The sequence below is a fragment of the Bacillus rossius genome, chromosome 13, assembly GCF_032445375.1.
Source record: "Bacillus rossius redtenbacheri isolate Brsri chromosome 13, Brsri_v3, whole genome shotgun sequence".
Lineage (NCBI taxonomy): Eukaryota > Metazoa > Arthropoda > Insecta > Phasmatodea > Bacillidae > Bacillus > Bacillus rossius.
In genome coordinates this window covers 4239256-4383434 of record NC_086340.1, presented here as the reverse complement: position 1 = coordinate 4383434, position 144179 = coordinate 4239256, and the positions used below count along the sequence as shown (strand labels likewise).

At 40.1% G+C, this 144179-nt stretch overlaps 1 long non-coding RNA gene across 2 annotated transcripts; it reads left to right on the top strand.

Annotated features, from left to right (window-relative positions):
- The first annotated feature begins 24257 nt into the window (after positions 1-24257).
- LOC134538130 (uncharacterized) lies at positions 24258-125620 on the top strand. 2 transcript variants are annotated; one of them, XR_010076095.1, is made up of 7 exons: positions 24258-25371; positions 83665-83728; positions 98067-98269; positions 117292-117444; positions 118500-118636; positions 121984-122193; positions 125060-125620. It is a non-coding gene; the product is annotated as an uncharacterized LOC134538130 (long non-coding RNA). The 2 variants fall into 2 exon arrangements; XR_010076094.1 differs by having other exon boundaries at positions 121984-125614.
- The last annotated feature ends 18559 nt before the right edge of the window (positions 125621-144179 follow it).

Sequence of the window (144179 nt, the reverse complement as noted above, 5' to 3'; positions counted from 1 at the left end):
GTAACGATGACTGCGCCGAGAGAACTTGATTATAACAACGGTTATCTTATGTTACAGGTCACCAAGGCGGCGGTTCTGCTGTGCTCTCATTTGATGCAAATGACTTCAAGGTACGTAAACATTCTAGTATAAGTGCTCAAAATAAAATCTTAATGTTGTTTTCCAGCAGGCTAAGCTACATTTTCTATCTTTAAAAAAAAATCAACTCTTTAATGGTACATTTAACGGTCGCTTATTTTATTTTTCATTCTTCACCTCCACCAACATATGGGCATTGAACTTATTTTTTCTCTCCGCATTTTCTGCATTTGGTAGCACTGTTGCCGTTCGGTAAATGTAGAGCCCTTTTGGGCATCTGTGCAGCTTACCAAGATGCACCATTTGTCTGTCCTTAAAACCGCATTGTTTTTACTATACACAGAAAAAAAAGTCTGTACTTTTACAAAAAAATTCTTTGGAAACGAGTAGCCAAGAAATATAAATTTTTACGACACATGGCTATTGTTATGTTTGCACACATGAAATACATTTTTTTCGAGCTTATACTAAGTATTGCTTACGAAATTTGGCACATAAATATATATTTAATTGATGTTCATTTCAAGACTTTTTAAACCATGGAGCAGATATTTGTATATTCAATAATTTGATTTAATTTTGTTGTATTTAACTATGGAGGTACTGAGACAACACAAAGCATAAATGTCCGGGTAATAATTCGAACCCATTATTACTGCGAACACTTTTTTTGTAGTGATACAGTTGTTTTCATGTAAATGTACAAATTTAGAAATATCTGTAATTTAATATGAATATTTATGTTCTATTCAAAAAAATTCATCATACCGTTCGTTGGGAATTACAAGTCTAAATATGAGAAATAAAAGTATTTATAAATTATCAGCAGCTTATTATTGATTTAAAACATTTTTGTGGACATATGCCATTTCTTATACCAGCACGTGATTTCATTGTGCGAAGGAGAAACAGAGAATAGATATTACATCGTAAACAGGCATCTTAAATCATACAAAGGGTGGCTAGCAAAACCAACAAACATAATTCCCTGACTTCTGAAGATCTTTTGTGATTTTTCACTCACCAAAAATCTACACTTTTTCCATAGAAAACCAGAAATATAAATTTTTGCGCTTTTAACACTGCCGAGTCACAATGTACTGTAAACCTTGAATCTGAAACTATGGTAAAAAAATGTTTCTTTCATCACACTTGGAACAGGTGTATTTTAGACTCTAGTGCCAAAAAAGTAAAAAAAAATACAATCACTTAGAAATACTTGGCACAACAGCATTGAAACGTAACATAGACTGAACCCAAATACAAAAAGCATGTTACATTTGGCCATTTAATTTAGTTTTTCTGACTGTTTCATGATTTTCTGAGAAATTTACCAGATTTGTTTCGGTTTTCCTTGATATCGTACACACTTTGATCACAGATGCACTATTTTTCTACTGTCTTATTTTTCAGTTGTTAACTTGAAATATAACGTTACGTGATCTCTAATACACTTCACAACATACGTTCGCGGTAAGCTCTTAAGATACGGTTACAGCCGAGTTTATAATCTACGCAAGATACGCAAGAACTTAAAAAAGGCAAGCTGAAAAATATTATCTTTGAAAGATTTGTGCAATGGGAGTGCATGACTTGATGTAAGCTTTTGGACATACGCCATTGCTAAGCATCTTTTCCAACTTCCTCGGAGAAATATGCATACCGGGTCCATACCGGGAATTGATATTATCTTTTAAAGATTTGTGGAATGGGGGTGCATGACTTGAAGTAAGCTTTTGGACATACCTTGTTGTTTAGCAATGGCGTATGTCCAAAAGCTTACATCAAGTCAAGCTGTAAAAAGTTCAATAACATTTTCAAAGATTTCCTAAACTACGCAAGAGGTAAAAACGCAACGCAAACATCCGCCAACTTTCACCTAGCGTCTTGGCTTGCGTTTCCGCCTTCCATATTTGAAGTGTTCCGAAAAACGTTTAAAGACACAGAAGTTATGAGCATATAAGGTCACGAATTTTTTTTGTGTAACGTTCGCACAGTGAAAGAAAATAATACTTTTAAATAGTGATGGGTATAAATCCTAATTTTCTCGAATTCTAAACCCATTGAGTACCTCGAATATACCCCTCGAATCCGAATCTACTTAGGTGTCAAGGGTCAACAATTAAATAATGTACAATAAATGAAAATATTTACTATGGTCTTGAAACATTCTACCTCTTAAATGGTTTGAATTTATAAAGTTACATGTTAAAAATAAAATATCCTGGGGAACCGTAACAGGATAGGTATGACGAAATGCAATTAACCTAGTAAACTTAAATAGGTTATCAGTGTTAAATATTTTTATTTGTATTTGTTTTTAGCAATTGACCATGAAGTTATAATTTTAAACACTCATACTTTGCGGTTATGCAGTTTTTAATTTTTGAAACAAAAGATAAAGCACTATAAAATAGTGTTTTGGCTCTTTCGCATTGGACAATAGATAATCTGAAACATTTATGGTAAATATTCCCAGCAAAGGACGACGAAAAAAAAAAAAAGTCAAGGTAGCCAATATTTTCTTTCGGAAAAGTTAATAACGACTTTTATGTTGTTAGGTTGTCGATAAATACCGCGCAGTTAACTGATTTCCGAAGAAAACAAAGAGCGTTTGGTTCTGCCATTGAGTAGCGACTCTCGCTATCTCGCTTGCTCTTGAGCGCGCGTGCTGCGTGGTTCCAAGATGGCCGCTGCGAGGCTGTGGCGCGCAGGCCAGACGCTTGCGCGCCACCCAAGGGGCACCCCCGGCTTCCCCCCCCCCTCCCCCTCCCCGCACACAGCCTCGCCCGTCTGGACGTTGACTGAGGCAGTCTGCAACCTTTATTCCTTGACATCACCGCGAGAAGAAAGTTGGGCATGACGGACAATATTTCGGCGCCAGAAAACAGGCCGCGGGTTTTCTGCGCTTTTCCCCTCCGCGCGGGAGTGTTGGCCAGACGTACCCGAATTACCGTGTCTGTGTACCCGGTACTCCAAGAAGATACGCTCGGGTACGAAAAAATTATCCGAATTTATAGGAAAAAGAAAGAAAAATAAAAACAATGTTCACTCGGAATGGAAATCCAACTAGGGTTGAAAACCGTATTTGGCCCTGGCTGTAACGTATACTGACATTAAACATCCCTGCCTTTTTTTGAACGCTGTATTCCGAAGGATATCTGGCGAACCACAGGATCAATTTGCAGCCAGCATCAAGTAAACCGCCATGTTTATATTACTGGTAATATTTACAATAATTGTACACCAACCTTTAACCTGAAAAATACTATTTTTCACATGTGGCTGGAATAATAGTATTCAACGTTTACATTATTCCCCCCCCCCCCCCACCACACACACACACACAAACACCCAACGACGCATTTTAAAATAATAACGCACGGGCCTTAGCAGTAGAGTCAGTACTGCATATAAAAATAAATAAAATGTTACGTTATCACACTGTTATAAGACTTAACAAAACAGTGTTTATGATATTTGTATTAAAGAAGACAGAAATAACTTGTTTAATTTTTTTTGTTTTGTGTATGTACCTGAATGACACCCGAACTGAGAAACTTATTGTGCCCGAAAGTACCCGAATGTATAACCTCAAAAAATGCCTGAAAGGCATTGCCTTTATTTTAAAAGGTTTTTTAGTTGGTTTATTTGATAAGCTGTTTCTGTATTATGTTTTTATACTTGCCAGTAAACACGTTTTGAGATTTCATATTTTAAAAAGTAATTTTCTGAGACACATAAGTTAATTAATAATGCACGGTGACTCGAAAATAAATTTAAATAATATTTTAGAGTTTGTTTAATCATTTATAGGGACCGGAAAAATTCGCGGGTTCAATGACCTGAAGGATGAACTCCATAGTTCTACGTACACTCGGTCAAATGCCACCCACTCATTGGCTGCTGTCTTGTGAGACGTTCCAGCGTAGCAGCCTGTGATTCGATATAGCTTTGGTTGGGTGTTTCTCATTGGCCCAGAGTCATCCAGGTGAGTTGTGAACCAATAGCAGAGGCAGCACTGAGGTATAAAAATTTGTATTTTAGCTTATCACGAAATGAATTTGCGAATTTTTCCGGTCTCTAATAATTTATAATTGATTAGAGTACTTGATCGTGGAACTGGCAAACCTTTACAAGCGAAATATCCTCGAAAATATGAGCATTTATGGTTGTTGGCAGCATCCGGACGTGCGGATCATTGAGAATCGCTTTGTATGTTGACGGATGGACGGACGGACGCGACGGATCTGAGTAGCTTTACCAAGCTTGAACTTTCGACGGGCTGACGGATGAAATAACATCCAAAATGTTAGCAAGATACCTATTGCCGGCAACCTCTACTACCTTAAAAGGTTTTTTTTAGGTATGTTTACTTTTTTAGCTGCTTCCATGAAATGTTTTTTAAATTTACGTTTGAACACATTTTTGTCAACTGTAAATTTTAATAAATATCAGTGCGATAAAAATCGAGTTTAATGATTTATTAAGTACTAGTGATCGTCAAATAATATATATATAATAGGATGTTTTTATGTATTTATAACGTCGATAAACTCCAACAGCGTTTGACCGATCGCCATGAAAGTTGGCACATGGGGAAGGATTTTATGATATTCATTTTTTTTGTAACTCGCCGCTAGATGGCGCTGCAGCGCATCAACTTCTAAATCGTTCAACCGATCGCCATTGGTAAACATCATAGATCGTAGACATACAAACAGCAAATCATAGATCGTACACATACAAACAGCAAATAATAGATCGTAGACTTACAAACAGCAAATGTGTCGTCATTTCTGTGTCCACCACACTGCCATGTAGCGCTATCCATTTTGGTTTATATCGCGTACAATATATCACCCTGTGTTCAGCCCGGGAAAGCCGGGTACTGGCAGCTAGTACACCTATAAAATATCAATTTTCACCACTGTTTAATCTAAGTCTTATAGTCTGTTAATCAGTCGGGACTCGACGGATCATCTAAGTCCATTTTTACACGGACGTAATGAGAAAGTCGTATGGGTTTTCATTTAGCCCTGCTGTACCATTTTTCGGAGTTATGTTTTTCCAGCTTCCTTTCACGTCACTCCATCACTTGCCCAACCGGTACATGGCATTTTTTTAAAGGTTAATTTTCTTTAGGCTTTCGACAACAGTTTGGATCAATTCCAAACTGACGTTTCGACAATATTTGTTGGTAATGGCACTTTAGGTCGGCAGGGATGATACGAAACCTCGATTAATCGAGACACTACAGTATTTTATTTTAATGTACTGAATGATTTTTTTTTTTTTTTTTACCAGCGTCACAGGAAAGCATACTTGCACATAGGTAGCCACTGGCTCGTTCTCGCCAACATCTCGCGCCATTGGACGTTTACGTATTGTGATCTTCCAAGCACTCGCGGTTTGTGTGTTTAAGTGGGTGCCTCCCATTTCAGGTTATGATTTTATATTTATAGTAATCACTGATCAACGTAGACTTTTTCAATTGTTTAACTTTCACGAAATGAAAAAAATATATACAGCACATACTTTTTGCATAATTAGCTGCCAAATTTACATTTTTAACGTTTTTGGGTTGTACAAATAACCACCAACTAATACACATCTCAGGTATAACTTACCACCAGTGCGATAAATACCATCGGAAATATGTGTTCGTACTCAAAACGGTTACGGTATATATATATCATTCGCTTGACACCACCAACTAGTGCACAGCTCGGATATAACTGACCACCAGTGCGACAAATACGGTCCGAAATGTGTGCTCGAACCCAAACGGTCACGGCATGTACCATCACATCGCCGTCACTTGTCGGAGCTGAGCGCTCGTACCCGTGAAGCGTCTTCCTGCGGCGTTTACCGTGTCTCGTGTTGCGAAATGTGTGTTCATGGGGAAGCCTACGATGTACATTCTGTATTGCACAGACCCGAATACTCACATTGGCAAGCCTTCTTTCAACAGACGAGAGAGCCAAACGCCCGATCGTGCATCTTGGGTTTTTTTTTTTTTTGTTCATTGTAAATGAATAAATATACAATTCATGATAACTAATGGTTAGAGACCCGTGAATTTCGCGGATTCATTTCGTGTTATGCTAAAATTCAAATAATTATACCTTAGTGCTGCTTCTGTCATTGGTTCTCTGTTAATCTGGAGGACTGAGGGCCAATTAGGGACCCTCACTCATAGAAATGTCGAATCTCAGGCCACCCAGTCGAGACGACTCACAAGTCAGCAGCCAATGAACAGGTGGCTTTTTCCCGAGTGTGTAGAGGATATTGGAGTCTATCCTGGAGGTCACTGAAACCGCGAAATTCACGGGTCTCTACTAATGGTCAATGGTCAAATGTGGACGGTTGATTTGGTAGGATAACTATATTAAAGATACTGTGAAATAAGAAATAAAAAAGCTAGCATGAACATCGGGGAACTTCGGGTGTGGCTCTCTCGTCTGTGAAATTAAGGCTTCCCGCAGAGAGAGGGCCTTTACCCTCGGTTCTGGCCGCGCGCCACGGAGTGAGCATCAGTTCCTCCCACCCCCCCGCCCAACATGTCGTCAGGACCCGGACTGAGCGTGCGAGGCGCGGCCGGCAGAGGTGCGCAGTTTTAGAAGCGGTTCCTGGAAGAGCGGGCAGCGCGCGTGCGCACAAACGCACATGCGTGAGGAATGCCTTAGGGGTCCTCCCCGCCCGGGCACGCATGCGGTGTACAGAACTTCAGAAGAAACCACGTGATACGAGTGGCGTCTCTTTTCACGCCGAGGGCGAATGCGTGATTGTTTCCGTATTTTGTTTTTGAACTGTGTTTACAGGAGAGCGAAAAAGCAACAAAAAAAGGACAAAAAAAAACTCTTACTTTTCAGAATAACTTCTAGGAATGAAATTTCCCCGTAAAGATTCTTGAAAGCACATTAGGGATATCGGGTTATATTCATTTCTCCGTCATCAGATTTCATAGTTGCCGTAGGTATGCATTACCAGTCTCCGTAGGGTGAGCGGAAATACAAACCATACTTGTGTCAGTGGAATCGACTATGAAGCCAATCATACTAGAAATTCTCAGAAGAAAATGTATAAATGCGAGAAATAATACTTTCTATCATCTTAGGTAGCCAAAAGTATCGTCTGATTATTAATTAGTTCTTGTTTAGTTTATTATAAACTAATTCTACACATACGATTAGCAGGGAAGCCAGAGAGTGCGTAGAATCTCTGATACATGTATGCTTTTTAAACCCAGTCGGATAAAAATATTCGTACGTTTATATAGTTGCCAGAATGCAGTTTATATGTTACTTTCCAGCGATTATTCCTGTTTTTCTATTTGAATTAGGTTAACACCTGTAGAAACAAATAATATAGAATAATCTCCAATAATAACTGTAACACATCAAAATACCTACATTATTTTTCTTTGGTTTCGATATTTGGAACAGCTGACTATTTGTAGTGGAATTCGGTGTATATTTTATTGTAAAATTTCTCACGACATTGATCATGGCGGGTTTCGTCACTATTATCATTGAATATATATAACTTATAGAAGTCGCGAGGGGATAGGATTTATTATTCCAATTTTCGGATCCAAAACTGTGGTAGTTGTTAGCTCCGCCGCTAGACAGCTCTTCTTTCCACAAGAGGGTGCTCGTAGTTACCAGCTTCCACGCCAGAGCGCTGTAGCGTCGCTTTTTTCAAGGTCATTCGCGTAATTCTCTGTCTCACTCTATCGAGAGGCGGTGCCTTTTGTTGAAATCCGAGCGCTTAGATACGGACGGGCGCAACTGAATTGGAGGAGTACGGCCACCGAAAAAAAAGTGCGGTTAAAAGATGCCAACATCAAAATTTAAGTTTTAATTATAAGAAAACTACAGAAATTCCTTAAACGTAATAACGTAAAAAAAAAAAAATACTGACATTCGTAGTTCAGAATTTATAAAATGTTGTGTTAACGGAGTGGCGCATTGAGTAAAATGGCAAAACATAATTTGGAATAATTCTAGACAACGTTGAATGATTTTGGTAGCTATGAAACAACTATGGCTGCGATGACTGTTTAAACGCGTGCACGTAATGTTATTAGTAACTGAAACTAATGGTATTATGTCATACTTTGTGGCTATGCAGTTTATATTTTTTTTAACATAAGATGAAGCATTTTTACATAATGTTTTGGTTGTTTCGTAATTCAAAATAAATAATCTTAAACGTTATATGGTGAATATTCCCAGTAACGAATGACCACTAAAAAAATCAATTTTGCCAACATAGATCTGAAAAGTTAACGATTTACTATGTTAAGTTGCTTATAAATAACGCACATTTCCCGGATCTCCAAAGAAAATAAGAGTTTTTGTTATAGCATTGAGTTGCCACTCTTTATATTCCTTGCTTTGAGGTTAGATACACAAGTTATGCTCGTAAAAACGATGAGCAAGTATTTTGAATACAAATATATTTTCTTTTAATAACCGAAAGGTAAATATTATTTCCATGAAATATAATACAATTATTTAAACACAGACAACATATAAGAGCTATTTTTTGTTTATTATTCCATCTGGCGTGATAAATATTATATTTTAAAAACAGTTTGTGGATTTTTATTATAAAATAAATATTTATTTATGACATCAATTTAAGTTGTTCAAAAAATTCACTTTGGTATGAATTCAACAAAATTCATGTTATTCAGGGCAGAAAATTAGAAACTACCAAAAAAGATTATCTACATTGCTGTTTTGTGTAAATCTGTGAACGGACTTAGTAAGTGATATATTTATAATTCCTCATTTTAGCAACCCATTTTAACACAAGAGAAAAAGCATTTTATACTAAAAATTATTATGTTAAACCATTAATTAGCAGGAAACATGTATGAATAATCTATTTAAATTTGCATTTGAACAGTGAAAATTATTTTGCAATAATAAATATATTTTATCATCGTATATCACGGATATAAAGTTTGTATTTCCATCTAATCAGAAGAATTATGACACAGTTAATTAAATTGCTTTACAAGTATTTATTCACATGAAAATCATTAAAAATTGGTTGGGTAGTTATATAAATATACAAAAACAAATCATTATACATACAATTTTATTATCTTAGTGGATTTAAATTAATGGTGTCCCAGTGACTACTGCGAAGAAAAAAATCTTGCGAAAGGTTTCCTCGTAATTGAAATTCGTCAAAAAAAATCTATCTCTCATTTCTGGTGACATTTCTGACAAGTGGTACGATGAAATTTGAGACTGGCAAATGAATGTTGTGAAGCAATAAACAAAATATCACATTCGTGAACTACAAATGTATAGTTGTTTTTATTTTATAGTAAAAGTATATCTAATAACCCGTGGCTTTGCTCACGTAATTTCCGGGTAGTGCTGATATTCTACCATTTTAAGAAAAGTATGTATTAAATTCCAAAGATTTTTGAAGAATTATACACAAAGAACTGTCAAGTATAGAACATATTAAATAAATAAAAATATTTTTACGACTTATTTTTAATTGGTTTAGCGTAAGCCTATTTTAACTTTTATTTAAAATTAAGTACCTACCTTATTTTCTATCTCCCGGTTTAGTGACTTTGAGAATATATTTTCCCTTGATGAAATCTTAACTCTTTTCTATCTGACGAAGAAGCCAATTAAAATATAAACTAAGACTCGCGCACTTATTGTATGTTAAGACTGCCATCGTTTTAAATTACTGTAATTTTTTTAGTTATAGTCATGCTTAGGATAATAACATAATATGCCTTATTACGCATACATTTCAGTATTCATGAAACAAATGCATTTTTATTTGAAATGTAGAGCAGTTACCAAATTTCTTATCTCGCATATTGATTTTTTAGTATGGCTAGTATTACTTAAACTAAATTTTTGATTTTTCACTGATGTACTCTTTTCCCTTTTCTATGTGATTGAGAAAATATAGCAATATACGTAAACCAATTAAACCAAAATCATCCTGAATTTTTATTACCGAAAAAAGTTAAATACAAAAAAATTTAATATGCGTATTTTATTATTGAATTTATATATATCTTGCCAATACTTATTTAGTGGGTTCCATTTTTTTTTATTTTTTAAAATAATATCTACCCCTTTTATACTTAACAGATAACGTTGAATAAGAGAAGGTTGTTTTTCCTTGTCAATATCTAAAAGTAAATTTGTACAAACGCGATATATAGTTTAAATAAGTATTTTACTTTTAAAATAAAACCATATTTTGAACGGAACACTGACTATTGGCCCAATACAAAGTTTTAATAGCTAATTTTCACTTCACTCGGGTACAGAATCCCATCATTCAGTGATTTCCGTGGCTAGCTTTTTTGGGATTTCATCATTCTCAAACGACGGTAAAGGAAGCTCCTCTTCAAGGTCGCCTAAGATGCTGATAAGACCTGCCGGGTAATAGGAATCTTGGTCTTGGATTTTCGAAGGGTTGTCTGTGGGGGGGGGGGGGGGGAGGGGGGGGTTGAAGGATAATGTTACGACTGGGCTGGTTAACCAAGTTCTGCCAAACACCACCAGGGGCGTATACGGCCGACACCCAGCGATGAAAGCGATCGCAGCGGCGGAGCTTGGAACTACAACAATTCTTCTGAGAAACCGGACAGAAAATTTTACCTGGGCTCGCGACTTCTATACATTATATATATTCAATGCTATTATACATACATTAAAGTGTATTTGTGCCTTCCTATTTTTACTTTCTTTTATCACTGGTTGTACCCAACTAAAAACATACCAAATATTTTCTTTTGAAGTCATGTTCAAAATAAATGAACTCAATGTTCGTAAATTTACGGACATACCTGGATAATTTGTAACCAGCGATCTTCGTAAATTGAAGGTGAAATTTTTTTTAACAATGTACTCACTTTGTGCACATTAATTCAGATGCACCCCAAACTTGGATACAGAATCACTCACCACTAGGGACAGGCATTTGTCGCGAAAAAAAACCTGAACGCCTATGGGACTGCAACAAGGTTTACCCACACCAGAGGATTCTTCCTTGTGATTGGCGACCGTCTTGCAAAATAAGTCGTTGCCGTGACTGACCGAGCCACTCGGGTCGAGGTTGCTCCCGCACTGAATTACTGTATTTTATATTCTAACAATCGACATGTAAAAATTTAGTGATTTCATTTAGCGATGGGCTAGAATCCAAATGCGTATAACTTAAAGCTGCCTTGTGATTGGCTAATGGATAATAGTTAGGGGCATGCAGATTTCGCGAAAATATTTCGGGACTAGATGAAAGTTAAAACACTGTAACACCGTTTGTGTTTCGTGATTGGGAGATTTTCTCCCAGGTACATATCGATTGTTGCAACACCAATAACAGTGATAAGTGTGGAAGCAAACGCGTCCTGAGTGGCTCTTGTCAAATAAGGCAACGACTTCTCTCGCAGACGGCCGCCAATCACAAGGAAGAAACCACAGATGCGGGTATACATTGTTGCAGTCTAATAAGTGTTAAGATCGTTTCGCGAAAAATGCCTGCCCCTACTAATAGTTAGGGACCGGAAAAATTCGCGGGTTCAATGACCTGCAGGATGAACTCCATAGTTCTACGTACACTCGGTAAAATGCCACCCACTCATTGGCTGCTGTCTTGTGAGACGTTCCAGCGTAGCAGCCTGTGATTCGATAACGCTTTGGTAGGGTTTTTCTCATTGGCCCAGAGCCATCCAGGTGAGTTGTCAAGCAATAGCAGAGGCAGCACTGAGGTATAACGATTTGTATTCTAGCCCATCGCGAAATTAATTCGCGAATTTATCCGGTCTCTACTCTGAACCAATGAATAACGCTAAACAAAGTATCGAATCACAAGCATCATCCCAGTTATCAGGCGTCACGAGTCAGAAGCCAATGGACGGGTGTAATTTTCCCGAATACATAGAGGATCGTGAAGTCTATCCTAGAGGTCATCGAAAAAAGAAGTTCCCTGTCTATAATACTATAATCCTCGACAAAGTGTGCGCTGCCTGTAATTGCTGCCGGAAGTATTGCCAGTCGTGGGAGAGAAATGTTGTTCCCCAGTCATACATTTCTTTATGAAAGCGTGTTTGGTGCGTGAAGTTCAACGAACCACGCTCGCTTTGTTTACACGCGATATTTCCCTGCACTGCACGAAAGTTTCGGGACACGATTTTCTTGCATTGTAACAAAAATCTCACTACAGATTGTTAGGGGCAGGCGATGATGAATTATTGTGATTATTGTGCTGATGGTAGACATGTAACTCGACTAATCCCGAAACATGAGACGGTGCTACAGTGTTTTAAATTCTCAGCTAATAACTAACTATTGGAGGTATTGGGACGACACAAAGCATAAATGCCCGGGTAAGAATAGGAATCCGGTATTACTGCAAACCCTTTTTTTGTAGTGATAAAGTTGTGTTCATATAAATTTACAAATTTCAGTAAGATTACTTGAACATTTCTGCATTACAAATTACAGTGTAGCTTACACTAATTTGGTGACTATTGTCCATTGGCTGCTGCTTCATTTTACCTTCCCGCCGTATATACTTGCACGCTTACATACGTGCACACTTACTCGTATACTTGTACACATTGTTTCACCTGTATGCATGCAGTTTCACAGGTAACACGCATGGCGGCTACCCACATGGGGGTTTCCGGTATAAGTACAGACACGGAAGTTGTACGGATTCATTTGATATCAGGTTAAAACCCTCAGTTCCGAGTACTCTTCACACACATTTGCTTTCCTATTGGCTGATTTCTTGCTCCAGAACTTCCCCGCCTCTGCTCGATCTATACGTCTATCTACTGCTAGTTGGTAGCTGTTTGGTCAACAGTCGTAAAGGAGGTTGTCCAAACAGTAGTTATCCAATCACCAAAACAAATACGGTGGCATAGTCAATGCTGTCAAGTATCATGGATTTTCCTTAATTATTACAGGTTTGTACGCCCATGCACGGAATTAAGGATGTTATTTATTTATTTATTTAGGAATCATATAAACTTAATAACACGTTAGAAATTTTGTTTTGTATGATAAGCCTTGCGCATATCTGGCACAATAATTGTGGTATAATCCATTTTGATTGAATTCAGTTAATCTTATTAAGAGTTTTATAAAAATATGAGATTCAAGAATCCTAAAATAAAATACTTGCGTTACCAAATGTTAGTATTAGATATACTTAAAATACTATAAATATTAATTTATTTAGATTTATAAAGCTGTATTAGACTTTTTAAATTTTTTAAAATTATTTACTGGATGGATTAACTCATTGCTGTATAAATGTGTGTTATTTATTTTCCCATTTTCTATAGTCTAATAGATCTTACTTCAAATGATTCATGCAATGGGTAATTTTTATATAATGCAATTTTTTTTGCTATACGCCATTACAGTTTTGCACTGTTTGTCATGGAAAAATTCAAAAATGCAAAATAAGAAATAACAATGAAGACACAAACCCGCAAAGAACAAGCATAAATCAGCTGATGCCGGACCGATTGACCCAACAATGAAACTAAACAGGTACGACGACGATAGCACAATAATTTCGTAAAAGGAATGTAGTCGTGAAAAAAAATAACAGGATAGAGATGAACAAAGTGGGCTAACAACGAGACAATTTCAACAAGAACAGTAAATGCAGATAACAAGCCTGTACGAGACATCAAACAAACGAGAACAACGATATGGACAACACAGCGACAAATAGCGCCGACGAACACAGAAGGTTTCCCATGACAAAGCAATCGCTGTCGTGTTTAGTTTTCATCGTCAGGCCCATCTTGTTCGATATCAGCTTGATTTAGGCCTGTTCTCTGTGGGTGTATGTTTCAATTTTTTTTTCTGGGAATTTTTTTTTCCGTGAACAGTGCAAAACTGCAACGGTGTGTGTCCAAAAACATCTCGTTTTTGTCTAGTGGTTGTCATAAACTTGTAACCCGCCTTCCGTCCAACATGGAAGGGGGGTTGCGTCCCCGACACACTCTGGGTAAATACAATTAAAAATATAGAATACCAAAATTGAAATAATTGAGAAAAAAAGAAATCAGAAAAGCCAAAATAAATTTTTTTAAAGTGGGCTGGTGGCCACAAACTTTAAAGCGGTTTATTGTTGGGATGAATGTTGTTGCTGGCGGGAGCTTGCAGACGCCCGTCGGCGCTGCTCGTCTCGCCAGCCCCCCTCTGGGGGCCCCCGGGCGCCCCTCCCCCCCTCACCGAACCCCCTGAAGGCAGGTGGAGCGGCGCTCGCGTCCCTCCAGCTCCGAGCCTGGCCTCACGACATTGGCTCGCAGCGATCTGCCCCTGCGTGCCTTTTAGGTAGCTCACGCGTATCTTACACGTAGTAGGGGCATGCAATACTTAGGGACACCTGTATCTCGCGAATGCATTTCGTGTCAAGGTACATCGCAAAACACCGTAGTGTTTTTCTTGTAGTTATTGGCTGTGGTCGGCGAGAGGTGTTTCCCCGCACTTGACGTTGGCCAATGGGAATGTGGATACCGTACTGCTGCACGCACACGATTCGCCATTACTCTGAGAAAAAAACTACAGTGTTTTGTGACATACCTTGACACGAAATGTATTCGCGAAATACAGGTGTCCCTAGTAATACTTTTCGCGAAACGATTCAGGCACTAGCTGAGAGTTAAAATACTATAGCCACGGTTCCCAAACGGTGGGTCGCTTCTCGATCCTAAAACTATCAGAAACCATCAGAAAAGATAAGAAAAATCGAAACAAATCGAATTGTGTTGAAACACATCTCTATTGTTAAATAAATAACTGTTTTGCTACAAAGTGCTTATATTTTGTCAACCATTTTCAAATCAGAACACAAATTGTTTATCAATAATCAATCGGTATCTTAAAAAAAGGATATAGATGTATATATACATATTTTATGGTAAATTATGAATACATAAGGAAGGGATACGATACAAATAAGGTTTTTTACTCAACCATGTACCGATAGACCGTGGAGGTATTCCTATAAGGAAAGCAGAAAAAGGTTGGGAACCACTGCACTATAGCATTGTCTGTATTTCGTGTACAGGTACATGTCTACTGCCAGTACAACCAATCATAGTAATTCAATACCGAAGCGAACGCGTCCTGAATTGGCTCGGTCAAATAAAGCAACGATTTCTCTCGCAGACGGCCGCCAACCACAAGGAAGAAACCGCTGATGCGGATATATCATGTTGCCGTATAAAAGGCGCTTAAATTTTTTCGCGAAAAATGCCTGCCCCTACTTATATGCTATTTTTTTTTTTCATAATTGTACTGATATGTTAATTCAGTTTTTATTTTAATGTATTTGTGACAATTTTTTTTGGCATGTCTTGGCTATATAGTATTTACCAGGTTTATTTTGCATGTACCTAGGTAGTAAAGATGTATGTGGTTAAGTGTAAGATAAGGAGGTACGCCATAACTTCGCCACTTATAATAAGGCAATAAATAAATGAATAATACATGCAAGGTGCGTTCAAAAAAAATACGGCGAATAATTTTTATCACGATTAAAGCAACAAGCTTACATCAAATTTTAACCGATCTCCTTCAAAACAGCCTCGTTAGCTAACAGTGCGGATTTATTCCAGTGTTGATTCCGTGATTGGGAGCATTTTTATATGTGGATTTTCTTGGCCAAATGTCAATGGCGTGTGCAGAGGGAAGTTATAAAAACAAACTATAAAATGTATCATTACCCACCAACGAAAGGTAAGAAAAAAAGCCAGTCGAGCGGTTGTAAAACCCCTTCCCCGAAATGAAATTCTGCGAAACCCCTTCTTCCTTTCGTATGCGTGATTAAATTGATGGTACTGGATCGCAGGAGGGAAAAAAAATTGAAACCAAAGTTAGTTTCTAAAAATTTAAAAGAGTTTCCTGGTTCGTTCACGTGAGTGCTTCTCTTTGTTGAAATCCCGCGAATTTACTTCAATCCTCAACAGTATTATAACTAGAGACCGGAAAAATTCGCGAATTCATTTCGTGATAAGCTAAAATACTAATCGTTATACCTCAGTGCTGCCTCTGCTATTGGCTCACAACTCACCTGGATGACTCTGGGCCGATGAGAAACACCCAACCAAAGCTTTATACGAATCACAGGCTGTTACGCTAGAACGTCTCACAAGACAGCAGCCAATGACCGAGTGTACGTAGAACTATGGAGTTCATCCTGCAGGTCATTGAACCCGCGAATTTTTCCGGTCCCTAATTATAACACACAGCATTGTAATTCTAACACACGGAGATGCTAATTGTGCACTGCGCAGCTGGTGATCACGCTCATCCGTGCTGGTTTGTGCACCAGCGTGTACAGCAAATATTTGTTAAATTGAACGGCCCTCGTTATTGATCATGCTGGGTTGCAAAACACGCCCTGGAGGACTAGAACCCGATGACTGTAACACAAATTAAAAATCACGTGAGCGAGGCTTTCAGCACTCGCCAGAGATGTGTAACATCTAACCTCTTGCTCTAACGAGCAAGTTCGTGTGTTCTCATGTCGCAAATACACTTATTTCACGAAACCCGGACACGAAATTTAACGTAGAACTCTTTAAAAATAATGCCAAGTGTGATGAATATGTATACGCAAATTGTGTTTTAAACTATATTTATTGACCCAAATCACACGTTGTTTACGCACCCACCGCCAGAATTCGTTGCCGGAGCAGCTACAGCGACTATTGAATCATGATATTAGTAGACCGAAATTTAAAACCATTTAATGAAACGGCTCCGATGAAAGTGAAAAAAAAAAAAAATACTATACCCCATCTTTGGACATGATTTTAGACAAGGAATTTTATCAAAGATACTGCTCATCTTGTGAAAATGCATTATAACAGTTAATACTATAAAAGTTTCCCTTTGGCTTTGTGAATTTTGGTTAGCGCGCCATCCGTCATGGCAGCACCGTGCTTACACATTTCCGTTTCATGCGGCTGCCGTCGTATGCACGAAATTGCTCCTAAAATAATTCCGTATAAAGAGAGCTAAGAAGTAGTTGGAAACACAATTGGCATACATTAATCACGCTCTGCATTATTTTAAATAATTATGCGTAACATTTCGTGTCCGCTTTTCTTATTATTAGGGACCGGAAAAAAATTCGCGAGTTCAAAGATCTGTAGGATGAACTCCATAGCTTTGCATACACTCGGTCAAATGCCACCCACTCATTGGCTGATGTCTTGTGAGACATTCCAGCGTAACAACCAGTGATTCGATAAAGCTTTGGTAGGGTGTTTCTCATTGACCCAAAGTCATCCAGGTGAGTTGTGAACCAATAGCAGAGACAGCACTGAGGTATAACGGTTTGTATTTTAGCCTATCGCGAAATGAATTCGCGATTTTTTCCGGTCTCTACTTATTATAAGTGTATTTGTAATATGAGAACACATTAATCTGTTCGTTTCCGAGGTTAGATGTTACATACCACTGGCTTATACTAAAAGACTCACTCACATTTCAAAAAAGATTTTTTTTTGTTTAAGCCTGCCACGAAATGTATCTGAAATTATTTCCGGACGTTATGTAGTCTATGAAGCAGTTGAAGTGAACTTCGATCAAGCACAACCCGCGATATGATTGCTGTTATGCCCGAGGCATGGAGGTACTAATCAATAGAGTAGGTGTCTGTTCGAAATAAAGGAACCGAAATTTCGCTGATTCATCACGTGTCAAGCTGAAATTCACACTCCGACATATGCTTTACTATCGGATGATATCGTACTGCAAAAAACTGCCCTTCTTCGTGGGTGATCTACGTAATTCGGCCACTATACATCTGGTTGGTTTGTTGACTGGCCCACGGGTGTCGGAAAACAACTTCGATCCAATCATCAAATCAAAGTAGAACTTTTCATGTTTGCAGTCTCCCCCGCGACCAATTTAACCCGGACAATTTCCGGGTCTCTAGTTCTGCAGTCGAAGCCACCATGTTCAGCAATTCGTTAGCAAAATAACCGTAGCTGGAAGTTTGTTTATTAGCTTGAACGGCACTCGCTAGAAGGGAGGATTCGTATAAAAATTCGCCATCATGAAGTGAGTATTGTTAAACTAACATTAGCGAGAAATAACCTTTGAGTTCTGTTTCCGTATTTCGTTTTTGAACTGTATACTTAGAAGAGAGAAAATGACATTTTTTTTTCGGAGTAATTTTTTAGACATGTAACACCCGGTTCAGTTGAAAGCACGCAAGGAACCTGCATTACACCTTTGTCTTCATTTCTCCGCCATTTAATGTTACGGCCACCGCTCAGATATAGTTGCCCTTTGCACGACGAGAAGACTGCGCGCTAGCCCTTAGCCTTGCCCTTAGAGGCGACACTGCGTTAGAAGTCACAGCCAGCGACGCACTTATCATCCCGCCTTACTTAAAGAAATACACCCCTGACCAGGTGGGTTCCTTAAAGTTCAATTTTACAACAAAAGCAGCAAAAAAAGTTAGAACGCATTTGTTTTCTAACCCTTCGCGAATTTTTCCGGTGTATATATCACTGACGTGGCGGTAGAGACCGGAAAAATTCGCGGATTCATTTCACGATATGATCGAATCCAAACTACTGTACATTGTGATTGGCTTACAGTTTATCGGAAGGACTTTGAGCCAAAGGAAAACCTTCAACCAAAAAAAAATAAGGAATCGCAAGCGTCCCAGTTGACAGGTGTCACGAGTCAGTAGCCAATGAGCAGGTGACATTTGCCCGAGTGTGTTAGGGGATTGTGGAATCTATCCTGGAGGTCGTCGAAAAGCGCGAATTTTTCCAGTCTCTACGTGGCGGTGTGCGCACGCGCGCGCCACTTACGTCTGCGACCGCGAGAGAGAGCCACACGCGCATTCTAACCGCGCCATTCTCACTCGGCCGTAAGCTACAAGGGCCTGGTAGGAGGGGGAAAAGGGGGTGTGTGGAGGGGGGGACCTCGGGGCCCAGCGAGGTCGCTGACCCCTTGTTGACACTGGCGGCGGAGAGCAAACAGGGTAGCGTTGCTCCCTCCCAGGTCACTTCCTGCTCCGCAGCTTCATTGACAGTCAGCCTGCACTGGTTCCCATACGCGGTCAGCGGGGACGCACCACAACGCCGAAATGCCACAACGCCGAAATGCCAAATTGACCACAACGCCGACAGCTAGAAAACTGCTGTGTACCACAAAGCCGAATTAGCACAACGCCGAAAAATGTCATTGCAGGACTGCCACAAAGTTTAGGTTAGGTTAGACTAGGTTAGGTTAGACTAGGTTAGGTTACACTAGTTTAGGTTAGGCTAGGTTAGGCTAGGTTAGGTTATATTACGCTAGGTTAGGTTTTATTGTGGTATTTCGGCGTTAAGGTACATTTAAGAAATACACACAAATTCATTCAGTTGTTATTTCGGCGTTGTGGTACCTAAACAGCAGTTTTCTAGCTGTCGGGCGTTGTGGTCAATATTGACATTCGGCGTTATGGTATTTCGACGTTGTGGTAACGACCCCGCGTCAGCCACCCATACAACCCCTCAGCCGAGAATTCCTTACAAACCCCCCCCCCCCCTCCTCTTTCAAACAGTGACACTGAATTCGATCGACAAGCTTCGGTTTCGGGTTCATAACAACATAAGTTTAAACCCATACGTTTAACCTATGGTCTAAAGTGCTTCCCAAAGTTGGAGCTGAGCATAATTTTTATTGTAAAACAGCAGAGAAAGTATTGAAGATAAAACGCTAAGCGTCTAGATTATTTGAAATTTAATTAAGTTCAGCAACCATCGAGAAATTCGTCGTAGAAAATTATTTCATTGAAATGATTGGGGCTTAGTATAACGTCACAAAAATATGTGGAAAATAAATGTTTTACTCCCAGTTATTTCATTGAAATATTTTTGCTACAGCGACTAGTTTCACGGTGGTCGTAAAACATATTTCGGACGATCAGCGTTCCATCTGAAATACTTTCTATATTATTAGCAACCGAAAAAAATATCAAATTCTTTTCGCGACAGGATAAAAGTAAATACACCAATGTGGTGCGTCTGCTATTGGCTCGTCGTTGATGTGGAGGACTCTTGGCGAATGATAAACTCTCGACTAGGGAAGGGTCGGACTTAAATCACTGTAGCATCGTCTGTGTTCCGCGATTAGGTGAGTTTTCAGGCACATGTCTACTGTTGCCCCACCAATCACAGTAATGTACTACGGAAGCAAACGCGTCCTGATTGGCCCGCTCAAACAAGGCAATGGCTTTTCTCGCAGACGGCCGCCAATCACAAGGAAGAAACCTCTGGTGCGGGTATACCTTGTTGCAGTCTAATAGGCCATCGGTCGTGCAAATTCCATTGTGTTTAGTGACAGGGCATACATTTTTTGCGAAAATATTTCGAGACTAGCTGAGAATCAAAACTTTGTAGCATCGTCTGTGTTTCTTGAATGGGTGAGTTTCTTTCAGGAAAATAGCTACTGTTATAGCTCGTCTAATTTTTAGATTGTAGTGTGCATTTAAATGGGCATTTACTCTCTCTTTCCAATGCACGATTCCTGCCATTAGTCATTAGCGGTGTGCTCTGTTGCCAGATATACACCAAAGAACAAAGACGTTTTAGACTCTACATTGTAATGTAATCAAAATTATTCTGGAACAAATTTTTGTTAGATAAAATTTAGAATGAGAATTTCGGGAATACATTCTTCTGTTGTATTACATCAAGAGCATCATCTGATAGTATTTATTATTTTATTCCTAAGGAGACGTAATTAAAAGATGCAATGTTGGTTGAAATATGGAAACAGTGGTCGCCACCTACTCTGTACTGCAATCTAATCGTGGGACAGACTTTAGAAACTCCAATCACAGTAAGTCAGTGCGGAAGCAAACGCGCCCTGTGTGGCAAGGCCAAATAAGGCAATGGCTTCTCTCGCAGACGACCGAGGAAACCGCTGGTTTTGGGCATACCATGTTGCAGTCTAATTGGCGTTCAGAGTTTTTTTCTTGATGTGCGTGCCTGTACCTCGTGACAGGTGGACAGAAAAAAAAACTTTGCGAATCGATTCTGCAACATCGCGTAAAGCCCTTCGCTCCCTCAGCCCCAGTGCACTTGCAGTTTCGCACGATTTACGCCAACTGGACAAAAGGTCGTCTCACGTGGCCAAATGTAAACTAGCCACAAAAGAAGGCTTCACTCACTCAAATGCAGCCTCTTCATTGAATCCACGTAATTTCCCAGTCTTTTTTAAACGGCAGCCAATAATGAACATTTCTCAATCTCTCGGGTATGATCATGTTCGTGGAGTCTAGCTTTTTAGTCATACTGCTAAATTATTGGGTCTATAATGATCTAATGTCCTACAACAAACGCGCATGTATGTTTTAAAGGGTTGTTGCTATAGTACAACCTGAAATAGTTTGGTCTCTCTACATGGGGATTGTACCTCCCTGTCTTGCAATTATAATATTTTGATACTGCTTGGAATAAAGCTTCCGTGATGGATTTTTTGAATTGGCGTGTCATAGAACTTAGCTTTGGTTAATTCAAGACTTGTGAACTGCTGTGATCATCGTGATAGTTGAAGTCGCCCGCGTGAAATAAAAAGTAGAGACCTGTAAAATTCGCGATTTCAAATCCCTAAAGGATAGACTCCATGATCCTCTACGCACTCGTGCAAATTGCATCTGCTGATTGGTTACCGACTCGTAACACCTGTTGACTGGAATGATCGTGATTCGCTAATTCTTCTGTTAAAGATTTTTCATTGGCCCAGAGTCCTTCAGATAAACTGTGGCCCAATCACTGAAGCAAAATAATGTCAAAAGTATTTGGTTTCTATCCTATCGCGAAATGAATCCGCGAATTTTACAGGTCTCTAATAATAAGATATTACCTCGTGGCGTTTACAGACGAGAACGTGAGAGTAAACATGTGGTTGCAACAAGGTATAGAATAGAAGGTCTGGAATATATGATTGATGCCTTGATATGCCAAAAAAAATTGGATAAAAATATAATTATAGAAAAAGATGGAAAAATCCGAGATGGCGGGGCCTAATCCCCATAAATGGGGAAGAGATAGGAGCCTTAATACGCCGTACTACTTTCAACCGTTTTCATGTCATGAAAATTCTTTGTCCCTTAATATTAAAAAATTTACCTTCGTTAAGGCAGCGATTGTATACATTTAGAGATGTAGCTACCAAACCGGAGGACAGTGCCATTACAGTTAAAGACATTTCCAACATCATGACTTAACGTCAGTCACTTTTAACTGTTAGGAACTCCTTTCTCTTTAAATATAGTCTATACAATGCTCTAACGAAGTTTAATTAGAAAAAAAATATCCGTTATTCCTATCGCCTCCCCTTAATGCGATTTTTCCATTCCTGAAATTTATACTCTTGATTTTTTTTTTCTGCGGCAAATATTTTCAACTGATATTCACTTAGTTGTATACCTATGTACTTAAACAAATTACAAAAAAAAAAAAAATGAAGCATTTCAATGCATTCCAGGGCATCAGCTAGTATTTTATAAATACCAAGTATTCCTGCAATGAAAGGACTACACAGAGAAAAAGGTTTATTTGAATCAAACAAATATTTGTTTATACATGGCGAAACAGATATTTACTTGGCGGAACAAAATATTTTGTTAGTTTAACCAAACTCGGTAAGTAACAATAATAATTTGTTAAACCTAACCGAATATACATTTGAGTTGACAAAATCATTTTGTTGGGTCAACAGAATCTTTACTTCTGCAAAATATTTGTTTGAATTAACAAAATATGTTTATTTCGCCATATGTAAACAAATATTTTATTTGAGGCAAACAAACCTTTCTTTCAGTGTACAGGACGAGCGCAAGGGGGGTGTTGGAGGGATGCTGTGCTGGACCCCGACTTGCAGCGGCGCGCCTAACAGGGGCCTCTCTTCGCCCGCCGACGAGGACTGTTTATCAGTGGCGCCCGGGCACAGGCCCGCCAGGACTATTTATAGCCCCCACCCCTCCCCACCTCACCCCCTGTTGAAGGGCGGCGGGGTCGCTGACCTGCCGCAACCCCTGCCCATTCAACCCGACCTGCTCTCCCGACCAACCCCCTTATGGGCCCTGCGCAACACTTCAGTACTTTCAGTTTCGACTGCTTCGCAAAACACATTTTCAAACAAGTAGAACTATCCAACTGCAACTTGTACCTTCTATCAAGTAAGTAGTCACATTTTAATTATTTTTATGCTTTTTGAACCGTCAATGCTGTTATGCGGAAAATATCAACCTGGACTAGTGTTTGTTGTATTTTTTTTAATGATAACGTGAACTTGCCAACATTTTTTTTTTTTTTTTTAACTTTTACAAGAAAAATCTTCGAAAACCTAAGTGGCTAACGATATCACTTGGGAAAAAAAACTAGAATGCAGAGCTTTTTGTAATATTACACAAAGCTCTGCCTTGCAGTTTTATAAGTGATATCGTTGGCAATTTGAGTTTCCGAGGACTTCATAAAGTGATGGCGGTAGTGCAAGTATATTGGATGTAGCATAGGTATACTTAGATTTAACCCCACGCGTGTTAGTACCGAGTGGCTTCAGGCAACTTGACATCTTAAGTCGTCGGAAGTACCACTGAAATTGTAACTTTTTTCAGTATAAAACATTTTAATATTTATTTATTTTTCTTAGTACCTCGAAATATTTGGGCAGTTGTTTTGTGAACTTCAGCAACTTCCGTATTTTTCCTCTTGACTTCTAAGGTATGTTTCTGAAAAAAACTTAATAGGTACTTTAACTTTTTTCCTTCAAAATTTCATGTAGGCATACCTACGAAAAATGTAATTCCTATTCACGCAAACTTTTAGCAATTCAAAAAACCAATCCAAAATCAAATGATTGTTAATGTATTATCTCTGTAAGAAAATCTTGCCCTTAAAAAAATAATTAGTACAAGCCTATTTGATTACAACTTGTATGGTTTTGTGCGTATGCATAGTTGCTAGTTTACCGGAAATGTATAGGCCTAGGCCAATTTTTACTCTAAAAAATTGTTCTAGATAATTTTAAGTATTTCAGAAAATGTTTTTCAAACTTAATTTTAAAATTGTTGCATTCGCTCTTTAAAAAACGATAATCGCTTCATATTTTTTAGCATGTTCATTTTTTTTCTCTTTCGAATAGCTTGTCAGTTTTTTCAACTGTCCTGAAAGTAACTTCAGCGTGAACCAATAACTTTTGCGGAGGATATGGTCATAGGGATGTTTATTTTGAAACTTTGCTTTCGCAATGTGCGTTTTAGCTATTGCTTACGAATATAGTATGAATGACAGCAATTATAGGAGTATTTATTTAGACACGTAATTTTGACAGTTGGTGATTTTGAAAATAGGTTGTTCCAAAATTACTACCGTAAAGTTTATGACTTATGCTACTTAAAAATATTGGTTAAAAATTTTTTATGTGGTAAATAGTGGTATTTATTGGGTTTTTAGTGGTTTTTGACGCAGATAACTTGCGAAAGCCGGTCTGGGATGACGGTCTTAAAGGAAATGCGAATTTCGTGGACTTTCAAGACGATTCGACGCGACGGACGCGGCCGGCGCGACGGACGCGACGAGAAAGTTAACATTTTGGGCCGGCGTCGCGTCGCAAAAATCCCGCGCGATAGTCGGGGTCGGCCCGGGCGCGCCCGGCAACGGGGCGGCCATTTTGTCTGGCCGCTGTCCTTGGCGGGTTCAGCGCTCCCCCGCCAGGCGCGCTCGCGTCGCCGCGAAACTTTCGCACAAGGCCGGCTGCGCCGCCATTTTGTCGGCGCGGCGCTGGCGCGGCTCCCCCCCCCCCTCCCCCTGCCACACCTCCGCCGCAGCGACTTTGCCAGTTTTACTTAATTTTAACAGCTTTTCGACGGGGAATCCGCGCACTTTTGCGCCTCGAGGTTGGGAAAACACCCGGGGCGCGCGCCCTGCATGCTTTTAAGGTCGATTTTGCGTGGTTTTTGACGTGTTAATTGCGCCGTGTCGTATTTGCGAAGGTCGCGGCCGCCGCCGCCGCCTCCCCTCCCCCCTCTCCTGGCTCCACTCCCCCTCCCCTCCCGTCTCCCCGGACTGCGGCCCGCGCCGCCCAGACAGAGACAGCGAAAGTTGTGACGCAAATGTATGTTGGTTACCATGCAGCAGCGGGGAGCTCTGGTCGGCCAGCAGCCAGCAGATGCGTGCAGGGTCCTGGCTGCGGTGCTCTGCGCAGGAGTCGTGGCGGAGACGTAGCGTGCGTGTCCTGCGATCTGGTGAGTGTTGCCTGCGTGCGAGAAGGAACAGCGAGGCTCGCCGAGGGCCGACCTCCATTTGGCGAGACGCAGTTGCCGCGACCACCATTCCGCCAGCTCTTCCGAGTCGCTTTCATCGCCGCCTGTCCGTCACTTGCAACCACTGCACGCTCATACTACCATTAGTTATCATTACTGTTCGCTTATGCCTGTGCGCCGAAGGCGTATCCAGCTCTGAACAGTTGGAGGCATTTTTTGGAATCTTATAGAAAAGACAAAAAAAAAAAATGGGGGGGGGGGGGGATTTTTCGTTATTAAACTTTCCTCATTGGGCGAAACAATAAAAAAAATAACAAAAGTGAAACATAATTTGTTTAAAAAAAAATTCTTAAACAATAGTTTATGAGTATGTTACAAATTTTCTCTAACTATATTGTTAAAAATGTTCACCTTAAATTTACAAAGAACGCTGGTTAAAAATTATCCAGAGATATTCGTAAATTTATTGTTTTTATCTTCGAAAAAATTACGATACTGAGTTAGATTATTTTGAACATAAGTAAACAGTAATCTAATAATATTAATAAATAATTTAAAATCTCTTTGGGTATGTATCGGAAACCTTTTTTTTTTCCTTCCACGTTACGTTTGCCCTGTTTTCGATGAAACACTCAACTCGAAGTCGGAATCAGGGGTAGTTTCTACGAAGATGCTGTCATCTGAGATTACGGAGAAGACTTTGTTTATTTCAAGTTAATTATTCGTCATAGTCAGTAAATTTACTGTAATTTCTAACAGTGTACAGGGCATTTGCTCCTTGTTTTATTTATATTCTTCCACCTTCCACTTGTCCCCTCTGGATGCGCGGGTATGTTAAATAACTAGTGCATGCTCTATAAAACGCTACTAACAAGCAGCGGATGTGGCGATGGTGGAGGTTGTGAAGGTAAATTACCCACTAAGTTGAATTTCCTCAAACCATGTCTTGTATTTAATAGAAAAGTAATTAAATTCCCCCTCTCCCCCGTGCCTTTCACCCACAAAATAATGCAACAACGATAAAATTAAAAAAAAACTCGCCTGCAGTAGTTAAAAACCTCCAAATTTTTATAATGAACTTGCTTTGCGTGATAAATATACATTTGTCAACAGCGCAAAGGGGTTGGGGGCGATGCAAGAGCAAAGAAGGGGGGGGGGGGGAAGGGGAGAGGTAATTATTTTTCCACGTACAGGAAGCAGGTATTCCAAAGCAGTAAAGTTTTAACTCTGTCGTCTCCCAACTAAAATCGCCATAAATAGGTTACCAAAAGATTATAATGTAACGGATGGGTGAGTTCTTGCCTAAATGATCGAAATTTCTCCTTTGTTGGCCCTTAAAAAAATTACGAACTATATATTAATTGTTTTGCAATGGAACAAAAAATGTATTGGTGCTGAATGCAAAATTGTTATGTAAGAAAAATTATTTAAAAAAAAAAATAGTCACGTAAGATATTTGTTCAACGGTCAACATTTATGTTGCCGCCGCTGGAAACAAAATGCGGGGAGACTTGGTTAGAATGTGTCTAGTCACAGCGGGACGTGTCGGTGCGATAGTTACGGTACGGACTGTTGGAGCGGGGAATGTCATTTAAGCCCCGTTAGCGCGAGCGGGGCTGGCAGTGAAACTCGCGTTTGGAAACTCCCGCGGGGAGCGCTGCGAGCGGTTTCGCCACGTGGTCTGCTTGCCCCTCGCGGTCACGTAAGGCTGGGTTCACAATTAAAAAAATTAAGCGAGTGCATAGCAAGCCATGCGCACGACCTGTGCACACGACCTGTGCGAACTGCGAAATCGGTTCACAATTGAATTCTCACTGTTAATTTCAGCCAATGAAACTTCGCGAACTATGCGACATCTGTTAGCAGTGTTAGTAAATAAACATTATTAACTTTCAAAATAACGATAATACTATTATTATCTCGAAATTTTCTTACCACAATATGGTTAATACATATAAACATATTTCTAGTCCCGTCAAAAAAGCACCCTGCTCTTCTCCCATTGGCTGTTGTGCCATGCGTACGCGACCGAAATAAAATATATTCATTTCACTCCTATGCGAACGACCTCGCTCCCATGCACACGACCAACTTTCTGCTATTGTGAATCGTTAGGTTAGGAAACATGGCGTTCATATCCTATGCACACGACATACTGTTACTGTTATTTTTTCAATTGTGAACCCAGCCTAACACGTGGCGACACGTGGGCCCGACACCAGCGCCGCGCGGCGGCGATGGGACCAAACTACGGGTGGTCAGTTCCCCAAGGGCTCGGTCTCACCAGCACAGAACAAAAAAAAAAATTCTGAACCTTTACAAGATATTCCTTTGGAAACCATTTGCCAAGAAACTTTGTACAACACATGGCTATGGTTATTTTTGCATATATAAAATACTTTTTTAGAGATAATACTGAGTATTTCTTACGAAAATCTGTGCATAAATTTATATTTTGATTGTAGTTTCAGTCAAACACAATTTTTAAATACTGCAGTTAATACTGGATAGCTATTCAGCGAACGGTTTACAAATAACTTTAATTATGGGAGGCACTGAGACAACACAAAGCACAAATTCCCGGATAAGAATCCAAACCCAGTGTTACAGCGAACGTTATTTTAAATTTTCAGTGTGCCGTATCGATTTATTTTTGAATTTTTTGTCATACTTTTATCAAAAGCGTTATTTATAAAAAAAAATTATGTGATACCTCCCTTGAATTTGTTGTCACAACTATTTTCAACATATGTTCACTTAGTGTCAAATCATGGGAGTTAAACGTCGCGCATATCTTCGTTATCATTATCACTATCACTTGCGTGACTTTTTACAACTATATTACCTAAGTGAACATATGTTGAAAATATTTGCGACAGAATAGCAAATGATAGGGATGTAACGAGTTCAAAAAAATTGAGAATTAGTCCTTAAATAAAAGTAATGACTTTAAATTAAAAAAAAAAAATACTAGGCGCGTGAGACCAAAATTCGAAGGACGGCGTGCCGAAAGCTCGGACAAGGTTGGAATTCTATTTCTCAAACATGTTTATTTTGGACCGAAAAAAAAATGTTTCTCTCCTGCATTCTTTTGGGCGGGAATAAATCTGCGTGTGTAGTCTGGGGGAACACTAGCTTCACGATCTTCGAAAATTTCTTGCCTTGGGGAAGACTGATTCAAAACTTTTTTTTAAACATACTGCATCGCTGGTGTATACCTACTGCATGACAGAGAAACATCAAGAACGAAAAAAAAAAAAAAGAAAGATGAAACCACCAACACAGAAAACCAGCCGAAATCAGCCGACGTCAAAAGTTAAATGCATAGAGAGCACAGATATTTCCTACTGCGGAAATTCTCTGAGCAAAACTAAGATTCTTACCAGTCCATTCAGAGGCTTTGTTCGTGCATGTTCGGTATTTTATATGTAACATCTTAATTGTCGGTATGCGACATTTGGTAGGAGTAGATAATTAGGATAATGGAACGGAAGTCGCATGGAACGGAAATGTGTAGCCACGGTGCAGCCAAGGGAAACTTAACAGTATTAACTGTTCAATGTAATTCAACAAACTGGTTAGTAGTTTGATCAAATTCGTTGTTGAAAATCACGATCTAAAGCTGGGATTTAGTATTTTAACAAGTCTTTTCTTTTTCGTTTTTATCGGAAAAGTTTAATTATATAGTTAAAATTTTGGCATGTTAATCAAATGATTCGATAGTCGGCGTAGCTGCTTCTGCAGCGAATTCTATACGCGAGTTCGGAAACTACGGGTGATTGGCGTCCAGAAATGCAGTTGAAAATACTATTTGCTTATATTATACATGCGCGCAATATTTTTAAGAATTCTACGTTAAGAGGCCGTGTCACAAATTTGCGCTCCTATCTATATCAATGTTATTTTAAAAGGCAGTTTTTCTCAAAGTCTATAAGAGGTAGGGGCCGGAAATTTTGCCTACTGAAAGTATACAATACATTTAACATAACAGCTTTTTTCAAATTTATTTATCATATCATATATTATTTCTGTGATGAAAATAATATTATCAATATTTTGATTTGTCCAGATACATTGAAATTTTGCTTATATTTATAATTATTTAGCAAAAACTGAAAACGCCATTGAAATGTATTGCACATTACCTTCCGATCAGTGTTTTCATGATCATGATGGGTTTATAAACCTGGGTGTAATCAAGTCTTTAACTATTACATGACAACATTTATACTTAATAATTTGGAGATATGCCTTTTCTATCCTCAGCCCCTGAGCTTTTACTATCTGGTCTGGCGACCGACCTGACACTCTTCAACCACCCCAGGGGTCTCCGATTACACATCTTATCAAAAAAAAAAGCTGTTCGTTCATTTGTTTTTGTGTTCGAGCGAAGGTTTACTTCTCCATTAGTGCCACAGAATTCACACATTTATGCCAAGGGAATATTCCGCTGATGTGACGCCATACGAATGTATTATTCGCGACCATACAACTTTTTTGTTTGTCATCGGGAAAATGACGCCGCAGTTTGATTTTTTGTGGTGATATAAAATAAATTTTCTTGGAATGTTCATTTTAAATTGAGCATTTTTAAATGTCAGCGTAGAATATGCTTATCTGCCCATTTTGTTTCTTTCCATAATAATGAGTAAAGTTAACATTGTCATAGACATTTTATTATATTCGTTTGCCGTCCAAGTACAAATGTCACACTATATCGCACGTAATTATATTTTTTTACTAATTTGTTAGTTGTCATTTTATTTAAGTTATAAATAACATTAATAAAAATTATTACTTAATAGTCCAGAATAGAGATTGAGTTATTATTCATTTAATAGGGGTTTAAAATATGGTACTACATACATATTTATATTATCTTGTTGTCTTCTTTGTAACTTTACTGGAAGAATGGCATTTGGTATGTATGTTAACTCACAATGAAAATACTTCAGAAGTACTCAATTAACAGTGAACAACCTAGGGCCTATACTAATTTCATTATGTTCATGAAATATAATTGATATTACTAATAATGAACTGTATGTGTTTTGCGTAGAGATATCGTACGAACTGTATGTGGTACAGACCAACATTAGCTAAGACTCTGTAAATAAGTAATTTCAGTTAATGTGTAGAGAATATTAAAAGTTAGAAATAATGATATATATAAAACAATGCAGAGTTATCAGCATAAAAATAGAAGTTGTTTTTACGTAGCGCCTACTGGAATGTATATTTTGTGTTGAATTATGTGGTATGATTAGTATTCTCTTATTGTAAGTGTGTTTTGTTAAAATCTTATAAAACATCACTTACTGTTGAAGGATTTTCATTTTTTTTGTGATGATCTTACTTAAACAAGTTTTAATTATATTACACATGTATATTTTAAAAGCATTTTAATGTATACTTATAGAATTGTAATAGGCTTTATACGGACTCTCACGATGCATGTGAGCATCTATAATTAATAGAGACCGGAAAAATTCGCGGATTCATTCGGCGATAGGCTAGAAGTCAAATACATATACCTTTTAGATGATTTTGCTATTGGCTTACTGTTCATCTGGAAGAATCTCAACCAATTATAAAACACCAACCAAAGAAGGATCGAATCACAGACAAACAAGCTGAGACGACTAACAAGTCAGCAGCAAATGAACTGCCGTTATTTGCCCGAGTGTACAGGGGAATGTGCAGTCTATCCTGAAGGCCGTCGAAACCGCGAATTTTTCCGGTCCCTAATCTACATCAATATTATGGCCGTTTCACAAGATCAAATATTTATTGAATTCAATCTGTTGCATTCATTGTACATGATTTTCGATATGTACATTGAATTCAATACAAATTGAAGATGTTACTCAACTAAGCTTATTCTTATTAACTTATAAGTATTTTGTTTGTTCAGTACATAAAAGTAAAAGATTCGTTATTATTTAAATAATGAGCATCTTTAAGCAATAACGTTTTCAAAATATTTACATAAACATAATGGAATATATTTTTTAAATACTTTATATCTACGATCACATCAACGGCAGTATTATGTAATGAATGAGGTAATGAAATATCTTGAAAGGATATTTTCTTCTCTGTAAAGTAAATTTGTAATGCAGCCCTCTTAATGTTAGTCTTGTGAGTTATTTCGTCTTCTAATATGCTACAGCAATGTATAAAATTAAGTTTTGTTAGTGTTTTAGTCTTGTGTAATGTTAAAGTGTAATGTGATAAATTCAATAATTTTTTTGTAAGTTCGTATTCATAAAGGTAGGCTACATATCGTATTAAGATAAATAGTATAATATTTGTAAATTTAAATTCTTTGAAACAACGTCGATAAGAGGTTCACCTACCTCTGTTAAACTGTATGATGGTGCATTGTAAAAAATTAGGTAGTCTGACTTAAGTGAGATTGTATTTAGATTGTGAGTGATGCATATGCAATATCTAAGCATATGCATTTATGTTGTTATCCTTTTAAAACGTTACATGATGAATTTCGTATACTTTTTAATGTCAACTAACATTATTTATCACGGACTATTACATCCAGATAAAGAATAATTACCACATGTTTGAAGATTAATTGTATTCCGATACGTTTAAAGTATTAAAATTTTTAGATTCGACTCATACCATAGTTGTATAAGTGAGGTTTCTTGATTCTGAATCCCTGCATCCGCAATTTCCTAGTGAGCCGCCGGTCAGATTGTCATCCTCTCAGATTGTCGAGGAACCAGATACATTTTTCGTCGAGTAAACTCGAGCTGTCAACCTTCCCACTAATCCTGTGATAAGGGTATAGTAGCTTTATCACGCGCTGCGGCTACAGTTCCTTCGGTTGAAAAAGCCACTAAATCTCACTGTTAAAAGAGAGAACTTCTAGAGCAGAATATTGGAAATAAACATTTACTGACACGGCCTCTTAAATTTCGTGTCCGAGTTTCGTATTGTAGCTACGTGTATTTGCAACATGAGAACACATGAATTTGCTAGTTGTCGAAATTGGATACTACACACCACTGGCGAGAACCGAAAGACTCGCTTACATTACTTTTCTTTCATTCTTTGTTTACCTAAAATCAACACGTTGAGGATTTGAATTTTAAATTTCATTCATAGCGTATTTGGGTAGAAGTTAAATGTTGATTGTTTAAAACATTGTAATTAAATATTTCAATATGCTAGTAGTTTGCAAAAGAATTCCGAAGTCACCCGAAGGCAGGTATTCGGTAATCTTCGGGCATGTCGAATACTCGGCGTGAATCGTAGGCTTCCCATGTTACGGGCTGGAAACTATTGAATCCAACATGGCGTCTTTCGTGTCCTGCCCCTCGTTCATAAAGAAGTATGTTACGGGCTGGAAACTATTGAATCCAACATGGCGTCTTTCGTGTCCTGCCCCTCGTTCATAAAGAAGTATGTTACGGGCTGGAAACTATTGAATCCAACATGGCGTCTTTCGTGTCCTGCCCCTCGTTCATAAAGAAGTATGTTACGGGCTGGAAACTATTGAATCCAACATGGCGTCTTTCGTGTCCTGCCCCTCGTTCATAAAGAAGTATGTTACGGGCTGGAAACTATTGAATCCAACATGGCGTCTTTCGTGTCCTGCCCCTCGTTCATAAAGAAGTATGTTACGGGCTGGAAACTATTGAATCCAACATGGCGTCTTTCGTGTCCTGCCCCTCGTTCATAAAGAAGTATGTTACGGGCTGGAAACTATTGAATCCAACATGGCGTCTTTCGTGTCCTGCCCCTCGTTCATAAAGAAGTATGTTACGGGCTGGAAACTATTGAATCCAACATGGCGTCTTTCGTGTCCTGCCCCTCGTTCATAAAGAAGTATGTTACGGGCTGGAAACTATTGAATCCAACATGGCGTCTTTCGTGTCCTGTCCCTCGTTCATAAAGAAGTATGTTACGGGCTGGAAACTATTGAATCCAACATGGCGTCTTTCGTGTCCTGCCCCTCGTTCATAAAGAAGTATGTTACGGGCTGGAAACTATTGAATCCAACATGGCGTCTTTCGTGTCCTGCCCCTCGTTCATAAAGAAGTATGTTACGGGCTGGAAACTATTGAATCCAACATGGCGTCTTTCGTGTCCTGCCCCTCGTTCATAAAGAAGTATGTTACGGGCTGGAAACTATTGAATCCAACATGGCGTCTTTCGTGTCCTGCCCCTCGTTCATAAAGAAGTATGTTACGGGCTGGAAACTATTGAATCCAACATGGCGTCTTTCGTGTCCTGTCCCTCGTTCATAAAGAAGTATGTTACGGGCTGGAAACTATTGAATCCAACATGGCGTCTTTCGTGTCCTGTCCCTCGTTCATAAAGAAGTATGTTACGGGCTGGAAACTATTGAATCCAAGATGGCGTCTTGTCGTTTTCTGCGTCTCTTCCCTACTACGCGCACTGCTGGCGCCGGGCGTGTCGGGACTTTCCCGCGACTTTATCGTCGACGGCTGTCACTGACAAAGTTATCGCCTCGCGTAACTGTCAGCGCGGGCGTTTGCGGTAACATTTCCTTTCGTGCCTGCACAGGTCTGGGCGCAGGGACTTGAATTGGCTCGTGTTCACGAATAGGTATAGTACGGGCACATCCCGTATCCAGGACAATCCACGAGTGACGAAAGTTTTTTTTTTTTTTGGAAGTGAAAACTTCTATGGGAAGGTTTGGATAGAGAGTAAATCCATGTAAGTCGTCATCGACAGACATGGTCACGTGACGTGTTGACGATGACACTATATATGTTCCTAATAGTGTATAACTTATTGCGTTTTTAAATCTGAAGTAAAATGTGATTATAAAATATATTAATATTCTCATAGATATATAGTTTAAATAACGAAGAAAGTTCTTTCAAACACACGTGTTTTTTCTACGTGGGTTAACGAAGATATATCTTTTCGGCAGTCATTTGCTGTGTTGTGACAACTTTTTCAACATCCATTTTCAGGCAATTCCGTACGACTGGGTAAACATAGCTTTTGTACTTTCAAGTGTGTGCCAGAAGCCTTTAAAAGACTGCAAGGATATAAAGATCGTTCTCAGAAACGCTCGATTGTTATATCTGGAAGGATCATCCGACCATAGCAAATATTCAGAAGGGTGACTTGAATGCTGGTCAATACAGTATTCTGAAACAACCATTTTAATTCCCACCAAGAAAAGTGTGAAGGCACACCTATAGCTGCTCGTACAATGCATTTCCGGGGGAGAGATACACGGAAATTGATATAACTTCAAAACACGTCTTACTCAAACTGTTATTATTTCAGCCCAACTGGTCGGTTAATGGCACCAGGAAGATGAATTTCAAATGCGTCCAGAGTGATTTGTAGTTAAAGGGCCTATCTGTTCACACCTACTGTGTGCAGAGATTAAGATTTTGAAATTGCTCGAGATACGTGAATTTTGTCTGTTCACGAAAAGCATTTTAGAATACGTTGTGGTCGGAGTAATAGCACTGTATCCGTATTTCTTTTTTAAACTGAAAGTTTTTGACAGTAAAATTCCAGGTTGAGATTCTTTAAGCACCTAACACACGCTTTTTCTTTATTTCTACGCAATATAATCTTATGGTTACCACAAAAAAAATCATCAGTGCCCTATGCTCGACGTAAATTAAAGACTGCGTACCAGTTCAGAGCTTTGCGTTTAGAGAGTTGACAATATGGTATAAACACCAGCGAGTGTCGCACTTATCATACCACCGCCTAAAACACGCACCTCCGCGTTAGATTCGACATGCATTTCGCTTGAATTATATTGACCTCACGATCTCGTTTCCCCATGCGCCCGCATTGAAACTTCCGGAAAACCGTTTCACTGTTTCCCCCCTCCCTCTTTTCCTGTTTCATTTTCTACTGTACGGAATGTTTGTAAATTTATGGAAAAAATTTGTATGGAAATATACTGAGTATTCACGTAAACACATCAGGTAAAGTAAAAATAAAACGGATTATATATATATATATATATATATATATATATATATATATATATAAGCTACGCGAAACCGAAAATGCTAGTAGCTATGAAATATTGACACCTAGAATTATAAAAACTTGATAAAAGACCGAAAACTGGTGAATAAACCATACTTAATAGTTTTCATCATGTCAGGAAATAGCTACTACATTTATATAAATAAACATATTTTCACCTTGTTAACTTATATCAGAGCAACGGGTTGCTAACTGCATAATGTTTATCTCAAATCAAAACCATTAATCTTTTACGTACATTTAATAAAGAGAGTGCTCTAAATCTGTATCTCAAAAAAAAGTTTTCTTTCACAATTCTATTTATTAAACCACGAAATAAAAAATGTGAAAAAATTTTCACAGACTTCTACTATGTATTTTTTTACAGTTATCCCTGGAGAAAATTCCCAGAACATTATAAACCATTTTAAGTTTAATTTTAACGTTGGATTATCATTTTTATTACCTTTTAACAGTGTTTGTGAGGCGTTATAATTGTTTTATTATTATTATTTCATTTGGGCTTAGCGGATAAACTGGGAGGCACAGTTCAAGGAGTTAGAATCCGGTCGGTAGTTCGTAATCCATTCCGATATTTGCCGGACTGGATGAGATCTCAGGTCCTCTGCACTGTTGGAAATTGCAGTAAATCCACGGAATCTCAAAAAAAAATTCCCCTCAAATAAACAAAGAGTGGTCCGTAGTTCCAGACAACTGGATCGTCGTAGAAAACACGCTGGATTCCTACTTCCTATTCATGTGTTGTGCTGTAAACAAAGTAAGCATGAGTAGGAGGAAGATATGTCTCTTCTTGTAGATAGGACACTTTTTTTTTTACTAAGCTCATCAAATTTACGAAGTTCCCTGAATAATATTGTACCCAGTGTTTATCGTAAATTTTGGGTGAAAAATTGTAACAGTTTGTAATTGATAGAGACCGGAAAAATTCGCGAATTCATTTCGCGATAGGCTAAAATACAAATCATTATACCTCAGTGCTGCCTCTGCTGTTGGCTCACAACTCTTCTGAATGATTCTGGGCTAATGAGAAACACACCCAACCAAAGCTTTTATCGAATCACAGGCTGCTACGCTGGAACGTCTCCCAAGACGGCAGCCAATGAGTGTGTGGCATTTGACCGAGTGTACGTAGAACTATGTGGAGTTCATCCTGCAGGTCATTGAACCCGCGAATTTTTCCGGTCCCAAGTAATTGGAGTGCGGTATCTTACCTGCTGCACCAACTCGCTCCGTGGTCGGTGCTAGTTAGTGGCCTTGTGTTATGACAGGGCTCGAGACGACGGCCCTTTAACCTTGTCCTACCCATCACGGACACCATGGTTTGCGGTTCTTGGTGTCACTTGGTGGTACTTGGGAGGTCCTTGCTGGCAGGGGCTTGAATCGGTAGGATTCGCAAAGGGGCCCCGCGAAAATTCGCAGGGTGTGGGGGCGCGACGGGGGTTTATAACTAGCTGGCCATTCGCAACGACGAGGAGCTCAATAAGCTCCTGTCAGGCGTGACCATTGCCCAGGGTGGCGTTATGCCCAACATTCAGGCAGTGCTGCTGCCCAAGAAAACCGAGAAGAAAGCCTAAGCCCCTTGTTTGCTTCTGGCCAGTAAGGTGTGGCACAGCTGGCCTACCCTCCGAAGCCGTACAGAGTGCGGCCCTGCCTCTTCAAGGCATACACGACGTCCATTGCGGTGACTGTCTTTCTCTTGGCGTGCTCTGTGTAGGTGACCGCATCGCGGATCACGTTTTCCAGGAACACTTTGAGCACGCCTCGTGTCTCCTCGTAGATGAGGCCCGAGATGCGCTTCACTCCACCGCGCCTGGCCAGCCTACGAATGGCCGGCTTGGTTATGCCTTGGATGTTGTCAGCACCTTCCTGTGACGCTTAGCGCCACCTTTCCCCAGACCTTTTCCGCCTTTTCCGCGCCCGGTCATGTTTGCGTGCTCCTGTATCGCGGATTCATTTCACGATATGATCGAAGCCAAACAACTGTACCTTTATATTGCTTCTGTGATTGGCTTACAGTTTATCGGAAGGACTTTGAGCCAATGGAAAATCTTCAACCAAAAAAGTATCGAAGTTTTCGCAAGCGTCCCAGTTGACAGGTGTTACGAGTCAGTAGCCAATTATGCAGGTGGCATTTGCCCGAGTGTGTAGTGTAGTCTATCCTGGAGGTCATCGAAAGCGCGAATTTTTCCAGTCTCTATTCATAACCTACACAAACCATCTCTGGATAAGGTGCTCGTATGTTGTATGCTGTCCATATATCGGCCCGTATGCACGCCGTAATCAGGAAACCTTTTCATGATCCACAGAAAGTGTTCTGTAAAACATAGTTTTAACGTTTACGTCTATCACAACCCCGTTTCACAGTCGCAATGATGCAAACGCGCGCGAGCCTTCTCAGCGGCTGAAAAGGGAAGGGGGGGGGGGGGTTGTCAGGAAGGCCGGGATTTACGGCCATGCTCGGATGGTACCAGGGAGCATGGGTAAAGGATCCCTGGAATTAAGAAGAGGGGAGGGGGCGCTTACGCTTGAAAAAACGTGACTGTGAAACGGGTTTCATGTCAAAACTATTTATTACGAAAATCTTTTTGTATATTTGACTGTTTATTGCATGCCTATAGGCCAACATATGTGCAGTATACAAAACGGTTAAACACCCCCCCCCCCCCAACCCCACTTGTCATCCCTGGCAAATTTCCGCGGGCCCACTTGCGAATCCTGCAGATTCGCGCCCCTGCTAGGGTTGTATGTACTTGCTGGCCGTGGCCTCAATTCAACAGTCGCCATTACAATCGTCTTATCAGAACACACCCGCTCTCGGTAGTTAAAAGGCCCGTGGAAACACACGCTGCCTCGCCTGATAAGATTCCTCGGAGTAATTTTTTTTTTTTGTTTCTGGTTCCACGTCTCTCCCACAGCCGTGCTCACCAAGAAACGGTTTACACTCGACGTATAAACTATTTGTAGCAATCAGTTACTACTGGCATTCCACAATTAATTATATACGTGCTGTCCTTTAACAAAACTTATCTTTGAAACGATAGCAAGTTATAATGGTCTAAAAAACTGCTGAAACGAAGGCGTCTTTCGATTTCTACACTACTCTTTAAGGTGGAAATGTTTCAACGGTGTATTTAAGAGCCACGAAAAGAAGAGGTGAAGGTGCACTTTATATACGCATGTAATCGTTGTCGTAAGTTATGTGGGATGAATAGATAAACAAACGCAGTTTCTCGTACTAGGAAGCTGCTGTTTGCTGTAAACGAGACGCACTCGAAAGGGGAACAGGAGTCAAAAATTCCATCAGGAAATATTTCGGTCAAGTGAGGAGGGGGCTGGCGTGTGTTGACGCTTGCCTTCACTTCGTTTGCCCCTCTTTCTCCCTTCCTTCTCATACCTTGTTCCTCTTCTCTCTTTCCCACGGGACTCCCCGTTCTGGTCGGTACAGTTGAGCCGCCGGAATTACAATAGTCCGACGTGTCCGTTCGAAGCTCGTCCGTCCGTAGCTCGTCCGTCCGTAGCTAGTACGTCCGTAGCTCGTACGTCCGTCCGTCAGTTATTCAGAGCGGAAGCAAACGCTTCCTGAATGTTCCGGCCAAATAGGCCAATGGCTTCTCTCGCAGACGGCCGACAATTATAACTAGAGACCGGAAAAACCTCGCGGATTCATTTCGCGATAGGCTAAAATACAAATCGTTATACCTCAGTGCTGCCTCTGCTATTGGTTCACAACTCACCTGGATGACTCCGGGCCAATGAGAAACTATCAACCAAAGTTTTATCGAATCACAGGCTGCTACGCTGGAACGTCTCACAAGACAGCAGCCAATGAGTGGGTGGCATTTAACCGAGTGTACGTAGAACTATTGAGTTCATCCTACAGGTCATTGAACCCGCGTATTTTTCCGGTCCCTAATTATAAGGGCACCATCGCTAGCACGGGCATACCTTATTGCAGTCTTAATTAGCAACAGGAATTTTGCAATAGGATTCTTTCACGAAAAATAAACATCCGTACTCATTTGTCACTGACTTGCGAGGCCTGTTAAGGTCCTTTCTACAATGACACGGAAGCGGAGACTGATAACGTAAACGAAAACGGATCTCACGGAACGGAGTATCTGTAATGCGGACACCGATCCGTCCGGATTAGCTCTTCCGGTAACGTTAATCCACGCAACCAACAGAAGTCGAGTTTTTGTCCGGGGTGGTAGTCACGTTTGTTTACGTTTTAAATAAGTAGAATTTTTTTTTTCCAAGTTCATGGATATTGGTGATTGTCGTGGTTTTGTGCTAGTTTTAGTTATATGATAATACTTAAGAGACCTAAAAAATACGCGGGTTCATTTCGTGTTATGCTAAAATTCAAATAATTATACCCCAGTGCTGCTTCTGTCATTGGTTCACTGTTAATCTGGAGGACTGATGGCCAATTAGAGACCCTCACTCATAGAAGTGTCTAATCACAGGCCACCCAGTCGAGACGACTCACAAGTCAGAAGCTAATGAACAGTTGGCATTTTATCCGAGTGTGTAGAGGACATTGGAGTCTATCCTGGAGTTCATTGAACCCGCGAATTTTTCCGGTCTCTAATAATACTACATATCGCAGACGAATGGTGTTTGTGTGTGGTTGTCTACCGTCATGCACTACGGTGGTAGCGCGTCGATAGTTATCAGGGTGTGGAAGATACGGGACGCACATGCTTCAGTTGATTTTTCATAAGAAAAGTGTACGAATAAAATGTAATTGTGTATGCACCAGACAACAACACATCTAGTATATTGTATAAAAAAGTATTTTAATAACATTTAGTATATGTAATATATTTGTGTATGCTCAATATGCAAGATATTTATGTACAAAAATATTCAATAAGCAAAATTAAAAAAAATGTTTTAGATATTAATAATTAAGTTTAGTTTAGAATTCCGTCAATATATGGCGTTGCCTTGAATTTGTAACGCGCTATCGTTTGTGCTTCCGTAACGTCTTGCCTAGGGGTTACCTGCCTTCCCACAAAATGAAGCTGAAGATTGACGTCCCGGTTTAGCTGATTCGTAGTCCTTCAGACTTGAAACTGTAGTGATGTTCCTTATATTATGATGTGTTTCGATCGGGAAACGCTAATAATTAATAAGCTTCACGCTAACTAGGCAAATCCCAATAATTTTTGCTTCTTGGCAGATTTTCGCTCTGAGACAGAACAATCACTGCCGGTCCGGTAATTGAAATATACAAGAACACATAAACTCCGTAAAAATGGTTCGCATCATTTAAGAGAACATTCTATTAAAGGCCTACCACTACTTAATTTAATTACTTATAAAAATTAACGAAATTTGGAGCCTATAGACTTAACTCCTTAGCATTGCCATCGTGTGGAGTAACTAAAATCATAAATGGGTATACGTCGTGTGAAAGTTAAAAAAAAAAAAAAAAAAGACGGAGTAGTTCCAGTGAACTGATTATATAAGGGCTTATCACTGTCAGTAATTCCTGATTCCTACTAGGCCGGGTGACGTCCGCCATCTTGGCTGTCCTCTCTCCGCAGTGTGTGTTTTCTTCTTCACGGGCGATCGGGAAACTCCGGAGAACTTCGGAACTGTGTTCGGGGCGTGGCTCTCGTCCCTGTGAACTGCGGGCAGCCTTCTTTTCACCGACGAGAGAGCCAAACGAACGATCGTTAGGGACCGGAAAAAACTCGCGGTTTCAATGGCCTTTAGGATAGACTGCACATTCCCCTGTACGCTCGGGCAAATAACGCAAGTTCATTGGCTGCTTGACTTGTAAGTTGTCTCATCTGGTTTGTCTGTGATTCGATCCTTCTTTGGTTGAGGGTTTATAATTGGATGAAATTTGTCCAGATGAACAGTAAGCCAATAGCAAAATCATCTAAAAGGTATATTTATTTGAATTTTAGCCTATCGCTGAAAGAATCTTGCGAATTTTTTCCGGTCTCTGTCGATCGTGCATCTTCGGTTTTTTTTTGTCCATTGTAAATTAATATAGCGGTGTTGATGAAAAGGATACTAATGATCAATTATGTTAGGTTAGCTACATTATAAATACTTTAAAACGCTGTGGACGGTGGATTTGGTTAGGATGGCTACATTAAAGATACGGTAAAAAGCATGAACTTCGGGGAACTTGGGGTTTTGGCTCTCTCGTCTGTGAACTGCGGGGCTGCTCTTGATCGGGAAGGACGACAGGTATCTGAACTAGGCCGACTGCGCGAGGGGCGCTCTTATCTCGTCCCGGCGCCTGTGTGGGTTCAGTGATAGCACGCGACACCAGGTGCGCTGTCGACGCCGGGGGACGGGCGCGTGGCCTGGCTGGCGCCACACCAAGACAGCGCCCTGCCTTTGAATACATACACTGTATAGAAGTCGCCAGCCCAGTTTAAAATTTCTAATACGGTTTTGAGGATAGTTGGTTAATTCACCGCAAGCAATCGCCACCATCTCTAGGGCATCGACTTGTGGTTGGTCCCTAGCGGACAAGTGTCGAACTCTTCAAACACCCCTTCCCCCTCCCGTTGAACGACATTGAGCTGCAGTGAATGATACAGGGGGGGGGGGGGGGTGCGGGGAATGACAGCGGGCGACAGTGCTGCGCCCTAACGGGTAAATAACAACTAAGACGATACAGGGCGTTACGGCAGCGCACTGCAGCGGTGAAGTTCCCAAGCTGCTCATCATACGCTTCTGAAAAACGTAGAGTAAATACTATCCACTCGCGACTTCTATACAGTATATATATTCAAAGGCCCTGCTCCGATCTCAGAAGGGGAAAAAAAATATCATGTTTAACATGGGGGCGAAATTTCTGTTCGCCACATGAAGACAGCGCCCTGCTCCGATCTCAGAAGGGGAAAAAAAATACCATGTTTAACATGGGGGTGAAATTTCTGTTCGCCACATGAAGACAGCGCCCTGCTCCGATCTCAGAAGGGGAAAATAATATCATGTTTAACATGGGGGCGAAATTTCTGTTCGCCACATGAAGACAGCGCCCTGCTCCGATCTCAGAAGGGGGAAAAAAATACCATGTTTAACATGGGGGTGAAATTTCTGTTCGCCACATGAAGACAGCGCCCTGCTCCGATCCCAGAAGGGGAAAAAAAATATCATGTTTAACATGGGGGCGAAATTTCTGTTCGCCACATGAAGACAGCGCCCTGCTCCGATCTCAGAAGGGGAAAAAAAAAGATTATGTTTAACATGGGGGTGAAATCTGTTCGCCACATGAAGACAGCGCCCTGCTCCGATCTCAGAAGGGGAAAAAAAAAATATCATGTTTAACATTGGGGTGAAATTTCAGTTCGCCACATGAAGACAGCGCCCTGCTCCGATTTCAGAAGGAAAAAAAAAAGAATTATGTTTAACATTGGGGGTGAAATCTCTGTTTACTTATATACTCATTGGTACACGGCTCACGTTGCCAGATCTCGAGCGCTTTATGAAGTTAAAGATATGTGCTTTTTTTTGGAATGCAGTGCACAAGACACATTAAAAAAAAATCCATATTTTTTTTTACAATATTTAATACGATCACGATTATAAATCTTTTATAAATCGCCTCTTTAATTTAAAACTAGAAGTAATTCATACACCTTCATTGATACGAATTCATACGAAAATTTTAATGTTAAACTCGATTAAAGAAATTAATAATAACACGTCCCTTCGATTTCAAATACGTATGATGTTTGGCATAAGCGCACTCAGAACGAAGAGAGAGCAATCGTCCATTTACTGCCATCTTAAGAGCGGGATGCTCTATAGTCTATACCATGTCTATCGCCTCAGACCCTGAAATTCCGCAGATTTTTTTTTGATCGCCAGTTTAATTGCCAACATCTATATCTTAGCACTTTTTTTGATGATAGTTAGGAACAGGCATTTATCGCGAAAAAAAAATCTGATCGTCCATTATTCCTTGCAATTGGATGTCATAAAAAAACCCCTCAAGAATGGACAGCAAATATGACCACATAAATACACTGAGACCAAATCCAAAATTAGCTCAACGCAGTATGAAATACCTAAACAGCACAGATATGATCAGGAATTAAAGTAAAAAAAGAATTAAACACAGGTGAACAATTTGGGTTGATAACGAAGAGACAAATGCTACAAAGAAACGACAAAAAAAAAGCATTTAACATTAGACATCAGCTGATTTTGGCTTCTCCGTGTGTGTTTATGCATTCATCTTTTTTGGTCTATTCTCTAGGTTTTTCTATGACAACCAGTGTAGACCATCAATGGCGCACGTCCATGTTTCTGAATACTCTCTGCCCTCCTCGCCACACTCTTGAACGTTTTCCTTTTCGTTACGCTCTGATTAACCCCAGTTAATCCTACTGGCTGTTAAGAAAATCGTACAATACCTAAAAACAGTATTTGTACTGTAAAACCGAAAATAATCCGAAGCGTAGGTATTGTTTTACCCAGAGTCTTGAAATTTGTGGTTTTTGAATATTTTCACTCGTTTCCTTTGAAACAATTGAAGCAAACAGGAAACACTTTTTTTTTCCTCCCGAAGGGCATGAACTTATAAAATGCAGAACTGGCCTAACTTTGTCGTAGTTGTGCTCTCAGTAAACGTGCTCAAAGTACAACACAGGTTTACTAGTTTCCGAAGTTGTTGGGAAGCCCATGCAGAAATAACTCAGTGATTTCGTTGGCCCTATGTCAAGGAGTAAAATTCAAATGAAAGCTCTCTTTCGATGTGATTTTTCCAATATTTCGGGCCTTTTCGTTTTTTTTCTCTTTTTGTCGCGGCGCAGGCTGAAGGAAACCCGCGAAAACACCTGCCCCCCCCCCCCCCCCCCCAATTACCCCATTTTCTCAGCGCGTTGCGTCCTAGCTCTTCGTCGGGCGAGCGACGCGACTTTCGCCCTTAGCGTTTACTCGCTCTTAGATAGTATAGTACGCTTTAATTTTTTTTTGTAAATTGAATGTTTGGACTTTATTAAGTTTTATTATGCTTATTAATGTGCGCAGTTAATACCGGAAAGCTATTCAGGGAACTGTTTATAAATAACTAACTATTGGAAGTACTGGGACAACACAAAGCATAAATGCGCGAACCCAGTATGACTGCGAACATTATTTTGTAGTGTTAGAGTGGTTTACATGTAAATGTGCAAATGTATAAATAAAGCCAATTTACATGAATATTACTGTTCCAATTCAAAAAATAATAATATCGTATTGAAAGAAAAATAAAGGAAAATTTTCAGGAAAAATTAGTTGTTTAAATTTTTCCAGAAAATATCCCAACTAACATCTTTACCAACAACCCTTCAAAAATTAAGTTTAGAATTTACTACGGTAGATTACTTTCTTCGTCAAGGCCAGGGCATAAACATTTCCAATACTTATTTTCTTATATAACATTACTGAGTAAATAATCCTTTGGAGGGCAGAGAGAAAGAAACCGAAAGGTTACCATCTTGGTTGCAGCAGTTTTTAGGCTCTTGATTACAAATTTTTGATTTCTGTAAAGTTTAATGCAGTCAAACCTCGTCTATCCCGACTAACTGGGACCAATGGCAATCCGAACAATCGAAAATACAGATAATCCACATAATATAGGTAATAAAACAACATTCTTTAATAACCAGACTTACCGTTTACTACTATAAAAAGCTAGGCTTTGAAACAAAATTTACATAGCACACATGTCATATATTGTTTAAAAGTCATTAAAAATTTAAAAGTAACTATGCACATAAGTTCTTAGTAAAAGAATCAGCAATTATTTTTCCATTTCAAATATGTATGGTGTTTGAATGAAGAACGGTCAGTCAGGTACGTACATTCTCGTGTACTAACGTATTTGATTGCATAGATGTAGAATAAGATTGTAATTTTTATGTGAATAGTAAATAAAATGTCTAAATTCTTATCCGGATTATCCGGATTATCCGGACATCCGGTTCAACGAGGGTCGGATAAACAAGGTTTGACTGCATTTTAATTTAATGCCATGTTTGAAGTTAGTAATGTCTGGTTGCTACAGATCATTTATCCTGTGAAGTCATTTGCTTTTGGTGGTAAATCGTTTTTGGGGTATTACTACAACTGTAATAATACCGTTAATATACACGTCATGTTTATCTCTTTGTAAATCTCTTAATGTTTGATCTCTCCTTTAACGAAGACAAATTTTAAATTTTAAACTATAATAATAATTTTTTTACATTGTTGTGCCTTCAGAAGAGTTTAAAATTTTTGCCCTTTCACTGCACGTAGTTATTTCAAACCTGTGATCGCCATTATCTGAACCCTACGGAGTAACCAATTATTTACGACAGTAAAAGCTAATCGCTCGGAAGTTGCGTAGCACTTTGTTGATCCTCCACACCCGGCGTAGCAGGATGGACTCAGTATTCATTAAATCTGGGAAGATTTCAATCAGCTTGGCGGATTTATTAAAGAAACATGAGCCGCACGGTGTTTTTCAATGTATGCGACCAAGACAGCGCCGGAAGCATTGCGTTTCACGAGCTGGGGTCGACAGCGGGATTTGCCCGGGTGCTATTCACCGAGTAAAACTAGCGATGTTTTTGAAACGGCGGTTTGGGACCTTCCTTATCCACTGATTACACTCAAATTTTAAAATTACGCGCTAGAGGCGCCAAATAAACTTTTCCATGTCTGCAGATCGATTAAAGGTTTCAAGCCGAGAAATGGCATGCTCAAGTTATTATTTTTCCAGGATTTAAAGAAAATTTTGCATGTTACAGTTTCGTAGTTTTAAGTTCTCTGTGATAATAACTGTACCACCGACCAGGGACGCAATTCTGCAGGATTCGAAATTTTTTTTTTTGGGGGGGGGGGGGGGGCGTAGCGCGTGGTTTTTATTTTAACAGACACAAGTTATCCATGTATACGGTGCTTGTAACAGTATACTTTCTGGCCTGTATGCATACAATAAGCTGAAAACTTTAATCAAATACATATAAAGTTTCCCACAAAAAAAAACAACATAGTTTTGAGATTTGCGTCACGCTTTAGCAAAAAGCAAGCAAGGTCTGCTCAGTGAGGGACTGCCAAGGGAAATCTACGCCCACGACGATACAGTTTTCTTTTGGGGGGGGGGGGGGGTTGTACAAGGCCCCTGGGCCGTAAAGTCCGAGAAGAGGGGAAGGGGGGCAGGAAGGGCCTGAAATGATGTTAAAAAGTTCCCCGTTGTGGTGGTGTTTGGGGGGGGGGGGGGGGCGCCTCCTCGCTTTTGCAAAACCGTGAATGTGAAATAGGAATGATAAATGCAAACAACCCTCACACCCTTAAAGGCATTGGGCTTGTATCTCTCCGACAACTGCGCTGAAAGAGATGGCTGTCGCGGGCAAGCGGACGTGTGTGTCTCCAGTCTGGGGCCCGTCCCGATGCTCAAACTCCGGGTTCCCTTCAGACGCGGCGATGCTGCAAGCGACTCAAAAGAACGTGGTAGCACGCGCGGGAATCCGCCTGAAAGGGAGGGGGGGGGGGGGGTCATGTTCCAGGGTCGCCGTGTCGACGAATCCGCAAGCACCCTCTGTGGAGATGATGAAATAACAAAAGCAGCGTCGCCCTGGTCAATCTAACGACTTCAACTCTAAACGAAAAATGTACACTGTTTTTAAATAGAACAGAAATATTCATGTAAAATAACAAGATTTTTGGACATTTTGTACACTTAACATGAAAACAACTACTGTATCACTAGAAATAAAAGTTCACAGTAATTACTGGGTTAGGATTCTTACTCGGGGATTTATGCTTTGTATTGTCCCTGCACCTTCAATAGTGACTTATTTGTAAACCGTTCTTTGAATAGCTTTCCAATATTAATGCGCACATTGATAAGCACAATAAAAACAAAATAAAGTAAAATTATTGAATTTTCGAATATACTTTTCCATGTTCAAAAAAAAATGCTTGGATGAAATATCAAATAAAATATACAATGATTCGCCAATTATCTTTAAAAATTCTTATTATCTCTAAAAAAAATATTTAATTTATGTAAAAAAAATAACAAAGGTTGTACATAGTTACACGTTTTTATGGTAGTATTACAAACTATTTCTTGGCAACTGGTTTCCAAATAAATAATTAGTAAGATTACAGAAAATTTGTTTCTGTGTACTTCGAGGTTTTATTGACGGTAAAAAATCGTCTTTGTTAGGCGCAAACTCCGGAGCGGAAAGTGGTGCCCTGGTTCGAGAACCGAAGCTGGCCATTTCTTACGTTGCGTTGCTGCGTCTTGCGTGATTTATAAACGGGTATTCGAATGTGTTAATCAATGTTCCTTGCGTTCTGGTCCAGCAGCATACTAGTTACGTAAAATACATTAAAAAAATAATTTGCCAAGTTAACTTTGCAAATTTATTTACAGTATACATACTTTTAGTGTCGTTCTAAGACATTCTCCCCCCCCCCCCCTCTCCTTAGATTGTATGTTGTTGTATCAAGTTTGATATTTTGAATTGATATGAATAGATTTTAGGCTTTTTCAGAATTGCGTATCAAACATTAGTTTTCACAATATCTAATAATTGAAGGATATTTTTTTTTAATGCATACATAGTAACAACTACAATCGTTCTTCAGGACGATGATTTCCGGGACACTATATCGTATCGCGACTAGGGTTACTAGACGTCCGGCAAAAGGAGGATATGTCCTCCTTTTTATGTATTTTTTTTGCGTCCGGCCGGATTTTCCTTAATGCTCCAAAATGTCCAGCTTTTTTATAAAGTGAGATAATTCCTGCAGTTACACTCCGGGTAAAGCGCGCGGTGCGCGCTAATGCGCTGTCCGCAGTCACCCCACTAGTAAGTAGTTCTATGACAGCTTGACAGGTAGCAGCACATACAGAAGCACGTGTGGTGTGTTGCAAGTTTATTGTAAATACTAGTTATAGGCCTAGATGGCAGGAGGATGAACTATGAACGGCCAGCTCAACGCGTACACGCAGGACACAGCGCATGCTTAGTTTGTGTTGACTCGATGAATTCTTTGGTGTAACAACCACAAGTCCACAAGTCGTTTCTGCGTTTGTAAAAGCCACATCATTTTCTAATTGTTTATGCATTAATGTGGCGCTAACTTGTAGTAGTGTGAAACAATGTCTAAAAGAAAGTGTAAATTTAGTGACACTTTGAAAACGAAATTCCCAAATTTTGTTTGTGGAAGAACTGAACACGAAGCTAAGTGTGTGTTGTGCGACTGTTACGTTTCGGTAGTGAATAAAGGTGGGTTTACGATTGAAAATTAAGAATTAAGACTTGGGACTTAGTCGTGTACTTACCACATGACTCTATGTAAACTAGTGGAATGGTTTATGATTGTCATGTGTGAATTTTGACGGGTCGTGTGCGAACCATATGATGACTTAAGACTTAACAGAAATGGTTATATTTTATATTTTTCGTTAAGACTTAAGGGAAGCGACCAATCACAACAAACCGGAACCTTTCAAACGGAAGTTTATGTCTTATTACTGGACCGAGCGAGGCAGTATTTTGGGTTAGAATTCGTATATTTGTCATTTGTAATCATCATCCATTTCGAAAAAATAGATATCCCATTTGTCAATAACCTATTTCAAACCTGCTTCTCCGTTTCGAACAATGGCCGACCATGTGTTTTGTGCTGTGATTGGTTAGAATTAACGACTTATATGTCAATCATAAACTGGAAAATGTAGTTTTGACTTAATCGTGTGCTCGATGTTAAGTTATAATTCTTAAGAGGCCACTCCAGTGTTTCGGGGGCACTACGCAACCCGCGTTAACCTCATAAGATTCAATGCTATTTTCATTTTGCTTATAACTAATTAACTAATATAGATTTCGAAATGATGCTTGCTTGATATGTAAGACAACGATGCTCTTATCAAAGCCCCTTTCTTCAAAAACGTGCATAAATTATGGTTCAAACCTAAACAATACATTTATGCATATTAGTAAAGATTAGTAAAAAACCATAATTTATGCACGTTTTTGAAGAAAGGGGCTTTGATAAGAGCATCGTTGTCTTACATATCAAGCAAGCATCATTTCGAAATCTATATTAGTTAATTAGTTATAAGCAAAATGAAAATAGCATTGAATCTTATGAGGTTAACGCGGGTTGCGTAGTGCCCCTGAAACACTGGAGTGGCCTCTTAAGGAAATCAATCGTAAACCCAGCTTAAAGGTTCTACAGACTTGGAACGCCACGTGACTCGCGAGCCGAATGCGTGTCAGCTCCGGTGGTTCGAGGTATCGGGTGGCGGGTACCTGGTCCAGTAGTCCAGTAGTCCGGGTACCCGGTAGACGCCGCGGTACCGTCTCGCCCCGGCCTTTGAATATATATACTGTATAGAAGTCGCGAGTGAATAGGATTTACTCCACGTTTTTCAGAAGCGCATGATGAGCAGCTTGGGAACTTCACCGCTGCAGTGCGCTGCCGTAACGTCCTGTATCGTCTTAGTTGTTATTTACCCGTTAGGGCGCAGCGCTGTCGCCCGCTGTCATTCCCCTGCACCCCCCATCTATCATTCACTGCAGCTGAAGGTCGTTCAACGGGAGGGGGAAGGGGTGTTTGAAGAGTTCGACACTTGTCCGCTTGGGACCACCACAAGTCGATGCCCTAGAGATGGTGGCGATTGCGACGGTGAATTAACCAACTACCTCCAAAACCGTATTATAAATTTTAACCTGGGCTGGCGACTTCTATACAGTATTAGTATATATATTCAAAGCCCCGGCCCGGCATGGGACGTATCGTCGGCGGGGCGGGCTGGAGTGTCGTCGGTCCCTGCACTTCCTGGCCGGGACGAGGCGCCGAGCCGCGCATTAGAATACAATGGAGCCTGTCGGGCGGGGAACCATGTGTCTCGTCGCGAGACACGACATTCCAGATTATGGTACACGACGTTCGGTGAACCTGGTTGCTACACGACATTCGAGGTGGATGATACAGACATTCAACGCGCCTGGTGGTCCGCGACATTCAAGTTAGTGTGGTGCAAGACATTCACTTTACCTAGTGGTACAAGGCATTCAAGTTAGGGTACGAGACATTAACTGTACCTAGTGGTACAAGGCATTCAAGTTAGTGGTACAAGACAATAACTGTACCTGGTGGTACAAGGCATTCAAGTTAGTGGTACAAGACAGTAACTGTACCTAGTGGTACAAGGCATTCAAGTTAGTGGTACAAGACATTAATTGTACCTAGTGGTACAAGGCATTCAAGTTAGGGTACCAGACATTCACTTTACCTAGTGGTACAAGGCATTCAAGTTAGTGGTTCAAGACATTCACTTTACATAGTGGTACAAGGCATTCAAGTTAGTGGTACAAGACATTCACTTTACCTAGTGGTACAAGGCATTCAAGTTAGTGGTACAAGACGTTAAATGTAACAGTACACTCACACACAATAATGGTAGTTTCTTTTACTGCTGGCGTTTTCAGTTCACACAAGAGTTTATCACTGATGTCGGTTTACATCTCAGTACAGAGTTTCCAGTTGGTGGCGGATCACAATCTACATTTTAACATGCCATGAGTACGTATCCGCAATGATTTTGACGCGATAACTAACTTCCATTTGCTCGTTACAGTGATGGACGATAGAACTCACTTGTGTGGCAAAAATCCCGTCATATTTTAATCGCTAATAACTACGGGACTAATAATGCATCAACAATGGTTGAGCCCACAACGGATAGCCCCCATGTCTGTGTTTGTAGCGCAGTATTTTGTTTTGCCTGTGACGTCATCGTACCAGTGTGGGCGCATGCGCGTGATTGTTATAAATTAATTAATGATACATCAAATGACTCGTAAATATGCTCGGGATTTCAGAAAACGTAAGTTGTATTAAATAAATTGATAATAAAATGACACGTAAATACGAAATACTTATGCTTTCATCTCGACGTTTTCACGAAAAATCTACGGCGCGGACGCGATCTGCGTATTTCTGTTTTTCTTTTCTTTAAGACCAAAGCTCATCACCATCAGTATTGTTTTCTTTACACACAACAGCGTATCACAACTTGTTTTAAATACCGCAGGCACTGTAAAATAATTAGGGCCATCCATTAATTCAATAATTCATGATAATATTTGGAGACTAGCTGGGTGGTATTTTGTTGCGTGGTACGTGTTTCGTGATTGGTCGAGTTCCTCTCAGGTATGTAGGCCTACATGTCTGCTGTCAGCGCACCAGTCACAGCCAGCCAGTGTCCTGAATTGTCCCGGCCAAACAGAGCGATGGCTTCTCTCGCAGACGGCCGCCAATCACAAGGAAGTGTAATCGCTGGTGGGTGCATTCTTATTATTATTTTTTTTTTGCAATATATAATGAGCTTCATATGCATATATGTTTTCGGGAAAAAAAAATACATTCCCCTAAGATTTATTTATTGACTATTGGTGAAGTTAGACTTTTAGTCTTATCTTACACTTAACCATAGTACTGCACAACTACACAAAAATCATACTTCTTAAACTTATAATACCAAACTAACATAAACTAATGGCTTAAAAACTAAAATCCAGTAATTTTGCACTAATAGCGAACATTAACCACAAAAGTTAACAACATTAAAAATTAAAAGATCTTAAAACAGGACTACAGCAGATATACAAATAGTCATAAACGTTATATATTGTTTGTTGATTCCTTTTAAACTAAATTGACGTTCGACACTCCGGCACGGCCGTACAACACGCCTTCATAACGCTTCTGCGATAGGCCCATATTTTGTCTGGGGGAACTGAGGGCCAATGGGAAACGCTTAAACCAAGAAAGTGCCGAAAGAAGAACAACCTAGTTAAGACTTATCACTAGGGACCGGAAAAATTCGCGGGTTCAATGACTGGTAGTGTGAACTCCATAGTTCTACGTACACTCGGTCAAATGTCACCCACTCATTGACTGCTGTCTTGTGAGACGTCCCAACGTAGCCTGTGATTCGGTACAGCTTTGGTTGGGTGTTTCTCATTGGCCCAGAGTCATCTAGGTGAGTTGTGAGCCAATAACAGAGGCTGCATTGAGGTATAACTATTTGTATTCTAGCCTATCGCGAAATGAACTCGCGAATTTTTCCGGTCTCTACTTATCACGATACAGCTGCCAATGAACATGTGTCTTTTTTTTTTTCCCCCCGGAGTATGCGAAGGACTGCAGAGTCTATCCTAGAGCGCAATAGGATTTGCCTGCGCTAGAGATTGTTTCCTTGTGATTGGCGGCCGTCTGCAAGAGAAGCACTGACCAGGCTGTGATCGGTCTGCGGACAGTGATAAAACTGAAGAGCTCGTGAATGCGTGGCGTGGCAGCAGTACCCCGGGTGGAGGAGGGGGTGGGTAAAGGAGGGGAGATAGGCTCGGAATGGCTTCGCCGCCTGGAATGCGCAGCCATCGCGGGCAAGGCTATATACAGACCGCCAGGCGGACGCTGGTGTTATGTCTACATATGGCGCCTTCCACCCGAGCACCTATTGTTTACACGGGGGGCCAAGCGAACGGGGCAGGGGAGCGACAGAGACGGACGAGGAAGCGTTTTATTCAAGCCGGCGGGCGTTCCGGCGCCGCGCGCCTAGGGCGCAGCCAGGGGGGGGGGGGGGGGTTAGGGGTTCAAACCCCCCCCCCTTAGCACCAAATCTTTAATTAATTTCTTATTCATCACTAAACAAATTTCATATTAAAATTAATAAAATTTTTACCATTACAATATTTAAATTTAAGTACCGAAAACTGCTAAAATAGCATTATTTTACACCTTGGATAAAATCCAAATTTTCCCGGGGGAGGACCACCGGACCCCTCCCGTTAATACGGGGGGGGGGGGGGCATTTTTATTAACACCCCCCCATACACAAATCCTGGCTACGCCACTGCCAGACACTGATAACAAAAAAAGGAGGACATTCACCTCGCAAAAGGAGGACATTTCACTCAAAAGGAGGACAATATATATATATATAGTTTTTTTTTAAAAAGCCATGAATTAATTACAATGGAGTACGATATTTTACAATGTTTTGGCATTTAATACAGTTTCAGTATAAAGAATCAAACAAACTACGCGTATGCAGCATATTAAAAACACGTGCTTCTGCATGTGCTGCTACCTGTCAAGCTGTCATAGAACTACTTACTAGTGGGGTGACTGCGGACAGCACCGCGCGCTTTACTCAAGAGTGTAACTGCAGGAATTATCTCACTTTATAAAAAAAAACCGGACATTTTGGAGCATTAAGGGAAATCCGGCCGGACGCAAAAAAATACATAAAAAGGACAAGTCCTCCTTTTGCCGGACGTCTGGTAACCCTAGTCGCGCCAGTCTGGAAGTCGTCGAGAGTCTTCCGGTGTCCCGTCGCCGAATTGCGTTAACCTCTTTCCACGGCACTGCGCAGCTGACCTGGTCACACACACGGTGTGCAGAGCTTCAGGAAAAACAACGCGATTTAAAAACTACTCAAGATATCCGAGTTGGGGTATGTTTACGAAAAGCATTTAAGAGTTTGCTGAGGCCCGAAAAGTACTTTTAATTTTGGATCATGTTTTTAAACTTGCATTTCTAGAAGAGTTAAAATGGCTGAAACGTATGTTTTCAGAGTAATTTTTAGGTGTAAAACAAGTGGTACAGATTCTTGAAAGCACTTAAGGGGCTTGCATTACACCTTTATCTTCATTGCTCGGCCTTATGATGTCACGGTCACCGCTCAGGTCTCACAGTTATCCTGTGCACGACGAGAAGACTGCGCGCCAGTCCAGAGGAGACACCGCGCTAGAAGCACCAGCGAGCGTCGCGCTTATCATCCCGCCTCACTGACACACACACCCCTGACGAGGCGGGCCCCTTAAGGCCATGGCGTGTATCCGGAGGGGCAAGGTAGCCCTCGAATAGAGAGTGGTCTTACTGCAGGCCTAACCAGATATTATATTTGAAATATTTGTGCAATGGGAGTGCATGACTTGATTTAAGCTTTTGGACATACGCCACTGCAAAGTGTTTTGGAAAACTATTGTGTTTGTTTTCGTCTTCTCTTTTTGTCGTGTTTTTTTGTCTCGTTTTAACTGTTTTGCTCAATTTTTTTTGGGCTCAATATTTTTGTGCTGTCATCATTTGTGGTTTTTTTTTTTCTTCGTTCTCTTAGTCCATTTTTCTTTGTTTTTCTTTGTTGACCATATTCCTGTTATGGAATGTTATGTGGTGTTTATATCCTGTTGACAACAGCAAATTTTTTGCTTAATTTGTGCTTTTTGTCTTTTGGGTATTTTTTAGTTTTCTTCTACAGACACATTTGCTTTGCAATGGCGTATGTCCAAAAGCTTACATCAAGTCAGGCCTAACAAGGTTTGGAATGTTTTGTTGATATACCAAAAATATTCTTTTGAAGTCGTGTCCAAAGTAAAAGAACTCCGTGCCCGTAAATTTACGAAGGTAGCCATAACAGTATGAATATCCCTGGGCGATTTGTAGCCAGCATCCTTTTTAAAGTGAAGGTGACAATTTTTAACAGCGCAGAGTGTATGTGTGTTAGTGAGGCGGGACGATAAGCGCGACACTCGCTGGTGCTTCTAGCGCGGTATCGCCTCTAAGCGCAAGGCTCTGAACTGGCGCTCAGTCTTTTCGTTACAGGATAACTGTGAAATTTTTAGCGGTGACCGTAACATTATTTAAGGGAGAAATGAAGATAAATGTGTAATGCAAGGCCCTCGTGTGTTAGTGCTTTGCGCATACTATGAAAACACGCGTTTTAGCCATTTTAACTGTTCTAAAAATACAGTTTTAAAACTTAATCCGAAATTAAAACTACTTTTCGGCCCTCAGCGAACTCTTAAATGCTATTCGTAAATAGGCCCCACTCGGATATCCGGAGTAGTTTTGAAATCGCGTCGTTTTTCTTGAAGCTCTGCGCACTGTATGTAGGCAGGGGCCTTAAGATATCCAAGTGATCTGTGTTCACGATAGGTTTTTCAGGATACTCTGGGGGCGGATGAGTAGTTCTGTTTCCGCATTTAGTTTTCAAAACTATTTTCAGAAGAGTGAAAAGGGCTAAACGCTTGTTTTGCGGGATAATTTCTAGGCATGAAACATCCGGTAGAGTTTCTTGAAAGCACTCAAGGGGAAGGGACTTGCGTTACATCTTTATCTCCAGTTCTTCATGATATAGTGATATGGTTACTACTCAAATTTCATAGTTGCCCTGTGCAGAACGAGAGGCGACACCGCACTAGAAGCATCAGCGAGCTCTTATCATCGGTTCCATTCGGTTCGGTTCGTTTTCGGTTGCAACCGAAAACGAACCGAAAACGAATGAAACCCCTTCACGCACACGGTTCTCATACGGATCATTTTAATTTTAGGGATTGTGTTTTCTTCCATACACCCAGTAGTGATCCTGGAGAGAAGGCTAGCTGTTGCCATGTTGTTTCTCTATAGAAAAATTAAGGAATATGGAGCATTCTACTCACCATTTTCCCGAAGCTAAGAGAGCATGAAGAAATTTTTACTAATTACTTGAGGATATATCAGAAAAATTGCGACATTTAAAAATAAAAATAAGAGATCCACTCGCTATCAGGTTAAAACAGAAACTGAACCGCGCTTTTGTAAAGGCGTTGATTGCTTTCTGCTCCCCGGACACGGTGTTCCCACCTTGCAGAAACTCGATGAAACCTTTTCGTGTCGAGGAGGTATTCGGTGCTCTACTGTTTCTATTAAGTATACCGAATAGAAACCGAAGCACCGTTTCACAACTGTCGGCAGCGACCGAAAACGAACAGAACCGAATGGGAACCGCATACGTGTGAAACAGGTCTAACACAGATGCACGACTGACAAGGCGGGTCCCTTAACAATTCCAACAACAATAAAAAGAGTCAAGAACCAAAAAAGCTTTCCGCAGACAGGTGAAAGCTGTACAACAGGGAAATCTCAAGAAATTCGAAGTGCGTCTTAAAAACCTGTTAAAACACGAGTAAATGTCAAATATCAAAGTTATCAAAATGTCGTAAAAGTTTTTATTTTCTTACATTGTATTCCTTAAATGTCTTAAAACCATCGAGGTAGTAAGCAGTCGATGGTGTAGTTTAGCAAATTAAAGCTACATAGAGACTGATGCTGGAAGTTTAATAGCTTTCAAAATAATTCTCTGAGGATAATGTTAAAACTGTCAACATTAAGTGAGTATTATAAAACAAACACGTAAGCAATACTTCAGCAAAACAATTGGCGCTTACCTTTATTATAACAAATAAAAATTATTTTGCTACCAAATGGGAAAATGTGGAAGGAATTGTCAGAAAAAATGACAGCAGAGACGAACAAAATGGACTCTCAACGTCAAGATAGTTGCAACAGTAACAGTAAATACAGAAAAGAAAAGAAAAAAACTTTGGAAAATTAACGACGCACAGACTAACTCATTGATAAGATTGAAGTGTTTATATGACTTTCTAGTTTTTCTATAACGAAATAGTTACGGTAGCGTGTAAAATATCCGCTTGTTCTATGCGTGTTTAGTAATTCGTCTTTGTTTTCTGCGACAACCAGCGTAAACCAGCAATATTTGCCCTAGGCATTGTGTTGAGCAGTGTTTCCACGTTCTGGAAAATAAGGGAAAAGTCAAGGAAGTTGAAATTTGCAACGAACAGTCAGGGAATGTACTAATCGTTCCTCAGTGATAGTAATGTTACGAGTGAGGAAAACGGGCTCGCAAGGGTAGCACAATTAATTTTATACAGTTTTATTTGCTACTGATATTTGCGTTACTAATTAAATCACCACACTTAATGTATGTTCACAAATCACCGAGTGTCTGTCCAGTCCGCAGTTCGCAGTCCTCACTGGAGCTAGGCTCAGCGGTGGTTCGCCCCTCCCCTCGCGCCTGTCCACACACACACACACACACACACACTCACAGTCTCGCGCCACTCGGTCGCACTCTCACGGTCCCGTCACTCCACGTAGCACCACTCGCCGAAGTCGCATTTCCCTCAACTCGCCTGCTGGAACTCCCGCGGAGGCCGGCGTCGCCGCTTTTATACCCGTGGGCCGTCTTTTCTGGAACCGACTGGAGTGGTTGTGTGTCGCGTCGTCCCGGGCCGACCCGAAGCATCAAGAATAACGGTTCTTATTAACGCTACTCCACGCGCAGTGAAATATAATACGACAATATGGGAAACCCTGGCCAATTAGCACTGGTGAAGCAGCGAGACACTTTATTGCATTGCTTTTTAAGCTATTTTCCATGCCACTACTGTAACAAGTTTCACGCGTATTTCTTACCAGTTTCCCGTATTGTCCCTATTAAAATATTTGGTAAAGTTAAGGACGACAAGAGGCTTGATTGTGTTTTATTTCTTTCAGGAAATCGAAATAAATTATTTCTAAAAATAATTGACTGGAAAATATATGTAATTATGGTGACAGAAAGTCGTGGAAAATGCAGGTAAACGTATGGACATCCTGTGAAATCGTCGGGATCACGCGCGAGTGCCGAGTGAGCTGGTCCGGTGTGAAGCGAGGTGAAGGATGGGATGGATGGTAGGTGTTGCGTCAGGCGCGTGCGTGTTTGAGCAGCCTGGCGTGCGCGATGACGCCCACTCGGCGCGCGCTTATCACGTGACGAGGCGTGACGTCGTCGCAGCGCCGCCGCCGCCGCCTCCCGCCTCCCGCCTCCGGCGTGTTCAGGGCGGGGACGCACCACAACGCCGAAATACCACAACGCCGAATGTACAATAACGCCGAATGCCAAATAGACCGCAACGCCGACAGCTAGAAAACTTCTGTGTACCACAACGCCGAAATATGTCATTGCAGGACTGCCACAAAGGTTAGGTTAGGTTAGGTAAGGTTAGCACACAAATTCATTCCCGAAGCAACATTTTTCGGCGTTACTGTATTTCGGCGTTGTGGTACACAGCAGTTTTCTAGCTGTCGGCGTTGCGGTCAATTTGGCATTCGGCGTTATTGTACGTTCGGCGTTTGTGGTAACGACCCGTTCAGGGCCCGTCTTTAGTTAAGGATTGCGAAACTCACCCAAACATTATATACATTACCGTTTATTTGTAATGTATTATTACATTTTAAAATTGTTTAAATCATACATCTATAAAATTAATTTATTGAAATCGGTTTGTTGGTTTATTATTCGTAAAAAAAAATGTGGACAACATAATTTTCTGGTGGCATTTCACCTACATTAATTGTTATTAAAATGTCATTAAAGAAATATTTTAACTAAGCCACCTCTAGTTTATAGTTTTAAAATATATAATTAAAGAACACACGTCCTTTTGAGGGTTTCGATTAAAAAGAAAAAAAAATCGTGCGGGTAGAAGTTGGGATGACACTTGCTATGTTTTTTTTTTCGTGGATTCGATTCTAGTTCCAAAGTGCGATGTTGTGATTTTCTGATACCTCTGGGTTGCCCACGTCAATTGACTATATTTTTGGTTTGGGAATTATTTCTTGCTGCTTGCGTGCTAAAATATTGTACACTAAATATTAGAGTTTTTTTTCTTTACAAAACGTAAAGAATAAAATTGCGAAGCAAATGAACCTACTTCTCTACTACCCATCTTGGCGTTCTCTGCCGCGCGGTGACGTCATTGGCGCCAGCGTTTCCCGCCGCCGCGCCGTCAGGGCGGTTGTTATTAGCCTTGAGTGAATAGTTTGGCCGTGGCGGGCTTTTCAAAAGTATCGTATTTACGTGGCGCCAATATTCTGTCATCGACACCTCCCGCCCCTTCTCCTGTTCACTCCAGGTTCGAAACACAGACGTTCATGGAATTCGCGTCGAAAGATAAACGAAACTCGATCATCGTGTGCGAGATGGGGGGGTCACGTGACATTTCCGTGTACATCAGAATCTGCCGACTGGGTATCTTAGTTAAACCCTCCCCCCTCCCTCTATATCATTCGGCGCCGCAGACAACACGGGTTGCCTAACGCTCAATTTTTTTCCCCCCTAACCTAACTAAAACTAAGTGTATTTTGTTTGGGAGGGTCTGGGTTAGGGAAGACTAGGTGCGTCCCAGGCCGAAGCCTTTACGCCTATTCATGCTGGGTTTAAGCCATGCAGACAAGGGAGCATGCATCGTGTGCTTGTTCGGGGATTGGCCAGCCATGGCTGTGATTGGCGCCATGACTAACTCCCCTTCTTAATACTAGACTATAACTAGATAAGTTTGGCCCAGGTAAAACCTCCATAGACAGAGGGAAAACCCTGGGCACTTTCATGCGTGATGCAAATTTTCATGCATTAATTACTAGCAGGTTGGTTACAGGAAACAGAAGGATGGTTCAGGAGAAGAGTTGGTCAGAGTAGAGAGAGTCTACCATGCGGGGGTTGGGCGCTTGGACTGACCTAACGCTCCGGTACCTCGCAGGGGTTTTTAATTTCACCCGCGACGCGGCAGACGGCGCCTCGCCCGCCGGTGAACGAGTCCGCAGGTGCCTTGAGACGCGCTCGGGGTGACACCCCGGCCAGTGAAACCTTCTTTTCTCAGACGAGAGATCCAAACCCCCGATCGTGCATCTTCTGTTTTTTTTTTTTTGTTCGTTGTAACTCATAATAACTAATGGTTAGGGACCGGAAAAATTCGCGAGTTCAAAGACCTGCAGGATAAACTCCATAGTTCTACGTACACTCGGTCAAATGCCACCCACTCATTGGCTGCTTGCTGTCTTGTGAGACGTTCCAGCGTAGCAGCCTGTGATTCGATAAAGCTTTGGTCGGGCGTTTCTCATTGGCCCAGAGTCATCCAGGTGAATTGTGAACCAATATCAGAGTAAGCACTAAGGTATAACGATTTGTATTTTAGCCTATCGCGAAATGAATCCGCGAATTTTTCCGGTCTCTACCTATTAGACTGCAACAAGGTATACCCGCACCTGTGGTTTCTTCCTTGTGATTGGCGGCCGTCTGCGAGAGAAGTCGTTGCCTTATTTTACCGAGCCACTCAGGACGCGTTTACTTCCGCATAGAATCACTGTGATTGGTGATGTTATAGTCGATTTGTACCTCGGAGAAACTCCACCCAGTCACGAAACACAGACTGTGCTACAGTGTTTTAACTTTCATCTAGTCTCGAAATCTTTTCGCGAAATCTGCGTGCCCCTACTCATTAGACAGCAATAACGTATGCCTGCGCTAGCGATTGTTTCGTTGTAATTGGCGGCCGTATGCGATAGAAGTCATTGACCCATTCAGGTCGCGTTTGCTTCCGCACTGGAAGGATGTGATTGGCGAGTTGACAGTTGACATGTACTTGAAATAAACCCAGCCAACCACGAAACACTGATAAATGGCACAAAATTTTAATGGTCTAAAATTTATTTAGCGATAAATGTATGGCCCCTTTTCTTGCCTAATTAAAACGGGCAGAATTTGTAAAGGCTATTACCGAAGAATAACGCGAATTTTACAGGCCCCAGCTTACGATTTAATCATTGAGATTTTGATACGAATGGAAATATAAGGCAGTTAGTTTGAACAATGCTCCATCATCTTGGGTTTTTAAAATTAGGCCAAATCTGACAACAATTTTTTTTCTTTTCAAAAGAGCACGTTTTTTATCAACCCTCCTTTCAAAACTTGAGGTAACGCTAGCAAATAGTACACCACCACAAAACTAGCGTGTTCTAACATCGACTCACTTCGCACAATTCATTGGCACCAAAAAATGGCAAAATAATAGATTTAAAAAAAAACCGATTCCAAAGTACTGTGCAAATTGAAGAAAATTCTTTATTTTATTTGTTTTTTATTTTCATTTTAATTTTCAAGGGTGGGTTTTGTGGACTGTGGAAAAGGGGGGGGGGGGGGGGGGCAACCTACCATCGGCACACATTTCCGTGTGTCAGTGGATTTTCTCGTCAATATTCCACTAGAATCTCATCGCATGCGGAGTGGAGTTTCTCCCGAAAGTCTTGATCTTTAAAATAAAATGGGGGGGGGGGGGGGGGGGGTGTGGACAAGTGACGCCCTCGGTCCATTGGCCCTAGGACACTCGCAGCCTGGCGCACGCGATGCATGCCGGGTCGTCAATTTCCTCCCCTCCCACCCCCCCCGGTCGTCGGTCGGCGCCCCATTGTGTGCGCCGCGTCTGGCGTCTGGCGCCTTTCCGCTCTGAATAGCGCGGCGTCTCAGACCACAATTCCTCTCCCTCCCCCGGCCCGCGATGACGTGCGGCCCCACCTGTCCGTCAGCGCACACACGCCGCGTTTTGCGGGCGGAGGGGGAGGCATTTGGCTTGCAAAGCGACGTGCACGCACGAGAGCCCTCTTTCCCCTTTCCCCTCCCCCACGCTGTTATCTCTGACGTCACGGCGACTTTAAGGAGGGGGGGGGGACGCGCCGCTAGTCTGCCTCCACGGGACTTCGCCTCGACTTCTCTTCGTCCGCGCCGCGCCGTTAGTTCGACGTCCGCGCCGACAGATGGCGTGCGCGCGCGTGCTACGGCGTTCCCTTCCCCCCCAACTTCCTCCCCATACCACTCCTCATCCTACCTTGACTCCTTCCTCCCCCCTTTACTGCAAGAAGTTCCGACGGCGGTCGAGTGCGCGCGTGTGTGTCGCAAGAAGTGGCCGTCTCTTTTTCCGGGTAAGTCTACGCTTTTCCCTTAGGCCGTGCCTTGCGCGCAACGGCCTCTTATGTTGGGCTTCACGTCTGCACGGCGCGGTGCGAGAATCAAGGCCGTGATCAGGGGCGCAACAACTAAATTTCCAAAGGGGTGGCAATATACCTTTTTATAAAGAATCATCGATCCCCCTTATTGAAGCGGGGAAAATTTGTATTTCAAGGTGGGAAATGGTGCTATTTAAGCAGTTTTATTATCTAAAAATTGATTACACAGCACTTTCTTTGCCCCCGTTTGCCCTCACTTCAAGGTTTTTTTTTGGGGGGGGGGGGGGGGGGGGGGGCAAAATACCCTTGCCCCCCCCCCTGTTGCGCCCCTGTTCGTGATATAAACGATCACTACACGACGCAATTTTCAGAGATATTACGCTCGCGAGATCTTACCACGTAGCTCAAGCAGTCTTTAAAAAAAATTATCTTAGTTTCGTCTTCTTCGTTGAATGTGAAGAATCCCGTAAACATGTACACACGTATCTACAATGCTCGATTTCGTGTTTTATTGTACTTTAAATTTAATTTTTTTTTGATCGGTCGCTTAGTATTTCTCCTGTGTTCGAGTTGAGTTAAAACAGGAGTCTTTAAAATATATAACCTATAACGCCGTAAGGGGGACGAAGTTCTACCTACTACGTCTTGCTGTTTGCGTTCCTTGCTAACGACGGTAGTTTTCTTGTATTAGTTGCGCACTGCGGGTTTTTATGCTTTTGCATTACTTGCGTGGTTTATAAACCTGCTCTCTTTAAGTATAGTCGATCCGCGTAGGAATACTGGTTGTTGTCTAACACCGAACAGGTTGGTGGAGATATCAGTGTTTTGTTTGACGTTTAGTGTTTCCGTTGGCTAGTGTAAACGTCACGTTAACTTTGTGAATGTGACTCTTAACTTAAGTTTAGTTCTGTAACGCCTTATATTGATAAGACGTTACACAACTGTCTGAAACAAGTTACTTCCGTCATTGTCTGTGGAATCTTACAGCGTTACAGAATCAGTCAGTGATGAGCATTATTATATTATTTATTATTCATCGCTTGATTTTTATGTGTGAAGATTGTCTCTTAACTTGGATGAACTATAGCGGAGGCAAAAAGAAATAGTGAAATTTAGTGTCGGTACCATGCTTACTTCATTGCATTGATAGAACGCCTCTGTAGTAAGGAATGTGAACGTTATCGCCAGAGTTCAGCGTTATCAGTTATGTAAACTACCAACTGGATTATTATAGCTTTAAAGTATGTCGTTTTTTATTTTTTTTATTTTTTTATAGAAATCTTGCATAGCACAAAATATTTTTTATGACACTAAATTAAGGTTATAAATTGTATTGTCAATGTAGTACACATGCATTCAAATTGTAAAAAAAGAAAAAAATAATAAACTACGAAATGAACAAAGATTGCTAGAAAATCAAATAAACGTTACATAATTTAAATAAACTGCTCTTTAAGTGTCCACTATAGATAGAGTAACCTCATTCCTTTAAGGATTAGGAAAAACCAAAATACCAAGTTTTCTATTATTTTTTCTATCAAAAGCTGATTTTCCCCTCCCCCAACATAAAAAATAATAAGTTTAGGCATCAAAAACGTCTAAACATCAAAAGAAAAATCACTCAAGGATTGGAAACTCATTATTGTATGTATTGGTTATACATTAACACATTATTTATTTTTATTTTATTACAGTTGTGACATGCACACCAACACCTCATAAAGAGGTTACTAGGGTGTGCACGTTTGCAGGATTTTTGGATTTGCGTCATGAAATCTCCCCCAATGCTTCGTTAATTGAATAAAAAAAAAAAAAAAACATTTTTATAGAAAAAGCGGATTCGTAACAAAATGGAAAAAAAATATGTATCCAGTCCCCTGGCCTGAATAGGGAAAAATACTTAGTTTTTTTTACCTTTTTAAACTGATTATTGTATTTTATTTTTCTAGTTTTTTTCAGTATACTTTTGTATAGTTTTTACATTTGTAGGTTTAAAGACAATCAGTAACCTTTTTTCTATGCAGGCGGAACATTGCTAGGGAACTTCGCAGGCATTAGTAGGAAGGGTTTTTTTTTTGGCCGTGGAAAGACTTAAAAATGCTTCCGTGAACTTGTGCGCGATGTACGATGTGAAGTTGGGAGTCCGGACGTACAAGATTGATAAAAGTGGCGGCGGCGAGCACTGCGATGACTCGCGCTAAGCGCTGCCGACCGACCACACACACTTACGCACGCGGTGTAGCATAAGGGGGGGGGGGGGGGGGGTGACAGTAGATAGGACGAACTGAATCCTTAAAAATTGGATCATACCATGTTTCACCAACATCGGGAAAAATAGATTACAAGTTTTGATCTCTTTAGTTTATTACATGTCCAGTTATTAATTTGTGTTAATCTAAGTTGCTGTTACAGTACTAGAAATTACTTCTATTCTAAATATAAATAGTTTCTTGTGATGTCATTGTTGTTGTATTTGGCTGTAATTTTTTCGTTGTCAAGTTGCAAAGAAATGGTTATGATCGCAAGGGTTTTGTTTACAAATTCAAGCGAACAATCATTTCTATGGGAGTGGCGCCTCTCCCTTTACTTACTCTATGGTGTAGAGATGTCCGCGTGCGTGCGAGAACGTCTCGAGTGCATGGCTTCTGTGACGTCGGAATGTGGAGGGGATGCGGGCTTGCGAACAGACAGGCGAGCGCTCGGCTATAGAGGTGTAAAAGTAACGAAAAAGCGTACCCGTATGTATTCGTTACTATAACAATTAGTACTCGTTACTATCGTATCGTTACGTTACTCGTTACTTCCGATACCTCATAACATGCTATGTTATGTTAGAGCAACGAATCGAGTCGTGTTGCGTACGCGTGCAGTATGACGTCGCGGCGTCGCAACATTAGTAATTTGTAGAAAACCTACTTATGCATTACATACCAAACTGCCTTAAGTTGCATTTTTTGACTTTTCCGTATTTTGAACCAGACTTGTGTTTAAAGTCATTCTGAATTTAATTTGATTTAATAGGTGAAGTGTAGAACTACAAGAGAACTGTTCCATACTAGGGAAAATGCGAGTAACGAGATGCAGCCGTGTGTAACGTTTCGTTACTCGGTACTAAATGGCACACCCGTTACTCAGTACGGAATACATACGCATTGTTACAGCTCTACTCGGCTAAGATACTCACTAATCGGCCATGGGCGGAAGTCGGACCAGCAGTCTGCGAGAATGCTTGTGTTATAGACGGAGGCCCTGGGAGCCCGAAGGGGGAAAAAAAAAAAAAAAAAAAAAAAAAAAAAGCTTTCGACGATGAAGATCGTGGACTGATTTGCGAATGCTTTTTCGCAAACTGCTACGCAGTAATTTTGCGCGTACATTCTGGTCCGATATTGCGGTAGAGACCGGAAAAATTCGCGAATTCATTTCGCGATAGGCTAAAATACAAATAGTTATACCTCAGGGCTTCCTCTGCTATTGGCTCACAACTCACCTGGATCACTCTGAGTCAATGAGAAACACCCAACCAAAGCTTTATCGAATCACAGGCTGCTACGCTGGAACGAAAGCAGCCAATGAGTGGGTGGCATTTGACCGAGTGTACGTAGAACTATGGAGTTCATCCTACAGGTCATTGAACCCGCGAATTTTTCCGGTCCTTAGATATTGGTGGGACTCGGCCGGTTTGGTGTTTGCATGGGCATAAAGTTAGCTCCGGAATTATATCATTGCAGCCTTTGGAAAGAAGAATCGTTGGTTTGAATACTTATCGTGCATGCTCCCAGAATAAGTCGTCTGCAAGTAATTTGGCTTTTCTTTCACGCGAAGAAACAAATCATGTGTTAGCGACACCGTATGTTAAATGAGTAATTTTAAAGGGGCCCCATAAATAATAAATATGAACTTGAGTGTTATTATAATAATTTATAATAAATTATTCTTTTAACTTTTGTAATTATTTATAGTTAGGGACACCTGTATTTCGCGAATACATTTCGTGTCAAGGTACATCGCAAAACACCGTAGTGTTTTTCTTGTAGTTATTGGCTGTGGTCGGCGAGAGGTGTTTTCCCGCACTTGACGGGGCCAATGGGAATGTGGATACCGTACTGCTGCACGCACACGATTCGCCATTACTCTAAGAAAAAACTACAGTGTTTTGTGACATACCTTGACACGAAATGTATTCGCGAAATACAGGTGTCCCTATTTATAGTAAATGTAAATATTGGCTTAAAATGATTTATTTTAATCGCTTGTAAGTTAAGTTGCTATGGATCCACTTGGGTACATACAAAATTATTTGAAAATATTTGCGCCAGGTAATTTGCCATGTTTTCTTTGTGCAGTCGGGCCAATCCGAATGCATAGCTTTTGTTTGCTACTGTCAGATCTGCTTTTTGACCCGACCTCCGTCGGAGATATATTTTTTTAAAATATGTTATATAAAATTGGTAAAATAATTGAGGATATCTGTGATGCTTCGCGCGGGGTGTACGAATTTGTGTTTCACAGTTACGGCTTTTGACAGTGAGGTTTTTATTAATTATATGGGACTCGACCCCCCCACCCCCCGGTCCATCGTGATTTACGCCCATGGGCACAGAGTACAGTTCAATCTTTTGTATTTTTCCCCCTTTCCCCCGCTTTTTTCACTTACGTGATGTTTTGAGGAAATAAAAAAAAATATCTTTAAATTTATTTAATAATTACATAATAAGGAATGATTATTTAAGTATTTCAAATGAAACCTTTATTTATACTCCTTGATCTAATTTTGCCTATTAACTAACTCGACCAAGATTTTCCATCTCTATATTTCATGTATCAGGAATATTATTGAATGTTTAAAGCAGGGATCTTGTTAATAAAAGTGATATAAATATATATAGGTCCACAAACATTTGAGATGATTATGGTTTTGGGGCCTTAAATTGCACCATGGTAACGATAGCATTAATTAAGTTTTGTTCCAAGTTTTTTGTGTTGGTGTTTGAAGACATCGTTTCTTGTGATTGATTCAAATTTGTGTAAGATGAAGTTAAAAACAAAATCATGTAAGTTTGTGTCTACTGTTATGTTTAACTCATAGAGTTCATATTAGCAACTGCGCAACCCTGATCGCGTGGTATTCATACCTTAGCCGCATTTATGTATTTATTACGAAAACATAAATTTAAGGACGTCCCAAAACCAGCGTTTCGCACCATAAATATCGGTCATGTCGCTCTTGTAATAAAGAAAGAAAATCCTTTATAAAGCAATTAATATAATTATTAGACCCACGGAATTTTCGCGCATTCGTTTAGTCGCAAGCTAGAATGCAAACCTTCACACTGTCGCACTGTGTTCATGATTGGACCGCAGTTATCTGGACACGCCCCTCTACGACCGTGAGCCAACGATGTCCAGCTAGGAAAGAAGTAAGCGAATCAGGTAGTGCCAAATAACAAGGATAAAAATGTTCTCGCTAAGAAATCAACCAATGGGAAAGTAAACATGGGTGGAGCACACCTACAACTTTGAATTCTATCCTGAGGCCAGAGGAATCCGCGAAATTTCCGGGACTCTTAATAATTATGAATCCTGGACTAGACCAGACATGAAGACGGGAGTCTGGATTTTATTTCAGAAAATTGCAAACTACAAGTATGGAATTTTTTTAGTCGGTCGTGGATAGTCTCGATATATTTTTTTGCATATCTGTCTGTACACCCTCGTTTTATGAATGACCGTTTTTTTTTTTCCTTGCGTATTTCGTCGGTTGCGGCCTATAGGCCTCGTGCGCGGAAGTCCAGAATAGGTCAGTATCGTGTCTGCAGGGGCAGTCCGTGGGCTCAAACCCACCGCCCCGCTCTGCCTCTCATCACATCCTGTCCGGCGCCCGCCCTCCCGCCTGTGTCGTACTTCCGGTGCCGGTGTGACGTCACGTCCGCAGCCTCCCTCCCACGCGGCGCGCAGCTTCATTCATGTCCGTGGGCTCGGCGCGGGCGGGCAAGTGAGGGGGCGCGTACCCCCCCCCCCCCCCCCTCATCCTCCCCCCTAGAGACGGGGGGGGGGGGGGGGGGGACCGTCGGTCTCACGCGCCGTGTAGGTTGTCTCGGGTTGTTTTTTGATTTATAAACTACGCACGGCGCAAAACGAAGTTCGGCAAGCACATTTGTAGAGTACCCGGGTTTTCAAAAATACGTAAGCCGCAATAAAGCTACGCAAACATTGTACATTGTTAAGAGACCGGAAAAAAATTCGCGAACTCATTTCGCTTTAGGCCAAAATACAAATCGTTACACCTCAGTGCTGCCTCTGCTATCGGCTCACAACTCACCTGGATGACTCTGGGCCAATGAGAAACGCCCGACCAAAGCTTTATACGAATCACAGGCTGCTACGCTGGAACGTCTCACAAGACAGCAAGCAGCCAATGAGTGGGTGGCATTTGACCGAGTGTACGTAGAACTATGGAGTTCATCCTACAGGTCACTGAACCCGCGAATATTTCCTGTCCTTACACATTGTAAAAAAAAATTCCACCTTCATTTTACGAAGAACGCCGGGTCGTGAGTACGGACACTGGGTTCACTTGCTTTGGACATGATTTAAAAAAATATTTTTTTTATATTAACAAAGCATTCAAAAACTATTGTTTTAAAGTCTACAGTAAACACGCTTTTTTTTTGGCCAAGTTAGTGTTTAACCTTTTTTTTTGTTATAACGGGACATATATTTAGGAAGTTGAAATAGGCGTAGTTACTTCGAAGATTCAGTTGAAATTATGAAGATCTCTTCATTTATTTCAAGTTAAATTCTTAGTTGAAAAGGCCATAAATATACTGTAATAGTGTATAACTACAAACTTTTTTTTGTGTTCCGGTTACGTTTCCGACGGCCATATTTGAAGAGAAGTGTTCCGGACATTGTTAAAAGACGGAGACGTTTGTGCATAGAAGCCCTCATTGTTCTACAGAGGATTTTTACTTTCACACAGTAATAAAAAAAAAGATCGTTAAATTATTTTGTTTTTATGATAAATATGGATTATAAAAAGAAGTCCGGGTTAGAGTTTTTTTTAACCGTTTTACAATTTTAAGTTGAAAGACTGGTGACGTCATGCGACTTGAGTTCTTTACAAACGACCGTGATTTACTTTTGCTTTGTACTGTTAAAATTCTCACCTTCAATTTACTGAGCACACTAGTTATTAATTATCCAGGGATCTTTAATTTACGGCTATCTTAGTACAGACTCTTTTGAGTTCACTTTCACCAAAATAATATTCTTTGTGATATTAACACACCTTTGAAAAATCTTGTTAAGAACACTCTTATTTTGTACACTTGTGTGTTAACCTGTGTTTAGAACGAAACAATAACTCTGAAATCAAAATACGACGTAGTTTCCACGAAGATTTAGTTTAATTGAAATTACGAAGAACTCTTTGTTTAATTTGGGTTTATTTTTTGTTGAATAGTCTGTAAATTTACCGTCATTCCCAACAGTGTTATTGCGTCGTTGAGCCCCCTGCTTCGTTTATAACCCCGGCCTAAGAACCATCACGATCTGCAGTTGTGATTTGAACGCAAATTTTATCACCACGTATTTAGTTGGTTTAAACTGTTAGTGGTAAAAGTTCAGGCAAGTGTTTCGTATTTAATTTTTTTTATATATGCGTCAGTGCTTGGTATACGATGAATACACATACACACTAAGAGGAAGAAAAACAAACCAAAATGTCAAAAGTCTTATGAATGGACAGCAAATAGAAAGGAATAATTAGATTATTCTGTGGTGCGTCTCTTGTGTTCCCGTTGTGCTGTCAAGATTATTTGTTTAGTATCAGAATTTGTATTTCTTTGTAATGTAATTGTAATTGTATTGTTAAATATCACACTACGTCATCATCACCCTCTCATACCCGCGTGCTCTCGTGGTAGGGTGACTGATAAAAGTTGACCCGGCCCAGATCGAATGCTCAAACGCCCTTTGGAACCAGAGCGCTTGCGTTCGTTCAAGGAGCGTGTTTTTTTCAACAGTTTCTAAGTTCAACGGGTACTGTTATCTGGGCAGATGAATTGCCATTGTGTAACCAAGGTCTCCAGTGACGCGTACCTTGCGTGAAGAGTTTTTTTTGTTAACAGCTTGCACTGTTTTTTCTTTCGAGTCTACCCGGTGAAGACATATCCACACGACACATTACAGTTTAAAAGGGCCCCGTCTAGTAAGGTAATTATCTATGTTGGCGAGGCGGGATGATAAGTGCGACTCGTTGGTGCTTGTGGCTCGGTATGGGGACGCACCACAACGCCGAAATACCACAACGCTGAACGTACAATAACGCCGAAAACCATAACGCCGAATGCCAAATTTACTACAACGCCGACAGCTAGAAAACTGCTGTGTACCGCAACGCCGAATTACCACAACGCCGAAATACATTAACGCCGAAAAATGTCATTGCAGGACTGCCACAAAGGTTAGGTTAGGTTAGGTTAGGCTAGGCTAGACTAGGTTAGGTTAGGTTGTGGTATTTGGGCGTTAAGATACATTTAAGAAACACACACAAATTCATTCAGTTGTTTTTCATTTTGCTCCTGTGGCCCCCCCTCCCCGCATCAACATTTTTCGGCGTTGTGGTACACAGCAGTTTTCTAGCTGTCATCGTTGCGGTCAATTTGGCATTCGGCGTTATGGTATTCGGCGTTATTGTACGTTCGGCGTTGTAGTAACGACCCGCACGGTATCGCTTCTAAGCGCAGGGCTGTGAACTGACGTTGCTGTGTTCTCGGTGCATCGGGCAACTGGGATATTTAGTAGTAACCATAGCATATGGCGGAGAAATGAAGATAAAGGTGTAATGCAAGACCCTTGAGTGCTTTCAAGAATCTACCGGTCGTAAGACTTACATGGCAAAATATTTTTAATCAGGCAATTTGTAAAGTCATACTTATTGTAAAAAAAATTACTTTTTCTGTCTAAAACCAGTTTATTTGAAAATATGGCTTTCTAAAAAAATAACTTGCTAAGGTGGCTTTTTTTTTCCCAGTGTGAATAGTTAAATTTACCCGATTATAAATTGTTGCCGAATAAGTCGATTAAAGAATTCCGCCCCTTTCGCCATCAGGATAGTTAATTTGATTTTGTTTTGCATTGTTATCAATAGTAGGATTATTTATGATTGCTAACCAAAAATCACAATGTCTAATAATTTGGCGATGCATGGGCATTCAAAAACCTTTGAAATAATGCCTATTGTTCGAAAACTACAACAGTTTTTTGATTTGATTTTTATTCAGAACGGTAATTTATGGTTTATAAACTGTCTTGTCTTAACGTCGAGTTATGTGATATCCTAATGTCTAATTTTTCACAATTTTTAAAAATCCGGGTACATCCAGACAGAATAATACGTATTACTACATTTATTTTTAAATGCTAAATATTTAGTTTTAGTTAGTAGAGTATGTAACTATAATCAATAGTAATAAATACTAGCGGCTATTTTACCTGAGTAAGTAACCGCATATCCTTTGGAGGGGTGTTCTTACTTAACTGTTAAAAATTACAGTTAATTACTTCTGCGTAGAATATGCCTCCAATAAATGATGGTATCTCCTAAGTTCCAAGAAACTGAACATTCGTAGTAACTACCCCAGTATTTGAAGGTTTTGCTAACACTGAAAGATGACTTCAACGTTGAAATGAAGTAAAAGCAGTAACCGTTAATCCAACAAGTTATCCCTCTATATACGAACACCAATGGAATGATAAACGTTATCCCGTGCCCCCCCCCCCCCCTCCCTTTTCATCCAAATCGCACCCTCAGGGAATCCAACAGATTTTCTCCCAGTATCTTAAAACCGCTATGAATTTTAGTCACGTATTCGTATCTCGGTAATAATCCTTATCTGATATAAGTATATACTAATAACTACGTATTTATTCAATGCATATTCATTCATTTACTATAGTGTGTAAAATTGTTAAAATTGTGGTCAAACATATTTATTTTTATTTTTCAGTCTTGCAGAGTCTTTTACGTAGTGCTGATGGAGATCGAGGGAAATCAAGGGCCGGCGGCAAAAACATTTCCGTTAGGGGCTCCCAAAGTGACGAGATTTTCAGTACTTGCCAATGATTTGTAACATCTAACCTCAGTAACGAGAGAAAATTCATGCGTTTTCATATTGCAAATACACTTATAACACGCAACTCGGACACGAAATTTAACGAAGATTTCTTGAAAATAATGCCGAGCGTAATAAACATAACGCAAACTTTTGTTTCAATTACATTTTTGGGGACGTGAATAAAACATTCCGCACTCGCCGCTAGATCTCGCTGTCGGTGCAGCTACGTCGACTATCGAATCATTCCATTTGCAGAACGAAATGTTAAATCACATAATGAGACGACGAAAAATATTCGAAGAAAAATATTAGGATGAAAATAAATTTAAGTAATTCAACACTGATTACCTCTGAAGTTTATAAGGTCAATATTTTTCTCATACCTATTTAACTTTAAACTTGTTGCTATATACATAAAATTAAATACTTATTGATGAAACATTTAAAGGGTTGAATTTTTCAACGGTATAGTCAATATTATTCACTGCTTGTGCTTTTTTTTTTTTATTTCTGGACCCTTGGAGACCCATATTCGGATTCGAGGGATATATTCGAAGTTATCTCGGGGATTCGAATTCGAGATTCTGGATCCGAGAACATTGGGGATTCATATCCATCACCGGTTTTTTGACGTCTAAATCCGCGAAGCGACCAGCGAAAGGACGTGGAACACATCCCAGAAGGAAAGGATCTCCGCGCATCAGCCAGCCTGGAGGCCGTCAATTGCCGAGGGCTCTCGGCCCCCCCCCCCTCCCACCCCCCTCCCAACTCGTCGTGGGACAGGCCGCCCCCAATCAGACGCCCTCTCACGACCAGCGCTGTGACTCACCAGAGTGCTCCGGTCTATTTCCGCCGCACACCGCGTGTGCTCCGCGTGTTCGTGAGATGAGCGCCAATCCGATTCAATTTGCGGCGTCTTGTGATGGGCCTAATCCGCCTCTTCCGCTGTCTGCCGGGTCCATTCTCCTCTGCTGTTGGTCCATTCCCCCTCTCCCCCCTTCTTCTCAGGGCTCAACAGGTGTCGGCCCCCTCTTGGGGGACGCACCACAACGCCGAAATGCCACAACGCCGAAATGCCACAACGCCGAAATGCCACAACGCCGAAATGCCACAACGCCGAAATACCACAACGCCGAATTACCACAACGCCGAAATACACTAACGCTGAAAAATGTCATTGCAGGACTGCCACTTAGGTTAGGTTAGACTAGACTAGGTTAGGCTAGGCTAGGCTAGACTAGGATAGGCTAGGTTAGGTTATATTACGCTAGGTTAGGTTAGGTAAGGTAAGGTTAGGTTTGATTGTGGTATTTCGGCGTTAAGGTACATTTAAGAAACACACACAAATTCATTCAGTTGTTATTTTAACGTTGTGGTACACAGCAGTTTTCTAGCTGTCGGCGTTGCGGTCAATTTTGACATTCGGCGTTATGGTATTTCGGCGTTGTGGTAACGACCCGGGGACGCCCTGCAGACTTATGGCCGCCGAAATACTTGCGCTATCTGGGAACAGCGATGCGCGACTAATCAAGTGTCTTAAGCGTGCCCTGAAACAAATCATTTGGTTAAACATCCTTTTTTTTTTTAATTTCTCGATGCAGAAACGCGATGTTGCTTTTATATTTTAAACATACACAATTTTTTTTTTAAATGTAAACGCTACTTGCAGTTTTAATTGCACATAGTATCGCCTCAAAGCGCAAGGCTCTGATATGGACGCGCAGTCTTCTCGTAGTGCATAACTCAACTATGTATGATATTTGAGCGATAAGCGTAACGTTATATGGCGGAAGATATGAAGATGAAGTTTTAATCCAAGTTCGTTAAGCGCCTTTTCTTCATTCTTCTAAAAAAAAAAAATACCGTTTATAAACAAAATAGGGAAACAATTACTCGTTGGCCACAAGGTATTTTTTTAAAATGGTTTTCGTGAACAGACCCACTTCTGATATCTTGAGCAGTTTTTTTTAAAATCGCCAGGTTCTTTTTCTTTCTTTCCCGAAAGCTTTGCGCATTGTATGTGTGCCCGGTTATGCAGTTTGGCCGATTTGGATTCCCATCCGAGTAAAATTTTGGGAAATGTTTTTGGCAATGTTCCTTAACGTGTTCTGTAATTACTAACCAATATAATGGCATGGAAAATTTGCCTTAAAATTATGGAATGTTTTGTGGTGAATTTCCCATACATACAAACGCTAATGACTGCCATTACATGTTAAGGAATGTTGCTACACATGTATACAAAGTAAACATGCTGGACGCAAACGATGCTGAAACATGGTTCAGTTCAATTGTGTGTTTGCATCCATGTGTGGAATATATAATCACAAGTGCATGGTGTACTGATGGGAGTATTGTCGAAGGAAAAAAATATGTACGTTGTAGGTATAGTTGTATTTTACCCCGCCCAAAACGAAGCCTGTAATTTTAACAATAAATTCTCGACTGCGTGGTGTCTCATTTGGTTTTCCCGGACGCTATTTGTGCCTCGTGTCCTAGGATAGCTCGCTGGCTTCGTCACTGCCAGTTTTAAAAGCACCCGTCGCCAGCAACTCCGAGAAACCGGTCGGTACTAGGAAAGGAATGCAACTAGCGTGTCGTAACGTAAGTGCAATAAGGAAATGTGGTTACGTTCAGACAAGTTCCGTCAATTCTGAGAAAATCACCTGATTGATGCATAACGTCCATGAGCACGAATTATATTTAATCTAAGTTCTATGCTTCAGTCATGTTATTATCTCGTGATACTATTGTTATTTTTAGAATAATCGTCACTGTAAAATGTGTCATGAATGTTAATATAACTTGCGATGTAAAAAAAAAATACAATATCGTCAACTGCGTGTATTTTAATTTGTTTCGCAGTTTTATTTTGTAAGTTGGTATAACTTAAGGCGCTGCCTAGTCATGGGTGTATCTGTGTTAGTGAGGCGGGATGATAAGTGCGACGCTCGCTGGTGCTTCTAGCACGGTATCGCCTCTAAGCGCAAGGCTGTGAACTGACGCAGTCTTCTCTTCGTGCATAGGGCAACTAGGATATTTGAACCGTAACCATGGCGAAGAAATATAGATAAAAGCATAAAAAAAGGGCCTTGGGTGCTTTCAAGTATTTTAAATATTTTTATATATATGTGAATAAAATTAATAATTTAAATTAGTAAAATAATAAAAATAAATTAGAATGCATTTATAGTGAAACTCAATAAATAAACTGAATGTTTATTGTAATTCATTAATTTGAATTATTTATAAATTAATAAAGTAGATATTTGTAATTCAAATAAATTATACATACGGGATAATAATCACACTTGTATAAATACACTTAAAAAGTTTATAAACACAATTTATATCACTAATATTAACAATAAATATATGTTTTTAATGATATGAACCAGTCTTTAATATCATCACTAAAGTATAAGATTTAAAAGCACAAACACAATTTTATATTTGTACGTAACCTTTTTTTCATACTGTAAAAATTTCGTTGAATGGGGCGTACTCATCTTATAAAAATTCACTCTCATAATATTTTCACAACGCACCTAAAGAAGTATAACTTCGAAAATTGTATTTTTTTTACGTGAAAACGTCAATTCGCTTGGTAGTGATAGTGGTCGAAATCTTGTGTGATAAAATACCGTCAGATTTGAATCGCTAATAACTGCGGGACTGATAACGTGTCAACAATGGTTAAGTCCACAGAGGATAGATCATGTCTGCACGTGTTTGCAGGCAGTATTTGTTTTGCCTGTGACATCATCGTAACAGTGTGTCATGAATTAGTGTAGCGTGGAAACGCGTGTAGCTGTACATTGATTCGGGTGTCGTGAAGAGCTCGTGGAGAACAGCTAGGACAAGAGAGTCAAAAAATAATTCGCCGGAATATAAGCGAAAATTGGCATTAAAATGAAATTATTTTATAAGTAATGTCGTCATCTCATATGACTCGTAAATATGCTCGAAATTATATGAGACGCAAGTCAAGAGGAAAGCTCGCTTCGAAAGGAATCCAAAAAAAGAGTTAAAGGTCCGGTATCGAGCGAAAAAAAAAGCGCAAAGCGATTACGTCTTTGGTCCATCGGGCATTCAGCGGCCAGCGACAGTCCAAATGTCTAAGGCCATATGCAGGCGTCATTACAATTCTGCAAACATATTACTACTTTGTGTAACCATTGTATTGAAGAGATTGATAATTAATATAGACCTGAAAAATTCGCGGGTTCATTTCGTATTATGCTAAAATGCAAATAATTATACCTTATTGCGGCTTTTGCCATTGGTTCACTGTTAATCTGGAGGACTGAGGGCCAATTAGAGACCCTCACGCATAGAAGTGTCGGAATCACAGGTTACCCAGTCGTGACGTCTCATAAGTCAGCAGCCAATGAACAGGTGGCATTTGCCCGAGGGTGTAGAGGATATTGGAGTCCATCCTGAAGTTCATTGAACCCGCGAATTTTTCTCCGGTCTCTAATAATTAAATTAAATGTTAATACTAAACACTTGTTACGATTTTATCACGACTTTCTCACGAAAAATCTACGGCGCGGGATCGAAATGAGCTTTCTTTTCTCTCTTTCTTCTGAAGCTCAGTACACCGTATGTGTGGCCAGGCATGCAAGACTTTAAGGCTCCCCGCCTACCCAGACGCACACACGGAGAGCAGAGCTTCAGGAAAAAACACGCGATATAAAAACTGCTCCAGGTATACGAGTGGGGTCTTATTACGGAAAGCATTTAAGAATTCGCTTAGTTCCGATAAGTAGTTTGGTTTCCGGATTAATTTTTTAAACTGTACTTTTTTTTTTAGAACAGTTAAATTTGCTAAAAGGCGTGTTTTCGGAGTAAGTTTTAGGCATAAAATAACCGTTACAGATACTTGCAAGCACTTAACGGGACTTGCATTACACTTTTATCTTCACTTCTCCACCATATATAATTTTATGGTCACCAATATCGCGTCTTTCTGTTATCGTATTTCAATGATTCAAATCTCAGAAGAAAAATTTCGGGCAAAATCAGACTTAGTGCTAAAAAAAACACATTCGCATCGCTAATTTTATTTGCTCTCTCTCTCTCTCTCTCTCTCTCTCTCTCTCCCCCTCCCCCCCTCTGTTTCTCCCCGTTTCTTTCACTGTGTCTATCTGTGCCTGCTTCTTTGTCTCCCTATATGTCATATATATGTTCTTTCGAATACACAGGAGAGAGAGAAAGAAATTGCGCACTTTTACATAAGATTCTTTTGGAAACCGGTTGCCAAGAAATAATTTGCAATACTACAAGAACTATACGTTTCTTGAGATAGTACTGAGTATGTGTCTTACCCAAATTGGCGCATAGTTTTATATTTGAATAGATTTTTCATTCTGTGCCGGCAGTTCACATGTCCTTCATTAGGCACCTTGCTAATGCTAATGTTCTGTTTCAGTTTTCTATTAAATTAATCGGTAAATACTTGTACTAATCCCCGAGGTTGGTACAGTTCAAGCTCAAGAAAATGAATAGTAACAATTCGACTTGATTGAGTTAAATCGTGATGCTAGGGCCATGCATATTTCGCGAAAAGATTCCGAGACCAGCTGAAAGTTAAAAACACTGTAGCATCGTCTGTTTTCCGTGATTGGGCGAATTTTTTTTTCAGGTACGTGACGATTGTTAAAAACACCAATGACAGTAATTCATTGCGGAACCAAACGCGTCCTGAGTGTCTCAGCCAAATAAGGCAACGACTTCCCCCGCAGACGACCGCCAATCACAAGGAAAAGAAAACGCTGGTGCGCGCGCATACCTTGTTGCAGTCTAAGTAGGCGTTCAGATTTATTCGCGAAAAATGCCTGCCCCCTAGCTGATGCGTGTTAAATAGGGACCGGAAAAATTCGCGGGTTCAATGACCTGCAGGATGAAATCCATAGTTCCACGTACACTCGGTCAGATGCCACCCACTCATTGGCTGCTGTCTTGTGAGACGTTCCAGCGTAGCAGCCTTGTGATTCGTATAAAGCTTTGATCGGGCGTTTCTAATTGGCCCGGGAGTCATCCAGGTAGAGTTGTGAACCCAATAGCACGAGGCAGCACCAGTGGCGTAGCCAGGATTTGCGTATGGGGGGTGTTAAGAAGCATGGCCCCCCCCCCCCCCCCCCCGTATTAAAGCGGGGGGTCCGGGGGTCCTCCCCCGGGAAAATTTGTATTTTAAGGTGTAAAATAGTGCTATTCTAGCAGTTTTCGGTACTTAAATTTAAATATTGTAATGGTAAACCATTTTTATTAATTTTAATATGAAAATTGTTTGAGTGATGAATAAGAAATTAATTAAAGATTTGGTGCTAAGGGGGGGGTTCGAACCCCTAAAACCCCCCCCCTGGCTACGCCCCTGGGCAGCACTGAGGTACAACGATTTGTATTTTAGCCTATCGCGAAATGAATTCGCGAATTTTTCCGGTCTCTAGTGTTAAAATGTGCGCGGTCGACGACGCCTGGAAAGCTGTTCAGGGGGAAGCGGCACGCACACACTCGAAAGCCCCGAAGAGCGGCGGCGGCTGGGAGGAAGCGCCGGCGTGACCCACTTCGACTGCCCGCCGACTGCAGACTGCAGGGGCGCCCGCGAGGTGGGCCGTCGGCACGCGCTCCCGCGACACGGCCTCGCCCTACACGTGCCCGCGTGCCCACGTGCCCGCGTGCCCGCGCATCGAGCCTCCGGATCATAGGTATACCTCCACCGTCTATCGGTCCATGTTGGAGTAAAAAAAATCATCATTCGTATCGTATCCCTTCCTTTACGTACAGAGACATGCAAAATTCGCGGATTCATTTCGCGATAGGCTAGCATCAAAACAACTATACCTTCGTACCCGCTTCTGCGATTGGCCCCACATTTTATCCGGGGGAACTGTGAGCCAATGGGAAACACTAGACCAAGAAAGTGCCGAATTACGGACAGCCTAATTGAGACGTCTCACGCGTCAGTAGCCAATGAACAGGTGTCATTTCCGCGAGTATTTAAAGGACAGTGGAGTCTATCCTAGAGGTCAATGAATCCGCGAATTTTGCCGGTCTCTACTTATGTATATATAGAGACCGGAAAAAAAAATTCGCGAATTTTTTTTCGCGGTGGGCTAAAATGCAAATCATTATACCTCAGTGCTGCCTCGGCCATTGGTTCACAACTCACCTGGATGACTCTCTGGGCCAATGATGGTTTATTCGATGGTTTCTTAATAAGTTTTAGGATCGAGTCGCGACTCACTAGTGGGTCGCGACCCACCGTTTGGGAACCGCTCCAGTCCAGATGCGTAACATCTTAGCTGTCGGCACACGGCATTTGGTGGGTGGAATTCCGTGAACATGGAACCGGAAGTCGCGCGGAACAGAAATGTATAACCGCGGTGCTGCGATCTGTGGTGGATGTTGCGAACCTGAGTCCGCAAAGCAAAAAGAAAACGTTATAGTATTAACTGTAAAATTGAATTTTATGAGGATAGGCAGTATTTTAACGAAATTCCTTGTCGAAAATCCCGTGCCGGGGGGGGGGGGAGGTGTCTTTTTCGCTTTTATCAAAGTCCTTTCATTATATATAGAGTCCCGGAAATTTCGCGGATTCCTTTGGCCTCAGGATAGAATTCAAAGTTATAGCTGTGCTCGACCCATGTTTACTTTCCCATTGGTTGATTTCTTAGCGAGAACATTTTATCCTTGTTATTTGGCACTACCTGATTCGCTTACTTCTTTCCTAGCTGGACATCGTTGGCTCACGGTCGTAGAGGGGCGTGTCCAGATAACTGCGGTCCAATCATGAACACAGTGCGACAGTGTGAAGGTTTGCATTCTAGCTTGCGACTAAATGAATGCGCGAAAATTCCGTGGCTCTAATTATATAGTTTAAAATTTCGCTCTGCAAATGGAATGATTCGATAGCTGAGAATTCTAGCGACGTGTGCAGAAACCACCTGTGGTTTGCGTCCAGAAATTCAGTTAAAAACACAATTTAGATGTATTTATCACGCTCAGTATTTTTTATAAATATTTTTTCTTTATATTTCGTGTCAGTTTCGTATTATAAGTGTATTTTGCAAACACATCTCTGGCGAGTTTTTTAATGCTCGTTGGTAGGAACATTTATTTTTCACGAAATAATCTGATCGCTCATTAGACTGCGATAAGGCATGCCCGCGCCAGTCTTTTAATTGGCGGCCGTCTGCAAGAGAAGCCATTGCCCTGTTTTGGCCCAGCCATTCAGGACATGTTTGCTTACCGTACTATAGGCTATGACTGGAGACCGGAAAAATTCACGGGTTCAATGACCTCCAGAATAGACTCCAATATCCTCCACACACTCGGGCAAATGCCATCTGTACATTGGCTGCTGACTTGTGAGTCGTCTCGACTGGGTGGCCTGTGATTCGACACTTCTATGAGTGAGGGTCTCTAATTGGCTCTCAGTCCTCCAGATTAACAGTGAACCAATGGCAGAAGAAGCACTAAGGTATAATTTGAATTTTAGCATAACACGAAATGAACCCGCGAATATTTCAGGTCTCTAGCTATGACTAGGTACAGGAAAAATTCGTGGGTCAATGACCTGTAGAATGTACTCCATAGTTCTACGTACACTCGGTCAAATGCCACCCACTCATTGGCTGCTGTCTTGTGAGACGTTCCAAAGTAGCAGCCTGTGATTCGATAAATCTTTGGTTGGGTGTTTCTCATTGGCCCAGAGTCATCCAGGTGAGTTGTGAACCAATAGCTAGGGACAGGAAAAATTCGCGGGTTCAATGACCTGCAGGATGAACTCCATAGTTCTACGTACACTCTGTCAAATGTCACCCACTCATTGGCTACTGTCTTGTGAGACGTTCCAGCGTAGCAGCCTGTGATTCAATAAAGCTTTGGTTGGGTGTTTCTCATTGGCCCAGAGTCATCCAGGTGAGTTGTGAACCAATAGGAGAGGCAGCACTGAGGTATAACGATTTGTATTTTAGCCTATCGCGAAATGAATTCGCGAATTTTTCCGGTCTCTACCAATAGCAGAGGCAGCAATGAGGTATAACGATTTGCATTTTAGCCTATCGCGAAATGAATTCGCGAATTTTTCCGGTCTCTACTCATCTTGAGGTTAATAATGTAACATCCCATATCCCTTGTCTGGGATGTTAAGTTTTTTGAATAGTAAAATTCTAATTTTATTTATTTTACTATTTTCTTTTGAATTCCCCTATTTTTAAAAAAAAATCTATACGTGTGCACAGTTTGTGTGCTTTTTAGTCTACTTTGCTAGTCAAAGATTCCGCGAAATCATCCAATTGCTCTGTTCATAACAAACGGATACAAACACTTTGTCGATCTCTTGTTTTACTTTTGCTAGCAGATTTCAGCTGAACTCTTTCAATATCATTGTATAAGTTTGTTTTATTATATTTGTTGCTATCCGTGTCTTGTCTGTTCGCTTACTTCTTCTAAAATACTGTATGTCTTTTGATGTAGTTTCCACCATCATCTAGGGAATATCTTCCGGCTTCTTTATGTGGACAATAGATGCATATTAAATATAAAGATAATAAAGAAATCTCGATGTTTTATAGTCAAGTCGTGAAAAGACGCTTTCAGGTGCTTACACGGCTTAGGCTTAAACGTGACTGATAAATCATATATATGCACTATACTTTGAAGTGGTTTTGTTCTCTGCCATAGCCATCAACACGTTCCTGCGAAAAGTAGATTAATTTTGTTTTATATGAATTTTTCCTTATCATATAAACTTGTGTCATTAAAGAAATTGTACGAAATTTCTCTTAAAAGGTTCTGTAAAGTCCCTGAATTTTGTTTACCGTGTGTTCGTAGACCTGGTATGTATTTAATCACCATGTTAGAGCTGTGTTTCATAAGTATTAGAAGTTCATTCATTACCGGTTCTAGTAGTTTGCCACCAGCATATTTTCTTATCTCAAAAGCTAATCTCTCTAAAAGTGATAAGTTTAAATGGACTTATCAGCTTTCCGTTGTAGATGTGGTTATTATTGCTAGTCGTGTGGTTTTCTTTTGCCGGTCACTGGGCCTTTTATCAGCCAGTATTGCTGCGAATGTGGTTTCTTGCGATGTTTCTTGGCGAATGAACGAATACGTTCCTTTCACAGCAGTTTTAATCATTCATTTGCAGCTAGCTATTTAAACTATCACGAACGTTAGTCGGTACTTAGTTTGTGTTGTTGTAGTGATTAGGCGATGAGGGATAATTAATTATTTAATAGTGCCTATCGCTACCAAGATAAGGTAGTGTAAAGTTAATTTTTTTAAAGATTTGAGGATTGATGTTATACAGTATTGGAATGACAGTGATGCGTGAATTTGTGGTTTTCAAATACATTTTGACTAGGGGCAGGCATTTTTCGCGAAAAGATCTGAACACTTATTAGACTGCAACAAGGTATACCCGCACCTGTGGTTTCTTCCTTGTGATTGGCGGCCTTCTACGAGAGAAATCGTTGCCTTATTTGACCGAGCCACTCAGGACGCGTTTGCTACCGCACTGAATCACTGTGATTGGTGTTGTTACTATCGATATGTACCTGGGAGAAACTCACCCAATCACGAAATACAGACGATGCTATAGTGTTTTAACTTTCATCTAGTCTCGAAATCTTTTCGCGAAATCTGTAGGCCCCTAATTTTGACTAACAGAAATTTCATGAGTACTGAAAACAAAATAATAATGTCTATAGCAGATACTTGCCAAATGTGTGAAAGTATAAGGGGCATTCTTTACAATTACATGTAAGTTTCAACTTTACCTCCAACAGGGTGTTCTAAACGCACTACTGTCGCCTTTTTAAAAGTTCTCTAAACTATTATTAAATTAATTTTTTAGAGTACTGAACTAAAAATAATACACATAGTAGAAATTTTAGTTTAAAACAGTACATTTTAAAAAAATATTTAACAATTTTTCAAAGTTTATGGGCGGCCTGAAGTTATTTGTAGAGACTGGAAAAATTCGCGCTTTCGATGACCTCTAGGATAACACTCCACAACCCTCTACATACTCAGGCAAATGCCACTTGCTCATTGGCTATTGACTCGTGACACTTGTCAACTGGGACGCTTGCGATTCGATACTTTTTTGGTTGAAGGTTTCCCAAAGTCCTTCAGATAAACTGTAAGCCAATCACAGAAGCAATATAAATGTACAGTTGTTTGGAGTCTAGCATATCGTGAAATGAATCCGCGAATTTTTCCGGTCTCTAATTATTTGTATGTTGTTATGTCTTTTTTTTTTTAAATCTGTAGCTCGTTCTATCCCATAACCCGGTACTACTTTCAATAATGTTCAATTTAGGGTGAACTTTACTTAGCACAATCACTTGTATGATCTCTTCGTTACTCATTGAACTTTCTCAGGACCTCGTCACAGGTATCGACCAAGTACACTTGATGTCCTGAGTATGTAGTGCGGACCCTCGCAGCGAGCACGTGAGTCATGTATGTGTTTGTCGGTTTGTTTCAGGTTCTGTGGGGGGAGTTTCTGGTGTCGCTGTGGAGGTTAAGTTCTGCAAGCAACCGAACCTGATGTAAGTATGTTCACGCACCGAAAGAAGGGTTTCAGGGCAGTATTACGAGACTTTATCGGGTTAGCGAAACAAGCAGTGCGTTGTTGGGATACAACAGTGACCTAACTCGCGGGCCGTATCCCAGAACGCGCCCGAACCAAATCTCAGGAAGGGAACAGAAAAGCAACTGTTTTTATAAACTGTGCCCTGCGCGAGGCTAGAAACTGGTTCCGACGCATTCTAGCGGACGTTCGCGGCAACTATCGTTAAACTAGGGATGGTAAATATCCTGGAGATAGCAGCACCGTCACACGAATTTAATGTTGATCTAAACTCTAATTTTTGTGTCTTGGAATACCGTCCTAAATGCCATTACGACAATATTTCTGCATTTCGTTCTTTTGTTTAACCGTCTACTGTCGTCTCTATTTTCGAATAGTGAAGCCATAATTATATATATACACACATACGTTAATAAAGCTGAACTACGTTGCTCTTCACAATCAAAACTCGAATATCGTTTAACATTTTCCAAGTGACGAATTTTTACTGATCATTAACAGCATGATCGCTACAATACCTATACTACTGATTCTTTATTATATATAAATTAAGCATATAATAATAACTTTAAAATTAATTAATATTTAGCGTGTGAGCCAAACTATTAAATTGATTCCCTTTTTCTTTCTTCTTAATCTAATCCGGTTAACTTGTTCTGCAGTATTAATTGTGAAGGACTTGCTTCAACTCGCTCTCACAGTTGATTTAAATGACAAGTTCACTGAACTGCCAGTGACTTCCCACCGTTCTTGCAGTGAGTTCCATCGGATGTCGAACCAAGGAACGTTTCGGCGTGGAAGACGGGAGTCCAGACCACGTTAAGTTTAGTTTCGGGGAGTTTTTTTTTTGTTTTGTTTTTAATAACTCGCACCCAACATCTTTTCCAGCCCATTTTTAGATTATTCGAACGGATTAAATTAGACTTTTCAAGTTATCTAGTAAAAAAAAAAATAACACGAAAATATGCACATGAGTAAGACAACAACAGCCACAAAACAAAAACAAATTTAGCTGACAGTGTGGCCATCCTTTCGAATAATTTTATATATATATATATATGTGTGTGTGTGTGTGTGTGTGTGTGTGTGTGTGTGTGTGTGTGTGTGGCAGCAGAAGTGGATAGGTCGAGTGACCCCCCTTGGCGAGCGATAGCGGGCGACGAGCGGGTTTTTGGAACTGTGCTGTTGTGTGTGCGTTGGACGAGCGAGCAGTGCGAGGCAGTGCGTTGGGACAAGAGGCAAGCGGTAAGAGACGAGCAGTAGGGAGAGAGCCACTGTCGAGCCCGAGCTCCAGTGTGGAGAGTAATTAGTGTGGCCGTATAACGTATTTAATTAATTACGTATCCTTCCGGATTTAGGTACAATATTTAAAGATGCAAAAAAAAACATCTATGTTATCAGAAAAGCGGTTAATTTGACGCATGATCTCGAGGTTGGTAATAGCTAGGGACCGGAAAAAATTCGCGGGTTCAATGACCTGTAGGATGAACTCCACAGTTCTACGTATACACTCGGTCAAATGCCACACCCACTCATTGGCTGCTGTTTTGTGAGACGTACCAGCGTAGCAGCCTGTGATTCGATAAAGCTTTGGTCGGGTGTTTCTCATTGGCCCAGAGTCATCCAGGTGAGTTGTGAGCCAACAGCAGAGGCCGCACTGAGGTACAACGGTTTGTATTTTTAGCCTATCGCGGAGTGAATTCGCAAATATTTCCGGTGTCTAGTAATGGCTCCAGATATCGAGTGTCAGCCCGTCGCACCCGTCCACTCGGGGGTGGAGGGGGTGGATTTAAAGACGGGGTGTGGAATCTTTGAATATATATACTGTATAGAAGTCGCCAGCCCAGGTTAAAATTTCTAATACGGTTTTGAGGTAGTTGGTTAATTCACCGCCGCAATCGCCACCATCTCCAGGTCATCGACTTGTGGTGGTCCCTAGCGGACAAGTGTCGAACTCTTCAAACACCCCTTCCCCCTCCCGTTGAACGACCTTGAGCTGCAATGAATGATGGGTGGGTGGGTGCGGGGGAATGACAGCGGGCGACAGCGCTGCGCTCTAATGTGTAAATAACAACTAATAACGATACAGGGCGTTACGGCAGCGCACTGCAGCCGGTGAAGTTCCCAAGCTGCTCATCATACGCTTCTGAAATAACGTAGAGTAAAATCCTATCCGCTCGCGACTTCTATACAGTATATATATATATATATATTCAAAGGTAATGGCTCCAGATATCGAGTGTCAGCCCTTCGCACCCGCCCACTCTTGGCGGGTGTCGATGGGGAGGGGGTGGATTTAAAGAAGGGATGTGGAAGGGAGAGGAGGGGTGGAAGAGTCTGCAGATGCCGTGTCGCGAGGCGCCGCTCGCTAATTCGCCGCCAATTCGCACGGCGAGAGCCCGCGGCCTTCGCGTCGCGGATGTTTGCGGTTCCCATTGCTGCCGGCGGCCGCCCATTCACCTCCCGGAGAGCCTCACGAGGGCGCTCGGTTATGTTCCGTGATCCGGCACGCACGCTCCGGATTACAGAACGTCCGTGCGAACTGTAAATAAAAAATTGAATATATTCTAAAATTTATAAAAAAAAATAATTAATCAATTTATATTAAAAAACAATTTAAAAAAAAAATAGCCTGTCTGTTAAGTCGATTTACGGACGATAGTTTAACGTGACAAACGTCATAACGAAACATTGATGAAATGATTGCATACTTTTATGAATAAAATTGAATCATTTTTATTGAATTATCACTATTTTGTATGGATACAAAGAAGGAGTGAAATGAAATCTACAGTTTAATTGATAAATTTACTTTTATTGACACTCATTAATTCAAATATGTTTATTACTTTAACGAACAGATTATTTTAACTATAACTTTTATACATGTTTGCTATTTAACTTCTTCCAATCTGTGTTATTCTGTTAAGTATAGGACGATGATAGGAAAAGTAGGAAACGAATTGGAGTGTTTCAAGTTTAATGTGCCTCGAAAAAGTCAAATCGATGGTTGTTCCAATCGAGTGCGGCGCAAGCGTACAATGAGTGTAACGGGACACAGCGTAACGGGACAATGTGCTTAACGGGATAATTTTTTGTGCGTGCAGCCGGCGTTCATCGATTTATTAGACGTCACGTCAAAAAACTGACGATAGATCCTTCAGTACGTGGCTATTTTTTTCTTCGAGAAGATACTGATTATTTCGTACGAAAGTTGGCGCAAAATTTGACATTTTCATTAACGTTTTGTTCAAGCATAAATATTTAAAAAAAAACATGGAAAAGATAATCGAATGTTCTTTAATTTGACTTTATATTGTTTTAGTATGCTTTATTAATGTGACATTTAATATCGGAAAGCTATGTAGGGAACGATTAACAAATAACTTGTTAAGTATTGGATGTACTGGGACAACACAAAGCATAAAATAATGCCCGGGTAAGAAACCGAACCTTGTATTACTGCGAACATTATTTTGTAGTGATACAGTTGTTTTCATTAGATTTACAAATTTATTGATATCTGTAATTTTAGATGAATATATCTGTTCCATTTAATATATACACATACACACACACACACATACTTTCTGGAATGTTGGAGAAAATATCTCGGCTGCTTGGGGGAAAAGAAGTTTTAAGTCACAACATCGGCAACATGGTATAAAGTCAACGGTTTAACGATCTCCTAACAGGAAGGACCTGCTCCTGGTGTTTTTAAAAGTAAAATCAGCAGAAACCTGTTTTTTAACGTCATTAACATTGATTCTTGTATTTAGAATTAGACATAATTTTTTCCCTCAAATATTGACGTATACCTACCATTTTTTCCTGCAGCCTATTTATTATACGGCACAGTGTTTTAAAACAAGTAGTAACAAACTGCTTTTCAGCAAGACTGAAAAATTAAGCATTACTGCTTAATAAAATGTCACTTTTATCACGTCGCGTTAAATATAACCTCATACAAAACAGGTTAACACTGCACTGAAATAAAAACCGACGACAACCTCCAAACACAGGCTGATGAAACGTCTCTGGAAGACCTACTCAGCATGATCGAATCGCGGCTTACCTACGGTAAGAATGTGTGTGAATGTGTGGGAGAATGGTATTAATGTAATACTATATTATATTAGCAACTAATGACTCTTAACCTTAATTTACATTTCAGTAGGTGTTTGTGCTAATTTAGAGTTAAATACAAATACGTTTTTTGTTTATCTTTTTATCTTTGTATTTTTGGTTTACACTCAAATTTTTTATACATGAAATATTATTTTGCCCTGATTTATTATTTTGCTTTTAATATGCAATGTTAATGTGGTTAAGTGCAAGAAAAGGCGTATCGCCTCATCCCCGCCCCAATAAAGACGTTAGCAGTAAATAATTAAATAAACTCGATGATAATCTCAACGCGAATAGCAGGACGTTTTACTTTTCTATTTGGCTTTGTCTGGCCCAGCTAAGGCGGGAACGGTTTACATCACACTGAACCAAATGACGTAAACAACGTATGAATACAATGTAGCTATCAAAAACATGTAATTACGTGGTAGTCCCGCTAATCCGTGCTAGATGGAATCGGACCCATTCCGGATCACTGAAAGTCCGGCTTGAACGGAACTGGCCTTTAAAATTTCACGCAATAAAATATAAATAAAATAAAAATACAATGTTTTTTCCATTCATAAATACAACTTTTCCGACAGCTTTATTTTAGCTGTAATACTACTTACTGTACACGTGAACATAAGTTTTTTAACTTACGAAAATGAGTTAATTCCTGCTAATTTTTTTTCTCGTCGATATCAGCAGGATGTCCGGGACAGTTAGTGATAATTTTTTTTTTTTACCTGAAACTAACCAAGCTAGGTAATAAAATACGCCGTACTTAAAGACCTGTAAAATTCGCGGATTCATTCGGTGATAGTCTAGAATTCAAACACATATACCTCTTTGATAATTTTTTGTTATTGGCTTACTGTTCATCTGGACGAATCTCAACCATTTATAAACCCTCAACCAAAGAAGGATCGAATCACAGACAAACCAGCTGAGACGACTTACACAAGTCGGCAGCCAATGAACTTGCGTTATTTGCCCGAGTGTACAGGGGTATGTGTGCAGTCTATCCTGAAGGCCATCGAAACCCACGAATTTTGCAGGTCTCTAGCCGTACTGGAAAAAATACAGTAAAAAAATTATTTTTGATACTGTGATTCACACACGTTGAATCTGTATACCCTAGGGCTTGGAGAGCCGGTGTCTTCGATGTGTTTTGGGGGTGGGGAGAAGGGTGCCGGACGAGAGACCTCCGGGGCGGGAGTGGGGGAGAAGGGTGCCGGACGAGAGACCTCCGGGGCGGGAGTGGGGGTGAAGGGTGCCGGACGAGAGACCTCCGGGGCGGGAGTGGGGGAGAAGGGTGCCGGACGAGAGACCTCCGGGGCGGGAGTGGGGGAGAAGGGTGCCGGACGAGAGACCTCCGGGGCGGGAGTGGGGGAGAAGGGTGCCGGACGAGAGACCTCCGGGGCGGGAGTGGGGGAGAAGGGTGCCGGACGAGAGACCTCCGGGGCGGGAGTGGGGGAGAAGGGTGCCGGACCAGGGAGTGCCGGACGAGAGACCTCCGGGGCGGGAGTGGGGGAGAAGGGTGCCGGACCAGGGAGTGCCGGACGAGAGACCTCCGGGGCGGGAGTGGGGGAGAAGGGTGCCGGACCAGGGAGTGCCGGACGAGAGACCTCCGGGGCGGGAGTGGGGGAGAAGGGTGCCGGACCAGGGAGTGCCGGACGAGAGACCTCCGGGGCGGGAGTGGGGGAGAAGGGTGCCGGACCAGGGAGTGCCGGACGAGAGACCTCCGGGGCGGGAGTGGGGGAGAAGGGTGCCGGACCAGGGAGTGCCGGACGAGAGACCTCCGGGGCGGGAGTGGGGGAGAAGGGTGCCGGACCAGGGAGTGCCGGACGAGAGACCTCCGGGGCGGGAGTGGGGGAGAAGGGTGCCGGACCAGGGAGTGCCGGACGAGAGACCTCCGGGGCGGGAGTGGGGGAGAAGGGTGCCGGACCAGGGAGTGCCGGACGAGAGACCTCCGGGGCGGGAGTGGGGGAGAAGGGTGCCGGACCAGGGAGTGCCGGACGAGAGACCTCCGGGGCGGGAGTGGGGGAGAAGGGTGCCGGACCAGGGAGTGCCGGACGAGAGACCTCCGGGGCGGGAGTGGGGGAGAAGGGTGCCGGACCAGGGAGTGCCGGACGAGAGACCTCCGGGGCGGGAGTGGGGGAGAAGGGTGCCGGACCAGGGAGTGCCGGACGAGAGACCTCCGGGGCGGGAGTGGGGGAGAAGGGTGCCGGACCAGGGAGTGCCGGACGAGAGACCTCCGGACTGGGGAGCGGCAGGCTGATCGGCGATGCGCGACGGGGCGACAGGTGCAGCCGGCGGCGCTGGAATGCGGAGAGGCCGGCCCCCAGGAATGTCTTCCTCTTACTCATGCTCCCGGCCGGGAGGAACACGTCAGCCCCCCCCTCCTCCTCTTCCATCTCCGGCCGACATTCCACCACTTGTCGCCTGTCCCCGAGCGATCAGCTGCGACACGAGACTACACTCCGTCTCGCGCTCGGATTGCAGTACCCGCCCCCCTCCCCCCTTCAATCCTTGGTGAAATCACAAGACACCAAGGACGTAAAATCCTTAAGGATACGGAACTTTCGTATACGCGCGCAGATCCAGAGAGTTTTCACGGTGTGAGGTTTTTAAACCGACACACAAAAGTCACCTCTGGATAGGGTGCAGGCATGTATGTTACACACATGCTCATAATTTTGACCTATATATGCATGCAATAAGTATTTCTGTTACTCAGAAAGTTTTCCATAAAAAAAAATGTTTTGCAGTTTACGTTTTTTTTAAAAAAAAAAACCCCGTCACTATCTTGCAAGCGCAAGCCGGCCCCCCTCAGAGAGGGACTTCTTAATTCCATAGCGGCGGGGGGGGGGGGGGGGGAGCTGTTAACCACCCCCCCTCCCCCAAGGATCTACGACCATGAAAAATACTGTATCCATCACTTGTTGTCGTGAACAAAGACAACGCCATGGCGATGACAGCCGTGACGCTTTGCCGAGACAAGGATGATTCTGCGATGGTTTGCTATTGCCTTCCGCGGGATGAAGGCAATAGAATAAAAATTCAGTGCTAAAACACCAATTATCATTTCATATTATTAATATACTATTAATAACAAGGCATTTAATTAAATTATGTGCAATGCTCAAGAGAGCAAAAAACATAAAAATAAACAAATTCTTGATGAAAAAAGATGGAACCAAGATGGCGTCTTTCAATTACATCTTCTTGGAAATATAAAAAAGGAATATGATGTATTTTGACGAAATTAAGCAGAAAAATGTATTTCTAATATGTTCATACCAATTTTACAATGTTTTATGTCCTTTAATTTTTTGGTGAAAAGGGGGGGACGACGACAAAATATGCTGTTTAAAAAACACATGTAAGAGAGCTATCGCGGTATAGTTCTAGAAATTATCTTCAGGGCATAATTAATGCCACAAAAATAAATATTTAACTTTTTTAAGATATCACGTTTTTAAAACTGATTAAAAATGTAAAATAATTTCTCCTAGCTCCATACAGATTTTCCTTAAAAACACGTGATTGTGTTTTTTTAATACCTATACAAATACTTGTAAGATTTAAAACGAAAAAAAACGCGTGCATGCAATAGATAATTGATGCATGAATAGTTCACTTAAGTCACTAACAATCTTAATTGCACTGCAAATGATATGAACTGTTGTCAGAGTTTTATCTATTGCATGTGCCCCACGTTTTTTTTAAATCTTACAAGTATTTTCACAGACATTAAATATTCACAAACATAAATTTTCGGGACAAATCTGTGTGGGGCTTATACATTTAGTCAGTTTTGAAAAACGTGGTATGTTAAAAATAAATATATTTAAATAATTATTTTCTGCTTTTTAGTCTTGTGTGTGCATTGTCATTCAGTTCTGAGCTATGTTCAAAGTTTCAAGTCTCTAGCTCACCGGGAAGGTAGTTTAAAATCGATTGCAAAATTTGTACCGAACAAACAAACAAACAGACGGACAGGAAAGCGAGTAAATAAAAAAAACGTAGGTAAAAAAAATAAAATCAACCTGTTGTTTGAGACCGAGAATCAACACGTAACGTTTACGTGAAATAAAAAGCTGTTTTTTTTTCGAGCGATTGCTGCAGCGGGAAATATTTTTTTTTTGCACGCACGAAGAGAATTAGCTGGCTTCCGTCGCGAATGCATCGGTTGGCAGCACTGGGAGGGGAGGGGGGGGGGGGGGGGTCGCGACCGCGTCGCTTGTGCGGTTTCTGCTCCGCGGCCTGGAGCGAGACGAGGGAAATGGTTCGAAGAGAGACAGCAGCTGGGTTTCTTGGGTGGACGGGTGGGGGAAGGAGGGGGTTAGAGCAGGAGCGAGTGAGCTCTGTATGTGTGTGTGTGTGTGTGTGTGTGTACGTGCGTGTGTGTGCGCGCGCTCGCTCGCTCGAGCCATACTTGGAGCGTGCGACTTTTTCTCCAGTCGTAGTCCCACGGTCCGCCTTAGCCGGCATCGTACGCCACTTTCTTTATACGGTGCGAAAACTGGCATGAGCCTTTTGCTGCGCCCTATAACCAATGTAGTCCTGTCCCCTGCCCCCTACCCCCTAAACTAAGCCTGTCGCTCTCATCCTTTTTTATTGTTGCCGTGCGACTCGAAGCTCCGAATATATTTCACTTTTTTTTTTATTCTCACGTCGAGATTGATCCCTTTGTTAATTCACGAGACAGAAAAAAAATATAAACTGGACCGGCGCCTAGCGATACGTAGGCTTGCTCTCGCACCGCGGGTATTCGGAACGAGAGGTGGTAAATTTTGCGGCGTTACCCCCTTCTCCTGGTCCACTCGTTACTTTCCCCCCCCCTTCTCCTCTACGTTATCCTGCCGTCTCTTCAGCTGTTTGCATGGCGGTCCCCCCCCCCCCCCCAACACTCCTTTCTATCCACGGGGCTTTTTAAAAGTCCCGTTTGAAGAGTGGCATTCCTGTCGGATACATTAACCTTGTTGCGTCCCTTTAAATTCATTTCGGCTGGGAGAGAACGTGGATGATGGGAGGGGAGAGCGGCGGGGAGTTGGAGTTGTGGTGGGGGCAGAGGAGGGGGAAGACGTCGGAGGCTGCCAGAGGGCCCGTGGGAGGGAGATGTTATGTCTGGGGCTCGCCGCTTGTCTACTACCGCGCGCGAAAACATCGGCCACGCAACCTCCGCAGGTGTTGGCAGTCGGCGCATGCGTTTCGCGCGAGTCGATGAAGAACATTAATCAAATTTTTTTTACGGCATAAGGTATGTATTTGTGAGGAAAAGTTAAAAAAAAAAAATAATTCTTACAAATTTTTATATGGAGGGGGAAAAAAACCTTGCAGCAGTTTAAAGTGGTGACAGTACCCTACTCACTGTTTTCGTCGTCGCAGGCATGGAAAACATTGAACAACTATAAATGTCCTGAAAATTGCCAGAAAACGTTTTAAAGGTCAGGTAAATGAATCTTAACACTTTTGTTACTTTAGTTCAGTGTATAAAATGTTATGCCTATTAAATTTTGATAGGAAATGTTGTTGCTTGGTGAATTAATCGTATGAAAAAGATATAAGAAAATACAAACATTTCGATTTAAATAGCTTGTTTGCGCCGAAATGTTTTAAGATTTATTTACTTTCCAGCACATGTATGGCTATGCTTTATTTTAAGATACTTCCAAATTAGCTTTTTGGTTAAATTTTACTATGGTTACCTCTTTGAGTATTCATTTAAAGCTTAGTTCTGCTTTCTGTCTTATCATCTATTATGTTTATGTTATGTTTATTTTTGTAAAACTTAAATGTTAATGTAATAGCATAAAATCTGGCTATGTGTAAGAAAAATAATATCGCCTTAACTTCGCCACCAATAAAGACGATGGTGAATAACTGCTATTTATATGTAGAATTTGGTTGGATACGAGTGGCTTTGGCGGAAGAAAACAGTTCGGTCAAAGCCTTTTACCCACTTGTCACGTTTACAATCCAGCGTGACCTTGCAAGTGCGATAAGGAATACAAGGTTGACTTACGCGTGCATGGATATTCAACAGAGCGCTTCGCTTCGGGTGCCATCATAAATGCTCCCAAGATTCTCAGTTTTTTAAATATATTTTTTTTTACGGTAAACGGTTTATTTTTAATAACTAATGTAATAGTAGTGAGTTAAAAAAACGTGATTAGTGTCAGAAAATGCTTATTCGCTATTGCCTTTTCCGCAATCAATTACAGCTTAAAAAACTAATTTCAAAATAAAAAAATTGTCGGTAAAACATTTGATTTTTTAAAATTTCATTTTGAGTACGATTCTTGTGTCCGTGGCGTTTCTGTAGAACGTATCCAGGCGCACGCATCCCAAATGCACACCGCGAGTTCCTTTGTTTCGGAAAAAAAATTATTTATCAAACTCGTTTAATAATTAAGTAATTAATCAAAATTGATATAAATATCGATAGAATTTTGAAATCTTAATGTTAAATGAGCACTATTATTATTGTTGTGAATTATCTCGATGAAGCCACTAATTGTATTCAGTTTTATGATTATATTATAAAATAACCTGCATTAAATTAGATCCAAATTAAATTTTATACGTTTTATTTAACATTACTAGATTTACAAAATAGCCCAACAGGAGAATTCAATTTCATTAAGTCAAAAATTGTATAAATGATAAAATAACATATCCATTTTTATACCTATTCATCTGCAGTTGCTTTGATCGGTAATTATTTGGACTTTTTCTGTTGGCACATTCGTTATTGTACGTGAAAAAAACGAATTCATTCTTCTTTACTGCTTTACAAACAGAAATTTCCACTTTTATAGCCATGGGCATAAAAAAATATGGCATAAATTAAACATCGTGTCAGGAGAGCTTAATCACAATCTAAAGTGTGTCTGCTGGTTGATATGACACCAAAATTTATTTAAATACAAATAATATTGTGTAAACTGTTCTTATGAAATATGGTCGGTATTTATTTCTACTGTACTAATTTTACTTGTAATTAATTTTTGCATAGGTGGTATAACATAATACGGAAGAATAAAATTGTGAAATAATAAATCTAATTATTTTAAAAATTTCGCAATGTTCTTTAAACTATCAAAATATGCTTCTGAAGTGTCCACGGCAACATTTCATTCATTGATGCATCGTGTGTACAGCTTCATAAGGATAAAGCTTGTTAAAACGTTCGTTTGATGTTAGTATAAATTAAAAAAATTTCAATGATACATTTTGCTGTGTAGCAGCTGTATATCTGGGTAGAAAAAAAACACGTTTCTCTCAATTTAAACAAATACTCAAAATACAAAAAGTGGAAGACATTGATTCTAGAATAATGTTACCCGCGCAAATAGATTTTTTTATATTTTTCTTCCACACTTGCAAAAAATAATGCAACTTAAGAGTCGTCGATTAAAAAAAAAATTATGTTCAACACTCGACTTAATTATATAAAGTTTTCCTGAATGTAGGCATGTAATATTATATTAAGATATACCAAATAATATTCGTTTGATTTAACGTTGGATACTTGTGATAGATACATAATCGTAAAATAACATACATGTAATTTAATAGAAATAGTCCACAGTAGTAAATATTAATTTAGTTAAAATTACCAATGAGTCATGCCTTTTAAATTGGTAAATTTAATGTTCGTTTATTACTGTGTTGCATAACTTAATAAGCTTTTTGAGAAATTAAACATTATTTCTTCAAGTCATTTCCATATAGATATAATGCAAATGTTTTACTTAATTAGCTAGCCAAGTTGAATTTGTAACATTTTTGTGCAGCATGGATGATAACGAAATGGAATAAATAACAGAACCTTTTTGGGTTTTAAAGCAATTTTCATAGAAAAATAAAATAAAATTCTTTAATTAAAAAATATTCTGATTATTTTAAAAGGCCGGTAAAATAAATATATATTTTTTGGGTGCAATTAAACCATATCACATAGCCGCCAGTAAATTTGACCTTAAAACCTAAAAAAAAAAAAGTTTTTGTTTTATATTTCATTTCATTCTCCTTATCCATACTGCACAAAAACGTTAAAAATACAACTTTGCCAGCTAATTATGCAAAAAAATTATGTGATTTATATATAGTTTTATTTTGTGAACGTTCAGCCACTCAAAAAAAGTCGGCAAGATTAACCGTATGGAACGTAAATAAAAATAATGATCAGGAATGGCGTAGAGACCTGCAAAATTCGCGGATTCATTTCGTGTTGTGCTAAAATTCAAATAATTATACCTTAGCGCTGCTTCTGCAATTGGCTCACTGTTAATCTGGAGTAATTAGGGCCAATTAAAGACCCTCGCTCAAAGAAGTGTCGAATCACAGACACTCGGTCGAGACGACTCACAAGTCAGCAGCCAATGAACAGGTGGCATTTGCCCGAGTGTGTGGAGTGTAGTAGAGTCTATCCTGGAGGTCATTGAATCCGCGAATTTTGCAGGTCTCTAGGAATGGGTCATACACCCTTAAGTCGCTTACCCGTTTTTTTTTTTTTTTTGTAATTTGAGAATACGGATATTGGCGGAAGGTGGGCAGTAGTGAGCCAGCCGTACAGCAACGTCGTGTAACAGGGTCTTCGGGGCGGTGCGACTGCGGGAGGGGTGTCGGTCGAACCAGGGGGGGTGAGGGGAGGTGAGCAGTTGTTGGAGGGGGGAGGTTGTGAAGGGGGGGGAGGAGGCTCACAGGAATGCGCAGCTCGTGATGCCTGGGAGCCAGGTAACACAGGTACTGCGAGACGAGGCAGACGGCAAGGATTGCCACTTGCCACTGGACAATGACCCTAGCGGCGAACTTCACATGGCGGGCCCTAAGGTTCAAAGTCGCTTCTCCCCCACCCCTTCCCCCCCCTCCCTTCTTCACCCCCACCTCCTTGCATGCCTCAGGGACGGGATTCCTCAGTCCGCCAGGGCTGTACAAAAAGACGCCTGGTCTGACGGTCCAGAGTTTTTGTTTGAAAAGGGGTCCACGGGTAAGGGGGGGGGGAGGATCAAAGGACCTCGCCACGTCTGTTTTTCTCTGTGCATTCTCGTTATGAAGGAATGAGCCTGGGAAGAAGGGGAGAAAAAGGGGGGAGGGGACAACGTCGCTAGTGTTTTAAACGTTTTAACGATGTAGGGACTGTTTTGAGGCCAATAGCTAGGGACACTATCTCACAAAAAGTACGATAATTTGAGGTATCGATTCTTTTCCTTATATCCGAACGGTTGATTTTTTTCTTCAAATTAATAAATAACAAAGCGAATTACTAATCATCGATATTTTTTATATGTTCGTGTGTGTTCTCACGTACGTGCATATGGACTTCTTTAACAAGCTACCAAACACAACCGGAATTCCGCACCTGTTCGAAGACATCAGAAATTATTTTCTTCTGTGGAACGCACTGACGGGAAATTCTCTTGGATTGAAGTATTTCTCAAGCCACACATTCACTTCTATTTGAAAATATTGTAAGAAAGTTTATCCTAAAAAAAATTAATTCCTGTGGCGAAATTTCAATCACGCCTCTTGGGAATTTCGAAGGAGAAAAATTATTATAATCTTTGTAATACTTTTTTACCATGACTATTTTAGTTTACCAAATATATTACAGGTTAGTTTCAACTATCATTATGTTTATTTTGGCACACCAATACGTTTGGTATGTCCCCTAATGTTTACGAAAGGGTTTATGTTGCTACACGTAGGTCCGCCATCTTTGTGACGTATTTCTTTTTCATAGACTTGCGTTCCATTTTCACAAAATTACTCCTACAAAATGCTGTATACCGAGAGCTTAGGATGTTTACACATTAAAATGCATCATAACATTTGAATTAAGGTGAAAGGTCACATTTCTAAGTTGCAAATATTAAATGCGTGTATTTACAGCGTGTTTTTTCGTCTTTTCGTTTTGTCGTGTTTTTCTCTCGTTTCAACTGTTGTGCTGAATTTTTTTGGGTTTAATATTTTTGTGCTGTCATCATTTGTGGTTTTTTTTCTTTATCTTGTTTTTTTTTTAACTATTGTGTTTGTTTCGTCTTTTCGTTTTGTCGTGTTTTTGTCTCGTTTCAACTGTTGTGCTGAATTATTTTGGGTTCAATATTTTTGTGCTGTAAATCATTTGTGGGTTTTTTTTTTCGTTCTGTTAGTTTTTTTTCTCTCGGGAATTTCAGATTCGGCGCGGGGAATTCCACGGAGCCGGACTCGGGACATTTCGGAGCAGCTGGTTGGCAACGCCGATCCCGAGATAAAAGTTTCGCAACCTCGGTCCGAGGTGGACGACCGAGCGGGGGGCCCCGGCGCGAGCATTCCTGAGCGGCCGGACCTTTGGACGGCCCTGGAGCGAGCGCGGCGCGGCTGGCCCGAAAGCGTGCAGGTATGCGGAAAGGCGCCTCGCCCCCCCCCTCCCAGTCCCCCCCTCATAGTTTTTTCCTCTTCACTCCCACCCTACCCCCCCCCTCCTGTAGAAACTCGCACAGAGGGCCGCAGCGGTCTCCCTGTACCCTGGTCCTGTGTTTAGGCTTCTCTTTGCGGCCGCCTACTAATCATCCCACCCCCCTCCCCTCCTCCATCTCCCCCCCCTCAAATCACCCTCACCCCCCCCCCCTTCTAACTCTTCTTTCACCGACAGCTTGTTAAAACACCCCGGCTCCGGTAACACACGTTGCATTCCGCGCGGCGTTGCCACGTCAGCTACCTGCCAGAGGACAATTTTTCTGATCTGGTAGCACCGTCACTGTCACTTACCGACGATCGTAATCAATCTCAATCCAGAAAATTCTCAAGTTTTATTAAATGCTTGCCTCGTAACTACGTAAGAATGCATGTAATTTATTTTGCTGCAAGTAGTTTTCCTTTAAATAATGTAAACAAAAAATTGAAAAACGGCCTGAAATACTGAAAACTAGTTTATTTCAAATTTCTCTTTACAATCTTTAAAAAAAATTCCTCGCATAAAAAGAAACCTCTTATTTATTTTAGTTGGCATGTCGTACAAAACTATCTAATCATGCATCAAAAATTATTTTTTAATTTTTTATTTTTAGTGTACTGAACTGTGATAGAATGGTCATTAAAGCATTTAAGAAAAAAGGAACATTATCTAAAAAGTGTAATCAAAGATCTAAAGACACTAAGAAATATCTAAAACAGACATAATTTTTGTGATTGAACATGATAATGTAACCATTGTAACTCACGTTCTTTGAATCATTCTTGCAATTGCAAAGATTGATTTGAGTTGTTTTTTTTAATATGTCATTGCTGGTTATTTTGTATGTTATAGGAAAATTCTTAAGCTAGAACAAAAAAAATATGAATATGCGAACACACGATTGCTGATTTTGGCTAGTTTTCTGTGTGTTTTCATAATCATTTATTTTGTCCGCTACTGAGATTTCTTTTTGACATGCAGTATAACCAGCAATGGCGTATTAAAAAAAACATTTTAAATCATTGTAACTCAGTCTAACCCTTCACGCTCACATCTGCGGTCACCTCTCGGACTTTAACGTGCCCCCCCCCCCTCCTTCCAAACCACAATTTTACAGTCACGTGCTACATTATGACATGGTTATTTCTTACCTATACTCTTTTTAAAATGTTATTTAACCTGAAAATACAGGGTAAAATTAAAATTTCAAAGAAATACTATCGATTCGTTACGTGACCGATACTTAACGACATTTTGAGACTTCAAATTTGAAGTCTGTTTTCGAGATCGGCACATCGAGGTCAACATGTGGAGAACAAACACCATGTAGAAGGTAGGGCCAGAACTGGCCCTGTCAAGTACGATATTTCGACTTTTCATTGACATTAAATACATGCTGATATTCAATATCAAGTTCCCGATGTTGCACAGACATCGAGTGTTACGAGAAAAGGCCATTAAAATTTATTCATCGCTTGGCCAAACTAAGCTTTATTTATGAAATTATTTTACTTCAGAATAACCACAGTGAGTATGTGTATTTATTTCACACGCTGAGATGAAAGTACACAGGGCTGGGCACGGTTCCTGGACCCAGGGGCCCATACAGCCCAGAATGGGAGCACGTACTCGGATCAGTCTCGGCACGTTAAACAGGGTTCGTACACCGCCTTAATATCTTTTAAAAAAAAGTCATTTATCTGTCTTTTAAAAAAAATTGGTTAGAAGTCCTTAAAAACTCTTTAAATTAACACTGACAGCGTTCAAGTTATGGATAAATAAGGGTATTTAAAGTGCTTTTGTTTCAGACTTTGCAGAAAACACTTCGTGCATGCACTGTACAGTTGGCGAATTTTAAGGCCATGTGATTAGATTTTATGCATAAATATTTTGAATTTGAGTTTTATAGTTTGTATCTCACCTTTAAACTAAAAAAAAGATGTGTTTTATTGTCTTATTTTAAACTTTTAAAGCAAATATAATTAGTGATGAAAGTAAATGGTAGGGGTATACAATAGGTAGGAACGAACAAATTAATTTCTTCAAACCGTTTCCAAACAGCAGGAAAAACTTGCCTTTTACCATCAATACCAATTCGCCAAAACTGGGGTTCGATCAAAAATCATCTTTAGGTTCTGCAAACGCCTCAAACATTCGAAATGTTCGTAATTTTATTTGTTTATAACACTTTTTAATTTTTTATTCTAAAACCGCAAGAAAATTGTTTACATGCATTTTTTTTAGAGTAAGGACGTATCCTATTTATACAGAAGTGTGAAGAAAAATATTAATATTTGCTAGAGTAGTAATAAAAAGATCGCAGGAATCGTTGCAGACTGTTCTGGCGTTGACATGATATAATAATAGTGAGGGGGAAATTCTTGGTAATATTTGATGGAGCTGTTCATTTTCCTCGCAAAAGTAAATTATTAATTTCAGACATTAAATATGTTTAAACCTTTAAATTACATAATCAATTGAGATTTTTAATAAAATAAACATGACCGAAAACTCTAGCAAGTAATTTTATACTCCGTTTTTTATTTATTATCAGAAGAAATATTACATTTTTCCATTTTCCAATAAAATAATACGTTTTCACATAAATGAAATATATTCAGACAGTGGTAGCTACTCAAAAAATAATGTCCCATTAACTTGTGCCTTCAAGAATCAACTAATACACAACAATTAACATAACTGTTGGTATTTAAGCATGAATGTTTACCGAGATTTCCCGATTCCTGTACATTTAGGCGCCACACATTATTTAATAGCTATGCAAACTATTTATTATTTGAAATTTACGGATTAGACAGTCATACGCAAAAAAATAACGATCTTTCAACGAGCGTAATTAAAAAAAAACTCCAACCTGACGATGTAACATTTGTTGATTTGCACTTATGTTTTTTTTTAAATTAAGTAATTTTCTCCACATTAATTTTATTTCCAGTCAAAATAATTATATTAAGAAAGTATAAAATCACAGTTTGTTCACAAGTCACATTACTAAAAATTATTCATTATTCATCTCTGAACGTGAATGAAATTCTGATGTTTGTGTACAGACGGAATCCTGGGTGTTACCATAAGCGCAACGTAGGCCCAGAGTCGCACCTGTGTTTTCGTACCATGTGCGTCTCTGCCTGAGAACGGGAGCAGATAGCAGTTCCCGAAATGTCGCTTGTTTCTGTTTTAGCAAACTACTGTGTTTGTTTCGTCTTTAAGTTTTGTCGTGTTTTTGTCTCGTTTCAACTGTTGTGCTGAATTTTTTTGGGTTCAATATTTTTGTGCTGTCATCATTTGTGTTTTTTTTTTCGTTCTCTTATGTTTTTTTTTTGGAAAACTATCGTGTTTGTTTCGCCTTTTCGTTTTGCTCTGTTTTTGTCTCGTTTCAACTGTTGTGCTGAATTTTTTTGGGTTCAATATTTTTGTGCTGTCAATCATTTGTATTTTTTTTTTTTCGTTCTGTTAGTCCATTTTTCTTTGTTTTTCATTGTTTGTTGAACATATTCCTGTTGTGGAATATTACGTGGTGTTTATATCCTGTATACAACAGCAATTTTTTTTGCTTAATTTGTGTTTTTGTCTTTTGTGTTTTATTGTAGTTTTCTTCTACAGACATAACATGTGCTTAGCAATGGCGTATGTCCAAAAGCTTACATGAAGCAACGTAGGCACTGTCCGGTGACAGCCCGCCGGCTGGGACTGGCCGTAGAACGGACAGACAAATGGACGGACGGACGGACTGACGTACGTACGTACGTGTTCATTACCCGGGGAATGTCGGGTTGCAGCGGCCGCTTGACCCCTTCCACCCCTCTCCCCCTTCCACCCCTCCGCGTCACCACGGAAATATCGCCGTGACGTCACGGCAGCTGGGGCCACACGTTTCGCACAATTAGTCCCGGGGCCCCGGGGGGGCTATTTTTAACGCACATCTCCGCCCATTAGCGCCGCCGCGCCGGCTATTAAAAGCCGCTCTGCCGACGCCTTGTACGCAGCGGGGCGACGCTGACTTCGCTCGCTCGCAGTTTCCTCCTCAGCGACGCCAGCGCTCCTCGCGGATCCGTGGAAACACGGCCCGCAAATAATGTGGAATCGGCAAGGTTTTTTGAGCATGGAGGTCAAACCGACACAAATCGTCTGTGCGCAAGACGCTTGGATGTTGTACACTTCCCTTTTAAAAATAGAAACAACTAAATTTTCACGTAAGTTATGTTTACACAGCATATGTTTTCGCATTCATCATGCGGTGACCATGAACAAAAATGAGAAAAATATTTATAAAATTGTAAGGTTTGCATCGAAATGGATCTACAGCAATTTTTGAATGTTTTGGGGAAAAAAGGAAAAAAGAACCCTTAAAATACATATTTATTAGTTTGAAGAGTGTAGACTCCGTGTTGTAAAGGAATGGAGTGCCGTGAGATGAAACTGTCCTCGAAACGATAGACGATTTATATATATATATATATATATATATATATATATATATATATATATATATATATAGGAGCTAGATGCTATTCCTGCGAATTGAGTTTGAATGCCAACATATTGTTACGGGTGGAAAAACAGGTTAGAAAAGGATAACCCAACTGATTGACTACAGTGTTATTTATATGCCTGATATTATCTCTTATTAGTTAAAATACAATTTAAATGCCTGCACAGAGAAAAAGGTTTGTTTGAATCTAACAAATATTTGTTTATATATGGCGAAACAAATATTTACTTGCTGTAACAAAATACTTTGTTAGCTTAACCAAACTTGGTAAGTAACAAAAATGATTTGTTACACCTAACCAAATATACAGTTGATTTGAAAACAACATTTTTGTTGGGTAAACAGAATCTTTCCTACTACAAAATATTTGCTTGAATTAACAAGTTATATTTATTTCGCCATGTACAAACAAATATTTTGTTGAGGCAAACAATTCTTTCTCTCAGTGTGGCCACAAATTAACCACTCTTACATTAAGTCCACAATTCACTCTCCCCATTGGAGCTCGGTTCGACATTGTCTCTTTTCACTGCTGGTTTCGTACCACAAACCTCGGTCCCAACACTCTTGTCTCTCGCTACTACTCACTGGTCCGCCGCGCACACAACACCGTGCACGGACCCAACACTCGTCTCTCGCTACTACTCACTGGTCCGCCGCACACACAACACCGTGCACAGACCCAACACTCGTCTCTCGCTACTACTCACTGGTCCGCCGCACACACAACACCGTGCACAGACCCAACACTCGTCTCTCGCTACTACTCACTGGTCCGCCGCACACACAACACCGTGCACAGACCCAACACTCGTCTCTCGCTACTACTCACTGGTCCGCCGCACACACAGCACCGTACACAGCCCCAACACTCGTCTCGCTACTACTCACTGGTCCGCCGCACACACAACACCGTGCACAGACCCAACACTCGTCTCTCGCTACTACTCACTGGTCCGCCGCACACACAACACCGTGCACGGACCCAACACTCGTCTCTCGCTACTACTCACTGGTCCGCCGCACACACAACACCGTGCACAGACCCAACACTCGTCTCTCGCTACTACTCACTGGTCCGCCGCACACACAGCACCGTACACAGCCCCAACACTCTCGTCTCGCTACTACTCACTGGTCCGCCGCACACACAACACCGTGCACAGACCCAACACTCGTCTCTCGCTACTACTCACTGGTCCGCCGCACACACAGCACCGTACACAGCCCCAACACTCTCGTCTCGCTACTACTCACTGGTCCGCCGCACACACAACACCGTGCACAGACCCAACACTCTCGTCTCGCTACTACTCACTGGTCCGCCGCACACACAACACCGTGCACAGACCCAACACTCGTCTCTCGCTACTACTCACTGGTCCGCCGCACACACAACACCGTGCACAGACCCAACACTCTCGTCTCGCTACTACTCACTGGTCCGCCGCACACAGAACACCTTACACAGACGCTCCGGTCTCCGATGATCCAGTCTTCGCAGCAGTTGTCGCCTCTTCAAACATCCGACGACACTCCTCGGTTACAGCTTCTAACACGCGTTCGGTCGCCTTTTTCGATCCGCATTAGCTGTTGTGACGCTACGTCTTTCAGCTGGGCTGTTTCTCCTGTCGGGCAAGTTGCTACACCTGGCTGTGCGACATGCTGCTCCAGACACTGCGTTTTTTACCTTCAAACTGAATTCCTGTTTCATCATTTCTTCTTGGTCCTTCTTCATTTCATCAATTTCGCCCTTCATGACATTCTTCACCTCTGCTTGGCGCAATGGCCTTGCCGGGGGGGGGGGGGGGGGGGGTACGGGGGCAGTTGCCCTAGCCCTAGAGATTCAAAAAAGTGTAGCCAAATGCAAAAAAAACATACTTTTCCCACAACTTCCCCCCCCCCCCCCCTTAGGCCATCGGCTGGCGACGCCCTTGGCTTGGCGGTTCCTTATTACACTCTACATTTCGTTTCTTAATTTCTTCTTGGCCGTTATCCGTTTTATTCTTCATTTCTAACTGGTTACTTTCAATTTTATTCTTTTATTTCTTCCTAGTTACCATTTTATTCTGCTTTCCCTCCTGGTTACTTTCCATTTTATTATTCTTCATTTCGGCCAAGAAAGCTATTGTGTTCCTAAGTTCGTGGGCCCCCCGTCTTCGTCGTCAACATGCACTGACAGTATAACTGTTACTTTATTAGCTGCACTCATATTTCACCTATAATCTAGCCTAAACTTATACTCAGAACTAGCACTAACTTTATTACACTAAATGTTAACTACTGTTCTTAACATTTAATTTAATTTTCGAATAGCTAAATAATTATATTTTTTACATTTATATTTATTTTAATAAAAAAAATTAATCCTAAAACTATTATTTAGGACTATCCATACTTCTGACACCAAATATTACAGGTGGCCAAAACCTAAGAAGTATACAATTTTGAAAGGGATTCAGGAAACGTAAATACACGGTAAAAAAATGTAAAGCTAATAGAATAAAAAAAATCTGTTTGCCGTTAAGTTTCCCAAACGATTTCTTTGTACATGTTAGTACAAAAAAAATAATTTCCAGCCTAGTCACTTTACGCATATTACTTGTGGGTGGAAGTTGGACGTTAAGCGCGTGACCTCTGGTAATATTTTTTAACTTTTAATTTTCTTTCTTTAATGCCTCTTCCCTCCCTTTCATTCCCCCCTTCCCTACCCTGCTATTCTCACGAGTTGACCATGTTACGCTGACGTGCCGTTTGTAGTGGTCGTATTCATATTTCGGCCGTGGGCGGACCAGACCACCAAACCACCGAACCCCCCCCCCCCCCCTCATTTTTCTTCCGTGCTCTACCGCAAAACGACGGGCAATCGTATGGTAATGTTTTGGTCTCCTTATAAGGTTGCCGCCCCGCAATACCACGCGTGCGAAAACGGCACATGCACCTACATTGCGCAGAGTTCCCGCAGACAGGGAGAGAAAACTCGGGGAGTTAAAAAAAGGTGTCTTGAGAACCTCAGAAACACAGGGAAATCGACCGAATGTTAAGGTACCAAATTGTGTTATCAATTTTTGAACACTGGTTTATTCTTTTAGGGCGGTATTACACGACGTTCGGGTTAGGTAGCGAATAAGCACTGTTTTGTTGGACTCAACCGTAAACTAATTCGCGGGCCTTATTCCAGAACGTGTCCAAAACGAATCTCAGTGAGGAAACAAATCGGCAACAGTTTTGATAAACGGTGCCCTGCGCGAGGCTAGAAACTGGTTTCAACGCATTTTAGCGGACGTTTCGCAACCATTGATACAATTGGCAAAAATACCAGAGATAGCAGCTTCCATCGCACCAAAACAGAACAGTTTTTCTCATTTTTCAAGTACTTTTTGAGTTGCGATTATTTATTCGTATGACCATTAATTTGTACAAATGTATTCAAGGATAGGTTTGCTATCGTAAAGAGCTTGGCTTTGGGTTTTAGCCGTGTCCTTGGCAAATAATTCACCAAAGTTTCGGTCGACATTGCAGTCGCCATCATCAGGGAGCAGTTACCTACTGATGATGGCGACTGCAATGTCGACCGAAACGTTGGTGAATTATTTGCCAAGGACACGGCTACAACCCAGAAGCCAAGCTATTTCAGACAATGGCCGTGAAAGCCTGCGAACATTATTGCTATCGTAAAGTTTCATTTGGCACACCAACACGCTTGGTACGTCCTCCAGTGACCACAAAAATGACTATAATTATACGAGTTAATGGCGCCAGACGCGGGTCCGCCATTTGGATGAAATCAATGCATCAATGAATGCGCGAATTTGAGCAACAGATCGGCAACGGATAGGGAACAGGTGTAGCGTATTCAACATCTAAAACCATATTTTTGTGTCTTAGAATTCCGGCCTTAATGTATTAAATGAAATGTCGGAATACATTCACCTGGACAAAATTGTTTTGTTTCAAAAGTTTGATCAATGTAGTGGGTTTGCATTACTGACTGCCAGTGTTGGTTGCTTTTAGCATTAATGGGAAATTCTGATAGTTCTAACAGTGCATTGCGTGGGATAAGGTTCGAATGGCATGTCAGATGTGAATGAAATGTGTTTCGATAAGTATTTTCTGTTTGATATATGTATTTTATATTGCAAGATTGATTGATAAACAAGGGCAAAAAAATCCAGACAAAAGGTACAGTTCTGCTCCTCGCCGTAGATTTTTCGTGAAAACCTCTAATTTGCGTTTTCTATAATTACGAGTCATGAGATGACAGATTATATATATTTTTTAATTTTCAAATTAATACTAATTTTAGCTTGTATTCCGGCGTAGTGGCGGATCCAGAGGTTCACTTTATGATTTCAGGATTTCAGAGAAGCCAGAGAAAAAAATGCCTTAAAATTACTAAACTTGTATTTAATCTACTCACACTACACATAACGTCTAACCACCAGATTTTATGATTCTACAAGAAATTCATTAATTATATTAAAATATTTTATTTGGTTTCAGAAACAATCATTTTTGTCGGCAATATTAATGTAGCAGACAACTGGTTTATCGGGGGGGGGGGGGGGGGGGGCATTTGCCCCTGGTGCGCTCCCTTGGATCCGCCACTGTTCCGGCGAATATTTTTAATATCTCACTTTGGGTCCAACAGTAATCCACAAGCTCTTCACAATGACACCCGAATCAATGTCCAGCTACACGCGTTTCCGCGCTGCACCAGTACATGACTTTACGCAAAGCTTAATTCGTAACAAATCACGCGCATGCGCCTACACTGGTACGATGATGTCACAGGCAGAAAAAAATACTGCCTGCAAACACGTGCAGACATGATCTATCTATCCGCCGCGGGCTCAACCATTGTTGAGGCGTTATTGGTCTCACAGTTATTAGCGATTCAAATCTGGCGGTATTTTGTCACAGAAAAAAGTTACGACCGACCATCACTGTAACGAGCGAATAGACGTCAAAAATATTTGGTTGGACAGAGAAAACAGAAAACTCAGGAAAGTGGTCTAGAGCAAATGAGTGGGAACCCTGATCGCGATACGCCCTACAGAGAACCAACTTTACCCTTTCAAATTACAGTTACTTATCATTTTCGTTTTATTGTATGTTTTTACAAATGTTTCACCAAACAAGTTTTGCAAACCACGATTTGTAGTTTTTTTTTTTTTTTTTTTTTTTTTGCGCCAGATATGTTTGAAACTTTGCTGCTGCTGTTCTCCGCAGACAATGGAAACACGCGTAGAAATCAGGGGGGAAGAAATCTGGAATTCGTATTGTTAATGTGTATTGTAATACATGTTATCTTGCGCGAGACATTGACTATGAAGGAAAGTGTAGGGGAGGAAGGTAGGGTGGGGGGGGGGGGAGGAGTTTCAAAGTGAGACAAGGAAAACAAGTAAATCTCAGGGGCAATTAATTACCTGAAGTGAGAGCGTGAAAACCTTGGAAAGTTGCAAATATATTCATAATAAATTACATTTTCCTAATTACGTCATGGTTAAATTTGTTACACGACTGAGTAACGCGTGACACTACTTCCACAGCCTGTACGTTGGAATACGTCTTCATGAACGATCGGAAAATAGGAAAAAGAATCCATCGTGGCGTCCGAAACCAGAGCCATGTTGCCCTTGCCTACCCGGGCACACTCAGGGTGTGCAGAGCTTCAGGAAAGACAACGCGTTTTGAAAACTGCTCAAGATATCAGAATGGGGTCTGCTTACGAAATGCATTTGAGAAATACACAGGGCGAATGAATAGTTTTTTTTCATTTTTTGACGTGACGACTTCTAATAAATCGATGAACGCCGGCTGCACGCACGCACATTGTCCCGTTACGCTCATTGTACGCTTGCGCCGCATCTATCTCTCTTCCACTCGATTGGAACAACCATCGATTTGACTTTTTCGAGGCACACCAAACTTGAAACACTCCCATTCGTTTCCTACTTCTTCTATCATCGTCCTATCCCTAACAGAATAACACAGATTGGAAGAAGTTAAATAGCACACATGTATAAAAGTTATAGTTAAAATAATCTCTTCGTAAAAGTAATAAACATATTTGAATTAATGAGTGCAAATAAAAGTAAATTTATCAATTAAATTGTAGATTTCATTTCACTCCTTTGTATCCATACGAAATAGTGATAATTCAATAAAAATGATACAATTTTATTCATAAAAGTATGCAATCATTTCATCAATGTTTTATGACGTTGTCACGTTAAACTATCGTCCGTAAACCGACTTTACAGACAGACAATTTTTTTTTAAACTGTATGTTTAGAAGTGTGGAAATGATTCAAACGCATGTTTCAGAATAGATTTTTGGGCATGAAACTCGCTGTAGGGATTGTCTGAAAGCACTCAAGGGGTGCATTACACCTTTGATCTTAAATTTCTCCGCTCGTGTCTCATTAGTTGCCCCGCGCACGACGAGAAGTTCACAGCCTCGCGCTTAGAGGCGACACCGCGCTGGAAGCACCGGCGAGAGTCGCACCTATCGTCCCGCCTCGCCGACGCAGATACACCCCTGACGAGGCGGGGCCCCTCGTGTGCGGCATAGCAGGCTCGTGAGCATTAGCCGTCGGCGGGGTAACGATTCCCGCCGTAACAATGACGACTGTGCGCGTGTGTGTGTGTGGTGGAACTAAATCCAATTAACCGCCATCCCTGGAGCGCCTAATTAAGGATGCTGCCGTCATAGCGACCGGACCAGTTTGCTTCCCCTCCCCCCCTTCCCCCCCCCCTCGCTTTCCTCTCGACACGGCTCTTTCAACAGTTGAGTGAAACGTTAGTGCATGTCTCGTAAGACGTATCATTCAGAGCGTTGGCATCACGGAAAACAGGGTAAACCAGTAATAATAATAATAATAATAATAATAATACTCGTACTATAATAGTACTCGGTAACCAGCAAATTCACGTGTTATCGTTGAATTCTTTAAAATATAATGCCGAGCGTGATAAACATATAGAACATTGACGCGAATCGCTCGCACTTTTCGCACCCGCCGATAGAATATGCTGCAGGCATTGAATCATCTCGATTTTGCAGAGCAAATTTTTTTAAACTATATATAATGAAACGTGCTCCGATAAAAGCTAAAAAAAAATAAAAAGTCTTGTAAAAAATACTAAAAACCCTTGCTTTTGGATCAGATTTTCGACAAGGAAATTTTATTAAAAAAAATACTGCTTATCTTGTTAAAAATTCGTTTAAACACTCAATATATTATACAGTTTCCCTTCGGCTGGCTTCGTGAACTTTGGTTCGCGCCGTCCGTGCACGAAGCGACTCCAACCAAATGCCGCATGCGGTTATGGTTGGTCGTATCAAAAATTTATTTGAACAAAATATTTTGGTATTACTCCTACAAGTTATAGTACACTCAAATGGATGTGATATTTTCCACATTAGGTATGGCAGTTACAACAATTTTTATGTTTTTAAAAAACTTTCCCATTTCTTCCCCTTTGGACGGATATTACACATTAATTACACATGCCGAGAGCCGAGATGTCACTTATCTGAAATGTAGTTCTCAAGGTCGTCGAGGGAAATAAAGGGCGCTGAGTCTAAGCTTCTTGCCGGCCACCTCCCGCTGGCTTCTTGCGACCTGCACGCACACATCGCTTGACCTGTACCTAAGCTTCACAATGAATTCCATCAGTAATAGGACCTGTACTTTTAAGTCTGTAAGGGTAAGCTCATGAATCAAAAAAATTGGTTGTCTGTAAAGTCGGTTTACGGACGATAGTTTAACGCGACGTCATAACAAAACATTGATGAAATTACTGCATACTTTATGAATAAAATTGAATCATTTTTATTTTAATAATAAAAGAATAAATATTTGAAATTATACTAGTAATCAGATTTTTAAAATGCAAGAATATTTAATATTTATTGCCGAAATTATTGTTGTAATAAGCAATGAAAACCACATTAACTTTTCACTTCACTTTATAAACAGTCGAGTGGAAGAGAAAGATAGATGCAGCGCAAGCGTACAATGAACGCAACGGGACACAGCATAACGGAACAATGTGTGTAACGGGACACAGCGTAACGGAACAATGTGCGCAACGGGACACTTTTTCGTGCGTGCAGCCGGCGTTCATAGATTTATTAGACGTTGTCACGTCAAAAAAACAATCTCAATATTCTCCCTCGGAGATTTCCCCCCTACTCCAACGAAGGTCCTGGTAGTTAGCGTACATTGACTTGTGTTCAATTCGTGTCCTGCTTTTATGTAAAACTGGAACATATCACTTTTTTTTTTTTTAGATGTGTTACATCTTAGCTGTCTGTATACGGCATTTGGTAGTAGTCATTTCGTGCATAGAACGAAAATTTGTAATGATTCAGTTGTTGACGCAGCTTCTCCGGTATTATTTTAAGGAATTCTACGTTAAATTTTGTGTCAATATTTCGTATTTTCTACACGAGAACACATGCATTTAGCTAGTTACCGAGGTTTGATATTACTAGGGGCATGCATATTTCGCGAAAAGATTCCGAGACCAGCTGAAAGTTATAACACTGTAGCATCGTCTGTGTTCCGTGATTGGGCGAGTTTCTGTCAGGTGCATCTCGATTGTTTCATCACCAATCACTAGAGACCCGGAAATTTCGCGAATTCGTCTGGCCTCAGGGTAAAATTCAAAGTCATAGGTGTGTTAAACCGATGTTTGCTTATCCATTGGTTGATTTCTTAGTGAGAACAGTTTTATACTTGTTAATTGGCACTAGCTGATTCGCTTACTTCTCTCCAAGCCGGGCATCGTTGGCTCACGGTCGTAGAGGGGCGTGTCCAAATAACTGCTGTCCAATCATGAACACAGTGCGAGAGTGTGAAGGTTTGCATTCTAACTTGCGACCGAATGAATGCGCGAAATTTCCGTATATCTACCAATCACAGTAATTCAGCAGGGAGCAAACGCGTCCTGAGTGGCTCGACCAAATAAGGCAACGACTTCTCTCATAGATGGCCGCCAATCACAAGGAAGAAGAAACAGCTGGTGTGGATATACGTTTTTTCAGTCTAATACGAGTTCAGTTTTTTTCGCGAAAAATGCTTGCCTCTAGATAATTATTACCCATCTTGGCGAGTACTGAACCATTCACAGTTTTCCAATTCTTGTTATAATAACAAAGACTAACTTTTTTTTACGTGGCCTGTTTCCAGAGATGGTGTTCATAGCGGGAAAATTTGACTACTGTTCAACAGACTTTGACACAGTTGGTCCATATCGACAATTCTTTTCTTATTGGTTCTGATCGGCGAAGATCCATCAGCCAGTAATGAAGCACCACACTGCGACGCAGAACGTGTTATGATCAGGGGCAGGCATTTTTTCGCGAATAATAATCTGAACGCCCATTACGACACGCCTACCTGCGCCAGCGGTTTCTTACTTGCAATTGGCGTCTGTGTGCAAGAGGAACCATCGTCTTATTTGGCCGAGCCACTCGGCACGCGTTTGCTTCCGCAGTGAATTACTGTGATTGGTCGGTGTGCTGACAGTAGATATGCATCTGACAGAAACTTTAACCAATTATTAAAACACAGACGATGCTACATGTTTAAATACTTTGCGAGTCTCTGGTTCTTTTCGAGGAAAATACACGCCCCCACTTGTGCTAGGACGGATCCAGAATGATGGTCAGGGATGGGCCAAATTAAATTTTCTAAGAAATGTTATTAGCCTTACATTTAGAATTGAAATATTTGGTACATTTTCTTTGTGGTTCAAAAACGTCCTGTTATCTATATCAGTAAACTAATACTTTAGTAAGTTTGGTAAACTATGATAGGGAATCAGGAAAATTAAAGAATTGTTCTGGTTTTCGGAGGAGGGTGGGGGGGCATGTCGCTTTGCCTCCCCCCATTTTTTTTCTGTATCCGTCTGTACTTATGATTCTCCCTAAAATAATAACACTTTATGAAACCCATTTCATCGTACCATGAGATTAAGAATAACCTGCAATGGATATTAAGCTATCACTAGAGACCTGCAAAATTCGCTGTTTCGATGGCCTTCAGGATAGACTGCACATACCCCTGTACATTCGGGCAAATAACGCAAGTTCATTGGCTGCCAACTTGTAAGTCGTCTCAGCTGGTTTGTCTGTGATTCGATCCTTCTTTGGTTGAGGGTTTATAACTGGTTGAGATTCGTCCAGATGAACACTAAGCCATTAGCAAAATTATCTAAGAGGTATATGTGTTTGAATTCTAGCCTATCACCGAATGCATCCGCGAATTTTGCAGGTCTCTAGCTATCACTTTTGGAGCAGATTTTTTTCTTGCTATAAATCATCTCTATTCCCGTATACAGCCTCCATTGTGCAAAGAACGCACATAGATAAAATAATGACGAGTCTTAAGTATTGGTCTCTCACACACTGTTATTTACTTTATTTTACTTTTTTATTTATATGTATTATTGTTTGAGGCCGTTTCCCGTAAATTCATCCCTATAAATTCATTGATTTGTTTTGTTTCAAATTTTATAACAGATATTTACTAAATATTATCTAACAATTAAGTTAAAGCTAAATTCAATGAATGCCCCCGTCAACACATACGGTGTGTAGAGATTCAAAGGGGGGGAAAAAAACCGCGCGATTTGAAAACTGTTCAAGTTATCAGAGTGGAGTCCGTTCACTTAAAATATTTATAGAATATGCTTAGAGCGGGTAGTGATTTTTCTGTATTTCTTTCCTTTTTTTAAAAATGTATTTTTAGAAGGGCTCAAATGGCTAAAATACATGTTTTCAAAAATAATTTTCAGGCACTACACAACCGCTACAGGTCTTGCGTTACACATTTATCTTTCTTCGCTATGTAATGTAATGGTAACCGCTCAAATCTGATAATTGTCATATGCGCTTTAGAGGCGATACCGCGCTAGAAGCACCATTCAACCTCCCTAACACAAGACATCCCTTAATCTGAGACCCCATGGAAAAAAAAGGGGGGGGGGGGTTACCGTGGGGTCCGGAACCCTCCCTTCAGGATGTAATAAAAAAAGAAGAAAAAAAAACACGTGAACACAGAATAAGAAAATTATAGCCATTTAAGCTACGTAAGGTTATTGAGAGATTATTTTGGAAGGATTATTGTAATCCTTAGTAGGCTGCAATAACTTCCTCCCCATTTTAGCGTCAAATGCATCATACACAGGAAGCATCAGGAATTGTTTTCCAAGCGGTCTCTATTAATTACCGGTTTGCACACGTGTTGATGCATTAAACATTCTGTCATACAAACTTGACATGTGTTTCACGTATTTAATAACATTAATACACGTGTGCGTTTATGGCTTGTTTTTAACGAAATCAAACAACTAACAAAAAACCAATGTGTGAAATTTTCATATTTCATTTCTCAAGCAAAATTGATTACTTAAATTTCTATGTGTAAACGTTGGAGTAGTTCAAAAAGTCTTTTTTATTCCTTGAAATTTTTAGTTTGTGAAATTTCTCTTAAAATTCAATTATAATGAAAACGTCGTGTGTTTGTACAGGAACCCCCTCCGTTCAAAAAACCTGGCTTTTTTTTTACCTTTCAAAATACAATTATATTTTGGATCCATTAAACAAATGTTATTAACATAACAAAGTTGTTTCTGGTATTTTAGCGCTCTATGACACGCAGCTGGCAACAGAGCACGCAGAGACAAGGACTGCGCTAATAGCAAAAATGGTGCATTGGAAAGAGAAAGTAAAATCCCATTTAAATGCACATTGCAGTCTAAGGATGAGATGTGCTATAGTAATTTTTTGTGAACAAACATCATGTGTTGCTTTGCAAGTGCCTAACAGGCACTGGTCACCATTGGTACTGCTTTTGAGGACTAGTTTTAGACAGTTTTAACAGTCCAGCGGCTACAGCTGGCGTGTACGTTGGGAAAGGGTGGGAGGTTTTTAAAGAATTTCGCTAAAAAGTCGCCGACTTTTCGTCGCGCGCGAGCGAAGTGCGGACCCTCGGGCTCCGATAAGCTGGCGGGGTCGCCACCCCTTCGCTTCCGCCGGCTGATAACAGGGTCCGGCGGTGACGTCACTGTCGCCAGCCCTGCTCCCCCCCCCCCCTCCCTGCACTGGTACTGCGTGCTCTCCTCTTCATTCACGCTCGCAGGGGCCCCATTCAAGGATCAGCGGCGCCAAGGTCGCGCGCCTTGTCGCGGGTCGCTGGACCCCGCGGCGACTGTCGGCGCCCGTCGCTCGCTCGCACCTCGCCCCGGCACCGGGCTTTCAACCCTTCAGCCAGGGGGCTGATCCCGGACTTCAACCCTTCCACCAGGGGGCTGGCACCTGGCTTAAACCCTTCAACCCGGGGCATGGATCCGTGCTTCAACTAGGGGCATGGTCCCGGGCTTCAGCCCTTCAACCAGGGGGCTGGCACCGGGCTTCAACCCTTCAACCAGGGGCCTGGCTCCGGGACAGCGTCTCGGGAAGGGGCTACCGCACAAAGGTTAGGACGCAGTCAAATGCGTCAGAGATTGGCCTTCGGAATATTGACGAATTTGTGGTCTCAGATACTTAACATCTTCAGTTTCATACTTTTTTTTTATACAAAGAAAAGTTTAAAAACATTAATTTTTAAGTATTTAGGTTAACATAAATATACACTCCAAAATAAATATTTAAAAAATTTGAATTCGGGAGTTCTCTCTTCCACCCCCCCCCCCCCCCCCCCCACCCCCTTCGGCTGCTTCAGACTACATAGGGATGTGTCCATAGTGCACACATTCCTACATTCCTCAAGGCCGTCACACTGCCATGTATTATGTCACCAACTGTATTTGAAGATAGATTTGGAGGGGTAGTAGTATTGGATGGAAAATGGCTTTCAATTTTCTCCACCAAGAGTTTATTTCGGGCCTGAGATATCTCAGACTTTTTAATTTAGTCTCATTTTGAAATTAATAATGCATCACAATGCTGGGTGGAATAATTTGAACTGGTATGCTAATTTTGCATATAAATATTTTTTTAAATATGTATAAAATTTACTCAACAATATTCTTTACATAATAAAAATAAATGTCCAGTTTGAAGTATAGAAACATAATTTAATTTTCACACATACAATTATTTTGCATATGACATTTATATTAACATTATTTTAGTTATTTCACTTTTATAACCTCTTTAATAGTCCAGGTGTTTTCCATTTTAATGATTTGTTGTAATGGAATCTGATATTTACATTTTTGATAGGCATTATTTTGATTGACTGATTGCAGCCAACACTAACACATTTTAGAACCCATTCCACATGCAAAATATTTGATGGAAACTCAAGTCAACCAAATTGTCAAACAGACATGGCTGTACTTGTGATTTTTTTTTGGAAATGTCATAGTACTCCAACTATATTTGAAGGTGTTAGAAGCAAAAGCTTGTCAGTGTGACAGGGCGTTCAGAAAATGCAGTCACATACAAAATACACATTTCCAAGGGATGGATAATATCAATATATATTTTACTGCTAGCACTACCTGTTTGCAGTTGATTGTGGTAGGCCTAATGTACCAGCAGAAATTTTGTGTTGTGATATATATGATTAAGTGAAACTTAAATAACGACCATTTGGTGAATAAAATTACAAATGTTTTTGTTAGAAATTGAATTTTATAAAATGGGTAGCGATAAAAATAGGAATTTAGTTTATAGAGTCCTATAAAACTTAAATTTACGTTCCTTGGTCTCCACTTCAGTAAGTTGACTACTATTTATTTTTTCAACTCTTATGACTAAACTCTGAAGAAATGTTTTTTACAAAAACAAAATACGACACAACTGTGAAACTAATGGATGCAGGGATGAATCAATTGATGTGAGTTTCACATCCCTAGGAAATTTGAGGTCAGTGGGTGCATGTAAGGATAGAGGTGGCTTCAGTTCAGGGTAAGCCAGGCAAACACCCCCCTCCCCTCCAAAATAAATAAATTGGCAAAACCAAGGTGAAAATTTAAGTTCCTGGTTGGTTTGAAAATTTTGTTTTAAAGAGTTTATTTTTCAAATTTTACCAGGAGTGCTTCCCCCCTTTCTTTTCACTGGGAGCTTTTCTAAACACCCCCACCAAACCTTATAGCAAAGCCACTCTTCAAAATATTAGGTACTTAGTAAAAGGCCCTAGGCCCCGAAAAGTCTATGGCCACCACTGTACGGATGTGTTAGCATCCCTTGGGAGGAATCAGAAGCAAGACAAAGATGGCTGCGTCCACTATGTCATCCTTCAGCTAAAGGGATGACTACTTTTCGGAAGCAGCCAGGGCGTGTACAGGTCACGAAAACCAGGGCCATTGAGAGGGATGGACAGGAGAACTTCTGACTGATGAGCAAAGGTCACGGGTTTGAATCTTGTCAGAGTAGGAAATTTTGCACTTGTGTAATTTCTCACCATCTTTTTTTTTTTTTTTGCAGGACTGGGTGCTGTTATCTCTCACCTCAGTGCAGAAGGCGGTGCCAGTCCATCGCAGACTCACCCTGCCTTGGCTTCCTGAGGTCGTTCCACTCAGAATAGAGCAGCAAGGACTCTTCACCACCATAAAAGTGGATTAGTATGAGAATTAAAAGGTCAAAAACATGCATTTTAACCATGTTTTTTTTTGTTTAAAGAAAAGGGAGTTTCAAACTTAAAAACAACCAATATGAAGGGTCAAACTAGTGAGCCATTGTTGTTTGTCTTTTGCAATAAAACTAATATTTACTTACCATTATGACTTTAAAAATTACCTATGCTAATAATTTACTGTTGCTTAAAATAAATCAGTTCTAAAGTAATGAGAACATTTTAAAATTTTTTTTGATTAATTGGCATGCACAGAAGGATGTAGGTCATAAAATTGTTGTTTAATGAACTGTTTTGCTTTAAGTCTATAATTTTGTGAGCTATTTTGATGTTAGGTAGATCTCAAAGAAAAATTACCTTTTGTAGCCATTACCATAATGCGACTTCCAGAAAAATTTTATATAGATTTTCTTTCATGGTCCAAAACCATATATCACAATTTCATGGACATGATAACTGCCACAATTTTTCACAAATCACTTCCAAACTGATACATAAAATATAATAGTGGAAAATCTCGGTCAAGTTCGTTAATGTGTAATATCCGTCCAAAGGGGTAGAAATGGGAAAGTTTTTTGAAAACATAAAAATTGTAACTACCATTATGTGGAAAATATCACATCCTTTTGAATGTATTATAACTTGTAGGAGTAATACCAAAATATTTTGTTGAAATAAATTTTTGATACTACCAACCATAACTGCATGGAGTTGGAAAAAGATAAGGGTTGGAGGCCAAAAAGAAATTCATAACTCCCTTCATAGGTACAACATTAAATTTGTACATATTGTTTGTTAATCTTATAATTTTTAATATTTCACACTTCAGTTACATGCTATCAAAAACTGCTTTGGTTATAGTTTTACTTGCTGTTTTTTTTTTTCCTCACAAGGATTAAATTTAAATCATCATTTTGTCAGGAAGTGCCTGTTATGGATGTGCTGAAAAAGTTGGTTACTCTAGTACTATCTGACATTATAAAGTCTATTACTTGATAAATTCGAACAAAAACAAAAGATTTGGAACAAGTAATTATTATTTTTTAATAATTTCTTTTAGCTGTCCGTGGGTGCCGCTAGAATTTCTGCAAAGTAGATGATCACCATTCCTGAAGTTCTGTGAGAGGCGCAGCATGAAGTTTGCGGCACTGCACGGAAACCAAAACATCAAGACAGCAAGCCTGAGAAGCTCCAAAAGTACGACTTGGAAAGACAAACTCGGTTTTCACAGTGATTTGACAGATGTGTTAGATTCTGAGATCATTGTGAAAGCTGTTTTTGTTGACAATTTTTCTCCCATCGGCTCTATTCATGCAGCGGCGAATTTGGAAACAAGTTTTGGTGAAAGCTGCATTGTTCCAGGATGCTAGGTAGTCTTAATTTTTACTTGGTTTGCTCGTTTCATGCATGTGTCATGATTGCAAAATGAAATAGTTTAAAACTAGCTCATCTGTTTTTATTTGGTTATGCATTTATAGTATATTGTGTAGTTATATAAATTTTTTCTTCCAAAAAGCCTCTCTATTTCTACCCCTTTGGTCCAATTTTGCCCATTAACAAACCCGACAAACATTTTTCATTTCTCTATTTTATGTTTCAGTTTGGAAGTGATACGTAGAGATTTACAGCAGTTATTGTGTGTTTGTGTGTGTATCTTTGGAGATGTAGATTTTTTTTTAAGGTGGCGATGGTTTTGGTTTTAGGGACCATGAAACGAAAAACTTTAAAAAGTTTTCTAAGATGGCACAACAGTAACGACTACAATAGGTAGTATTTCTTCTAAATCGACCTAAACCTGTCAGACATGTTGCAATACAAAAGTGTAGTAAAAAAATTTATCAACCTAGTAATTTGTTCTTGTCCCGGAAGACAACTTGTTGGCCTTGGATCACAAGGATGAGTTTTGCAGCTAGCAGGGAAAATGCACAACCCATGTCTCTGGTTGCAAATTTCTCTAAAGCATGAACATTTTTAACACTTCTGATCTCAACATTAAGAAGTTGGACTTAATCATATTGAGGGTAAATATGCTCAGGTATGCCATCACCCAGAATTTAAACACTTCTTTTTTCCAAATGGCGTTTTAGTGCATTATCACATATACCTACCGTAAAATGGTGTATGTAAGGTTGTGTTCAAACTAGGCCAGCTATGGGGATGGTGTAGCATGGTTTTACTTTATTTCTTTCAGAAAATTGCAAAACATAAATTATTGAAAAATATTAGTCATGGAAATTTGAAATTTTATTCAGAGTGAATTCAGGGAACTTTATTTACATATTTGTGTGTACTCATTGCTGTTCCAAGTGATTTCGATTCCGCCTGCTGCCGGTGAGCCATCATTTGGGTTTTGACCTAAGTGGATGTGAATCGTGTCAGCTGGGCTGGGATCCGGTGACCCAATGCAGTCCATTGCGGTACACGATTGATTCAGTGACGCCGGTCGGATTGCGATTCGAGATGTAACGAAGCAGTGGGATTTTGAGGAAACTTTCGCATATAAATTTCAAATATTTAACAATTTTAACAGTCCTTCTTACCTGAGGACTAAAGCATTGCATTGAGTTTTAGCAAATCTTATTTTGTATACCATCATTAATCAAGTTTTAATATATTTTTTAACTATAATATTTTTTTTTTTGTTTTTCTAAGATCATAAAATAGTGTTTACTGACAGTATTATTAAAGTTGTAGTCATTTTGACAGAAAAAAGGTATTTAAATGCTAAACCCCAATTATTATTTCACAGGAGAAACTAAATTGTAACAGTCATTCACTATTAATAACAAGGCATTTCATGAAATTATGTGCAATGCTGAAAAAAAAAATCAAACTTTTTAAAATTAAATTATATAAACAAAATGTTAACAAAAACTGTTGAAAACAATATGGTGTCTTTCAATTACATCTCCTTAGAAATATAAAATAGAAACTATCAGATGAAGCTCTTGATGAAATACACCAGGAAAATGTATTTAAACTATTCCCATTACAAATTTTACTTTTGAAAATACAAGTGTATTTTTGATCCATTAAACAAATTTTATTAACATAACAAAGTTGTTTCTGGTATTTTTGCGCTCTATGTCATGCATCTGGCAACAGAGCACGCAGAGACAAGGACTGCGCTAATAGCAAAAATGGTGCATTGGAAAGAGAAAGTAAATGCCCATTTAAATGCACATTGCAGTCTAAGGATGAGATGTGCTATAGTAATTTTTTGTGAACAAACATCATGTGTTGCTTTGCAAGTGCCTAACAGGCATTGGTCACCATTGGTACTGCTTTTGAGGACTATTTTTAGACAAGTTATTTTCCCAGTGCTGCCAACTGTCAGGTGCACCTATCATGAAACACCATTATGCATACAATGAAACATGCGCAAAACAAATTTGATAATGTTTACGCTCAATACTAGACAAAAAAAATAATCCACACTCACTCCTATACAGCATTGATCTGGTCCATCCGTTTCTAGGCCTGCGCAAAGTTTCGACTAAGCGAATCAATCAAAACACTTTTTTTAATCTTTGACTTCGCCGTTAATTTGCCATTTGTTTTATTAGAAGCTTCGGCCGTGATGCGAAGTTTCGCCTCTGATGTTTACGATCACATTTGTTGCAAAGCTTCGAAACGTTGGGAACTTAAATCTTCTTCATGAAATTATTGTGTTTTTTTTTTTGTGATCTATATTTTTTTGCTTGAATAAAGTGAACTGTGTGAAAAAAATCTAAAGAAGGCACTGTTTGCTTTTATGAATGCTCAATATTAATATTATGCGTAGATAATTTATAATTCTATTGATTGATATTATTATCTAGGGTGCAGTTGGTTAATCATTTAATCAGTTCAAACTTTACAAACTTTTCATGATTTTTTTTTTTTTTTTACTTCAAGCATGTATTTTATAAAATAAGTAATACAACTTCACCGAGAACAATATTCACAATTGGATTTATCTTTGCGAATATTTTAAACCTTCGATTTGATATTCGCTTCACATCAAAAGACTAGTATTCGCAAATGCCTATCCATTACATTACATTATTGAAAAAATACATACGTTAGCAATATCTAAAATATTTTTCAGGATTTATGTTAATGTTAAGTAATGGACAAAAGGTTTATCTTTGTATTATATGAGTTACATGAGCGAGATTTATCGCTGATACACACATTATTTCAGGCGTGTAAAAGTTTCTCTGTTTCCTAGATAAATAATCAACACCTTACAATTATGCAACTGGAAGTTTAAATCAGTAGTAATTATGGAAAATCTGTAATTATTAGCAGTACTGCATGAGACGGATTTGTCTGGCAAGGTGAAAGTGTTAATGTTGATGGAAAATAAAAAATAAAATACTGCTTTACACTAAATCTTATTCCAATGCATAAAAACTTAAATAACCTATTTTAAGAACACATTGAATTTAAATACTAACCAATTAAACTAGCAGTTCTTGATTAGCTGCCAATATAGCAGACAGTGAACATGTTCTTTTATTCCCCCGTTTTTTTACGGGCAGTGATTTTATTTTTTTTAGCAGGTGGATTTCGAAAGTTGTCGGATGAGCCTGGAACCAGCTGTGTGCGGCGAGATTTTCCGGTGACTCGTCAGCACAACTGGTTTGGCTGCCGAGACGAATATGCCTTCGTCGGCGAACTAGACGAGAAGAAGCACTGCTGCATACGGACACGTCACTTACTGCCGAGGAGCAACAGTTGGAAGAGAGAAAACAAACCCACCATCACAGGTGCGGCTCCCAAGGCAGAGCGAGCAGGGAATTTTTTACAACCAAAGCTGTATTAATTCAAAATGTATGTCATTAAATTTAAGACCCACATACACTGGCGTAGCTGTGTTCATAAAGTTGGGGGGAACAAATAATGATTTTGATGTCATGTAAACCCATTCCCCTCTTACTAAGCCGGGGGGTCCGGGGTCCTCCACAGGAAAATCTTGATTTTTAAAGTGCAAAATAGCGCTTTTTAAGCAGTTTTTGTATCTAACCATTGGATACATCGATGTTAAAATTATTGTTGTTTCCTTAAGATAAAATTTGATGAGTGAAGAAATTACAAATAAAGTTGGGCAGAATAATATTATAAAATAAAAATATCACTGTCTAGAAAGTTGGGGGGGACAGTCCCCTCCACCCAAAAAGTTCAAGGGGACACGTCCCCCCTGTCCTCCCCCCCTCCGGTTCCTACGCCCCTGCCCACATACATTTTATTACAATATCAATTCATTCTAATTTTTACATGAAAAAAATTTTGGTTTAGATAAATCACCGAAACAATTGACTACGTTTAAGTACTAGATGAGCTTTAAAACTTTTTACTGAAGAATTTATCTTAAAAAATTTTCCGGAGGAGTACCCCCATAAATATCTGTAGCTCTGGGGGCTATTCTATTCCTCCCCAGGCCCCTAGTATGGATACTGTCTGAATTGTTAGTGTCCCGCAAAAGTTAATGGCAAAGTCTAGGGCCGTCACACTGTCCACACATGAATCCGACCATATTAGCAGCTGCAGAACACACCAGAACACACCGTCAATGATTTTTGAAAAAACTCTCTACTGACAAACCATTGTGCTATGTAGGCTTCAAAAATTTAAGTTTTAAATTGTAGGTCAAAGTTAATGACGAAGTAGCTCAAGGATTCGCTAAATGATTGCTACTGTCCAATTGAAAAGAAAGAATTAGATATATACGTATTCACAAAAAAACCTTTCTCAACATAAAATTTGAATCCCTATTTTAAGAAAATCATTTTGTTAACAGCTTAACACTTTAATTTTGTGAGAAATTAAGAGTTGAAATCTAAACATTGCTTTCAGTTTTTTTTAATCTAGAAAACACTATGTCAGCTAATTTACCTGAGATTTACTATGTACAGATATTTGATTGTACTTCAGATTAAAACCCTGTTTTTGTATCCCTTATGTTTAGTTAATGTTGGTAAATAAATCATAAAAACAGTTTATTTATTAACAGCACGTATGTAGGTGTGCATATAATGCATATATGAGGATACTTGTGTATAAAAATTAACTCTTTTTATAATGGTGCTTTGGAAAAAAAAAAACGAAAGAAAACTGTTGTAGCTTGAGAGTTTTATCTTTCTATGAATCTTAAAAATTACTTAATGGGGCTATACTATTCAATCAGCCATGTTACGCAATGATTTAAGTACCGTTCTGCAGGCCAAGTGTATGTGTAAGATGTACTAATACTTGTGAAAATGCTTTGTTTTTTACCCCCTTTGTTTATGCGTGGGCTTACAGTAACTAGACCAAGATAAAATTCTGAAAAGAGGTAATTTTATCACCCCTTGCAGTTTATGCTATAATGTAATATCCAATGCATTTATAGTAAAACTATACAGATAAAAAATCTACAGGATATATTAATAGACAAAAAAAAACCCACATATCATGCCAAAGGTTCATATAAAAGTCAAACACATCACAACATATCTTTTTAAACTGTTACAACAGTCATCTATGGAACAAACCTTAAAACTCTTCTTTTAGGCACATTTTGCTTAAAGAGTAATTTTGCTTAAAGAGTAACTTCTGAATTTTACATTCATGGAAGGACTAAAAAACAACTGCATATTTATTGACAGAATGTAGAGCACTCATTTGAAAAAACCACCACTTATAATAATTCACGTTCGTAAATTAAATTTATAATTGTAAAAATTACTTTGGCATTGATTACATTCCTAAATATTATAAATATGTAGGCTATGCCAAGAATATCCAAAAATTGTTTGAAGGAAGATCCTTTGATTGTAAGTTCAGTATAAAGACCTAAGAAAACTGTGCTCTGAAATAATTTTGAGTAACACATTACGTAGTATTCTATTACACTTTGTAAGAAACACCAACATTACTAAATTTCACTTATGATGAATATTATATGTGACTGAAAACTATGTGTTTAAACTTGTTATTTGTGATTCACATTTTTACATATGAAATGAAAAGTTTTTTTTCTTCCCCCCAGTTGTTTTGCTTACAAATGTGCGTTACATTTCTCAAGTTGTATTGCCACTCCTGGATGTTGAAATTTTTTTTTAACAATTGCGTTATTAGTAAACCTTAGACATTTAATAGCATTGTTACTAAAAAAATGAGAAATAATACATGCTTGTTCCTCATTCTCTTGTTGCATTTGAAGATGATAAGTGAAGTAAACCATCCTTGAGACAATTTCCATCATGAATGTTCTTGGGACTTTTGTATGCTCATACAAGCAATTTTGAAATTCTTTATCAAGTATGGGATGGTTTAAAGTTTTAAGTTAAAACAGCAAATAAATTTCCATTAATGCTTCATTTGTGACACTTTCCGAAACTTTAATTTTAAGACACAGTTACTTAATTGTTGTCGTTACCTCCTTTGGGGAAAGGCAGAATCTGGTCTCAACTCGAGCAGTACCCAGTGCTGCTGGTGAAACTCCAACTTCTTCACCACCATCTTAATTTTACTGTTTTTTTTTTTAACTTTTTTTTTTAGCATAAATAGTTAAAGGTGGTTAATCCTAGCCAGTGAAAAAAGAATTAACATTCTTAATATTTTTCTATGTGCTACTTTTCTTTTCTGTTATAGCCTTGATGTGGTCGGGGGGCTTCGGCGTTGGATGTTTAAGCGCCACCATTTCTAGGGGGCACTGCCCCCCGGCGGAGACTCTAACCCCTGGGCGTGACGTCGCCTGTGTGGAAACGTGACTCGTATCCCCCTTAGCACAATTGCCGTTAACCCCGGAACCTGTCCCACTCCCAGCGTTGGACATGCCATAGTTGTTGATACAGTGGGCTCTTATGGGCGTCCCACATGCCGGTCTGCAGTAACTGGTTTATACGTGGGTGGACGCAGATAAAAACACAATAAGTACGGTGCTGAGATTCAATATATGTCACGGTGCCACATGCCTCTCGTACACAATTACAATTACTGCGAGTATGCATGCCTCATAACAGCACCGCATACCAGCCAAAGCATTGTCCCCAGCTGGGAATAAGGTCATGATCCAAATAATTATAAAAATAATGAAATTGAAATATTTTGAACTTAGTCCCTATCACCATTCGAAACAATGCAAAAAAAAATAAATAAATAAATAAATAATGGAAATTGAATTATCTAGGAGAAAAAAAGAAAAAAAGAAAATTTAAACCAAACATTATTATATTAAAAACCACAAATTTACTTTTTTTTCCCCCACTTAGAAAATCTGAGCATAGCTAGACATATCCCAACCAATTCCAAAATCGTATAAATATAATATAAATACTTTATTTATTATTTATATTATATTTATACAATTTTTTATTTGGTTGGGATATGTCTAGCAGTGCTCAGATTTTCCAAATGGGGGGGAAAAAAAAAATTTATATATACACACACACACACATACACACACACACATACCCCCGATACACCACCCTTGAACTTAAAATTATGATCTGAATATCAAATCTGTCCCGAAAAGTTCTGTATACTGATAGAAAACACTCTTCTTTCAAAGTCAAAAAAAAAGGTTTCGTTAAATAATGAAAATGAAAAACATAACACAAAAAATTATGGAAATTTATGAAAGTCCACGAGCTCCATAAATCTCCTCTCTTGGTCAAAAAGTTACAGTACATCACTGCTATGGCATGTACCAAATAAAGAAATTCAATGTTTAGAAAATATGCCATACCTAGGGGTATGAAAATTCGCATTTGCGATGAAACGATTTTTTTACGTGAATTTTGACATTTTAAAGCGAATAATCACAAATTTGCAATAAAGTCATTTTTACGTGAATTATAACAGTTTAAAACGAATAAACCCGATATCCACATTATAGGATACTATTTTTACGTGAATCTTAACGTTTGAAAACAAATTAACCCGATATCCATAACTATTAGATTAAACTATGCTAAAAATACGTAGTGGACCTGGTGCAGAATTAGTAAATCAACACGGCCGCCATAATTCAACTAGAGTACTATGCGCTGATTCCTCTCACACGCGAACATGTGACAATGTTTTTAGTATTTATGGTAAGAAAAATGCTGTAAACATGTATAGAGGCAAAATTGAATGTTTTTAATAACTTGAACGATGTAAACAAAGACGCGAGTATAGTTTGATACACTTGTACACAAAACATCAAATATGCAGTAGCTACACAACACGTCGTTACTCGCTGAGCTCACACAGTGATGCAATCAGCAGCAGCAGTGCAGCCGGTAGGCTGTGAGCGCAGTCACACTCTCGCTCACGCACTCTCACACAAAGTCACAACAAAACAAAGCTGTTTACGGCCGCGCCCGCGAGTGGTTAAATACGACAAACTTGTAAACGGTATGAATTGAACTTGCATGGCGTGGTAGTTGTGCTCTAATACTTACGTGGCGTAGGCCTACATACTTATCCGAAGTAATAAATATTTTTAACAAAAATTCGTTAATTTACCGTAATTACTTTTGTTGACAAAAATGCCGTAACCTGCTACAGTAAGTATTTAAATAAGAATTGAGAAATGACTTTTCATACATCTCCAAATACTGGATATTCAATTTCAATTAAACCTTTTTAATGTCATCTTTTTTAATATTAAGTAGTTAGTATTTGGTGTGTATTAAGTGTTAAAACAATTTTCATGACACTTGAGATATGAAATTGGTATTACTGTTATCCATTTTGGTAGTCAAAATAACCTCCCTTTCAGAGAAAAATAACACCGATTTTCCAGAAAAATAACCTCGAATTCTGTGAACAAATAAACACGAAAAGTGCATACCCCTAGCCATACCCCAAAAACCACTTGGAAAATTTCTAACTACTGGATCAGTACATTCTTAATTTTTCTTTTCCTTATTACCATTCACCTCCAATGACGTCACTTATGTAATTTTAGCCTAATTCGGGCCCACCATACAGTACGAGAGTAACTGGTAAAGGCTAACTTACAGTCGCCGAAAACTCCTTTCCTCTTTCCAGCTCTCTACACAAATAAGGGCGACGTTAAAGTGCTACCAAAACTTCACAGAATGTCGGGTGTTTATTACCAGTGCTAATTCATAAATAATGTCTGGGCCGAAATAAAACTAGAGGCGGTGCGAAAAAAGGTAACTTGCCCAGTGCGTACGATATGCAACTCTGCTGCCAGGGCTGTCCAACAACTCCGCGCATCTGCCCGAAACCAACGACACTTTCTCATCATAAATATTTGTGTGAATAAATTTAACCATTATGATTCAAAGCAAACAAACAATTAGTAAAGTATTCAAAAACAAATGAGTACCAAATTAAATAAGAATGCATTAAAACTAAATTAAGGGGGAAAAAAACCAGAATACACCTATTCCTCACTTTAGCCGGTCTTCAGATAGTGCAGATTCATTTAGCGCGATGTGAATTTTACTGCCCCAGTATTGAATAACACGCCTGTAAATTTCAGTTAGCACAAAATCTCGGCAGGAAAAAAAAAAAAACCGACGCTACAAAGTCTGTTTCAACTTCTGTAAACAACAGAAGTACCGTGGCATACAGTTAGCCAATCAAAGACATGCGCGCGCAGGTCTGACTAAGCTATCGACTGTTGTACAAACATCAGCTATGGCAAGTTAAATTGCGGCTATGGAGTGTAAAAGACCAAATATTTTTACGTCCGCGCGTATGCCGCCGTGCCGTACCGTTGTCGCCTGGCCACAAACCGGGTTTGTGAACTCAGTCTAGCCAGTGGCAGGGAATTCGCTCAAACTAAAGCAACATCTGCCCATTCAGCTGCTGGTAACTACGTGCTTGATCAGTAATAATGCATCGTGATCAAGTATTTAAGACAAAACTAGAAGTATTACGACGCACAGATTGTCATGAAGGCCACGCTTATGTTGTTCGTACTTTAAATTTAAGCAAGTTAACTGTGCACATAATCGTACGAAATAAGGTCTATTACCAAAAGTTTATATGCATAAGTCTGATGCTGTTGGTTGTACTAGTGGGAATATATCTGACATTAGATACCGGAACAGAACTGAACAGATGATTCACGTGGAAAAGGTTTTTTAAATGAATGTTGCAATGACAAAAATAATCATTGGCCTGACAGGATTGGTGTGAACCAGGTGATGATACGTGAATAAGCACTTTAATTTGCACTTTAAATTTTTGAAAAATTAAAATGTAACTATCCGGACAGTAATATAGGTTTCTCTGTCAGTAAAGGATGGTTTGGAAAGGTACGCGACGTGAGTTGAAGATCACGCCCGGGCTGGCAAGTCAGCCAGCTGACTGACGATAAAGTACATAACCACGTATCTCCCGTTACGCGGTGTCGTATTTGTCATACAAAGTGTGATGGGAGGCATATAAAGATAAATGGTGTGACATATTTATAGTTGAGTGTTATTCAACACATTTATATTACGTAAAGTATATTTCCCTTCACAATTTTGGAACACATTAAATAAATTATTACTAGAGACATGCAAAATTCGCGGATTAATTTCGCGATAGGCTAGCATCAAAACAACTATACCTTCGTACCGCTTCTGCGATTGGTCCACATTTTATCCGGGGAACTGTGAGCCAATGGGAAACACTAAACCAAGAAAGTGCCGAATTACGGACAGCCTAGTTGAGAAGTCTCACGCGTCAGTAGCCAATGAACAGGTGTCATTTCCGCGAGTATTTAAAGAACTGTGGAGTCTATCCTAGAGGTCAATGAATCCGCGAATTTTGCAGGTCTCTAATTATTAGCCTTGCTATTAATGGAAACTAATGCTTCAGAATACGCGATTTCGAATAGCACGAGCATTTTTAGGAACAGATTTGTCGTGCTAAGTGAGGGACAGGTGTACTAATTTTAACCAAGCAAAAAAATTTATATAAAAAATTAGTGGCGCATAGTGCCACAGTACAATTGCAAAAACGACTAACGGCTTGACTTGGTGTGAAGTCTAGAGCCACCTCGTGGTTGGAGGTATATTTAATATCTATTATATTTAATATATTTAATAAAGATGGCGGTTTCCAAACTCTGACTAGCGGATAACTGGATACTGAATTAAATAGTCGAGCTCCCAAGGTAAGCTCTGAGAAAGGCGAAAGTAATTAGAAAGTATTAAGCGACAGACTGAATAATTCAGTTAAAATATAGGATGAAGTTCTTGGAGGGCTGGATGCGTCTTACCTTGGGTGGTGATGCGAAGTGACTGGGAGTGCTGGATGTGTCTTACCTTTGGCTGGCGATGAGAAGTGACTGGGGGGAGAGATGGCCTCAGAGGTTGTTGAACCGACGCCAAGCTGAAAAACTCATTTTAGGTAATCCAAATTCATGCTGTTAGCATGGTTATATTAAAACAGAATATCACTGTTAAAATTATAACACAGTTATTCGAGCCTCAAAAACATAATAAATTACGTAACAAGAATACACCTCTAAATTATTAAATGTACAAATGGCTATCAGTATGTTCAAGTCCACTGGTGCAGAATTGCGACTTAAATATAATAAACGTATAGAATGTTTTCAGGTTCCAGAAACACATATACACTTGGGGTATTAATAGGGGCAGGCGTTTTTCGCGAATAGATCTAAACGCTTAATAGACTGCAACAAGGTATACCCGAACCTGTGGTTTCTTCCTTGTGATTGGCGTCCGTATGCGAGAGAAGTCGTTGCCTAATTTGACCGGGCCACTCAGGACGCGTTTACTTTCGAACTGAATTACTGTGATTGGTATTATTACAGTCAATATGTATCTGGGAGAAACTTACCCAATCACGAAACACAGACGATGCTACAGTGCTTTAACTTTCAGCTAAGCTCGAAATCTTTTCGCGAAATCTGCATGCCCCTAGGTATTAATAAAAAGTTTACAATGTAATTTACTATTTATCAAGAGAACGAGGCACTGGCTCTACTGTGCCCTCTTGTGGTAGTTTGTGGTATATGTGGTGCACTATTCAAACACATCACACACACGTCATTAACGGGAGGCCCTAAGTGTCATGAGGATGGGAGAGGTATGAGGGGTTTGTGGCATATCGGGCACTTGTGTGACAAAGTCCCGAACTATGTCAGCCTTTTAATATTTACAGTAAAATTTGTAATGCTTGACACAGCAGTGAGCGCTGCAATTGTCTTCTTCCGTCAGCCCATTATGTTCCACGGTCCCGAGCAACCGGTTACTGGGCTCATTTCTCAGTAACCAGTAATGTGACTCTTGACTTCAGACACAATCCAAGTTCTTCATTATTTTACATTTTAAAAAAAGATACCAATGATCAGCCGACATTCTGGCAAGGTTTTTTTTTTCATCAAGTCATTGTGTAGACACCTGTGATAACCAATTTTATACTTATCGAGGACCATATATCAGTTTTGAAACTTATCTTTGGGCCAAACACATAAGAATTTTACTAAATGTTTTTCTACAATTTTTTAATGTCACATTTTTGGCATGAGATGAAAAAAAAATGTAAGTCTTTCATTACACTCCAGTGATGTGTAAACATTTAACCTCGGTAATGAGCAAATTCATGTGTTCTCATGTTGTTCTTGTTGCGCATAAAATTTTAATACAAAATTCAGACAAAAAAATTAACATAGGATTATTTAAAATAATTCCAAGTGTGATAAATATAAAAAAATATTTGTTTTAGGGAAAAAATAAAATTTTTTCCCCTGTTTTAAAACTTAATAATAATTCTGTTCAACAAGATGTTACTATAGATTTCCCAGGACTAGCCGAACAGCAGGAGTACCGAATGCTGAGAATTTAAAGGCCTCAATGCTGAACCTGTGACACTTTACCTTAGATTGGAATTATCGTCTGCATTTTTGAGGTTATACTTCTTTAGGCTCGTTGAGGATGAAATTTTAGAATGCACCAAAAATTCAATGAAATAAGTGTGCATTACACAAAAGAATTTAACAGGAAGTCATCAAGAAGACTGATCCACATATGACAACATGCACCAGTAGGGGGCCTATGTATTAACTTTCGCGAACATCATGTACTAAGTGGTTGGTGTGCCAAAGTAAACTTTATGGTACTAGTGGGAACTATCATGCAATACATTTTGCAAATTTAAATAGACATAATATATTATTTCAATTTTAAAAATATACCTATAATTTACTAAGACCCTGTCACACGCTCAAATTTTCACTTCCAACACCTTCTAATATGTTGTGTCTAATAAATTTGGAGGGTTATGATGTTATCGAAAACGTTACTAATATAGCCGTGGTTGTTTGATAAATTGGTTGACTTGAGTTTCTATCAAATATTTTGCATATAGGGCAAGTTTTAAAATATGTTGGATATTGAATGCTATCAGCCAATCAAAATCATGCCTATTAAAATGAAAATGGTTTCCATCACAATGAATATTTAAAATGGCAAAGAATACATGGACGATAAAAGAGGTTATAAAAGGAAAATAACTAAAATAATGTTAATATGAATGTTACATGCAATATAATTTTAGGGAAGCCTACAACTCACGTAGTTTCGGTTCCCTGCAAGAATTTCCGAAGATTTCCGAAGTTTTGCGTTTTGGTATTAACGCCACTTCAGCCACTAAATCAGAAGTTCAAGTATGTTGTGACTGACCTAACATGACCTAACCCTTCGATTTTTTTTATTTCAATTTTTGAGAGAAATCCGAAGTTGCACGAACGTGGTAGGGAACCGAAACTACGTGAGTTGTAGGCTACCGATAATTTTATGTGCAAAATGGAAATTATGTCTCTATGACTTAAAAAAAAAACTTCTAAAAATTTATTCATGTTAAAAAAAAATTATAAATCCACAAATAGCATAATAAGTTCAAAAATTCCATTCAGCACTGTGACATGGTATTTAATTTCAAAATGAGATTAAATTTGAAAAGTTTGAGACAGCTCACACCCAAAATAAACTTTGATAATGCGACATGATTTAAAACATATTTGAGGTCATCGTACGTAATTTAGTTGTGGAATACGTAAATGTAAGCTACTTTCCATCCAATATTACCCCTCTAACTCTAATGTCAAATATAGTTGGCAACAGATATTTGACAGTATGACAAGAATTTTTGCCAGGAAAATTATATTGGAACTAACAGGCATCAAAGATATTTAACATTTTTTTTTGTTCTCTAAAGCATTATGAACACGGCACTATATTTTAAGTCCATTTTTAACTAAAAGTTGCAGCCCAGTAGATACGTTAAAACAAAGATTTATCAGTATAAATGTCAACACAAAATACTTTTACTCAACATGGTGTCGAATGTATGTAGGCTAACAATTTCTTGTCTAGAAAGTATGATGAATGCTGCACTATCTCTACATTTCAATGTTAACTAAGTATTGACAAAATTGTAGTGCATTTATTTAATTTGTCATTATTTCTTTTTATGACTATACATTTTAACATAAAATATTCAAAGGACAGTTGTAATATTTTTAAGTTTAGTTTGTTACACCGATATGCTTAGTACATCCCCAGATGTACAGATAAATCAGGCGGGTCTGCCATATATTAAAGATTCTTTTCTGACTTTCGCAAATGGCAGCACCATGTTCATGGACAAATACTCAACTTATATTAGTCCAACCAGGGGCGCAACAAATAAATTTCCAAAAGGGGGGCAATATACCTTTTAATAAAGAATCATCGATCCCCCCTATTGAAGCGGGGGGTCCCCGGGAAAAATTTGTATTTCAAGGTGGAAAATGGTGCTATTTAAGCAGTTTTATTATCAAAAAATTGATTACACAGCACTTTCTTTGCCCCCGTTTGCCCCCACTTCAAGGTTTCAGAAGGGGGGGGGGGGGGCAAAATACCCTTTCCCCCCTCCCTGTTGCGCCCCTGAGTCCAACAGAGTAACATACATGGACAAGCTGAGCATTGCCATCCGTACGAATTGTGCCCGCACGTGTGCTACTGTACATACTCTGTGCCAATGGATTTGTCTTTCGCTTCTATGTCGTAGCACGGGCTTTAAAGCTAAACAACTGTCCATCCAGAGGTTATTCATAACTATGTATGATCTGTTATTTTAAAATGACACTACATGCAAGGAAAATTATTAACTAACTAACTCTCAATATGCCCCCGTAAAATAATTAAGTAACTCAATTTTTGTAAACCTACTATTAACAAATGCCTAAAAATGTAGCTATTGAATTTTCCCCATGAGATATTATTAACATTAGGTACCGGTAATTTTTGATTGAAATCATCTAGAAAAGAGTTATTTTCAATTGAAAACCAGGATCTCTTTTAAAGATTTATTATTATTTTTATATTTCCACATCTGTGTAAGGAAATAACTGCCAATGTGCACTATGTACATGTGATAAAAGAAAAAGAACAATGACTTTCTTCTGAGGGAAAAAAAAAACTTTGAAGGATGGCAAAAGGAGGGTCTTTTGAATGCTGCACAATAATTATAAAAAATATCTAAATTTATCTGCCAGAACAAAATCAAAGATATGAAATCAAAAATCTTTCGTAATGCGAGATCAGTGAGTTTCAATATGCAAAATGTGGGTCACTTTTGGCCCACCAGTTGATCATTTGCGACGTGCAAACAAATTCTCAGCCCGCTTATGTATAACACTAAATTTATCTATAAAAACGAGATCTTGTAACACTTGTATGATTGCTCATTGTCTATTGGATACATATCTGATGTAAGAAATCTTGCCTAAGTTTGCTTTAAGGCCCATTCTAAATTGACATGTAAATGGAGACGGATCTCACTGAACAGAGTTTCTACAACAGCACGCAGATGGAGTCAGACCCGTACAGATTAGCCTGGCAAAGCTGAGCTCTTCCGTTTACGTTGCTCCGTATAAGCAATCGAAGCCAGATACTTGGCTGCGGTGTAAGCCATGCTTGTTTATGTTCTAAATTTGTTTAACTTTTTTCCACGTGTTAGGATATCTGGTGTTCTATTATTGTTTGTGGTTTATTTTTTATTATATATGTATAGTCTCACGATTAATATTTTTTAAAAATTAATTTAATATTTCGTAACTTTGAAATGAAATCTCATGGTTGCCATTTGTTATGTTTCCGTGCATTGTGGAACTAGCAGAGACGCAATAGAGAAATGTTCCTAGAGATTCGTCTCCGTTTCCATGTCATTGTAGAACGGGCCTAAGGCGGAATTCCGATAGCCTGTTGCCTCCTTCACACCATCAGGTCACATGACATGTAGCCAATCGGATGGCCTGAAAAAGTCTAACCGCCTTTCCGTCAAAAGTTTGGCAAGCTCTAGCTTTTGACAGACGGACAAATTATATCTATAGTTTTGGCTGTGGCAGTTAATTGTTACCATACAGGCCTGTGGTGTTTGTATAGATTGTTCAGATGTTTTGTATAATAACATTGTGGTTCTTAAAATTCATATTCAAACAATTTAACAACTACTGAATTTTTCCGAGGATATGCTAATACAATATGTACATAAAAATAACAAAATTAGCAACATCTATATAAATCTCTGAGATATGCTGTTGGCAGCACTTATTTGAGAAAATATTCTGACAGACGGATGATTCAAGATCTAAATTGCTTGACTAGATGTGGGGCGTTGACGGACGAAAGAGAGACGGACAGATGGAAGTGATAGGTTATTGCAGTTTGGCCTTTATTTATTTTTAAAAAAAACGTTAAAAAAAACAATTTTAAATATATTTTACTTGTAAATTATCTTTGCCTCACAAAACATGAAATATTATGTCAATTTTAACTTAAGTTCTTCTTATGTATTTACTTCTATGAGAAGTGACAATTAGCAGGCATCATCCGCCAGTATTTGCAGCAACATGGCAGACTGAAGTCATTTGTTACATCGTGTAGAAACTATATTGTGTTGTATACCCAGCTAAAAAGTAAAATCATATTCACACGAGTTTATTATGAACTTCTCATTACTGGTGACGAGGATGGGATGCAGCATACGTTAATTTTAACCTCAACAGCAGTATGGCTAATCTTTTAGTTTATATATAAGAATTTAATATGACACAGCCACAGGGTTGGGATGATTACGCAGAGCACTTGGGGTTCTATTTATAAGCAAATGAAGTTATATTAACAAATAACAAAATAGCTGTTTTTACTAGTGTTTGTGGCACCTAAATCATATTCAATTGTGAAGTCACTTGTTTCACCAATGAACCCAGCTACAAAAACTTGCATGCAAATTATAAAATTGCTGAAGAACAACTTTTCTTGCAAAACCTACTGAACTATTCCAAATTCAACATGACGGTGAAAGAATTGCCGAAAACACAGCGAATTATGATGCCTAGTTGAACAACTGCAACTTTGGAGACAGCTTGGACCTAACTTCGGGAGACAGGTTCGTATGCGGGTTAAGTGACGAAACTGTTCAACGTAGATTGTTATCGGAGCTCATAGGTACTTACATTTGCTCAAGCTCAAGAGAAGGCCCTTGCTGCTGAAGTTGCTTCCTGCAACACCACGGTGTTGTCAACACTGATAATCTAAGTCAGGTACAGCCACAGTCTATAAAATCACAAATTACTGGAACTGACCAGATGAGTTTTAGTAGAATGAACCAGTTTATGCCAAGTACCTCATGTATAGGTTGCCTGTGGTTTAAAAAGTAATGACAATATTTTTTTTCTGAAAGAAAACAGGGCATTTTGAAAGAGTGTGCAAGGCTGAAATGGCACAAATAAATTTTAAGGTTAAATTAATGCCATACAGGAGTCATCAGTTGACAAGTGGGGTGGGAGCTGGTTGGAACCACATGTACTCTATTTTAGGAAAATTGGGGGCGACAGGATATACTTAACTATGAACTATTATTAATGGCATTTTTGGTCGAAATGGAAGTAGGTAATAGAGCAGTAATTTCTATTGATTGAAATTTCATTCCAGATAACTTACTTTCATCAGCAGCTGATCCTGTGCTGCAGGACTACAATATAAATATTATTGAAACGCTAGGGTCTCGTAATGTTGAAGTACAATATGCCTTACAGCATCTACCCTTACCTTAATTGTTACCACGATTCAGAGACAATTCCTTTTAGGCAGAAACTGGATGAGAATTTTGGGAACAGAAGTGAAGGGGTTGCTATGAATTGGACCATAGTTACTCACAAAGGAACATTTCAGGTAAATAGGTTGCAATTGGTTGTGTGTGTGTGTTGCCCTGGGCATATTTCAGTGATTTATGGAAGATTTATTATCTGGCCTTGGAATTGTTCCATATTTCGACAGTGTACTCATAAAGAGTGCATCAACGAACAATCTCCGTAATAAACTACGGCAAGTAATCCTTTGATTTAAGGAAGCTGGCATTCAATTGAAACAGAGAAATTTTTTGGGGTACTGGAAGTAACATTCCTATGTAATGTAGTGGACAAATTTGGTATCCGACCAACACTAGATGAATTTTGTGCCATTCGTGAAGCCGCTTCACCTTCTAACAAGAATTACAGGCATAGTTAGGACTTCTCAACTTTTACACATTAAGATGATTATGGACTGCATGTAATTGTAAGTTAGACAAATAACAAATGACATTGAAAAAAAATTTAATGTCACTCAAAATCTTATGTACCTATTTGGTTAGTTTTAACAGAAACGTAAAATTGTTAAAACAGAGATTTCCTGCTCACTCGTTCAGTCTGAGCTTGAGGTCTTAACCAACAGACCTCTGATTTGCGAGTATCTCAAATACTTATTGATATCAAATCATGGAAGATATCATTTAAGACAAATTTATTTTATGCATGTCATAGAAAGATCTTTATAATTTATGAATATACTAAATTCAAAACTCTAATTCAGTTTTTTTATAGTGTTACACACTTGGGTCATTTTGAATGTATATTACAATAGTGTAGTTTTAACAGGATCTTACTATGATATTTTGCATACCTATTTGCTGATTCCGTACGGTTTAACCTGTCAAATAAATAAGGAAAACTTAATTATGTCACTTTCAATATCTATACAAATATTTATTCCTATGTCTCACAATATAAATACACTAATAATTCAGCACTCGTCACACAAGCAACTTGCTCAAACGATAATTAGTCACAGAAGAACGTTTTATAGTTAAACGTTTAAATTTTACTAACTTTTAAAATCTGTGTTCTGATTGGACATCTGCTGTGCTTAGGACCCAACAGTCTCGGCAGATGCAAAAATAAAAAAGTAAAAATTTATAACAAAATAATAAAAAGTTATTATTTTTAAAATAAAATGGTTAAGAAGATTTCTGCATCTCATATAAATAGTATTAATAAGTTCGCAGCATAATCAATAGCTTCTTAGAGGGGTCCCATGAATAATTTTTAAACAGCCGCTCCGTAGGCATAGAGTCTGCGGTTGTGTAGAACTATCTACTATTTTTATGACAATACTGCAGTGAAAAAATATATCAATATAATAAATGGTCACAGTAAGTAAAATGAACACAAAAAAAATTTTTTTAATGCATTTCCGATACAGTGGCGTTTTTTCTAAGATTATTTTTATTCCCACACCCATAACCTGGGTAGTTATTTATGTAGAATACAGTGATTAACTGACATGGCACCAGGCCTTAAACTAATTAAGGTACCACGTGGGCAGAGCAAAGAGCGGGCCCTTAAAGTCCTTGGGCTGTATTAATTGAAAAGAAGTCCATTGCACATCTCACATAACCAGTGTCCCTATGCAAGCGAAGCTAAAAACATCATCCAACTAAGTCCAACTATGCAGGTCTGAACCACATCCTACGACCAGGCTAAAATTCATAATTATAAATAAATTAAAAAAGTCCCTCAGGAGAGTACAATTGATTAAGTTAAGCGGCTGGTGAGTTCGAGCCAGCAATTAGGCTGCTAGCCGCAGAGCAGATAAAAAAGAATTACGAATATTTATACTATTGTAGCTACCTCAATGATGACGAAGGTTGTCCATGGTGCGAAAACCCGCCCAGCTCTGTGATGGAGGAAGTCGAACTGACCAAGCTCCAAATCACATCGCGCCACTCAAAAGTTGGCTTCGTGCACAGACATGCCATGTGCAAAAAGGTATGTCAAGCCATCATGTTTTGGGTTTTTCGTACTAATCCAGAAAGTTGTCATAATTGAATACCTAATTAATGTGGTGAAAACAATGTCTAACATTCTTTGATAACATAAAGTAACAATTAAAAAGTACTATTATATCATTGGTCACTTGATGCTCGGGTGTCAATCAATCCCTCAGTGGTGTCGGCCATTCGTGACACTGCACTATTCTTCGCCTGCACCACACTGGATCCGTTCGTGGCCCTATCACTCCGCGCACATGCCTTTGTGAGGCAGTGAGATTGCATAACAGCCTGTGCGAGTAGAGGGTTGCCGTCGCCCAGGTTCTCGTGTTCGAGATCCGGCGTAGTTCCTAGCGGGAAGGCTGGTTTTTTACGTGAAACGTGTCCGGAAGGGCGTCAGGCTAACTCGGTGGTTAACCACGAGGTGGGTCGTTGGGTACGAATGCCCCTGCGTGGCCCACTAGGAACGGCGGCGGTAGTTGTGGTGTTAGGGGTCCCTGATTACTGATACACTACTGGCCCTACACAGCAGAGCACACTGGGTTGGGGAAATTCACAAATAACATACACGAGTCCGGTTTGCACTGTTGTATACACGTCGCGCACGGAGTGTGCGGAGTGGATGTTTAATTGAATTGGTAGTTACAGTTACACTATTTTCCATACACAATTTACACTATGTTTACACTGGGCGCTCTGACGCGCCGTCACTAATATTAAGCCCTTACGCCAGTCGAGGTTGAGGGGGAGAGTTCGATTGGAGTCGGCCAATCCCATAAATTGCGAACGGCGACGCTCGGGCCCACCTGTGTGGACTGCGGCTCGCTATGAAATTAGTTAAAAGTCTTTAACTCGATGTGGCCGGTGCCTGTGCACTTCGACAATTAACCAAATGTCTGTGATTGCGGGAGTCAGCTCGCGCCGTATGCTACACTACCCCACGTAATGCGTTGTGCGGGAAGCTTTACGTTTAAGCGGCTGGGATAGGCCCTACACCGTAAAAGGACCGGGCGCACACGGGGAGTTAATTATAAAAAGGTTTTGAAGAGTGACTATAATTACCAGGAATGAAATCGGTGAAGACAATGGTTGAAGGCTCCCCGTGGGACGCACGTCCATCCCGGTCCGCGAGTCGCTCGGTACTGGAATCTGGCCCTGGCGCGAGGGGAGGGCTCAGCGTCCTCTCGCGCTAAGGTTTCTTAAGTTCCGTTATTCGTAAAATATTATACTAATAAAAGATTGTAAGTGGCTCTAAATTCACACATTAAAAATTAACAATTAAACTAATACATAGATACGTTTTGGAAATGGGATTTAACAAGTTTACATTAATTAAGTTTGAATAATGTGAGTCACACTGGAGACTGTTCGTCGCTTGATGACTGCTCTAGTGGCGAATGATACATGAAAATTTGGGGCGGTTTTAATTAAGTCACACACTACTTTATTTAAATTATGCTGAAGGCCGCAAGGGGAGCACTCACAAATGTATTAATAAAAATCCACACGTGAGTGACCCGGGCACTCCTACGTCTCACTTCCTTTGCACGGGGTTGTTAATTAAAAGTGATGTAATCATTAATGTACGTTGAATTTATAATGTACTGGAATCGTGTTGTCTGGTTGATTAGGGCATGGGCTTTAATTCTACCTTTGCTCCGCGGTGCTAGCCTGACTCCGGTGGGCCATGGCTAGGGGTGCGTTCCGTTAGCGGGGTTGGATACTGGCAGTTGCAGGTCGGGCTTTAGGGTGGCCTTCGGTCGGACGACGTCAGGGTGAACCAATGTTATTCCTCAGAAAACAGCAAGAGCTGACTGTTGTACATCTGCCTTGCTGGTGATGGTTGGCATCACTGATAACAGGTGAATGTCAGTTCCGGTTATGGCATCTGTATATGTAAATGTAACACGGTTAACGGACAATAAAGATTATTAAGTGCTAACTAGATGTACTTGCTTATCTACAACTTTATACCTATGAACGCAAGTAAAACATGGCGCAGTCGTGTGGAATTGTGTTTATACTTCAGTTCGTCCATGTTCGTTGGATTTGTTTGCTGTGGTTGATATAACCTGCAGGTGTGCGTTTGTTGCCACATGTTTTTCGGACGTCGGTGGTAGATAGTGGATATCGAACAATGTTGTGTACAGACTGAATTGTATAGTTTTTTTCTGTTTTGTGCCATGGCAGGCCTAAATATTGTAAAGCTCCCCGACTATGTCGACTTGGAGAGTCCCACGGCCCGAAAAGACTGGGAAGTGTTTGAAGGATATTTTGAAAATTATTTAATCGCAACGGGCCAGGATGAGGGCCCAGATAAGGTTTAGATCGCCCTACTCAAAAACATGTTAGGCTCCCAAGGACGAGCCCTTTTCGAAACTTTCGACATCCCACCAGAGGACAAGCTAGTGTATTCTAAAGTAAAGGAAGCATACCGCGTGTTCGTGGTACCAAAAACAAATCCTTTGTATGAACAGTTTGTTTTTAACCAGCGTGTGCAACTGGAGGGTGAGACTTTTGATCATTTATTGACTGAATGCCGCCGCCTGATTAAAACATGTGGCTATGAGCGCCCAGTTTCGCAGGAAGAGAATATGCTGGTTGACCGCATCGTCCAGGGCATCAGAGATTCGTCCGTTCGGGAGTCTCTGTTGAGGTTAGACAATGCCACTCTTACTAAAGTTGCTGCACACTGCCGTCTGATGGAACAAAGTCAACAACAAGCGAAGGAGATTCAAGCTCGGAGTTCTACTCATGATAGTGTAAGTTGTGACTTTGTGTCCACTAAGGATAGGAAGTCGTCACGCCCAAGGCAAAACAGCAAGTTTGGTGATAACGGTGAGTACAACTGCTCAAGGTGTCAGACACAGCACAAGGTCAGACAATGCCCAGCATATGGAAAAAAATTTGCCAAATGTGGCATTATGAATCACTTTGCTGCCTCATGCAGAGTTCGGAAAGTTCGGGAGGTAAAAGCAAAGCATTCTTCTAGTGAGAGTCTATACTGTGATGCGGTGACAGTCAATTATGTGTATCCTAGAGGGACTAGAACAACCCACATCAATGAGTGGAGGGAGCGTATACTGATTGAGGATAAAACATTGAACATAAAATTGGATTCCGGTTCTGAAAAAAATATTTTGCCACTCAGTTTGTTCAGGACGGTTGACAAACAGTTCAAGGTGAGGCCAACATCTCTAAAAATTGAGGTTTGGGGTGGGACCATTCTTCCCGCAAAAGGAGTAGTTAATTTGTGTTGTTCTGTCAAAGGCCAAGAGTTTTATGTTGAATTTGTTATAGTTGACTCTGACAGCACTCCTTTGTTAGGGCTACAGTCTTGTGTTGACTTCAATCTTGTGAAAAGGGTTCACTCAGCTTGCCACGAGGCAAAGGACAGATTCATTAAAGAACACAATGAAGTATTCACTGGTTTTGGCTGTTTCCCCCAAGTATGTAGAATTAACATTCGCAACCATAGCAACCTTGTTTGTAAGCCTCCAAGAAGGGTCCCTAGAACAATCAGACCTGCATTAAAACAAGAACTGGACAGACTCGAACAGAAAGGCATTATATGTAAAGTTGACAAGCTCAATGCTAGCACATGGGTGAGCAACCTAGTTGTTGTGGAAAGGTCAAGTGGGAAGTTGAGGTTATGTCATGATCCGACTGACCTCAATAAGGTGGTGATTCGAGACCTCCATGAAATACCAACATTGGAAGAAATGTCCGAGAAGCTCACAGGAAAAAATTTTTATTCAGTGTTTGATCTTAAGGAAGGGTTCCACCAAGTGCAACTAGATGAAGACTCGTCTCACAAGTGCTGCTTCTCGACACCATTTGGGTGTTATCGCTATCTACGCATGCCATACGGCATTGCCAATGCCCCAGAAAATTTCCAGAAGTTTATCGAAGAGAACTTTGCCTCTATTCCTGGAGTGATGACGTTCTTCGATGACATCCTCTGCACAGGCGAAACAGAAGGTGACCATGATACGTGTGCTCAGCAAGTGGTGGAGCGTGTAGCCAGCCTTGGCATCAAGTTCAACCCAGATAAGCTTCAATATAAGGTTTCCGAAGTGAGGTATGTGGACCAGATCTTCTCCGCCGCAGGCATGTCACCTGATCCTGAGCGAATCCGAGCTCTGACTAGTCTACAGGCTACCAGCAATCGCAAAGAACTTTAACGTACTTTGGGGATGTTCAATTTTGTTCGCTGTTATATTCCAGGTATGTCTAGTGTGTGTTCCCCATTGTATGAATTTCTTAAAGCGGATGTAGACTGGTTGTGGCTCCCGTGTCATGAAGAGGCTTTTTGTAAACTCAAGTCGCGCATCACTAGTGCCCCTGTCCTGGCAACTTTTGATCCCACTAACCAACTTGTTATACAGTATGATGCATCACAGAGTGGGCTTGGTGCTACTTTGTTTCAGGAGGGCCCAAAGGGTCTCCACCCCATGCACATTGCCTCCAGGTCCCTTACAGCAGCAGAAAAGAGCTACTCCCAGATTGAGAAGGAGCTCTTAGCAGTTTCTTTTGCCTCAGCTAAATTTCACTACTATATTTATGGTAAGCAGGTCCTAGTGCAATCTGATCATAAGCCACTTGTGAATGTTATGGTCAAACCAGTTCATCATATAGGCTCAGCACGCCTTCAGAGGTTACGTCTTAAACTGTTGAAGTATGACCTAAACGTTACTTACCTACCTGGTAAACTCATGTATTTCGCAGACCACCTGTCGCGGTCATATCTTACAGACAAGGTAATCGACGATCCTGCAATGGTTGAGGTAGTACATTCCGTCAGTAAGCACTTGCCTATGTCAAACAAACGCTTTCTTCAGTTCCAGTTGGAAACAACTAAGGATGCGGCTCTCTGTCAAGTGTCCCGATTTTGTCAGTCAGATTGGCCTCCCTACAGTAGAGTTCCTCAAGTATGCAAACCGTATTACAAAATGCGGGATGACTTGTGTGCTGAGAGTGGTTTAGTTTTCCTCGGCGATAAGGTTGTTGTTCCTGAGGCTCTAAGACCACATGTTCTACAGCTGCTTCATGAAGGCCACTGTGGAGAATCAAAGACCAAGTCCAAGGGCCGTCAGTTGTTTTACTGGCCATCTATGTCAGTGGATATTGTGCAGTTCATTCAAAAATGCTCTGTGTGTGAGAAGTTTCGCCCAGCCAACTACAGACAGCCCCTCTGCCCACATCCCATTCCAAAGCTGCCATATGACACAATAGGTGCAGACATTTTTGACTTCTCTGGGAAAGATTATTTGGTTCTTGTGGACAAATATCCCAAATGGATAGATGTGTGTGAACTTTCCATAAAGACTTCCTCTGCCATCATCAGTGCCATGCAACAAATATTCAGCACTCATGGTCTCCCACAAGTGCTGATGGCTGATAACATGCCATTCAATTCTAATGAATGCCGTCAGTATTATACCCTGAGTGAAATTGAGCTACGAACTAGTAGTCCTCATTATCCACGCAGTAATGGGTTGGCAGAAATGGCAGTAAAGATTAGCAAAATGCTGCTACGCAAAAGTCAGGGCACTGATTTCAGAAACTTACTTCGTGAATATAGAAACACTCCTCTTCCTGGCTTAGACTGGTCCCCCTCTCAGTTACTATTTAATAGGAGACTTCGGAGTAAACT